This window comes from Schistocerca serialis, chromosome 8 (assembly GCF_023864345.2).
Source record: "Schistocerca serialis cubense isolate TAMUIC-IGC-003099 chromosome 8, iqSchSeri2.2, whole genome shotgun sequence".
Lineage (NCBI taxonomy): Eukaryota > Metazoa > Arthropoda > Insecta > Orthoptera > Acrididae > Schistocerca > Schistocerca serialis.
In genome coordinates, this window is record NC_064645.1 from 224,816,418 (window position 1) to 224,960,596 (window position 144,179).

The 144,179-nt window shown below is 38.4% G+C and overlaps 3 protein-coding genes across 3 annotated transcripts in view; 1 reads left to right on the top strand and 2 right to left on the bottom strand.

Moving 5' to 3' along the window:
* Positions 1-3,130: 3,130 nt before the first annotated feature.
* LOC126417183 (serine/threonine-protein kinase grp) lies at positions 3,131-95,643 on the bottom strand. The gene is made up of 11 exons (XM_050085084.1): positions 95,596-95,643; positions 95,336-95,451; positions 94,812-94,939; positions 93,538-93,761; positions 59,974-60,038; positions 56,470-56,595; positions 39,195-39,324; positions 30,476-30,685; positions 20,910-21,178; positions 9,615-9,746; positions 3,131-3,663 (listed from the first exon to the last, which is right to left on the bottom strand). The coding sequence occupies exons 3-11, from the start codon at positions 94,874-94,876 to the stop codon at positions 3,445-3,447; spliced, it is 1,440 nt and encodes a 479-aa protein (XP_049941041.1). The 5' UTR covers positions 94,877-94,939; positions 95,336-95,451; positions 95,596-95,643; the 3' UTR covers positions 3,131-3,444.
* Positions 95,644-95,771: 128 nt separating this feature from the next.
* Positions 95,772-96,853, top strand: LOC126416936 (TLC domain-containing protein 5-like). Its single transcript, XM_050084817.1, has 4 exons — positions 95,772-95,908; positions 96,104-96,189; positions 96,267-96,724; positions 96,821-96,853. The coding sequence occupies exons 1-4, from the start codon at positions 95,772-95,774 to the stop codon at positions 96,851-96,853; spliced, it is 714 nt and encodes a 237-aa protein (XP_049940774.1).
* Positions 96,854-128,350: 31,497 nt separating this feature from the next.
* Positions 128,351-144,179, bottom strand: part of LOC126417185 (RNA-binding protein 7) — a 35,844-nt gene continuing 20,015 nt past the window's right edge. Inside the window, exon 2 of the mRNA XM_050085087.1 lies at positions 128,351-129,183. Coding sequence (XP_049941044.1) covers positions 128,650-129,183 — 534 coding nt within the window. The 3' untranslated portion in view covers positions 128,351-128,649. The remainder of the gene's footprint in view (positions 129,184-144,179) is intronic.

Consider the following 144,179-nt stretch of genomic DNA (forward strand, 5'->3'; position numbering starts at 1 on the left):
AGTACGCAAGTTTCCTTTCTTGTTAAGGGGAGACGGTGGCAGTCTTGCACTGATATTTTTGTAAATCCATATCTTTGCCATTTTTTGTTCAATCTCATTGAAATTTTGCACACTTATGTATAGAGATCAAATATTTTTTTAAAAAAAAAACAGAATTTTAATAATCTAATGCAGTGAGATAATTTTGAATTTTTTTATTGCATTATTATTTTAAGGTACACTTTTTCATAATTTCAAGGCAAATTTTTTAATGGTAAAATAATCTACACTAATAGGTGTACAATTAAGTGCAGTAACTTTTTGGTAAATTAATGCTACTATTTTCTGTGATATTTTGGATTCGAACATTTTTTACAAGCAAACTTTGCAATATATTATCAACCACAAAACTGTGTATAATATTTCGATTAAAATTTTGTTCCACTTAAATATTGCTTCAAAGTAAAAGAATAGGTGTGCCAAATTTCATTGCAATCCTTCCAGTAGTTTCCGATATATATGTTCCTGAAAGCATAAAACCTTAAGTTGCAGAAAAATCATTTTAAAGTTTGGATGGGAAAAAAAAAAAAAAAAAAATTGTATCATACCTTAGCTAAAACTGCCCATATCCATATTCCATTTCTTCATCATCCTCCTCTACAGCTCTTTTAGCTTCTCTGCTTCTTTGCCTAGCAATTTTTTGCATGTTCTAAACTGGAGTCTCCGCCTTCGCGATTCTTTGCTTATTGATGATGTGCAGTATCTGCTCAGTGAAGACTCCAGGTGTAAAGCCCAACTTGCTGAGGATGTGAAGTCTTGCCACATTCCCATCATTAAACACGGTTGCAGCTTCCAAAGCGGTAATCTTCACCACCAAATTGGAAACAAACACAGTCTTTGGACATCTTTTCCAAATAAGAGCATTGAAACTTATTTGGGTTCTGTGTTTTCCCACGCAGACATTTTTCTAGTAGTTCTGGTGAAGCCAGTGCTCTAAAAGTTGGTTTAATGGCCATTGAAACCTCATAAGGAAGGTTATTTTTATGGCTATAAGCTTCCCCACTTTCCTTACTTTTCAAAAATTTGCACCATTCATTCATTAGAATGAGAGGGCATGTTGACGTGTAGTGTCTGTCGACAAGTAATGAAACCAAATGGCCCATACTGCTTTCCTCATACTGTCCCAAGCTTGTGAGGTTACTTCTAATTGCAGCACCATAATAGACTTGTAGGCTGTCAATTCTCTTCTTTGTTAGTCTGTTTTTACCTCCCAGTGGCTTCCCATCCTCTAGTAGCTTGCCTTTATTGTCTGCAACAAGTCTTCGGAGTCATCCACCCATCCTCTTCTGAATATGGCCTAAGCACTCCAGTTTCTCAATAGTGCACTCCAGTTTCTCAATAGTGCAATCTTTTCCATAGGGCTGCCTTTCAACTACATTCTTGAAAGCACTAGTCTCCATTTCCTAAATACTGTACGTATCTTACTCCATACATTTGCAAAGATCTATGGAAAATGGATTTCATACCTGCAGCTTCCATCCCACTACCGGAGCCTGCATAATTTCTGCTACAAACAGCTTTATGGGCTTCTTGCCATTCTGTTTCTTTACCTGCATCAATATATTTCTCGTGCAAGGAACACGCAGAACAATATTTAGACATCACCTCCAAGTCTAATACTTTTCCAGTGTCGACACTAATGATTGTTGAAACTCCATGCAGTGAAGTATGCCTCCTCTTCATCCAGGAACTGTCACAGGAAACTGCTATATTGTTGCTATTAGTTGCTTCACAATTTTCTTAAATTGCCCCCAGGACTGCCATTTTCATGCTCTCTTCACTTACTTCTGCAATTGGATTGAGGAGAGCAGTATTCATTGCAGAAAATTTTAGGGGAGGACCAGGCATGTTCATAATGCCACATAAAAGGTTTCCACAATCTCTTCCAATCCCTATACATCTTAGTCCATAAGCACATCTCATTGGCTTCATAGATTCTATTACTGACCTTTGATGTCTTTTATGGTGTGTCAGCATCACAGTTTTGACACAAAATGTGCAATCTGCAAATCAAACCACCTCTCTTTCCATCATCAACCAAATCCACATTTCCTCCATAAACAGTGCACTTGCAGGCTTTTCTAAGTGCTTCTGCCACCATTTACAGATCCACAATTCTGAAACCTGTATTTCTGTCAGGATTTGTTTCTTTTGACACAATCCCTGTCCCAAGTTTTATTTTAGATGCACTTGGAGACAAGCTAATGTTTACATCTGCAGGTCCGACCCTGACCTCAATGCCAGTTTTTCACTTTATATTGGAAATATGGGACTTACTTTATATTTTAAATACTTTACCAGGCCTAGGCATTGAAAAAAGGATCAACAGATTCAATTTTACACAATAAATCAAGCATCACTCGAATTCCACTGAACAGCACAAACTTGTTTACAATGCTCCACAGCCTTCTATACCACACTGATTGAACCAGAAAATGGCTCCACAGCCTTCTTTACAACACTGCTGTTTATATATATATATATATATATATATATAAAAACACAGCCTTCTAAAGCTATATTTTCTAGGTTCACAGGCCAAATTCTGCAATAAAATTTTTCCTCCCTTTGGCACATAGAAAAGTGGGCTTGGCGCATTACACTGCTTAGGATTTTAATTTTTTTATGCCATTTGTAGTTCGAATTTCAAGGAAAAATTCTGGGATAATAATCTCAATTATATTTACTATCAAATAAGCAAATAAAAATAATTTGTAAATTTTTCATTGTTTCTGCCACCGTCTCCCCTTAAGTGTCAACCCACACCTGAATCGTTCATTTGGGCTTCTAAATACAGCAATAAAACCAGATTTACTCAAATTCTTAAATTATCTAGTACCTCAATATTAAGTATATGACATAATCCATTTGATAGGCTACTTGTCAAACATTTGAGTCTCCTACAACTAATAAGTACAGTGGTACATATTTTGTGAACACTTTCAGAGGAAGCTTCTAAGTGAACATTACAACAATGCACATCTGATGAGATCGGATGAATTACTGAAATTAATGAAACTAAGAATTGTTTAACATATGCTAGATTAAAACCACATATGTTTAAGGTGTGACAATTTAACAATCCAAAAGATAAAAACTGTATTAAAACTTTATTACAAAATTGTGATTACAAAAATAACATTCAGTCTTTAATTCTACAAAGTTTTTACAGGAAATGTCACTGGTTAACAAAATTGCAGTAAGCAAAGCTTAAAATATTCTGACAATACTGTACAAAAAATTATATATTTTATAAAATTCAGAAATCACATGCACTGTGCAGTTATACAATTTGCAAAAATTATCACAGTTTCTAAAAACCTGCAGATGGCTGACATTTACAAATAACTTACTTTTCCCACTTGGATACAAGAGGGGGAACAGTTTACATACACACATCACACTTTAAGGAACTGTGTTTGTAGCAATTGCAATTGGCCACATAACGGGCCCCTTAATAATTATATCCTCAAGGCATTCTTTCAACTTAATGAAAGTTTTCTTGAACTCTAGGCCACAACCTTTTGAAAGCCTGAAATCCAAAAGTGTATTACCGTCCATCACCATCACATTTGCTTTGAAAACAAGCTGCATCTTTCTCTTGTCAACAGTTGTTATGGTCACCTGACAACAAAAAGACAGATGCAAGAAAAAAATTGTACAAGAGGAAATAGAAATTACCAAATGTTTAAGCCCAACAACTGCCTGCTTAACATTTGTGCTTTCATTCAAACAGAAGGCAGTACACCGACATGAAAATCTATAAAATTAACTGAATCCTTAAGAGGTGGACTATACAGAGCTGCTATAAATGAATCTTTTGTTTACAAAGCTCTATTTTCCAAGTCATTACATACACAAATATGATTGATGCCAGATTAGAACCATAAAATCCATCAAAGTTTGCATTTTGCTCTGTGCAAGTGTTCTAAGAGTGCCTCTTTGGTAACATGCAACACGTTACAGCAGTAAAACCAAATGTGCACTTTCAGTCAAACATAATGTGTAAGCATTACAATACACAACTTGACACTGTGCGATACGTTTTGAAACTCTTCACGGTGGACCGTTTCTGTCATTTCACTATTGGTGTATCAATGAATCAGTGGCATCATCAACATCACAGTCACTCATTTTAACTTAACACATTACTTTAAAAGCTCTAAAATTTCCTCTTCACGAAGAACTATGCATGAAGAACTACAGTTGAATCTAATTTGTGTGTGTATCAAGGGGGGTGGGGGTGGGAACACTACTTTTAACTCAGAATTACTTAGAAGTCAGATATAGATACAGTAATACCGGTCATATTTTCACACATTTAAACTCTGCGAACAGTGGAGACAGTACACTATTAAAAGAAAAAACAATATTATTTGATCCTACTTTAAAGAAAGTAGATACTTTGTTGTTTGTACATTGCAAAGTGCCAAATTGCAATAAAGATACCGCATTAAAGAAAAAATACGGTTACGGTATCTGTAACTTGATCCTGCTTCAAAGAAATCAGATAATTTGGCTTTTTCCACTTTCTGTGCATTAAGTGCACACATCTCATTTTGCTAACTTATTACCAAATACCGTATTTACTCGAATCTAAGCCGCACCTGAAAAATGAGACTCGAAATCACGGGGGGGAAAAAAAAAAATCCCAAATCTAAGCCGCCCATGAAATTTGAGACTCTAAATTCAAGGGGAGAGTAAAGTTTTAGGCCGCATCTCCAAATCGAAACAAAGTTGGTCCATTGCAATATGAGAGACAAATTAGGTCGAATGAATGACGATACACCTACAGTAGTTTGGTTCGAGTCTTAAGCTTAGCAGTAAAGCTTTACCAGGTAGCCATTGCTATGCGTCAGGCGCTCCGTTCGTATTTATACGGGTACCCTTCCTTTTTCACGTGCTTCGTCTGGTTTGAATTGATTGATTATTTTTCTTTGATCTGATAAGCGCAGTTTTCTTTGTTATAGGTGTTTACGTCACTCTAAGCTGAAAATGCATTACTGTACTGTGTCATGCATTGTTTGTCGCATTCTGATAGTGCGTGTTTATGGCCTGTCGCCGCTCGTGGCATGGCTTGCTTTTGTGCGTGCTACCGCAGCTTACAATTAACAAAAAGAGAGAGGAATTGTCTCATTAGCGAAACAATGGCAGGAGACTGCTATTTGTTGTTACTTACACTGCTGCTTTCTTTGATAATGATCCAACAAGAACCAAATAATAGATTGCGTATGATAGATGATGTCCTGAACAAGAATTTAGCGAAAAAATTCATCCGTTTGGAAATCTTTGCAGGCGCCTCTTTAGTACATTACATTCTGCACAGAAATTAGAGTCATCTTAGATTTAAAAATCTAGTCGATTGCCGTGCTTCATTTCTGACTGTATCACTGTTAAGCATAAGAATAATACGAATATAAACATGACATGATATGTATATTCTTCCGCGTTTGCTGTTGTCCCACTCTAGTTTCGTAGTTTATTAGGCAGACGGAATTTAAATGAGATAGCAGCAAACACGAAACAATACATGGCAAAATGTTTATATTCGTATTATTCTTATGTGGACGAGAATACTGCATGTGATTCACAATTTATAAAAGTTCCTATTAGCAACCATCTCGTCTCTCAGATAGGAAAAAAATCCAGAATGTAGAGTTGGCCATATTGACAAAGATCCCAAACAGTCTTTCCAGTCGGGTTTTCGCAGTACACTGAAATGCTGCTACATTTGAAGATGAACAATACGGAATTTGTATTTACTTCGTTGTATAATGTATGAAAATGCAGTGGTCGAAACTCGGGGCGGAGAAAAACGCTCGCCTTCCACTTTTTTTTTTTAATTTATTTACTGACGCAGAGGTTTTAGCGCCAGTATTTATCTTTGTGCCTACAAAGCATGCCTGTGTAGCGCTACCTATATTCGACGGCAGAAATAAGTTATGGCGACACCCACCAACATTTTTCAGAACTTCCGCTTGCTTTGCACTCGATTCTAAGCCGCAGGCGGTTTTTTGGATTACAAAAACCGGAAAAGAAGTGCGGCTTAGATTCGAGTAAATATGGTACAGTGCTTTTTCACCACAACTCTTTACACCAATGGAACAGCTGCAGACAACAACAGCGCTTAGCAAAATTGGCGCATTTGGGGAACACAAAATTCACATTTTGCAATTGAGAAGTCTCTTCACCCTCAAAAGGTGTGTGTGTAGTGTGCAATGTCCAGTCACGAAGAAAACTGGTGCAATATTCCTTGATAGCATGGTGACTACCGAACAGTACGTGAATGTTTTGGAATATGATTTCATCCCCATTATCCGAAATGATCCTGATTTCGACAAGATGTGGTTCGTGCAAGATGAAGTCTGACCCCATTGAAGCAGGAGAATGATGTCCTGCAGGAGGACTTTGGGGACCACATTCTAGCTCTGGAGTACCAACAGGCCACTGGCACAGGCCTTGATTGGCTGCCTTATTCTCCAGATCTGAAAACATACGGCTCCCTTGTGTGGGACTATATTAAAGACAAAGTGTACAGCAATAACCCCAAAACCATTGTCGAGTTGAAAACAGCCAGTCAGGAGGTCACCAACAGCATTGATGTTCTGTCACTTTAGTGTGTCATCCACAATTTCTGCTATTCACCTGCGCCGCATCATCGCCAATGATGGCAAAAATATCGAACATGTCATAACCTAAATCTGAACATCTGCAGCGATGTTTGCGTGCTGAATAAAATGTGTACACACCATATTTAGTAACCAATTTACTTTTTTCATATAGTTCAATAAATGTCACCCTGAATGATAATTTTCAAGCACAAGGTAATGCCAAAACATTTAAAAATACTGCTAGGTGGTGGCCACATGCATGACAAGAGTTGGACGGATGAGGCTGGTATGAAATTATGGATTAACAGAGTGTGGGAGAGAAGGAAAGGTTCTTTACTGAAGAAGAGTTCTCTTCTTAGGCTAGATCAGTTTAGTAGGCATTTGAAAAAAAAAATCTGAAAGAGAAATTGAGATGGAAATACAGAGCATCCTGTTATTCTGGAGGACTGACTTCACAACTGCAACCTCTTGATGTCTCTACAACCATTTAAAGTGTATATGAGAGAGGACTGGAACAATTGGAAGATGGATGAAACTAAACATGAATCCATGCCGAAGTGAGCTTTAAAACTACATAGAATTAAACAAGTGTGTCAGTAGATAGAACAGTAATGGCCTAGACAGAGAGAAGTGCAGTGTAAGTAACAGTATCAACAGAAGTGAAGACCACCTTATATATGAAGAGAACAACAATGACGGAGGAGGAGGAGGAGGAGGAGGAGGAAGAAGAAGAAGCTCAGATGATTTTTCACAATTTTGAAAGTCAGTTCGGTTTTATAAACAAAGAATTTTTTAAAAATTTAGCTTTGCAATCCAATAATAAAAATGGTAAAAATATTACTTTAAAATTTTTACTGACAAAACTTAACACATGAAAAAGAATTACGCTGAACAGAGTTACATGTATGCTTGGTTCAATTGTAGGCATTTCGTGCCTAGAAACTTTAATGTATTCATTGCAACCTCTCTCTGAACATAACCGCTACAGTTCGACACTTCAGTTAATACAGGCTTCCCTAGGACAGCAGTACTATGCAGCACTGATGCCTAGTACAGTAATATCTGAGAATGGAACACGCAAGATCTACGAAAAATTGTGCCAAATGAGGCTTGGCATTGGAGAAGATAATGAAACCTTCAATGCTGAAAACCTCTTGCTGCTGTGGTGGAAAGGGTTAGGAACAGTGCCCCATTATCTTCACCACTTTGCCCAATTCAGTGCTGCAGAAGTTCCTCGTTTAGGTGGCAACAAACATTGACACTACAATGAGAGGGGTGGGGGGTGCCTCATCTTGTTGAAAGACAAAATTCTCGGAACAGTCAGTTGTGGAAACCACCACAGCAACATTGCAAGATAAGAGGTACCCATCAAAAATCGTCTCACAGAAAAAAAAGGCCCATACAGCTTCGCCTGTGACATTGCATAGGGAAGACCAACATTCTGTGAATACGGTTTATGTGGTACAATTTCGTATCCATTTTCAGATACCAACGCTTACAAATCATGGTGGTAACTTTTCCAGATAAATGGAAGGATGATTCGTCACTGGATATCAGCTTGGATGCAAAATGATCATCCTAATGCAAAACTAAATGTGCCACCAGCCATAATCAACCAATTTTAGTTGTTACATGAGGTGCAGTATGTACTGTTTGAAATCTTACAGCCACTGCAAAATCTTCCCTTCAGTTTCCTATGGCATTCCAAGTTTGTGGTTTGCACAGACAGTACCTTTTTTTTTTTAACCATGTACTAAGCTTACCCTCAACCTCTCCACAGTTGCATCTGGAGCACTTATTGACAAGTACTTTTCAGTTTGCTGAGACAACCAGTGTCCCTAAATTGTTGATTCCAATGCACGAGTTTTTTTTTTCCCCTGTGATTCTTTTGTATGCATCTCACATATTCCAATACAAAGTTCTTTCCTTGCTTAAATGCCATTTTTATCAAGGCACTGCAGTCTTTAAACCCAGCTAGTGGACACAATGCAAACTCTGTGGGTTTACTGTTCTATTCCTGCATCAGACAAATGCAAACACACAATATTTTGGGAATTAAACAACTCTGAAAACAAATGACTCATTTATAGTAGCCCTTTATTATGAAAAATAGTCCCAAAATATAACTCAATCTTAGTAGCATTCTATGGTCATCCAAACATTGCTTTCAAATTCAGATCTTTTAAAACCATACACAATATGAGATTAAGAGCTAACAATCAAGTCTTTTAGTATTTTGAAAGTAGTAGTTGCTTACACACACAGAATCTCCTCAGCATTAATGAGCTTAAGTGTACTCTGTGCCTGAAAATCCCCCCCCCCTCTCTCTCTCCCAACAGGATGGCTACCATGCTGGGTTTTAAATGTAATGCAACAACAGGAACGAAGGGTGTCAGAGTGGAAGAGCACAGAGCCAGAACATACACCACAGTGAGCACTTCTGTAAAGTTTATGGCAGGTCAAACCCAACAATGGGGACCATATAATCAATAATGGAAGGTGAAGATAGTGCCGGGAGTGAAACTAGAAATCAAGACCAAAATTGTGAGCAAAGTCCCAGCAAAAACGGCATCAAAAGGATCATCCAACAGAAAGTCAAACTGAGGCAGAGAAAGCCCGAATGAGGTTTGCAGAAGAAAGACTAAGCAATGGTGCAGAGGCTGGAGCCTCATGGTAGCCAAGCATGTACGCACTAAAGACTGGCAAGCCCCCTAGCGGGTCACTGATAGTAATTATGTAACCGCATAATTGCAGCGCTTCCCTCCTTCACTGCCCAATCATCTTACTCCATACTTCATTAATTTAATTTCTGTGTATTTGTCCCTCACCAATAGCACATACTCTAGATTTTACAGGCCCAACAAAACCTTTCACCACTGAAGTTAAATTTTTGTTATTTTAAATTGATCATTTTTATCTACATATCATAAATTTAAATGAAAAATAGTGTTAAGTGATAATTACCACTCTTGTTGTTGCAATCTTCCATGAAAAACCAATTTTATCCAACAAATCACATAATCGACGCAGACTATCTTCACAGTTTGTTGTAACAAAAAAGCGTGTCATACGCCTCACCAACTTCTGGAAGGGGTTCTGTGGAAAAATAAAATATTTTTAAAATTTCATCATATTTGAAAAAACTTGTGCATAAATACTCAACTTCTTTGTCACACAGACAAATTTTCTTCCATGAAGAATAAGAGACTACCTTCCAAACAATTTAAAATATTTCTAGGCATGACTACACTAGTGTCTGCAATTAATGTACACATGGTTAAAAGAAAAAGTACTGCCCAATTGGCATTTAAGGTTGTATACATGTACAAGGAAAAAAAATCTTGGAAATTTCCCAGATTTCCCATTTAAAAATACAATTTCTCTGTATTACGTGACAATATACTTTCTCTTGGAACTATAAAATTTGTATATTCTTAGAATGGTAAAAGTTTTCTGCAGTGGTGTAGAACTTCCAGGCACTTTAGGAAATTAAACTCAGGTGGAATGGAGAAGGAGGTGGGGGGAGGTCCACACAATGCATTTTGGAAAGATTTTTGATGGAGCAACATGTAGACAGCGTATTTTCGTACTACATAAGTGTAAATACGAATTTCACCAAAGAGCACACTAGTTTCCGAAGCACTAAAAATTGAGATTGTGATGAGCTTTTCTCAGGCAATCTTAGCTCATGTCAGGTTATCTCACCAGCAAATATTTAAGAGCATAGGACGCATTATGTAGTCAGCCTATAGCAACATCATTTTAGTAGTGCTAACACACAAATAGCGAAGTCAGGGTGTATACGTGGACAAGGAAAAAAAAATGCCGGATTTTTCGCGGATCTCCCGGTTAAAAATACACTTCTTCCGTGTTAAGTGACAGAATACTTTTCGAAGGAACTATAAAATTTATCAAAGGTTTGAATGGTTATGGTTTTATACGGGGCAGCTTAGAATTTCTCGGCACTTTAGAAAATGAAACTGGGGGAGTGGGGTGGGGTGGGGGTGGGGGGTCACAGCAACATATACGCTGCATATTTTCACATTACCAAAGTATGAATTCGAATCCCACCAAACACCACATGTTACTTTCCAAAGCATTGAAATCGAGGTTGCGATCTGCTTTTGTAAGCCAGTTATAGCTCATGTCATGTGATCTCGTCGGCCAATGACAGCGGATATTCAGAGCATAGGAAACGTGATGCAGTCAGCCAGTAGCAACTTCAGTGTTAAGTAGTGCGCATGCACGCACGCACGCACGCAGAGAGAGAGAGAGAGAGAGAGAGAGAGAGAGAGAGAGAGAGAGAGAGAGAGAGAGAGGAAAAGTTAATGACTTAAGTTAATATACATAGTGTTGCTACAAGAAAAGCAAAGCTTTCATATGTAATATTTGTCTTGAAGATTAATAAGCTAAAAGAGAAGCTCAGCTTTCACACATGTGGAACGTTTTTGCACGGTTTACATTTTAAGATAAACGTCACACAAACGTGCTAGTACAATTTTTAGTACTGACATAAATCTCTGTATCTTCTGGGATCTAACTACTTCTAAATGGCTTGTCATCAAAAAGTTGGTTTTTAAATGAGAGTCAAACACACTGTGATTTAAGAAATTCATCATACATTCCTGCACATAGTTCAGCTTGTGTAAACGGAAATTTACTTTGAAAATAATGCTTTTCAAACCACAATTTGCAAATTTTTCCCGCAATCTGTTAGAAATAGATTTGTTACAGCAGTTGCCAGAGAGGCATCACTGCTTGCACAGCTCCGATGACATAGGAAGCCCGTATGTTCGTATGTGTAAAACATTAAAATATCTTACATTATGTCATAAGAAACACGACATCAGAGCATACACCTAGAGTGTCGGAATTTCTTGAACCATACTGAAATGAATAATTTGCCTTAAGGTGCACAATCGTATGTCCAGATTCCCAACGAAGTAGGCCAAGATCTGATATTAAGCTTTTCAGTGTGGTTTTCGGGATAAAAAAAAAAAAAAAAAGAGTGCCAGTACCGGATTATCTGACGCTTGGTTCTTTATTATGGCATAATGCCATATGTGCTAGAAGATGAAAATGTGCACTTGAAATGCAGCGAACAGTTGAAATTAGCCATAGTGCGGAATTAAACACTTCGTTTCAAACAAACTGGTTGCCTCAGAGGAAAAGATAAATATAAACCGAATTTCTTTAGCAAAGCGACAAAAATAACTTCATTGTCCTGTAAGGCGACTAATGCTTGACTGTCAGAAAGCTGGAAATAAAATCAAATCTGAAACTAATAATATATTTTGGCCTTCCATAACCATGTGAATGTATTTTAATTCACTTTTTTCCATTTGACGTGAGAGCAGTAAACAAAGAGGAAACAGCAAAATCACAAAATGTAAACACAGATCACGTGGAAGACAGTCGCCCCCCCCCCCCCCCCCATAACTCAGATTGCTCTGCGCATCAGCCACAGGTCTACAATATTTTGAACCGAGACAATTCTAGATGGTGGCACCCCCCTCCTAGAGTGTTTGAGACAGAACGTCAAAAAAACCTTTCCAAAATATGTTCAATTTGTAGCGCACATCTTTCTGAAAAGTCTGACACACAAAACTTATAACTTCGAAGAAATGTAAGACGTGTTACTTGGTGCCAATGTGCAGTGACACGCCTCTCCACACAGCATTCTTCTACCGAATGTCACTGTACTTCGCACTGTGGAACTCAAATGCGTATATTTTGTAATGGATGCCATCATACTATATTGGAAATTAAAATGTCCTGTGGTCTCTCTCTTGCTCCCAGTAGGGCGGGGTTTGACATCCTGCCCCCCCCTCCCACCCTTCTAAAACAAAAACCTCGCAATTAATACTATATGGGATCATTTGTGACCAGAAGAACAAGAGCTCTTCAGAAAATTTGGGCTCTCCATTGCATATTACCTAATAACTTGCTGTTCTGTGTGACATCAAATGAATTATAGGACACTTAAAACCAGCTTGGACAAGAGACAAGCAAGACAGTACACATTTCTTCAATCATTAGGTCCAAGCGTTTTTTCCTCTCTAATCTCACTACAGCTCTGCACGGTGTGCTTTCCTTTCCGCGAAAGAATCTATTACCTCATCAAAATTCGTCAAATGTTTTGCTACATGAAAAATTGAAATGTCGTCGTCTAATACTGAAAAAGCTGCTAATACAAATGATAAACAAGAGTGATGTGGCTTCTCGATCTGATTACGTCTATTTTGTCACTGTCTACTCGATAAAAGAAAACAGACCTTTCCAATATTGCAGCAATTGTAACACACACCAGCAAGTGAAACAGTTTTGGTAATAACGGTAATTTTTTTAATACGACAATATAATTGTGAAGTACCAATGTGAAATGCCTATTTAGCCTACTACAAGCAAAAGGCTTTATGTTAGGAAATAGTTTCACATTTCATTCATACGCTCCATCTTCTCAAGCATGATATCAAAAAGTAGTAGTACGAAATTTTTGTATAAATTTGGAATATTCTTCCACAATTTGTGTGATGTCCCCAGTTCTTCTTCTTTCTCGTTCTAACAATCTTCTAATCACTAATTCTGTAATTATTCCTACCATTGTCAAAGCTCATTCTCCAGTTAACTCTACTAACCCTGCCAAAATCACTGGTTTAGTTATCCTGCGATTATTCTCCGGTTAGGCGTTATTACGTGTTCGTACAATGCATTTTCTGCACTACTCTCAGAATAGAACTTAAGCAGCTGCTGCACAACTTTCCCTTTGTAGCGTTGCGATCTGGCCAAAAATTTTCTGTCAAAATTTCATTTTCTTGGATACACCAAGAAGATAATACGTAATCTTTCTTACCTGTTAGTCGTTTATTTCCACTCTGGTAGTCTGAATCTATGGACTTATAAATCACATAAACAAACTGCATTCATCAGTTCTGCTTCATTCCTCTCAGCTCTTATAGCCCTGTCCCCTTTTGTCTGTGGAAAGTTTATTTCTAGATGCGATGAGGATTCCCCTAGCAGAGACATCACGTACACTACACACGCATTCAAAAATTAACTTATGATTCATTCAGAAATCAACTTGGAATGTGTTCAAAAACTAACTGGGACGCGTCTCAAACTTTTTTGAATAACTGATTGACTGACGTGTGCTAGGTGCTTTGTGAAACGTTTTTTTTCCTCAAGAATACGAATTTGTCTCCCTCATTACTGAAATTGCTGTCCGGTTCAGATACCCCGGTTTGCTGCTTACACAGCCAACAGCGACATTTCTGTAGCCAGAAGTGGGAGAAGGTACTAGTCATATGCGACTGAACTGCGCATGATCCCGCTCGTAACTGCTTAAGTGAATCTAATGTAAACAGTTCTGATGTCACGCTCATCGGAGGTAATTTGTTGTTACTAAGCATTGCATAATCTTCCTAAGACCTTTGACACACTTTGCTGCTGGCAGACGCTCGTATGAGCATTGTTCTTTTATATGGTGCATTTCCTTTGCAATTTAAATTTTATTCTCTCGTTCATGTTTTGTTGCTGCAGTATTATTCTGCAGAAGTGGGCTACAGTAATATCCTTTATTCAGGGTGTATACGTGGACAAGAAAAAAAATTCCCAGGTTTTTCCCAGTTGAAAATACACTTTTTCCGTGTTAAAAGACAGTATACTTTTCCTCTGCACTGTAAAACTTATCAGTCCTTAGAATGTTTAGGGTTTTCTACACAGACGTAGAATTTGCCGGCGCTTTAGAAAATGAAACCCAGGGGAGGGGGAAACACATTTTGGAAATATCTTTGATGTGCGGCAACATGTACGCTGCATTTCTTCGTTTTACGGAGGTATAAATTCGAATTCCACTAAACACTGCAAGTTACTTTCTGAAGCAATGAAATTGAGATTGCGATGCGCTTTTGTAAGCCAGTCATAGCTCACGTCACGTGATCTCGGCAGCTGATGACAGCAGAGGACACGTAGTGTAGTCAACCAATAGCAAGATCACTTAAGTAGCGCGAACACACAAAAAGAAAAGTTAATGGTTTAAATTAATATACATAGTTTTGCTAGAAGACAAACAATGCTTTCACAAATAATATAGGTCTCCAAGATTAATAAGCTGCATGAGAAGCTAAGCTTCCACATATAATGCTGAACATTTTGCGAATGTTACACTTTGTAAGATGCATCACACAAGTGTGCCAGTAAAATTTTTAATAACGACCTAAATGGCTGATCTTCTGGGCGCTCAATTCTTCTAGATGGTCATCCTCAAAGAGTTTATTTTTAAATGAGAGTCAAACACTCTGTGATTAAAGAAATTCATCGTACATTCTTGCACATAGTTAATCTTGCATAAAAGGAACTTTACTTTGAAAGTAACACTTTTCAAACCACCATTCGCGATATTTTCCTGTGAACTGTTAAAAATTTGTTCGTTTCAGCAGTTGCCAGAGAGCGCCAGATAACAGGCGTCACTGCGCCTGCGCAGCTGAGATGACGCAGGAAGCCTGCATGTTCGTACGTGTAAAATATTAAAAGATCTTGCATTATGTCATAAAAGAAACAAGACACCAAAGGATACTTCAGGAGTATCGGAATTTCGTGAACTATACTAAAATGCATAATTCGGCTTCAAGGGCACAATCTTACGTCCGGACTTAGATGTAAATTTTCTTGAGTACCAGTACTGTATTATCTCATGTTTGGTTCTTTATTATGGCACAATGCCATACGAGCTAGAAGATGGAAAACTTGCACTTGAAATGCAGCGAACAGTTAAAACAGGCCAACAGTGTGAAATTAAACACTTTGTTTCAAATAAATTGATTGCCTCAGCACAAAATATTAATAAAAGCCAAATCTCTCTAGCAAATTGACAAAAATAACTTCATTGCTCTGCAAGGTGATTAATGCTTGGCTGTCAGAAAGGTGGAAATAAAACCTGAAACTAACAACATATTACAACATATTTTACCATTCCGTAATTATGCGAATGTTTTTTAATTCATTTGGTAGCTCCCGGCCACAGAAATCCGTTTTGTTTCCATTTAATGTGAGAGCAATAAACAAAGAGGAAACAGCAAAATCACTTAACGTAAACACAGGTCACGTGGAGACTACCCACCTCCCAACTACGACTCAAGGCTGCTCTGTGCATCAGCCCTGGATCTACGATATTTCTGAACTGGAGCAATTTAGTTAGTGGCACCCACCCACACATCTGTAGCCAGAAGAGAAAGAAGATGCTACTCATAGGTAACTGCTCAAATGAATCAAATGTAAACAGCTCTCATGTCACACTCATCGGATGCAATTTGTTGTTAGGAAGCACTGCATATTCTTTCTGAAGCCTTTGACATACTTTGTGTTGGCAGACACTTTTATGAGCACTGTGTTTTGTTGTTGTATATGGCGCGTTTCCTTTGCGACTTAAGTTTTATTTTCGTTTTTTCTCTCTCGTACATGTTTTTTGCTGCAGCATTATTCTGCAGAAGCGGGATACACTAATATTCTTGGTTAGACTATTGGTTCTTACCAATCAAAATCACAAAAATTTAACTGGCAACTAAAACAAGCAAAAGTTCCCGAAATTCTAAAAAATTCCTGGGTTTTTCCCGCTTTTCTTCCGGACGAAAAAATTCCTGGGTTTTTCCCGGATCATATACACCATGGAAGTTCATGGTTTAAAACAATATACATATCATGTAGCTACACGAAAAGCTAAGCTTTCAAGTATAATATTGGACTTTTTTTACCCATTAAGATACATGAAACACAAATATGCCATTAAAATTTCAAATTATGACAAATGTCTAATCTTCTGGGCCTGAAAATTTTCTAAGGAGCCGGCCTTCCAAGTGTTAAGTTTTGAATGAGAGTCAAATGCTCTGTGATTTAACATTCATCGTCCATTCTCACATGTTACTTAATTCATCATGTGTAGAAGGAAATTTGCTTTGAAGGTACCCCTTCTCAAACCACCATTCACAATATTTTTCTGTGCCTGTTGGAAAAAGGTTTGCAAGAGCAGTTGTCACAGAGTGCCGTAAGTTACAGCACATGCACAGATACAGTGACATAAGAAGTCTGTCCTCGGCATTTCGTCTGCTCTTATACCTTTCGTTGTCTTTCTGTTTGGAATTTCTTGTGTAGAGGGGAATTACATAACCATGTGCAGTACTGTGGCATATTGTTCTGAGGAATACAGAGCTACTGTACTTAGAGCAATTATTTTATCATATCCTATCCAGACAAGGAACTCAAAATTCAAGCAGTCCTTGGCACAATATTCGTTTCAAAATTTGACTTTACAACTTGAAGCCCCTAATATTTTGCTAGACAAAACCCTGTGCTCTGCCCATCTATAATTCACTGAAGAATAGCTGTCTGCCAAAAGACAAAAGCAACACAAATTAAGAAATAACTTCAAGCCTAGAGGCCTCACAGAAGTGTTGAAACAGGTCTTGTGATCAAAAAACAAAGAGTTTCAAAGAAGCCAGATATGTAAAATTCTGCTACATCTTTTCAGTGTAGTTTTCGGCTAGTCAAATTTTTTTTTTTTGGAGAAATATCACTGAATTATGTTTGGTTCTTTATTATGGCATAATGCCACGTGTGCCAGAAGATTAAGACAAACACTAGAAATTCAGTGAACAGTTTAAAGTAGTCAAAAGTGTGGAATGAAACACTTCCTTTCAAATAAACTGATTACCTCTGCTGAGCAGATTAATTGAAGTCAAATTTCGTCCGGAAATCAACAGAAATAACTTCATTGTTCTGCAATGCGATTAATGCTCGATTGTGAATAATGTGGAAGAAAAGGAAGAGCAGGAAACAAACTAATAACATATTTCCATCATCCATTAACAAAATGAATGTATTTTAATTCATCTGATAGCTTCTAGTCACAGAAATGCAATTCATATTCATTTGACGTGAGAGTTGTAAACAAAGAGACAACAGCAAAAATCACAAAACATTAAGCGTGTCACATGGAGACTACTCCCCATGTATCTGACAGCTTATGCATCTAACAGTCATACTTCACATAGCAAGTGGGAGAAGGCACTGCTCATACACGATTTCAGCTCTGTGCATGTGGACGAGCCTGCTGGAAACTAATCTAATCTAAGCAACTGTGACACCATGCTCAATGAAAGCAGTCTTCTGCTAAGTATTGCATAGTATTTGCCTTAAAGCCTTTGACACATGTCGCTTTCGAAAGACGCTTGTGCACACACTGTGTTTTGTTGTTGTAAATGGTGCATTTTCTTTGCAACTTGAGTTTTACATTGGTGTGTCTCTCTCATTTATGTTTTATGGCTGCAGATTATTCTGCAGTAGTAGGCTACAGTAAAATTCAAGTATCTGTTCTTACCGGCCAAAATTACAAAAATTTAACTACAAACTAAAACAATGAAAAATTCCTGGATTTTTCCTGGTTTTCTCCCGGATGAAGAAAATCCTGGGTATTTTCTGGATTTCCCGGGCCTGTAATTCACATCTGAGTAATTAATTATGTACAAAGTGAACTTACACTTAGACTGCACTCTGAGCCCATGTACCAAAAGCTGTATTATTGTAAGGAATAAAATTACAGTCACAGGCTTGAGGATAGATATGTGAAGTCATAAAAATGAGCACTTGCATTACGGTGGCTACTTTTAAGCCAATCAAGATGTCTGTAATAGCAAAAAAATAACACTTGGTGAAACAGTAGTCACCAAACAGAAACATCAGAGCCCACTAATTATTACAATATGCCTGAAATTAGTATAAATGGCTGTCAAACAGCAACGATACAGATAGGAAAAGTAAATAAACTTAATTATTTCAAAAGTAATTGTCATCTCTTAATACATTTACTCCACCGTGAGACAAGATGGTCACCACCACCACCACCACCACCACCACCACCACCACCACCACCACCACCACCACCACCAAGGAAAAACGTTTGCAGTTCCCATGGAAGCAAATGGACCCAACCCACGTTTCCAAGGTTGTTTAGACTAGACTGCAGAAGTTTTACTGGAAAGCCTTTGTACACCTTCCATGCAGTCCCGATCTCTCCCCATATTTTCAGTGCCCTGAAGAAAGACCTTCATGGCCCTCTATTTGATTTGGGCAAACAGGTGCATGCCTGGGTACAATCACAGTTATGTAGGTGCCGCAAACATTTTTCATATAAGCTTTAACTATCTGGTCTCACAACAGGATAAATGTATTAACAGTTATGGCAATTACTTTTGAAATAATAAATAATTTACTTACTTTTTCCCCCTCTTGCTTTCATTTGGCTGCCACTTTTACATTATAAGGCCACTGCCAGTTTGCATATTAAGTTTGGAAACCTTTTGAACATTGTCATAGGCTATGTTTAACATCACAGCTTTCGCTAACACATTTTATGGAAATATTATGGAGAGTTACAGTTTAGCTTTCCCCACATCTGTTGAATGAGGACTGCGAGTGGTCCACAATTTTATGTTTGAATATATTAGTGTATTACATGAAAGGAACATATTATGAAGTTTTATTTTTTAGTCCCCTCCCCATAATTGCAAATTTACTGAGGTGGTTTGAGTGGATGTGGCATACAGTGAAATTTTATACTGAAACTTTGCTATATGCTACAATGGTGCTGATGCACAAAAGCAGTGGGCAGCGAGGTGCACATCTGCAAGTGAATGTTCCTCAAGTTGCTTAGTACCATCATTTAACTATTAGTTTTAACTGGTCTTAATACAACAACTCTGAACAGCTCCAACTATATTTTGATTTGGAAATTGGCGGGAAATGATTAAAGCACTTTGGAGTTAAGATCAGCAATTTAATATGGGGAAATCCATCTGTATTCTCCCAATCAGCGTGATTATTTTTAGCAGATGTAAATCTTTGTTTTTGCATTAACATAAAAATGCATGAGAACTCCGTACTTCCACTAGGAATAACCTACAATTCTATGAAATTTACATACGTGTATGAGCCACCAGACAAATCCACATCCAAAGCTTCTGGACAATGCAAGCATAAAACAGAAAAGTTCGTATTTTCATTATTAGTTTAAAAGCACAACTCAATTTGTTTCTGTCAAAAATAAAGGCGCTAGCATTAATATCACATGATTATTTTACTTTTCCTCGCCAAACTTATTGCGTACTAAACAATGTTTTCAGTCTGATGCACTCCGCTTTATTTGTTAATCATCAGTGCTAATTAATATGAGTTTATTGCCTTTTTCACATATGATGACTGATTCTTTCTTTAACTAGCAAGTATTGAAAAAAGAAATGTTGTATCACTTCCACTGTTCACTTTCAGAAGCCCACTTCTTTAATTGCATTTGGTTTGCTTCAAATTTTTAAAATTTTGTTGTATGAAGTTTTCACACAAACTTTGCTGTGCCTGTGTCACACAGTACAATCAAAAATTAGACTTTAAAAAACTGATGAAAATGAGCAGTGCAAGTAATAGTAAGCTTTGATAACCTGTGTAAAGTAATCTTTCACCGTTTTTCACACACCCACAGGAGAAAATATCTGCAGTTCAAGCTGTTCTTGACGTGTAACACAGAGGGGGGAGGGGGAGGGGGAGCGGGAGAGGGGGAGGGGGGGCGGGGGAGGGGGAGGGGGGGAGAGAGAGATACAACAGGAAATAACTTTCCACAGCGTATACACCAGCTATGGACTCAATTTTCTCAGTGTGCAAACTTAAATATGAGTGTACATTTGTAAAATGCCGCGAAATCATACAAATGACCGAATGGTAACAGATTGCTGAACATAATTACACAAAATACAACATAAGCTGCAGGAAATGAAGACTTAATAGGAATAAAAAGAAAGCACTTCCACTTTACAAGAATTACTATCCTTGTCCCTCGTACTACATTTTAGCCAAATGAAGAAGGGGGAAGGAACAGGCTATGGACAATTATCCATAACTAGAAGCAATTTGAGGAAACCACAGAAAACCTAAGGCCAGGTGACACAGTGGCAATTTGGAATCTCACCATGTTTTTAATGCGAGTTTAGTATCTTTATTATCGAGTCTCCTTATTCAATACATACAGTTCCAACAAAAATCATAGAAATGCATTCAAACCTCATATTAATGTAAAATATGCTATTACCAGAAATTATTGTACTTATCAACAAGAAACTGTAGAAGTACATTTCTTTCTTTGTATATACTGATAATCTGCTACACATGAAAACACTACCAACAGAAGGAGGGAAAAATGAATAAATGTGTTTTGCATACCTGTGTGCCAGATGATTGGGTAGGATTCAGTTGTGAACTAAGCAACAGATCTTCCAAATGTGCTGGCTGTGAAAAGGAAAATGGAATATCATGTTGCACAAGTGGTCCTTGATCAGGGCATTCTCGCTCAAGTCTTGGCTCTGGCTGTGAGTGGCACAAGCGTGCTGCTCCAGATATATCACAGGTTCCATTCAGTGGTGACAAATCTCCACCTGAGCAAATCCTCTTGCTGGTCGCATTTGGGGTTGCCTCATTTGAATGGTACGATTCTAAAAAATTGAGATATTTACAATTTGCAAAAAATCTACATATACAGATGTAGTTTTTACTAAAACTTCAATGCAAATACAATGTAAAACTTATAATAAATCTATCTTGCGACTAACAAACATGGCAATTTGTCAACAACAGCTACAAATGTCATTACATCTTGATAAAAATGACAATTTAAATACGAAATCACCACCATGAATCAAAATTAAACCCACATATAAGATAATGTAGTAACTCCTTCACTACTAGGAAAAGAACAACTGTTGAAAATAAGATAGAAATAAAAATGTTCTAAATGAGTAAATTTAGGTCATAACAGAAACAGCTTATCCGTTTTTGTCTGCTGAAAAAGAAGCATTTTCATATATGCATGATGGAGGCAATACCCTAAATTGGGCAACTAAATTGAAACTAAATCTTAGAGAAATTTTCCAGGGTTCTAACTGTCCTGTTACTTTGGGGTTACTTTAATTATGTAAAACTGTCAAAAAGAATAATTACCACCACAAACATAGGGAAAAATGGTCCCAAGAATTTGACTATTAATGTTCACTCTTGCTCATGGTTCAATTCCTTCTTTTCCTCATGCTTCAGTGAAGTGAGAAAATAGGTACACCAATAGAAACTAATAACTACTTCATTGCACTTAGCTAAATGGGAAAAAACAACATTACTTTTTGAAAATTGTTTTTAGGAACATTGCAATAATATGATTGGGTGCAACAATAGTTCTGTGCAAAGAGCCAAGTCAAAGCACAATAAGTTTTTCGCCGTTTACAAGTTTCAAATAGTTAAGTCCTGGGAGAAAGGAAGCAATCAAAAACACTGTTTCACGAAAGATCCAAGATGCGCTATACCTGGTCCAGAATAACAAAGCGATTGCAGCTACAGTGGAGCCTCACACAACAAGCGTAATTCCTTCCAGAATCTTACTCTTAGTGCAAAACACTCGTTAAGCAAAACAATTTATCCCATAAATTAATGTAAAATATGGTAATGTGTTCCATGCAAGAAAAGTACTATAGGTTTTCTCTTGTTATTCTTATATACATTATTTATTCGAAGGGACTTATACACACAGTATTATGTAATTTATTATTCATGATACACAACTAATTATTTTTTTTACATCCTTTGTTTCTGCCGACGCTTCAACATTTGTCAAAAATGAGTCACAGCATTATCATCAAATGAATTTGTAGCGCGTGTAGCCACTGTTTCACTGGGGGTGAAAATTTTCGATTTACAACGCAATTGATTCCCATGGTTTTAGCACTTCTCTCTTATTGCGTCAGTAAGATTGCTGTTACCACTGCCTCCTCCAAACTAGTCTCCACAACTTCCTTCAGTGAAACACACTGCAACTTCATAAGCTCTTCAGTGGTCATTTCTTGGCTGTGATCTTCCACAAGCTCATCAGTATCATCATTGTCCACTTCTAGTCCCATGCTCTTGGCCAGACGCCATCTCATTGACTACAGGCACTCACAGGTCTCAGAGTCACACACTGGCCAAAGCTTCTTACAAGGGAACCTTCCCATCGCACCCCCCCCTCAGATTTAGTTATAAGTTGGCACAGGGATAGGCCTTGAAAAACTGAACACAGATCAATCGAGGAAACAGGAAGAAGTTGTGTGGAACTATGAAAAAAAAAAAAAAAAAAAAAAAAAAAAAAAAAAAATAAGCAAAATATACAAACTGAGTAGTCCATGTGCAAGATAGGCAACATAAAGGAGAGTGTTGGCTGATGAGCGCCGTGGTCTTGTGGTTAGCGTGAGCAGCTGTGGAATGGCAGGTCATTGGTTCAAATCATCTCTCGGATGAAAATTTTAATTTTTTATTTTCAGATAATTATCAAAGTTCAGGCACTCACACATAATCAACTTCGCTCTCCAAAATTCCAGGACATGTTCAGATTTGCTTGGACATATACAGAATTTGACGGTCTACGCACGGAAACATTTGAAAACGTTAAAAACATATGTTCTGACAGAGCACAGGGAAAACTGTGCAACTGTGAAACTGTTGCATTCATTTGTTGCAGTTTATGTGACAAACTCTTATGTTTTCATCACTTTTTGGGAGTGATTATCACATCCACAAGAAAACCTAAATCGGGCAAGGTAGAATAATCTTTTTACCCATTCGCCAAGTGTGCAAGTTATGTGGGTCGACAACATATTCCTGTCATGTGACGCACATGCCGTCACCAGTAACGTAAAGAATATATCAGACGTGTTTTCCTATGGAGGAATCGGTTGACCTATGACCTTGCGATCAAATGTTTTCGGTTCCTATTGGAGAGGCATGTCCTTTCGTCTACTAATCGCACGGTTTTGCGGTGCGGTCGCAAAACACAGACACTAAACTTATTACAGTGAACAGAGACGTAAATGAATGAACGGACAGATCGTAACTTTGCGAAAATGAAAAAAGTAAAATTTACACTCGAGGGAGGATTCGAACCAAGGACCTTTTGTTCCGCAGTTGGTCACTCTAACCACGAGACCACGGCACTCATGAACTAACAATGTCCTTGATGTTGCGTATCTTGTACATGCACTACTCAGTTTGTATATTTTGCTTATTTTTTCATAGTTCCACACAACTTCTTCCTGTTTTCTCGATTTATCTGTGTTCAGTTTTTCAAGGCCTATCCACTGTGTCAATTTATAACTAAATCTGAGGGGGGTGCGATGGGGAGGTTCCCTTGTTAGAAACAGAAATGAGTTCTGGTAACCTCTTAGCATGACCTTTTGATCATACTGATGCAGGAAATGATGTTTAAGTGATATTCCAAAACTTTCTGACAGTGAGATTGGTAGCTTCTTTCAACTCAAAGCAATTCTATAAGACAGCTTTAGTGTAGAGCTTCTTGAAGTTAGATATAATCTGCTGGTCCACAGGCTGGAGCAACAGAGTGGTGTTGGGAGGTAGAAATTGGATCTTGATGAATTGAAATTCTTCAAGGAGGTGGCCTTGTAGGCCCGGAGAATGGGCAGGAGCATTGTCCGCAATAAGTACGACAGAGTGGCATATTCATCTCAAACAAATATTTTTTTCACTGAAGGACCAAATGCTCCACTGATCCTATTACAAAAATGATCATGTGCCACACAAGCCTTGTTGCTGGACCTCCACATCACATTTAACCTGCTCTTCTCAACTTTACACTTCTTAAAGGGTAATAGAATGGTAAACAAGCATGGTTTAATTTTCAAATAGCCACCTGCATTGGCACAAAATATCAGTGTGAGAGTCTTTCATTGGCTTGTGATTGGGCAATGCATTCTGCTGTTTTAGGGTACATTTCGGCATCTTTTCCAGACTAGATCTGTCTCGTCACAATTAAAAACCTGTTGTGGCAGATAACCATCAGAATCTGCAAGCATCTTTAAGTTGCTGATGAAGTTCTCTGCAGCCTTGGTGTAGCAGCTGGCTGCATCGGTGAAGTCACCTTGCAACTGTTTTTCATCTATCCATATAAGTAGCAAACTTTTGACATTGTCCAGAATAAGAAACCTTTGTTCAGATACTCTTGTCACTTCCTTCGAAGCGTCAATCTCCTTAATCGTGTCCCTGTTCTTCAGGATAGTGCAAATAGTGATTTAGACCGATTGTACGTGATGCTAAATCAGCAATGTTCACACTACGTTCGCATTTTACAATCATTTTACATTTCATTTCTAAGACAATTTTCTTTCTCTTGTGGTAGTCATCTTGTGGCTTGATCTTCAAGGACATTTCTACAAATGTTATTAAAATTTGCATACAAAAAACACTGTTAGCAAGTTGAGAAAAATGTGTGATCACAAGTTGGAATAAGATGATACCAGAAAGAGCGCTAAAATTTGCATTATGGGATGTGCTCATTAAGCAAGGTTCCGCTGTACTTAGCATGTCACACCTTCTGTTCTGTTCACCAGTCAACTCTGCTACATCAGGTGTGAGTTGACAGTTGCAGACAATGCTCGAGGCAGATTGCATTCATTTTCATTGTTTCTTAATGCATTGTGTATTTTACACAACAGAATACCATTTAGTAGTTGCAAAAATTGTGCAGAAAAATAATATAACTTACCATTACGCAAAGGAAGCTGAATACTGTGCATTCACAGTAAAAAAAGAGAATTTATACAAGAACAGCTGATGATGCCACAATCATTTTCGGTGTGCAAACTAACTTTAAACAATATCAGCCCATCCCAAACATGGCTGCCAATTGTTGTCTTTTGATTGAGATCTAATTCCAACTTTTTTTTATAACCTTCTCCAATAGCTCAGTTTGGATAAGCTTGGCACCTCTGATGTGTGTGGGTTATCAATACTTACCAAGTTTGTATCTCCTTAATAACGAACCGTTTGAATTGAAAATGGTGTTGAATCATATTCTTACTTTGTGTCTCATCACTGTTCTAGCTGTTCCTGACTGGCAGCAAAACAGACATGGTATTTACAGCAACATTATTAACGTAACACAAAAGTCAGCCCATATTCTTCATGGTAATCATTCATGAAAGATTTCTCACATTCCATGAACTATATATATATATAAATTCATGTAACACCTGCCAATGTTAAGAAACTGAAATTTTCTTATGATTATATGACAAGAAATGCAATTAAGCCACAGGGAAAGTTGAACAGAGGCACATAGCACATTTGCAGACAAGATCACAAAATTAAATCTCTAACTTGCAAGTTTTTTTTTAATCTATTATAACAGCTGTATTCCATATTAGACACAGCAGAACCTCTATGCACTATTGGGTATTTCTCTGGTTTAGCTTGGGGCTTATGCCATTAACAATTGAAGTTTTTCACCTGCCTGTGTCATTCCCCATCTTTGAACATTTCTGTACTGTCACTATAATGCCTTCTTATACTACACACACCACTAATGCAATTCACTTCTTCTAGTTGATCATTCAGCTCTATTAAGACACTTAAAAAATCTGGAGAAATTTATTACATAGATAACAATAACATTATAATATTTCTGAAATGGTGGCAACCTTTGGTACCCTTATACCAAAGGGTGCAACAAGCAAAATAAAAGTGCTTCAGTGTGATTAGGAACTACTAACAGCTTTTAACTTTCAACAGGGATATGACTAATGATTTACTAATTCCACACTTTTGAAGCATCAGTAATGTTGACAGCATTGTATTTATTGACAGTTTCTTACCCTTACACCAAACTACACACAATTTGTTATGGCAGTTCCTTGGCTTACCATAAAGGGTGTAACTAAATTCCGTTTACAGACATTTAAGACTTGATGGGGACCAAGACAGTTAAGTTTACAAGAACTCATATACAGAAACTTACTGTTTGCCTGCTACGCACAAAATACCACAACGTGTGTTCAAACTTCCCAAATTTTTGGTGCCATTGACATATGACATTCACAGATCACCTTATGTCACACATACACTACAAGTTTGTTTAGATGCAATTCAGTTCCAGATAATTGTCTGGGAAGTATGAACGTTTGACTAAATTTCACGGGTCGTAACTGATGCTTTTCAAGGCCGGCAGCTGTCACTCATTATTTGAATAATGAAATACTGAAGTAGCAGATTAGATTCAGTTTTTGTTACACAGATGCAAAAAACGAGATGATTACGTACTTTTTCATGCTTATCACAATGTGTTTCAAGTATTTCTCATTGTGAAGTGTAAATATCTACATTAGTATTGTGTGTGGTGTTTGAGTAGGTGCTACTTTGTGCCTCCTCAGTAATGCAGAAAACCCCACACATGCAAATTATCACTCACATTTTTTTGTTTTGTAACGTAACAAAAAATACATATGTAGACATTGCACTTAACAAGAATAAATCCTCAAAACATGTTTTGCTCAGCATGAAAAATAATAAATAAATGGTGCTGTGTTTAAACTAAAAACATTTGAAGTTTCGAGCAAGGCAAAGTGAATGAGAGTGTCAACTAGCACTGTGTGTAGCCAAATGCTGAAACACGCTAAGTATGGTTCGACGAAGGTGTCACAATGATCAGAACTATCACAAAACTGCATTTGTGCAGTAGAGACAGTTTGGAAATGAGTGTGGCTGGTCATATCTTTACTCGAATGAATCTAGTTATTCACATCGGCCATACTGGCAAGTAGAGCTTGGTAGTGGTGGGAGATAAGGCACAAATTGTTCCCACTTCTACATATTTATTGGTTCAAATCGGCGGAGTGTAGTACCCTGGTGTTAAGAAACTTAACCACGTAATATTTGTAAACACTACTGGACGGCCAAAGTCATGCCAGCATCATTTTTTCCCCACAATCATTTTTTTGTAATGTGTAAATTGAGGGAAAATTGCAAATATGTTGACGCAAAATCGGGTGCAAATTAACATTGTTGACATAGGAAATTTGACGAGAATAAAAAAAGTCATAAATAGTGGGAAAACATTAATTCTGGGAACATAAAAGTGGGGTTATACTGTACATTCAGTATCAGTGGTGCTCCATGGTGGTGCCAGAGGCTGTACTCAATGCACTGGAAGGAGACGTGACGAGTACCAGAACCATAGCAGGTAGACAATGTCTATGAAGAAACTGTCTAGTGTGTTCTGCATGAGCAGCAACTACACTTTTACCACTCTGAGAAGGGACGCACAATGCAGCCACAATATATTGCACCACAAACCCACTTCTGTAAGTGGTTTATACACAATTGTGTGAACTTCCCACAGCATATTCTTTTTGCAGATGAAGTCGAGTTCACCAGGGAAGGTGTTCTCGATGCCCACAACAGCCATGTGTAAGCTGATGAAAACCCACAAGCTGTGTGCCCCCATGGGTTTCAGGAATGATGTGGTCTGAACATTTCGGCAGTGTTCCCGGATGAACATGTGATTGGACTGCACCATTTCTCAGAGGTGCTGTGTACTTTCGATTCCTTGACAGAGTACTGCATGTGATCTTTGAAGATTTGCTACTGTGCGCGTCAAAATAAGTGGCTCCAGCATGATGAAATTTTTCACTTGAGGCCCAAGATCATCTGGAATAAGATTTGGGCAATAATGGATACACCCAACTGCTTGATCTATAAATTCTGCAACTTTACTAAAGACTACATGAAATCCTACTTTTGCAAGACCCCTAAGGCATCCAGGTAAGACCTACTGGCATGAGTTACGGTTGTGACAGATGCTGGAGGACCAAGGTTTTGCGTGCACGTGTAATGGAAGATGATACGGAGGTACCGTACCTGTGTTGATGACTTGTTATCACATTGAGCCTTACTTTTAAGTACACCAATACGACAAGCAGCAGGAATCATGAAGCAATGTGTGTTGTTGCATTTTGTGTGTAGTCAGAAAACTATGCTTTTCTTAACTAGTTCCTTCATTTAACTTTATTGTCATGGTTACCACTATATGTCATGGTTACCACTACATGTCCTCAAAGGCTGTACAAGTAATTTGTACTGAACAGAAATGGACAATGAACTTTCCAAAACGAATTTTCACTTTATAGCAGCGTATGCACCTCTGCCTTTAGTCTACACAAGCTTTATCAACTGAGCTATTCAAGCTTGACTCACTGTTGTGAGAGTGGGTCACGAGTTGGGCTTGGATAGCTCATTTGGTAGAGCACTTGCTCCCTAAAAGCGAAGGTCCCAGATTTGAATCCCAGTCTAGCGAACAGTTTTAATCTGCCAGGGAGTTTCACAGCAATGAAGTCGTTTACAGGTAGACAGTATGTCACTACAAAACATGAGGGGGCTGTCTTTCAGTCTACTGCAACAGTCATTTCATGCACTATTTTGGGACAATGATCTGTTTTAAACAGAAGAATATCATGTCGTTAGAAAGATGGCAGCATTATGGATTATGTGAAGGGAGATGAATGACCGTACTGTTTCTGACACACCAAAAATTTAAATGGGGTACTGTCAATCTCACTCATTAAAATATTATCTATGATATTTGCTTTATATGCTAGCTGTGAAGAAAAAATGGCTGTTTCTGTACATGCACTAACACGGAAATTATTGCTACGGTTTCATAGCTGACATGGTCCATGTTCCCACAAAAAATCCATGTAAGTGTACAGAACTCTAATACTGATGGAGTTATGTCAGTACACAGAAGGGAGGGAGGGTGCGTGATGTGCTACATGAAGGCAAAGCATCTGTTTTGTACAACATACAAAAGGAAGTGATGACAGCAATCACTGGTTTGAAGGTTTTTTTTCCTCTTCCATCTCTGACAGAAAGAGGCAATATAAAACCATCGACTTAATTGTAAATAATTAAATTTTTTTCACATGAAACCTGTTATTGGCAGTTTGATTTCTACAAATTTGCTATTAAAATTTTATGGACCTTTTCCAAACAATACAGTGAGGTTCAACTGTCACACTTTAATGTATTCTGCACATGGATAACAGTAATAAAACTGGAACACTTTAAAGACAGATTCTTAACAACGTACAAACATTCACAGTACAGTAACGAACTAATAATGTAGCAATTTTCCAGGAAGATGAACTCGAAGTCTGCACTGTTTTCCTGACTTCGGTAATCTAGCTTTATGATGCCATCCCTATGCTCATACAGCTAGATCACCAAAGAGAGGACAACAGCATGTTCTTCTTTCTTCCCCTGTAACTTATTGTTAACAAGAACCCATATGATTTTACCCGGGACATCACACTATGTACTATATCTATGCACGTGGAAAGAAAGGAAAAAAGAAAACACACTTCTTGCAAGTATTTCACAAGCTTCTGTTCTCCCCTGTAGCATACGCCCATAGCCATGCTTTGGTAATCTAGCTTTATGAAATAGTAATCAATCATACAGCTACATCACCAAAGCAAGGCCCAGAGCAAGGTTTTTGAGGCCTCTGGCTGTAATGAGAGTAAACATACATTACTTTTTCACACCATAAACTATCCCTCTAAATTTACAAAATGGTTACCTCCATTCTCCAAATTTTTGTACATGCAATAGTTCCACAGCTAAATTAACTAGCATTTTCCCATTAATATGTAAAATTTTTTCTTGCTTACTTTTCCAAGAACTACTTCAAATGTTCCAGAATAATCAGGAATTGGTGCTCCTCCTGCAGTAAAAGGATACAGTAATACTGTGATGCATTGCTGCACTTCCTGGTTAGGTACCAAGTACCCCTGAGTTAACATCTCAGAGTCACTCAGTACCTGACCACAGAGCACAGCTTATGGAAGTCCCTTCACTTGGAGGTCTGCTGCCTGCTGAATGTGATTACTCTGAAAACAAAGTAGAGACAAATTCATTAACATTACCTGGCATCTTCATGAAGTTCTTCTGGCACCAACGATGAGACACAATCTGCTTTAACGTATAGCGACCTGAGGGCATCGGTACGAGAATACGGCGTACCAGTGAAAGGGCCATATTGTCAAGTTTCACCCAGGGAGTGAGAGGTGCCCATTTGCCATCCTTCCATGCCATGTACTCCACACAATCTGCAGTAGGTTGATCCCAAGGTAGTTCTGGAAAACAAAAATCGAGGTAATTCCATGACCAGCTGTTACTAAATACACAGTCACAAAACACCAATTCTCCACACAGTTATTCTACTAGGAACCCTGCTCATGAACAGAGCATGTTATTTTTCTTATAACTATTTATGTAATATTGTCCAGCATTTTTAAGAAATTATGCTCACTGCATCAATCATTTATTAGCAATAAATACAGTAGATCCGTATTAGGTAGAGCATATATTACTTAGACTCCTTCCGACCTCTGAATTGACTTACTAGCCAGTAGTAAGGGGTACCTACAGCTTAATGTAGACTCTATACTGTAATATAATTGTGGATTTACTACATATAGAAATCAATGACATATTACTGAGGATTGAATGAGCATTACAGTCCCTACCTGGATTTGTAGTCTCAGATCTGTCCCAGTCACATTTTGAGACTCAACAACAGCACCGAACATTTAATATACGATTCTGCAGTTCTGCACACTAGTCCATCTTGAGTTAGCTTCATCTGTGCATAACAATTGCAACATGCATCCATTTGAGCTCTGCTTGCTGTATTGAAGTCTTTGTTTCACTCTACAGTTTTTACCCACACATTTACATCACCCAATTGACAGTTCTTTGATGTCTTAATATGTATTATAGCAATTTATCTCCATTTTTAGTAAAGTTATACCATATTAGTAATAGTGGCTTATAATTACATCTGCATCATGCTACTAGACGGTTTATTCTGCAATTTGATGGAGGAAGCATGAGAACTATGTAAGTTAAATCGAGCATGTTCCTTAATTTTTCTGAACAAAAGATTTTTTTTTTCTGTCTATCATGAACCATTGGATATCCCTATCTCCGCTGATTACTTTGGAACCCACAGTTTTTAAATGGATTTGCATTGAAAGTACACAGTCCAGTGACATGCTTCGAAGCTAGTAAAACGACACACACACACACACACACACACACACACACACACACACACACACACACACACACACACACACACTTTTCCAACACCAAAAGCTTATTTTGGGTAACAACTTCACCAAAAACATAAACTTTTTTCTTTTTTTCCCCACTTCTATTTATTTTTATGCCAAGTTAGATGATGTATTCACCTATCCTTAACACACCTGGTTCTATGACATCCCTGTTAATTATAATTTTTCTTTCCCATAGTTTGGTTTTACTACTGTCCTATTTTATTTTCAGGTATATTTTCAAACTTGCTCTTAAGTCCTCCCGTTGTTTAAGTTCATCATCTGTACTAAGAGGCAAATCATAAAATTTCAAAGGCAGAACAAATCTTATTCAGGTATGCTTTATTTTTTTATTATTTTCATACTTGGCTTTCCTCTTAAGTAAACTGAAAATGAAGAAGGAGCAGGGGCACTGCCCGGGGGTTGCACAGAGGATGGCAGCAAGAGCAAAAGCACGTGCAAGATGTGAGGTGGTTTGCAAAGGCGCCAATACTCTGGGCAAGCACGGGGGTGGGGGGCAATGTGCTCCCTTCCAACTCCCAGGAAAAGAAATATACATAGTGTCAGTGTTTTTATTTCAAGAAAATGATTTCAAAGCCAGTATTATGCAGATTTTTAACAGGGCCAGAGCTATAACTTTTTTATGGCTACTTACAAATTGCAATTCATCTTTGAAAATATTGTAAGTACAGAATGCCTCCAGATTATTGTATGGGTGCCCCAATTGCTTGGTCATGGGACAAGTGGTGATTTATGTATAGTATTAAACAGTGTAAACACTATTCCATAACAAAAAGCAGAATTTGATAAACTGTTTTCTACAGATACATTTTCCGACAATGGTGTACCAGCACCATACCGTATTAACTTTCTTTTTAATTTTTTTTATTTCTGTAACGATTTTAATTTTTAATTAAGATGTGTGTGTGTGGTTCACCTTAAAGATAAGGCCTGGCTCACCCTAAATCAAAGGCATACCGCCCCATCACAGACTTGACTGCATCAAATTGGGATCGAAGGTTATGAGCACTCCAGTTACACACAAAATAAGAAGACATTTTAGATAGGAAAACACTATCAAACTACATTCCCAAATGAAAAATTACAATATAATTTTATTAGTGCAAAACAAATCTGCATTCTTTTGTAGCCCTCTGTGTCAAGAAAATTAACAAATCAAAGACATTACACATTCTTACCAAACAGAAATTCTTCCCAGAAGTATAGTCACATGCTCTTGACTATGGTACGCTAGCTTTAGGGTTCACTGAATAAATCACCTACAGCTAGGATACCAAAGACAAGATCACATGCATTCAAATCTTCAGCTGCTGCTTCTCTTCGGCCACTTTTATCCAGGTTATTTAACCAGTGAACAGACGAGTTTTGTTATTAATTCTGTTGTATCCTGTAAATGAAACCTGATGGAAATGCAATTACAATACCACTGTAGATATTTCAGAAGTTCCTCAGAGCATGTCAGTTCAATCCTGCATTGGATATATCATAAATTCAAGTAATTTAGACACAGCTAGCCAGGGTAAGAACTCTTCACAGCAAGTTCAACACCTGAGACTGTTGCTCCCATTTAAAATGAGGAATTATTATTTCTTATGACTGAAAATGCGAACACTAGGGAAGACAAATCATCAGAACTTCATGAATTGTTTAATGCCTCACCTTTGTGAAGAACATCGCTGTATTATAAAATTACGCATTATCGAACTTTTTGTACACACAAAAGCTACTTTATGAAGTATAGGTTTGGTTCACCCCTCAAAGTTTGGAAACAAATAACTGACAGGAATGGAGTCATGTTTCATCTTTAACAACTGCCAATATTTTAACAAGTGCACATCCAGTCGTTTTCAAGGCACAAATACAGCAACGAAGAAAAGTGCAAGGAAATTTGCAGAACATATCTGGAAAGAGCACGCACCCGCAGGTGTGCACATGCACGCACACTAATTCCATACAGAATTCGAGCAAAATTGCTTCCTAGTGCATACCGGAATCTCCTTGGTGTTTTATTCCATAAGATAACAGGTCCTAAAGCAATGTTCTGCAATAGAAGGTTTGCTCAACTGCTTTAAGTGTGCACAGTGCTTATGATCAATACACCAGTGCTCTTCTGTCTTAGGGGCTGACCAATGTTAAGACTAACTGCAAGAAATACAATATTTTCACACCCCAAGATCATCCTTCAGGGATCCTAATGTTAAATTAAGAATGTGTCCAAGAAATGCATTTCACATATTTTCGCAAAATATGACAAATCCTGTTGGAAATGACATTTTGTACATATGGAGAAACTCTAGTTTCATAACTCATTAACTGCTTTTTGTGAATATAATTAGCATAGTTGTTTTACACTGGATGTGTTCATTCTGCGAACATTATATTGGTAATTTTGTGCAATATTTACATTCACATTATTAAAGAACAAGGCAGCCTAGGGTTTCATGTCATGTCGATGATGTCATTAGTGACAAAATACAAGTTAGTCTTTTTGAAAAGACTCATCCTGGTAATTCAGGGAACAATGGAAGACACACACTTGAATGGCTGTATAGGGATTTTAACTGCCATTCTGAATGCAAGTCCAGCATCTTAAGCACTGCACCACCTTGCATTGTACACCTTATTTCACAGCACATCCATAAAATGCTGCAAGGTTAGTTATTTAGCTGAGAATTTATTTGTAAACCTTGTCCTAATACGTGATTTGTATTTATGATGAACGGAAATTAAAACAAAGAAATGTTCCACAGAAAGTATAGCAACCAACTGACTAGACAGTACAAGCCAAATGCAAGAAACTTTTTGTAAAAATAAAAAAATGGGGGGAGGGGGAAGAAGACTTAGCAATTTGTATCTGTACAACAATAACTTTTGGGGCTGAGATGTTACAAAAACAATTCATTAATTTGTCAAAACACACACACACACACACACACACACACAAAACACAATCACTGGCCACTGCAGCCTTTTTGGAAGAAAGCTCTTTGCTGTGTGTGTCTACAACACAGCTCTTCTATATGGTGAGAAGCAATCTATCCTCCCCATAATGCTATCTTAGTTTAAAATTGCATTTTCCATTGTTTGTTTGATGTGCATATTTTTTTAGTTCCCGAGTGATCAAATTAAATTATATGCTAAAACCAATTATAGGCTGCAGAACTTCGACAACTGCATACATATATGCAACACACCACTGATCTATGAGGAGCAGAGAAAGAGCAAGGAGGAGAGAAAGAGCAATGTGAGCAAACAAAAAATTTGATTTTTAGTTAGAAAATTACTACTCTCGCAGTATTCTATTTTGACACTGCACAACTGACCAAGTGAAATTGACCTAACTGCCGTCTCAAAGGTACTAAATGATCTCTCTGCTGTTTTTTGTTCTAACAAATGATAATACAGCCAGTTTTGTTGTGACTGCCCTGTATACAAAGACCAACTAAATTCAAGAGAAAATTACGAACAAATTATATGAAATACAAGCCTGACTGGACAACAATGTTAAAGTAATCTTATCGGCAGGTTTACAGAACCATTTTGGTATTACCAGTAGTGTGTAAACAGCTTAAAAAACTCAATAAAAGAAGAGGGGGCAGGAACAAAGGCCCAAGTATACTGACGGTACATTTTTGGGTTGCTAACACAGTTTATGATTCCATGTTGGGCTGTAGAACCCTATGAACACACAAACTTCAGTGTGATTAGTACAGGAATCATATTGTGTAAGTAACCTAACAGTGTCAGCACGGAGCATATCAAAGCCACTGAACTAGCTCAATTTTCACCTCCTTAACATTGAGAAACCAGATAATCTGAAAAGTCTACAGCACAATTATACAATGAATGCTTTTTCAATGTTATAACTGGATACGAAATTCTTCTTGTTCAATATGTCAATACCTGTCAGATGGAAAGATGTTAACTCAACTTCCTCTGTAGCAAGTTGACTTAGTATGGCGGTGGTGTAGTTCATACCTTAATAACGATGCCACAAAAAACCTCGATGCTGACCCGAGTGAAGTTATTTTCACTACAGTGCCTAGAATGGAATGTTTTCAGACAGATAAAGAAAATGGTTACATAAAAAGAAATGGGTGTGTAAATTTCAAATGAATCAACCTGGGATTTGGTGGAAAATACAGCACAGAGATCTGTATAGCTGGACAAGGATTTTAACAATCATCATCCTGAATGATGCAAACCCAATGTCTTACCACTCCACTATGTCACTTAGTGAAACAATTTGAGAATGTGACTCAGCATTAATCACCACTGAGACCAACAATCTTTCTGTTATGCCTTTGGGACTAATAATCATGTTTTGGACCAGCAGAGTTCTGTTCAAAACAGAGTGCATCACAGCATTTCAGACAAAGTACATGCTCACTTCGTGATACCAACTGGACCAATATCATATACCGTTTTTAACTATCATATACGGTTTTTAACTGAGTATAAGACAACCCTGTGTACAAGGTAACTCCCTTTTAAAAAAGGGCTTCCTCTGGAGAAAATTCAATTTTTACAATATATAACTAATCGTATTTACTAACTGTGTTTTGATATACAGTATCTGCCCAAAGAAGTTAACATTAAACCTATTCTCAATTTAAGCAATTTCTTCATTGTCTGCATTTAGATAATACCCCGATAAATAAAATATAAACAAAAGAAATGGTTTACACCAATTTTTATATTCACTTTCCTTTCTGCTTACTATCTACCCCAGTGTGGTATAATTTTTATGTTGAGACATAACAGCATTGCCAAAAATTATAATCTTGTCTGTCATAAATATTTGGCCGTTTCTTCCAAATTTCTATTTCCAAGGCTGCATTTATATCGGACCTAACTGGGAACTGACAGTTCAGTGATATTCTCATGTATTACTTCATTACTTGTTTGAAATTTGATTATTACATTCTTCTTGAAGACAGGTGGTGTTCTGCCTGTCTCATATTGCATGTCAGATGGGCTATTATATCACAGCTGGCTCTCCCAAGGATCTCACATCGAGGGAATGTCTTTACTCTAGATGCTCAGTTTTGATTTAGGATTTTCACAGCTCTCAAATTATTCTCACAGTATCGCAACCCCAATCTCATTTCAACCTCTTCTCTTTTTATTTTCAGATTTCTTTCCTTTATGTAGTGCTTCTACTGCTTTCCCCACATTATAAGTGGCAGGTGCCTCTCATCCTGAGATCTGAATAACTTTTCTCTCCTTTCTATTCAACTGTAACCTAATATTTCTCAAAGCTTTATTTTTAGTGAGTCCATTTGCAGCATTGGATTTTCAACTCACCTAAGTACTGTCCACCTATTTTCTCACGTATTTAATAATGAACTCTAGTACTTGGGAGACAGTGCCACACTCATAACCAGGCCAGTCAACCAGGAAGGATGGCTATGACATCACTGACTCCGGCACCTCTGTTGGCAACTAGAGTACCCCCCCTCCCCCCCAACCCTCTGCATCTAGCAGACCTTTCAAGCTCCGAACCTGCCCAGAAACAACTACATTTTGTTAAATTTGTTATTGTTTTGAATTTCCAATGCTTCTTCTGTAAAGTGTCCCAAATTCCGTGTGAGCCAAGATCTATTAAGCTTATCGTGTGGTCATTTTGTATGCTTTAGACTTCCAATGCCAACTTCTTTCCTTCTGTTTTACAAAAAAATTTAGAGACTGACAGGGATCATTTATTTCTGTTGTTCTGGCAGCGAGGCAATATTTTTTTTCTTGGGGGAGGGGGGTTAGGTTGGCAGACAGCCACACTTGACAACAGTCAGCACCCAACTGCAATGCAGTGAGCACGTGATGCTTGACAAAGAATTATAACTGGCTGCAAGCTAGCCCCTACCATTCACAAACATTAATTCACATGTATGTAGCTTGTGTGCTCTGCACAGCATTCCACTACACTCCAAACAGTCTGACCAATATAGTTATAAAAGAAGTTATGAATAGAGACACTGGCTACTTTCTGGTGCCAGGAGGAGGTAGGAGGGAGAGTTGGACTGAATGTAGAGATAGCAGATGTGAACAAGGCCAATCTCTGGGTTGTGACCATTCAAGTTGTCATTACCAGGAAAAAGAAAAATGGCAGCCTGTGGGCTTGAGTGTTAATCAGGTAGCTAGGTTAGAGAGTTTAGAGAGGGAAGTGCCACTCAATATTCCTCGGATGGTAGGTGTCGCAGTAGTTCCAACTATTAGTGTGTGTACATATTGTGTTTTACCTTCCCAATTTCCTAGAAGCTTCTGTGTGGTGCATCCCAGCACACAATTTTACGACACAGAACAATGGCAATGGAAGTCATTGAAAGATCAACTATGAAACCGACATGGCTCAGCAACCAACAAATTTCTATGGTAAGTTTTAAGTAAGGAACACTGACAAACAGCAGACACAGTAATTTTTGATAATCAACCAAGATTAGATCAAACTGTAGACAATTAATCAGGATGATGCAAAATTATTACAAAATAGCTGAGAAAGCTGGACTTCATGTGAATGAAGAAAAGACAGAATATCTAGTCATAAGTAAAAAACTCCAAAAGAATACACCACTGACCGTAAATGGTCTCACTTTCAAGGCAGTTGACCACTTCAAGTACTTAGGGAGTCTTTTTAGCAGAGACAATAGAGCAGAAATAGAAATAGACGCCCGTCTAGCAGCAGCTAATAGAACTTTTTACAGCTGTATCAAAATTTTAAGGATGAGATCACTTAGTACTGAATTCAAAATCCGTTTTTATCAGTCAACTATTGTACCAGTAGCATTATATGGATGTGAAGCTATTACATTCAGGAAAAAAGATGAAGAAAAACTGTTGATATTTGAAAGAAAAATACTAAGAAAAATATTTGGACCAATCTTCGATGAAAATGTCATGGAGTGGAGGATAAGGAAAAATGAAGAACTACGGGAGCTGTACAAACATAGTACCATTGTGGAAATGTTAAAGAAGAGAAGACTGAACTGGGCTGGTCATGTAGCAAGGATGCCGGAGAACAGACTACCCAAAATAGCATCCACTAAGAAATTAGAAGGAAAGAGAAGAAGAGGAAGACCTTGAATTAGTTGGATGGAGAATATCCGGGAAGATGCAGCTAGGATGGGCATCAACTCTGATTGGACAACAATTTCCCTGGATAGAAATAATTGGAAGAGGCTCGTAGAGCAGGTGTATGGTCGATAAGGCCTTAGCCACGTGTAAAGTAAAGTAAAGTAAAGTAAGTACAGTAGACAAGAAATGTTAAGTTATTTGTGAGTATGAAGAATACAGAGTGCCTGAAATGATATCTGTGATAAGTTTTATAAGAACATAGGGCAATTGCAAACATGGCAAAATTAACATGCCTACAGTGTAAAACGTACATTATGCTCTTTAAATAATGTGACTTCTACTTTTTTTTTAAAAAACCTAACATGCACTTTTATTATTGATAATGCTAATTTTACAGTGTTATAAATGCAAATAGCAGTTCAATGTTGCTGATTACCTCCTGCAAGCATTGCAACTAAAATGATGCCACAGGACCAGATATCAGCAGGTTCAGCATGGTAAGGTCTCACCATCACCTCTGGAGCAACATAGGGTAAGGTACCACAGCGTTTCTCCAAACAGCGTTCCTGTAGCACAGAAGTAAACATCGTATTTTGCCACCCAAACTCTACAACACATTCTGATGTAACAAAATGGAACAGCTGAAATTTCTTCATATACTTTTCTAGGTGCTTTTGTCAATCCACTATTAACACAAATGCAAAGGAAGATTTACAGTATTGTGTTAGTTATTAACTATTTAATGAAAAGTAATACACTACGGAATAGAAAAACGAGGCATGATTACTTGCCATAAAGCACACCAACTGGTTCACAAATAAGTGATATTTCATGCTTTCTACAATTCAACAAGGTTTAAAAATTTGGAGAGTAAGTTTTACTTTGAGACATGAAAAATTTACATTTGGGATGAATGTGAATATAGATGCACATTCTGCCTCAAAATACACAATACACACAGCTTCATAGCAAATTTTATCCAATTTAGCTACTACATCAGAGAGTCAAATAAAGCTTTTATTTCCTGCAAATAAGTATCAAGGAAGTATCCAGGTTTTCAGTTACCGGGATTGTCCAACATCTGACAAAGCCCCATTTGGGAAGAGAATAATGCATAAGAATACATTTCCAAAATAAAGAGTGCATCTATGCATAACTTCAAGACTTATCTGGGTGCTTCACACTGGCCAGTTAAATGGTTTCAAAGATACACACCACATACGGCAACAAAGAACTGAGCTGTGGGACCTAATGTCAGAAAATGAAATGCATTGCATTTGTCTGATTGTCAAAGTTGGTATTAAGCAAAACTGCACACTCTTTAAATGGCGTTTCAGGCATGCAGTGTATTTGAACTACAACAAGCAATAGCAAGATACAAATTGCCAAATACTCCATGCCCTTCATTTGCTTTGGGTTATCTGTAGCTTGCGATTTTCTTAACTAATTTTGGAATGAGTTAAGAGAGTAATCCTGATCCACCATGGGGTTCAAGTATGATTATCATGTCACCTGAAAGGACTGACGATCCCTATGAACCACGTGTCAGTTCTGCTTCTACAGACAAAAAGTGACAGATGGCTGCCCTGGGAGTGGGCAGAAGGGTTTATTCCTCTGCATCACTCCTGTAGCCTCTGGAGTGTTCACCTGTCCTTTATTTACACTTTTGACTGCCTGCTATGTTGTAGTGCACACACTGTAGTGACCACACACAGTCTACAAGCAAAGTGCAAATGGCTATTTTAGTTCTGTTTATACTCTGGCTACCTTTCTGGTCCTACCTGTAGCGCTGTTAAGTATGGCTTGCAATATGCTGAGAATCAGGGCTTATACGATACAGTTTTGAAACTCGTGTTCTGCAGATTTTGTAAATGTCAAACTGTGTGGGGAAAATTAAGATAATGCAGACAAATACCTTAAGTCACTGCTGATAAAATCTTACTGCTTCTCACCGGAAGATTATCTGCTGTGACAAAAGAGTGCAAAAAGAAGCAAACAAGTTTAACCTGGAATGAAAGTGTTGAATTTTTTTGCAAAAGAAAATAATTCACCCAAGAAGCTGTATAAAGAATAAAAAATATTCTACAATCATCATTTTTAGTACAGTATTTATTTTAATATCTGCAATAATTCAGACCTCAGGCATTTACTGCAGCAAATTTCTAATTGTGCACAAACATTTCTTAAAGGTTATATGCACTTAAAATTAAACCGTTGTGATTGGCCTACAGCCATGTAAAGTAGCTAACCTAACAAAATTTTGGGTTCAATACAATTTGAAGGTTGTAAATTTCAAAAAACTAAACGGCAACTATTGGTGCAGGGCAGAGAGTATTTAACTTTAAACCTTCAAGCAATTAGCTTCTCTAATATTTTAAGTGACTGCTTGAGATGAGAACATTTCAGGGGGCTAAACTGTGAAGAGGATTCAGAAACAGAACTTTTTCATGAAGCACCTGCTGTTAAATTACCTGAGGCGAATGAGAAAATTATGGATAGCCATACTGGAATTAATACATTTATTATTTTGTTTAGCAAGAAGTAAGGTCATTCAGCAAACTGGTGAGTTGCATGGGGACAGTAAGGGACAGTTCTCACCGAGTTAATACGATATGTTATACGACATGCTGCAATAAACGTTGTTTCATGCAACGCTTGTTGGCATGATAAGCGTTTCCACTCAAGCAATATAATAGGTCTTTTGACTCTCCATATGACGAGCGCAAGGACAGCATGAATCAAGTTTCAGTTTCAATCATGAGTTCTCCTGAAGAGGATGATTGTGGCATATTATTTGAAGCCCAGAAATCTGAAAAAGAGAAGGAAGTACTGAGCAAACCCACACAGTGCTATGAATATCGAACATAGCTCAACTGCGATTTTTGTAAGCTCTCCTAACGCCGTGTCCTACGTGAGCGACTTCTGAATACGCAACACTCCAGCAACAAGCAGCAACATCGGGTGACAAACTTGAATTGTCCTGCGTGCGAGCGAACATGTCGCGCTACAAGATGGCTGCTTAGAGCCAACCAGCTGCTTCTATAAAACTGCGTTCTCAGCCTGTAGAACACTGGAGCTGGAGAGTAAGGCTACAGAATTAGGTTTACTTAAGAAAACAAAGCAAAAGGAATGCTCTGCATGAAATTTACAAATGGAGGAATCTCCATTGAGAATTTCATAAGTATCGTCATCTACGAAGATCACCAGACAAGTTCTTCAAATACACGTGACATTCGACTACCTCATCAATAAATTAAATACGATTTTTTTTCATTTTTTTTTTACATGATCAAGAACTTTTAACAGTCAATAAATGCGGAGGAATGACTATTACATGACTAACTACGCTAAATACAAATATAAGCACAAACAATTTGATGTGTGGACTATAGGTAGCTGTGGTGTAGGGGTAGCGTATGCAGTTCATAATGACGTGTGAGGACAAGGTCCCAAGTTTGATACTTGGTAATTCTTATATTTTTAATGACTCAATAACGATTTTGTATACTAAGTTTTATGTATACTGTTTACACTGCATTACTAAGTATATTTTAAGGTCTTGCCAAAGAACTTAATCTTCACACCTATCCCTGTATATCACACACATTTAATTCCTAGTAAATTACAATGAACCATGAAATTTTACAGATATTGCACGTTGCGAACGTAGTTCGTCAGCAGTCAGTGTTAAGGCCAAGTGTTTCAATTACTCTAAATAGTCTGTAAAAGTGAAGCTTACAAACTTTTTGAAAAGAAAGTCAAACATTTTGTGTAATGATGTGACTAAAAGTATGAAATAAAAAATGTTAAGGAAACGTTTGGTGCACCTCATTTTCTGGTCATGATTTTGAGAATCATTCAAAGGCACCTACAATGTTTCTCTGATCTACTCGTTTCTTTTACACAAATAATTTCATAAAACATTTGAGTGATATTTCCATTTTTTAATTTCAAGTTTCATTCAGAAAGCATGATCTTACTGACTCCTCGTTTGCCTTCCTGACGCATTTGATTCGAAGGAAACCATTTTGACATTTAAATACCGCACCAATTTATCTTTTTATGTGCAAAATAGCTACGTCTTGAGCAGATGACATTTTTTGACACTTCATTTAAAGCAGCTTTTCGTGAAATATTTCAATTTTTCCTCAGCTTATTAATTAAGTTTTCGTTCATTACCCTGTTTACTTTCAAGCAGTTAAATATTTTCAAGCCAAACTAGACCTCATGCTGGTAACTTTGATACCCCGTTCACCTGTTTCTCTCCCTATGTTTGCCTATGAAAATTTGGACAAAACCTCATGGTGTAAGTTATAGAGGGTCTCGTTTTCGCTCTGCTTATGCGTTTACAAAAACATATTGAGTGTTAATCATATGATAAAATTGTCCTTTCTACGTGCTGTCATATCCAAAAATCGTAGTTTTCAATATCTTTAACCTTTTATGAGATACAACCATTTTTACGACCACTTGATTCCCGAAGTGGAGTAAAGGTTTGGATGCAACGCGAGTGACCAGTCCACGGATATAGGAACCAATACCTCAAGAATGAAAAGAGATCATTCCCGTCTCAACTTTAAATACAATTTAGATATATTGGTTACATTTCATACGCAATAATGTATGGCCTAAAATGAACAATACGGAAAGTCTACACAATGTGATTTTATCTCTGCAAATTCTTAAAAATTTTGTGCAGCCACGTACTCAATTTCGTGTAGCACAGTAACTATGATGAATAACAAAAATAAATTCTGACCTTTATCATTTAAGGATATCAAGCTATAGGTTGAGGAAGAATCAAATTTTTTCGCCGAATAGTTTTCTTGAAATCGGATGTTAAATAATTCATAGCTACCGTCGCGTCCGCTTCACTGCTTTGCTAAGACGACACGCGACTGTCGCTCTGTGTCGCGCATGCTGCAGCGACACGATTCAAACACGTTTGAATTCAAACGTCGCCAGTTGCAGCGGGAGACAGGCAGCGACACTGACGTCGCTCACGTAGGACACTTCCGTAACTACACCTGCGGCTGTAGTTTGTTGCCTGAAGCTGTCTGGCGCTGTTGCTCGCTTCTGTCACTCACGTAGGACACGGCCTCACACGAACACAAAATTGACTAGTTCTACAGAACGAGTCCAACAGTTTCCATTTTCTGGAGCCATAACATCATCAGCTACTCCAACACAGGAGGAAACAAATCATTAACTAGCTATGTCTCCTGCTGAGAAGCTACTCATTACGAAAGATGAAGTTAGATCAAGCGTGTGTGTGACGTAAAAAAATGTCACAGCAAAATTTTTATTTCTGCTAGAAGTACTTAGTATGGTACTTCTTTCAATATGGTACATATTTAAATTGTGGTGTCACCGCCAGACACCACACTTGCTAGGTGGTAGCCTTTAAATCGGTCGCGGTCCGTTAGTATACATCGGACCCGCGAAAACGGTCCGACACGTATTGTTATTACTGCTACAGAAGGTGGTGTTGCAGCTGTGAACATTAACATAAATCAAAGAAAACATGGTTTTACTTTAAGAAGTAAAGTTACTGTCACAAACATACTTCACTGATTGAAGAGCTCCAAGAAAATTCACTGGACGACTATCAAAACTATTTAAGGATGTACAGTGAAACATCTGACATGTTGTCTAGGGCAAAGTCAGCTGGAACAACACCGTAATTAGGAATAGCATTTCTGCAGAGGAACGTCTTACAACTATTCTCTTATTTTTAGTAACTGGTTACTTCCTTTAAGATTTAAAATTCTCTCATCGTCCAGGGGCATGCAAAGTACTTTATAATGAACCATGGACCTTGCCGTTGGTGGGGAGGCTTGCGTGCCTCAGCGATACAGATAGACGTACCGTAGGTGCAACCACAACAGAGGGGTATCTGTTGAGAGGCCAGACAAACCTGTGGTTCCTAAATAGGGGCAGCAGCCTTTTCAGTAGTTGCAAGGGCAAAAGTCTGGATGATTCACAGATCTGGCCTTGTAACAATAACCAAAACGGCCTTGCTGTGCTGGTACTGCGAACGGCTGAAAGCAAGGGGAAACTACAGCCGTAATTTTTCCCAAGGGCATGCAGCTCTACTGTATGATTAAATGATGATGGCGTCCTCTTGGGTAAAATATTCCGGAGGTAAAATAGTCCCCCATTCGGATCTCCGGGCGGGGACTAGTCAGGAGGATGTCGTTATCAGGAGAAAAAAAACTGGCGTTCTACGGATCGGAGCGTGGAATGTCAGATCCCTTAATCGGGCAGGTAGGTTAGAAAATTTAAAAATGGAAATGGATAGGTTGAAGTTAGAAATAGTGGGAATTAGTGAAGTTCGGTGGCAGGAGGAACAAGACTTCTGGTCAGGTGACTACAGGGTTATAAACACAAAATCAAACAGGGGTAATGCAGCAGTAGGTTTAATAATGAATAGGAAAATAGGAATGCCGGTAAGCTACTACAAACAGCATAGTGAACGCATTATTGTGGCCAAGATAGATACGAAGCCCACACCTACTACAGTAGTACAAGTTTATATGCCAACTAGCTCTGCAGATGACGAAGAAATTGAAGAAATGTATGATGAAATAAAGGAAATTATTCACATAGTGAAGGGAGACGAAAATTTAATAGTCATGGGTGACTGGAATTCGAGTGTAGGAAAAGGGAGAGAAGGAAACGTAGTAGGTGAATATGGATTGGGGCTAAGAAATGAAAGAGGAAGCCACCTGGTAGAATTTTGCACAGAGCACAACTTAATCATAGCTAACACTTGGTTCAAGAATCATAAAAGAAGGTTGTACACCTGGAAGAATCCTGGAGATACTAAAAGGTATCAGATAGATTATATAATGGTAAGACAGAGATTTAGGAACCAGGTTTTAAATTGTAAGACATTTCCAGGGGCAGACGTGGACTCTGACCACAATCTATTGGTTATGACCTGTAGATTAAAACTGAAGAAACTGCAAAAAGGTGGGAATTTAAGGAGATGGGACCTGGATAAACTGAAAGAACCAGAGGTTGTACAGAGTTTCAGGGAGAGCATAAGCGAGCAATTGACAGGAATGGGAGAAATAAATACAGTAGAAGAAGAATGGGTAGCTTTGAGGGATGAAGTAGTGAAGGCAGCAGAGGATCAAGTAGGTAAAAAGACGAGGGCTAGTAGAAATCCTTGGGTAACAGAAGATATATTGAATTTACTTGATGAAAGGAGAAAATATAAAAATGCAGTAAATGAAGCAGGCAAAAAGGAATACAAACGTCTCAAAAATGAGATCGACAGGAAGTGCAAAATGGCTAAGCAGGGATGGCTAGAGGACAAATGTATGGATGTAGAGGCTTATCTCAATAGGGGTAAGATAGATACTGCCTACAGGAAAATTAAAGAGACCTTTGGAGAAAAGAGAGCCACTTGCATGAAGAGCTCAGATGGAAACCCAGTTCTAAGCAAAGAGGGGAAAGCAGAAAGGTGGAAGGAGTATATAGAGGGTCTATAGAACGGTAATGTGCTCGAGGACAATATTATGGAAATGGAAGAGGATGTAGATGAAGATGAAATGGGAGATACGATACTGCGTGAAGAGTTTGACAGAGCACTGAAAGACCTGAGTCGAAACAAGGCCCCCGGAGTAGACAACATTCCATTGGAACTACTGACGGCCTTGGGAGAGCCAGTCGTGACAAAAATCTACCATCTGGTGAGCAAGATGTATGAAACAGGCGAAATACCCTCAGACTTCAAGAAGAACATAATAATTTCAATCCCAAAGAAAGCAGGTGTTGACAGATGTGAAAATTACCAAACTATCAGTTTAATAAGTCACAGCTGCAAAATACTAACACGAATTCAGAGACGAATGGAAAAACTAGTAGAAGCCGACCTTGGGGAAGATCAGTTTGGATTCGATAGAAACACTGGAACACGTGAGGCAATACTGACCTTACGACTTATCTTAGAAGAAAGATTACGAAAGGCAAACCTACATTTCTAGCATTTGTAGACTTAGAGAAAGCTTTTGACAATGTTGACTGGAATAGTCCCTTTCAAATTCTAAAGGTGGCAGGGGTAAAATACAGGGAGCGAAAGGCTATTTACAATTTGTACAGAAACCAGATGGCAGTTATAAGAGTCGAGGGACATGAAAGGGAAGCAGTGGTTGGGAAGGGAGTAAGACAGGGTTGTAGCCTCTCCCCGATGTTATTCAATCTGTATATTGAGCAAGCAGTAAAGGAAACAAAAGAAAAATTCGGAGTAGGTATTAAAATCCATGGAGAAGAAATAAAAACTTTGAGGTTCGCCGATGACATTGTAATTCTGTCAGGGACAGCAAAGGACTTGGAAGAGCAGTTGAATGGAATGGACAGTGTCTTGAAAGGAGGATATAAGATGAACATCAACAAAAGCAAAACAAGGATAATGGAATGTAGTCTAAGTCGGGTGATGCTGAGGAATTAGATTAGGAAATGAGGCACTTAAAGTAGTAAAGGAGTTTTGCTATTTGGGGAGCAAAATAACTGATGATGGTCGAAGTAGAGAGGATATAAAATGTAGACTGGCAATGGCAAGGAAAGCGTTTCTGAAGAAGAGAAATTTGTTAACATGGAGTATAGATTTAAGTGTAAGGAAGTCATTTCTGAAAGTATTTGTATGGAGTGTAGCCATGTATGGAAGTGGAACATGGACGATAAATAGTTTGGACAAGAAGAGAATAGAAGCTTTCGAAATGTGTTGCTACAGAAGAATGCTGAAGATTAGATGGGTAGATCACATAACTAATGAGGAAGTATTGAATAGGATTGGGGAGAAGAGAAGTTTGTGGCACAACTTGACCAGAAGACGGGATCGGTTGGTAGGACATGTTCTGAGGCATCAAGGGATCACCAATTTAGTATTGGAGGGCAGCGTGGAGGGTAAAAATCGTAGAGGGAGACCAAGAGATGAATACACTAAGCAGATTCAGAAGGATGTAGATTGCAGTAGGTACTGGGAGATAAAGAAGCTTGCACAGGATAGAGTAGCATGGAGAGCTGCATCAAACCAGTCTCAGGACTGAAGACCACAACAAACAACAGCTAGAAGTCATGAAGGCAAACAGTTTGAAGTACGAGTTTCTTTTGCAAGGTTTGGACGCAGACAAGGAAAAAAATTCTGGATTTTTGCCAGTTAAAAAACACTTTTTCCCCAGGTGGACACACATTTTTCCCTTGGTAAATGACAGTATACTTTCCGTTAGAGCTATAAAACTTACAAATATTTTCAACGTTGAAGGTTTCATACACCAGTGCAGAACTTTCCGGCTGTCAAAGAAATGAATCCCAGCACGAAGGAATGTATTTTTGGGAAAATCTTTAATCTGCTGTACTATTATAGCCATTATCACCAACAAAAATATGCTGGCAGCATTCTCTAATCTTTTCAGTGTGTTGATTCAAGTCATTTCACTTTGAGTAAGTTTTCTTAGACATGTACATTTAGTTAAAATTGTACGAAGAAATCTCCATATACACAACAATTTAGAGAAGAATTGTTAAAAGATGAAGAATTACATTCAAAAGGGGCTGACATAAAACAATGGTGCAATGTAATTTTTGTCAATACCATCTCAGCCACAATTGTTGGGACTGAGAGAACATTCTAAATCCGACAAGCATCTGAAAGCAGCTACACCATTTTCTTGTACTGGGCAGTCTAATTTGAATTTTCAGCCTGATCTGAAAATACATTGTACAAAATGCAGACAAGTGATAAATTTAATATACCTACACTCCGAAGTTTTACTGAAAAATAATGATGGTGACAGTTTGTAAGCAATTTGTGGACGATAGCACTGACATTACAACAATGAAACAGCTAGGAATTTTTAACTTATTTTTCAGAAAACAGAGTGTATATAGTTTGAACATTTTTGGAACTGTCAGACTCAGATGATGTAAAAACAATAGTTGATGGTGTGAAAGCTACACAAGCTGTCATTGAACTGAATTTGCTTCTGTTATCTGTCAGCGAGGACAATGGAGTTAATGCTTTTCTTAAGCAAGAAATTTCACACCTAGTCCTAATGCAAGGTATCCTCTACAGCAACAGAGAATTGTTTAAGGAGTGTAAAGGACAGTATTGCTTGCACCAAACACTTCACAGGTTATCTGGCTGAATAAATCTTCTGTCCAGTAATTCAACTTTTCCATAGAAAGGAAAAGTCAACGGTATGTGTTAAATTGCTCAAGAATTCACCTTACTCTTGTTTTCGAAGATAATTATACTTTTTGCCTCATTACTGCACAATTTGTTACCTATGAAAGAACTAAAATAGGTAACTAACCTTGGAAGTTTGTCTTTTTTAGTGTGTGTTACCCTTTAAAATAAACCGAACACACATGTGCCAATAAGTCTCAAAAAATAGCATAAATGGCGGGTCTTCTAGACCAGACATTTTTCTGAATGGCTGGTCCTAAAAGTATCGAGATCTGAATGAGATATGAACCACTGGTGCTTTAAAAAATTCATCACATATTCTCACATGTAATATTACTCATTTTGTGTAAAAGGAAATTTACTTTGAAAGTAACATTTCTCAAACCACCATTCGCAATATATTCCTCTGACTTATTAGAAGTGTGAACAGTTCTGTCACGTTCATTGGAAGTGGTTTTTTGTTACGAAGTATTGCACAGCCTTCGTCCTGAGGCCTTTGACATTTTGCTATCAGCACACACTTGAGTGTGCGCCTTATTTTACTGTTATAAATAGCACATTTTCTTTGCAACTAAAGTTTAATTTGTGTGTTATCGCACTTTTCTTTTAATGCTGCAACATTATTCTGCAATAATGGACTGAAGTAAAATTCTTTGTTAGAGTTCTTACCAGCCAAAGCTACAAAGATTTAACTGAGGACTGAAACAATGAAAAATTCTTTGAATTCTAAAAAAAATACTCTGGTTTTTCCCAGTTGTGTCTGAGCATATACACCCTGTTTTATTTAAGAAATTGCTGAAAATTACAAGGAAGAAAGGCACGCAGACATCCAAGTCAATTTTTTTTAAAGATTTCCCACCGTTACTGCCCTGTTGTCATAATTATCATACAGACCATAAAATATGCAAATGGAAATAGTGTCTTGAACTGGAATAGAAATGAGAGACCTTGCAGATGAAGAAGACTAAGGAGGAAAGGATGTTCAAGCATAAGGTGGTGCTGGTAATAGACCAATTACTATTACTGTCGCACAACACAGACCATAGTCAAAGCTTTCTGCACCTTGGCACTATTTGATCCAAAGCAAATGAAATCAAGTTTTAGCATCACAAAGTTTGTAAATAAACTTTGTGAAGACGCCTGCCACTACACTTACTGTCAGACGCTTGCTACAATTCCTTTCTGCAATAAAGTCACAGTTTGCTTCGAGAAAAATGGTTTGCAAAAAACACGAACAATTTATCATAATCGTTGGTCTTTAAATTCTTAATTATATTGTCTTTGGATCTCACTTTCCACAAGCAGTGTTGCTCTTTGTGTATATTCATAAATTCCATCAAAAAGTCCTTTGTCCAACAAAAAGAATCCACCATGATCGTGTTGTGTACTAAGTTACTGACAAGAACCTGTCCAAACGTACACAGTACCGTCACACACTTATCCAATTAGCATATGCAAAAACACCACATACCGGGTACGCACATCTAAATGTGCTGGCAGGTGCCAATGTAAGAGAGCCATCAGTGTACACAAACGTGCTATCAGGAAGTTCCATGCGAAGGTCATGTAACAGAAGGCGACATAGGAGACTGGAGTAGTGTCCTTGGCAAGCTAATGAAGACGAAGCCAAGGCGGTGAAGGGTTCACAGCCACTGTGAAAGCTGGAGGTAGCGTGAAGTTAAGCAGCCAGAGAAAGAGCCGCAAGCAAACTCCAGGAGGTAACAGAAGAGGGATGCACCCCGTACCGGCGATCAAGTGAGTCAGGAAAGAAGGCATAGGATGGGTGCCCACGTGTGGCAGACAAATGGCATACATATCTGCTGAGGAAAATGTCACAGCAGTTGGATAGCGGTAGTTTGTGAGCTTCTGCATGCAGACACTCAACAGGCACCAGTGGCTAAACAGATGCCATGATGGTGGATAGTACTGAGGCAGCGTAGGAGGGACGGACATGTGGATGCGTTCGAACGGACAAGGGACTGGTACAAATGGAGAGGGGTGGTTAGGTCTGCACTCATTGAAGTACCATTGAGGACACTTAGAACATTGAGGGACCTCATACAGTGGATGATCAAGGAAGTTTCCTACTGAGCATGAACCCCAGAAATCTCCTGGTTTCAACAAGCAACAGGCCCAAGGTGTAAAGACGGTGGGAGAAACCAATTGTGCCGCCGGAAATTCACACAAACGGTCTTGTCAGTGGAAAAACGAAAGCTACTGTTGAAGCTCTACGAGTAAAGATGATCGAGACATTGCTGAAGGTGCCGCTCAGATAGGTCCGTGGAGAACTGCAACAGGTGGCAAAATCGTGAAGGGAGTCGAAATGCCCAGACGAAGACGGGCCATTATAGCGTTAAATGTGATAGCAAAGATGATGACACTGAAGATAGAACCCTTAGACACACACCTCAGTAAAGCTGTCTGACAAGGCACAACCCACACGTACCTTAAAAACTGGGCTTTTTAAAAATTCCTGAATGAAACAGGGCAGGCAGCCACGGGAGACCCATGTGTAGAGTGTACGGAGGATACAAGTGTTCCAACTCAAGCCACCATACCAGCTGGGCATGAAAAATACATTCCTTCACCTTGCAAACACAGCTGGTGAGAGAAATGGGGCAGCAGCTAGAAGAAAGGTGTCCTTGCTGGGCTTAGGTATGGGTACAACAGTGGCTTCATGCCAGTGCCTGGGAAATGTGCCCTCTGCCCTGATGCGGTTGTACATATTAAGCAAAAAGTGCTTGCCCGGAAAAGAAAGGTATGAATGTGAACGGCATTTGCCCCTGGGGCAGAGGATCAGGATGAAGTGAGAACATGATCTAGGTCCCTCGCAGTAAAGGCGGCATTGTAGCACTCATGATTCTGAGAGGAGAAGGGTATCGCTTGGGGCGGCTCCGCTCGTTTCCGATTGAGGAAGGCAGCATGATAATGAGAGGAGCTCGAAATCTCTGAAAAATGGCAGCACAAGGTATTAGAAAAAGCAATAGGGTCCATGATATCACCTGCTACTGTGAGGCCAGAAATTAGGGAATGGATCCTGGTCCCAGAGAACTGTTGGAGGTTGGCCCATACGAAGGCAGAGTGAGGGGAACTGTTAAAGGAACTAGTGAAATACACCTAGCCTTTTTGCTATCCCAAAGAACGCGAAGACACTGTGCACATGGCTGTTTACGATTGGAGTTTGCCATTGTAGGATAACAGTTGAAAACACAGAGACTACATATCTGTGTGCGACTTGCATCACAGCATGCCTCTGTACACTAAGGAACCGGGACATGTGTTGTTGAGGAAGTGCAAGGAACGGAATGTTCCGGAGTGATAACGCCAACGTTTGTAAGGTATTCCACCTGGTCATCACATTTGGGGAAAAGATCATCAACGTTTGCCAGGGAGGAGTAAAGCCTCTGGTTGGCCTTAGTAGGCTGCCATTTGGGTGTGCAGGGTGGTGGGGTAGGAATCACAAACAGATAGCACACGGGAAATGGTCGATCGAGTGTGTCAGAGAGAACAGACCACCTGAGATGATGAGCAGTGCAGAAGGATAGGTGCAAATGGGAACAGGTGTGCATGGAGTCTGAAAGGAATGTGGGTGCTCCTGTGATAAGGCAGAGGAGGTGAAGCTGATTGAGAAAGTCAGACAAGAGGGTACTTTGAGGACAAGAGGAGGAGGGGGGGGGGGGGGGGTGTGAGGAAGGTCAAAACAGACCGGGAAGAAATGTGAGAGCTCAGAGCGGTCGTGAGGGTGCAATTTTGTTTCCTAAAGGCAGAGAACAAGTGGCCGCTGTGATTGTAAGAGCAGCCATAAATCCTCTTTGTTGGATGAGGGCCACGAACATTCCATCGGAGTCGTGATGAGGAGACAATGAAGGCATATGCCAGCCTTCGAAGACACTGTTACAGGGCACAGAGACAGGAGGATCCTGCTCCATGAGGTCTATAGAAGCATCAGCATTCTTCTGCTGTCAGCCTAAGGAGTCAAGGGCAGAAAATCGGTTGGCGGTGCGCATCGGCGACGCAGATGTCGGCCAGGTGAGGCTATCATATGGTGACACCGTCAAAGAGTTCAAGATGGGGAAAGGAAAACTGTTTGCCTTTAACTTCTTCGAAACTTTCCAGTTAGCAGAGGAAGACTCAGATGTTGGTTGGCTGGAGGGACATAGGAACTCTTCACGGCAGTATTTCTTCTGTCCTTTCTGGCCTGCCGGTTGTGTAGCTGATGGCTTTGTCCCGTGAGGCGAGAGTGTTGTGGCATGTTGCACAGCTGGAGGACAAGATGTGAACACTACCATGACGCTGGCCGATTTCACAACTGCAGTGCTAAATCTGAGGTTGCATGGCCATTTCCTCCATGGAATGAGATTTAGCAAGAACAGTATTGTAGATGCCAGATGGTAGACTGCAGGGTTTCCTACCATCCAACAACTTGCAAGCGACTGGGTAAGGTACTTTTTCCTTCACCCAGATCTTGAGCACAGCCTGCTCATTGAGATACAAGGGACACTCGTGGGAGGCGGCGGCATAGTTGCCATTGCAGCTGATACAGCGGCGTGAAGGAGGTGGACAATTGCCCTCTTGAGTGTCCCTACCACAGGTTACACATTTGACCAGGTGTGAACAGGACAGTCAAGTGTGGTTGAAACAATGACACTGGTAGAAGCATATCGTGTTCAGAATGTGCGGTTGGACTGTGATAACTTAATGGCCTGCTTTGATCTTACACGGAAGCACCACTCTACCAAAAGTGAGAAAGGGAGTGCATGTGAGCACTAAGAAGCCATCTATCTACCTCTCTCATCACCCGATGGACGACGATGTCACCCTGATCAGCGAGGTATGTTTCAATTTTGCCTCTGTCAGATTATCAAGCACCCTAGTGTAGATAACACCATGGGAAGAATTTGGCTTTTGATGGACCTGGACATGAACAGGATAGCCATAGAGGAATGAAGCTAAAAGCAGTTGTTGCACCTGAGAATCACAAGTACACAAGTAGTCTCCAGAAGTAAAGTGTCATTGAGTCAATGAGAGCACGATTTCACAGGGCCAGCAATTGCATCAACACCTTTCTGAATAATAAACGAATTTACCACTGCAAAGTACTGGCTGTCTGCAATACATGAAACCACGAGGAACCTTGGTGCAGTTGGAAGGGTCTTTGAATTGTCAGCCTCATTCAGTTTACGTTTCGTAGCCACTGACCGAAAATCGTCAGGATTGTCCATGTCTCTGATGGCACACTCCTTCCAACTGGGGGGCCCCCCTTTAGAAGAGGGTGCACCCGGCTTAGGCGATTGTTCAAACCTCAGGTGACACCGTCCGAACACTTGACAGAGGGACCAATCTGCAATTCGGGAAAATAACAGCTCAGGCTATCACCCTTCCTGGGCCTAGCCTTTACCAGGGGTACATGTGAACCCTACCTGTCGATCCGGAGCTGGGAATTGTGTGTTACCCAGTCACCTGTTAACACGTCAGATGCGTGGGCTGGCCTTCAGGAGCACACAGGAAGGAGGAAGAAAAAGAGAAATCTCAAATGCAAAAGCTGAGGACGGTTAGGAGAAGATGAACGTAGAAAGGAAAAAGTAACATGGGAGAATATTCTGATACTGACTACTGAAAATGCAGAATACATTTCCAGAAACAGTCCAGACATGTTCCCGAGAGGAAGGGAAAAATAACATCAAGAGGATACACACACACACACACACACACACACACACACACACACACACACAACATGGAAGTGAAAAGATACCGCAAAGGCTGGGGCCCTGTGGTAACGAAGCACGAACCCACCAGATAGCAGCGAGCCCTCTGGGGCGATGTTAGGAGTGTCCGTTATGATGGCCCCTAATGTCTTTTCAAGAAATGGAAGAAGCCCATGATTAAGAAAATTATGACTTTTCCTCCTTGGCTTCGATCAGGTGCCCATTCGGAACGAAAAGGAATTTAGCTTTCAAATCTCTTTTATGCCATTCACAATGTTTCCTGAAATATGGGAAAATAGATTGAAAAAACATACAGTCGGCATAATCAGTAGATGACTGGTAGTGCCTTTTTATCTATACGTTTTCTGTTTGTAGTTTCGGCTTTTAACAGCACCATATGAGAAAAAGAAAAACAAGGTACTATCACACATCGCACAACAGGAAGAAATAGAATCATCCATGTCGCCTAGGTGCCAACCTCCCAAAATACCTTTTTGAGAGTGAAAAGAGAAATGGGCCCCTTCCAGTGCCTGAAACAATTTAGATATGTTAGCTGTATTTCGTACACAGCTATTCAGCCATAAAATACACCAAATTTAAACCAGGCAGCAACTAAATTTTTCACAGCAAACTTTCCAAAATATGAACAGTGTCTTACTTTAAAGTTATCACAATAATTAAAAGAGCCAGTTCATTATCAAGCCGTGGTATCTTATTTTGAGACGAGTAAAAAATCAAATTTTTTACCGAATAGTTTCCTCAAAAGTGAATGAGGATGACTGCATAGCCAAGGAAATGCGCACATCCCAGAACAGGTTTATTTAAATTTTTTTAAGCGGAAAATAGTCTTATCATTGTCATTCCACTGCGAACCAAGTTGCTTCCACTATGTTTCTATGTAATCCACCGATGCTGGTTTCTTCTGCACCATATCAAAAGTATCATCATCATCATCATCACGTAGCATATTGCATTTATTATCGACTCAGTATGAACAACACCTACATTGTGGAAGAAGTGTACTAAGCAATAGTAACGCATTATTACAAACACTGTCTTTAATGAAAAATAGATATGAAGTAGTTATGTGAAAGATACTGAAATATTAAAGCAGAGCTCTGGTTCTACAACTTACAAACAAAAGCATTTCTCATAAAAACATCCTTTTGATAAGGTTATAAGTTTTCAATAGTTGATGAGCAACATGAAAACTGCACTTAATACTTAATGTCTTAAACATAACATTAACTGTATAGTTTTTATACATACTTCAGGGAGTGAATTAATATAGTTGGATGGATAAAAATCTACTCACCAAGCAGCGGCAGGAGAGAGCACGCACACGCACACACACACACACACACACACACACACACACACACACACACACACACGCACGTTTTTATAAGCAAGCTTTTGGAGCCAGCAGCTCCTCCTCCTGGGAGAAGGGTTGAAGAGGAATGAAGAGGGGTGACAAAAAGGACTGGAGAGGTTCAGGGGAAGGAGTAGTGTTCGCAAACATCACCCAGTCAGGGGAGACTTACCAGACGGGATGAGCAGGAAAGACAGATTGTTGGCAAGTGTCCTATAATCGCTTGGTGAGTAGATTGTTTTTATCTATCCAATTACACTATACTGTCAGAGTGAATTAATATTTTCAAAATTTATTTGGCACACTTGGTTGGCGACCTACCTTTGATACACTGAAAGAAATAGAGTGCAGAAGATAAGGGAAACTGGTGTGAGGTGGAGGTAAGAGTTACATACACTGTGATGACACACTGTTTATGACTTTCAGATGGACGTACCTTGCCCTGCATCCTGTACACTGTAGCCATTCCAAAATCAGATATTTTTAAATTATCATGTTCATCCAGCAGCAGATTCTCTGGCTTTAGGTCTCGATGTGTCACTCCACGGCTGTGGAGATATTCCTGCAGTTCAAGTAATGTCCCTGTATAAAATCATAGGCACCAACTACAAACAATGGTGAAATATGCAATACAGGTTTTTTGTAAGGTGGGGAGGGGGAGGAGATCTAACAAGAATCTAAAAGAAATTTTATTTTCACAGGTAAACAAACATTATGAAATACAATAAGTAAAACATGAGATGCACAAATGAAACTCAGTGAAGGTAATGGCAATAAGGACTGTGATAGGTAGAAATCCTGATCAGCAACATGCGTTTTTAACTTCTTTTGGGGGGGGAGTCAGACTAATCTGGTGTGAGAACCAATGTACAATAATGATGGAGAACACTACTACCTTACACTTTGGGTTCAGCAATTTTGTTTTTAGGGTAATTTAACAATATGGTGAATTTATTATCATATATGATAACTCTTCATAGTTATATTGACTGAAACTGTGTCCACACTGAAAAATCTTGTGGGTCATTCAGGAAATTTATTGTAGAAGAAAGGATGAAATATTTAGGGTCTTCAGAACTATTAAGAAGGTCATTTACATAACACAAGCTTGTAATGTACAAGGATGGCAAAGGCAATCAGCCATGGGCCTTCAGAGGAATCATCCCAGTAACTCCTACTACACTATACAATACTAAAAAAGGGGCCAACCAAAACACAAAGTGTACCATATTGTAAGAACTAAAGTTTGTATAATAATGAAAGAAACTGGTGTTGTCGTTGTGGTCCTCAGTCCTGAGACTGGTTTGATGCAGCTCTTCATGCTACTCTATCCTGTGCAAGCTTTTTCATCTCCCAGTACCTACTGCAACCTACATCCTTCTGAATCTGCTTAGTGTATTCATCTCTTGGTCTCCCTCTACGATTTTTACCCTCCACGCTGCCCTCCAATACTAAATTGGTGATCCCTTGATGCCTCAGAACATGTCCTACCAATCGATCCCTTCTACTCAAGTTGTGCCACAAACTTCTCTTCTCCCCAATCCTATTCAATACTTCCTCATTAGTTATGTGATCTACCCATCTAATCTTCAGCATTCTTCTGTAGCACCACATTTCAAAAGCTTCTATTCTCTTCTTGTCCAAACTATTTATCGTCCATGTTTCACTTCCATACATGGCTACACTCCATACAAATACTTTCAGAAATGACTTCCTGACACTTAAATCTATACTCCATGTTAACAAATTTCTGTTCTTCAGAAACGCTTTCCTTGCCATTGCCAGCCTACATTTTATATCCTCTCTACTTCGACCATCATCAGTTATTTTGCTCCCCAAATAGCAAAACTCCTTTACTACTTTAAGTGCCTCATTTCCTAATCTAATTCCTCAGCATCACCCGACTTAGACTACATTCCATTATCCTTGTTTTGCTTTTGTTGATGTTCATCTTATATCCTCCTTTCAAGACACTGTCCATTCCATTCAACTGCTCTTCCAAGTCCTTTGCTGTCTCTGACAGAACTACAATGTCATCGGCGAACCTCAAAGTTTTTTATTTCTTCTCCATGAATTTTAATACCTACTCCGAATTTTTGTTTCCTTTAGTGCTTGCTCAATATACAGATTGAACAAAACTGAAAGAAACTGGTACACAATGTAAAAACAAACTGTATGGAAAAAAAAATAAATTAATTTCTAGATACAGTTCTATATTGTGACTTATCCGACCTTTTCAATTTTCCGACAATGCTGTGCTCCAAACACACTTTCTCAGAAATGTCTTCCTAAAATTAAGGTCAATGTTTGATAATAAGAGACTTCTTTTCACCAGGAATGCCAACTTTTTTCCTCCGGTGATCTGCTTTTCACGTTGCCTTTTTTTATGTCCATTATGTGTTATTTTGCTTCGAAGACTGTACAATTCCTTTCCTTTGTGTAATTCATGGTCTCAATTTTTATGTTTTACCAGTCCTCCTCCATCACATCAATTAGATTTTTCTAAGACTTGTTTGCACCATTCTGCACAATACGGGGCATTATCTATGGCAATAAATCTTTTATCTTTCAAAAAACCTTGCTTCTACTATTAAGGACAATGTCAGAACTTCCTCTGGTGCCTTTACCATTCCCGAAGCCGAACTTCTCATCCAATCGAACTTCAACTTTTTTTTTTTTTTTTTTTTTTAAAAGCCCCTTCTTCTGTACACTATCCTTGTTAACAAATTTGATGCATGAGCTGTTCATCAGAGTGTATGCTAGTTTTTGCACTATTTGCCCTCGCTATCTTTGGGATTGTGTGGACAATATTTATCCAAAAACCTGGTGGTACTTCGTCAGTATCATTTTCTACACACAAACTTGAGTAGTCACTTCCCCATTGCCAAATTCTGAAAGAAATTGGTCTATACCTTCATGTTTGATCACACAACTTTCAAAGCTCTGATGACTTCTAGGCTAATACTGGATCTCTTATAATTTTCATACTGACTCCCATTTCTTGTTTTATCATTATCAGATAGTGTCTCCATTCGGCACCCACTTTCTACAGACCTTTGTACTCTTCCCAGACACTGAGTTATCTGTGTCCATAATTTCAGATAACATTATTGGAAAGAGTGATCTTTCATTAAGATAAAATTAGTGAAAAAAGTCTACCACACTATCATTTATTACAAATGTGAGCAATTTTAGCCTCTAATAATTGGCCATCATCCGGTACAGCACCATCTGGCTGACAGTAACAACGCTTTAACAGTTGTGCTGACCCAGTTGATTTTGCAACTGGAGTCAGCACAGCTGTTCGAATCACCACCACCACCACCACCACCACCACCACCACCACCACCCAGATTGAGTACCACCTGAAGATGGCCTACAACTAGAGGCCAAAACCACTCATTTCTTTAATAAATGACAGTGTGATGGAGACTATTTTTACCAACTTTTCTTTTCTGTATGTATAACAAACAATGGCAACAATCTTGAGAAATGACTATTATGGATTTGTAAATATTTGTATGCATAATTCCAAAATTTTAATAATTTTATAGTATAATTGATTTGTTTAGCTTTCCACTGACCCCAAGTTGAATAAAACTAATTAACAAATAAAAAGATTTAACAGTCCTTTACTTTTTGCCCACCTTTCCTACTGACATCAATTTGTGAAATGAACCAATTTCCAAAATTACAAGCTAACAAGCAAAAATATTTTAATCCCTTTTCATTATTTACTTTCTTCCATTAAGTTTTCAGAAACTTCTGTGACATGAGGGCAACACAATTATTTTGGGCGATTTTTAAATGAGCCCATGTCTAGACTGAGTAATGCAGTAGCTTTTTCATCTTTTCTCCCCTTCCTACCACATTTGGACCCCTGACACTAAGTGCCTGTTCATAGTCAGTCACTAAACTCATAAATGCAAAAAGAACTTACCACACCTGCTATTAGCTGCTTGAAATATTTCTGTGCTTCCCAAGCATTCATTCCGTGGTCTGGTTCTACAGGAAAGATAAACATTATTAGAATTAAGCACTTGAGCATATTCTATACATTCAAATTCAGGTAACAGATGGTATCCCACATGAAACCAGTACACCTCTTTTACCAGTTAATCATCTCTAGTTAAATTGCGTGTGAAGTGGCAACACTGTCTCTAGAGTTGGGTACACTGCATTTTATCTGAATGTTGAACGAGTATGTGTTTGTGCTTAAGTGTGAGAGGTTCATGTTATCAAGTTGTTGCTGAAATGGGGCCATTTGTAGTAGAACAGCAATCTGATATTGTTGAGGGTTACATAAAGACAGCCTCCATGAAGACATGTCAAGAAATGCTTCAAGCAAAGTAACCTGGTAGGAAACACCCCACAACCAGCACTATTCGAGATCCGTACAAGAAATGTACGGCTGTCGGGATTGTTCAGACTGTGCAGAGGAATAGGGGACCGACAGTGAGGACTCCTAAAACTGCAGACAGAATTCCTGTGGACGTTTCGAGAAGTGCCCAGAAGTTGGTGATAAGGTTATCAGGCAGGTTGGTGTACCTCTTACATTGTGTAATAAAAGATATGAAATTATAAGTATATTGTGCAAATGTCAGGCAAGAGTAGACATGTGAGGGTGGTGCAGGTGGGGTGGGGTGGGGGTGTGCACGAGCGAGACAGAGAGCATGCTAGCTTTATTTCATGTCCCAAGAATTGCAGGTACTGGTCGCAGTGCAACCCTAATATTCTGTATGAAGACTCTCTCCTCTCAGAGAAGACACATGTTTGATGTGCACTGTGTGGCATGCATACTATTGGCCCCATATTTTTCCAATTACCCCTTAACAATGCCTGATATCTAGATATCTTTGAATCCATGTGCAATTAACAAATGCAGAGCAGCTTTTTGCAGTATTCCATGAAGGTGTAGTAACTGCTCACACATACCAACCACAGTACGGCCCACAACATGTTCCCTGTAGTCAAAACTTGTCAGCAGAGGCCTCTGGCCCCACGGCCCAATTATGTGAGTTTTACTTATGGGGTAGACTAAAAAGCAAATTATGTGCCGACAATCTTCGCACAATAGATGATTGTAATTGGAACATTACTATAGAAATTAACAACATGTCTGCAGAATTACTGTGTGTGTGTAATTACTTTAATCTTTGATCTTGGGTGTGAGGTGTACCAGTTTTATGTGGAACATCTTTTACCAATACAGATCGAAATTTCGAAATTATAGAAGCAATCAGTCATCATTTCCATTCTAGCTTTATTAAAGCAGATTCAGAATTTTAATTAGCTACTAGCCAAAATTTAGGTATCTACTTTAACAAAGCTAGAAATGGAACGACTGACTGTTGCTCTACCATTTTGAGATTCTTATCTCAGTCATCGACCGGATTAAACTTTCCTAATGGAAGGTTATTTGACAAATTCAAATATTGACAAGTAAACATTTACAAAACCTTACACTTATAATTTGTTAATTTTATAATAAAATGTTACACAACTTACAATAGCGTGTTACAAATGGTTTTCCCAGTCATTAACTCTCCCACTGCTACAAATGTGCTCTCTACATCCCGTGGTAAGGGTGACTTTAGTTATGGCTTTATTACTTGTCATCCAATTTTTCAAAAACAATTTGGTGAATTTCTTTTGATATCTTACAGTCATATTTTCACTAAATAAAGAACTGAATTTCATTACCCGTCATACAAACTGCACTGCATCAAATTAAACACAGTTTCTACACGCAGCCAATAAAAAATAATTCCCAGAATTCCCATACAAAAGAACACTTTTTCATGGGTAAAGTGCATTTTGTGAGAGTCAAGTGACCATATACTGTACTTCGGCATTGTAAAATATAAATCCTTTGAATGGTAAAGGTTTTATACAGTGGCATAGAACTTCCCAGCTCTTTATTTGATAAGATCTGATGTGCAGCACCATGTACACCATACATTTTTGTATTAAGAAAGTATAAATACCAATTCCACCTATCAGAGCACAGTAGCTTCTAAAGCACTGAAAAAAAAAAAATAAATAAATAAAAAAAAAAAAAAATATTGTATAGCATTGATGGCGGGGAGACTCGACTTGGCTAAGTTTGGCTGCCAATTTGCAAGTCTTTCCAGCTAACGTCACATTGGACGACCTGCATATCTATGGTGAAATGGGGACAACACAATACCCAGTCCCATAGTAGAGAAAATTTCTGACCCAACTGCTAATCAAACCCAGGCCCACTGCATGGCAGCCTAATGCACTCATCACTCAGCTAATGTATGAGACTTTCTGCAAATAACAGCATGCAGTACGTTACATATGTTGTATGATAAATACTGAACGTTTTTTATTAAGTGAGATATTTACGTAAATCGTTCGCAGCAGTGAGGTCAGCAGCTCAGGACACACATGCAGGATAATCCAAGCAGCGCGTGTACACAAATCGACAGCACCGAAAGGGTTAGTAATATATAATTACATTTCACAATGTACGACTTAATGGCTTTTGTAAAAAGACACTCTTTTAGTACAAGTAATGTCCAACAATTCCTTATTTCTTGTTCCACATAGATGGGCATGTGACTGTTCCATACACACATTCTCTTAGGCATGCTTCATTGTTGAAGAGTATGCAGAGATTAGATATCTATACCACCTCAAATTCCACGTGTCGTATACACACACATGAAACTAGTAAACTTTGTATAGACGCAGCTTCGTTGTAATGCCAGAGGACTATAAGGATTAATGCAAGTTTCAACTGTCTGGAGCACAAACTGGTGATTCTAAGCTCCGTTTCCTGAGTGCGTGCAACATAAAGCAGACAAACCGATGTCACGATATTAGAAGTACCTATTTGTGTGAATGTATTTACCATGTATATTATTATAATCAATGAAATATTTGTGAAGAATACTTCTGCTGAATGTGACAAATTTAATACCACAAATTAATATTTCTCACTTGACTACAAAAGAATCTGTACATTTGTGTCTGATACAATGACAACTGACACTTTATTACTATGCACACAAGTAATTGTGTTCCAAAAACTATTCAGTGATAGTTAATCATTATTACGGAATAGAAGTGATATTTATTTTTATGTAATAATTATTAGAGATTCCTATTCTGTTTAAATTAATAAAGTATTTTTCCGTGAGCGTCAGATGCACAGATCCTTTGAAGAGTTGGCGAGACCTTTAGAGAGTTTCAAGGAGAAATATCAGCACCAAAAGACAAATCCAGCAGTGAATACAATGAAGATATTGTTTTAGCACCAGGAGTTTAAAGTGGTGGTGATTCACGTATTACTGTTTCAGATACTGTGACTAAAACATCTGTTACGTGTTCCCATTTACCACCATACAGATGCATTTGATGTATTAACACTGCCAACAGCATTTGAAGAAACACTTTGCCAGTGAAAAAAGACTGTCATAAGGAACAGATTTAAGAAAATATTCTCTTATTTTAGTCTCTGTCCTCCTCTAGTAATCAGTCAGGCTTTGGGAACAGGAGTGACAGAAGTAGCAGAGAAAAATGTCAAGGGTGCAGCCTTTTGCAAACAGAAGTACCAGTACATTTAAACTAGTTGTAGACATTGATAAGATATTGAAAAATAAATATTGCGAGATTCATTGTCTACTAAATACTGTCCGAATAGGCTGCATACTAAATCCTACCAAACAGGTGATGAATAGGTAGTTCCTTTCTGGGGCAACACAATTACGCAGAAACCCCAATTATTGCGGCCTCAGAAAGACGTTCTGTTTGTGCAGTTCCAGTTGGATTAAAACTTGACTTCATCAAGTACGAAGGGAAAAGTGACACTATATTGGAAGGCTTTGATTACTTTAACACTGGACGGTGCCGGTAAATATGACACTGCCAACTGCACTATTTGCCGTGTGTATAACTTACATGGTCTCTTAGTTCACATCAGTTGAGTTACTTAGCTGTCTCTACTCAGTCTTCAGGAACAATCCGGTCTTTTGGAGTTTTAAGTGAGAGCCATCACCAGTCAGATTTAGAATGAAGAAAGCAGGTCGGAGCTCTATTGATAAAATTATTCAATTTGTCATTACTAAACGATAGCCCATGTATGCTAAAATAATATGCTTATGAAACATTTACTTACTGATATTTTACAATTAAATTGTTTCTATATTTAACTTGCTAAATAAACAAATATTGTAAATTACTGAGTCATGCTCACTGATTCCACAAATGTCTGCCTTCAGTACTAATTTGCCATAATACGAGTTTCTAAAAAACCCAAACAAAAACTTTTGAATAGTGTAATGAGATCGACAGGAAGTGCAAAATGGCTAAACAGGGATGGCTAGAGGACAAATTTAAGGATGTAGAGGCTTATCTCACTAGGGGTAAGATAGATACTGCCTACAGGAAAATTAAAGAGACCTTTGGAGAAGAGTGAACCACTTGTATGAATATCAAGAGCTCAGATGGAAACCCAGTTCTGAGCAAAGAAGGGAAAGCAGATAGGTGGAAGGAGTATACAAAGGGTCTATACAAGGGCGACGTACTTGAGGACAATACTCTGGAAATGGAAGAGAATGTAGATGAAGATGAAATGGGAGATATAATACTGCGTGAAGAGTTTGACAGAGCACTGAAAGACCTAAGTCAAAACAAGGCCCCGGGAGTAGACAACATTCTTTTAGAACTGCTGACAGCCTTGGGAGAACCTATCCTGACAAAAAACTACCATCTGGTCAGCAAGATGTACAAGACAGGCGAAATACCCTCAGACTTCAAGAAGAATATAATAATTCCAATCCCAAAGAAAGCAGGTGTTGACAGATATGAAAATTACTGAACAATCAGTTTAATAAGCCACAGCTGCAAAATACTAACGCGAATTCCTTACAGACGAATGGAAAAACTAGTAGAAGCCAACCTTGGGGAAGATCAGTTTGGATTCCGTAGAAATATTGGAACACGTGAGGCAATACTGACCTTACGACTTATCTTAGAAGAAAGATTAGGAAAGGCAAACCTACGTTTCTAGCATTTGTAGACTCAGAAAAAGCTTTTGACAATGTTGACTGAAATACTCTTTCAAAATCTGAAGGTGGCAGGGGTAAAATACAGAGAGCGAAAGGCTATTTACAATTTGTACAGAAACCAGATGGCAGTTAGAAGAGTCGAGGGACATGAAAGGGAAGCAGTGGTTGGGAAGGGAGTAAGACAGGGTTGTAGCCTCTCCCCGATGTTGTTCAATCTGTATATTGAGCAAGCAGTAAAGGAAACAAAAGAAAAATTTGGAGTAGGTATTAAAATCCATGGAGAAGAAATAAAAACTTTGAGGTTCGCCGATGACATTGTAATTCTGTCAGAGACAGCAAAGGACTTGGAAGAGCAGTTGAACGGAATGGATAGTGTCTTGAGAGGAGGATATAAGATGAACATCAACAAAAGCAAAACGAGGATAATGGAATGTAGTCGAATTACCGTATTTACTCTAATCTAAGCCGCACCTGAAAAATGAGACTCTAAATCAAGGAAAAAAATTTTCCCGAATCTAAGCCGCACCTGAAATTTGAGACTCTCAATTCGAGGGGAGAGAAGGGTTTTAGGCCGCACCTCCAAATCTAAACAAAGTTGGTCCATTGTAATATGAGACACAATTTAGGTCGAATGAATGACGATACAGCTACAGTAGTTTGGTTCGAGACGTAGGCTTAGCAGTTAAGCTTTACCAGGTAGCCATTGCTTTGTGTCAGGCACTCCGTCCGTATTTAAATGGGTACCCTTCCTTTTTCACGTACTTCGTCTGGTTTGAATTGATTGCTTATTTTTCTCTGATCTGATAAGTGCCGCTCTATTGTTATAGGTGTTTACGTCACTCTAAGATGAAGATGTATTACTGTACTGTGTCATGCATTGTTTGTCGCATTCTGATAATGAGTGTTTACGGTCTGTCGCTGCTCGCGGCACGGCTTGCTTTTGTGCGTGCTACCGCAGCTTACAATTAAAAAAAAAAATAAAAAATAAAAAAACCAAAGAGAGAGAGAGAGAGAGAGAGAGAGAGAGAGAGAGAGAGAGAGAGAGAGAGAGGAATCGTGTCATTAGCGAAACAATGGCAAGATACTGCTATTTGTTGTTACTTACACTGCTGTTTTCTTTGATAATACACTGCTGTTTTCTTTGATAATGATCAACATGAACCAAATAATAGACTGCGTATGATAGAAGATGTTCTGAACGAGAGTTTAGCAAAAATTTTTCTCCGTTTGAAAGTCTTTGCAGACGCCTCTTTAGTACTTTACATTCTGCACAGAAATTAGAGTCATCTTAGATTTAAAAATCTAGTCAATTGCAGTGCTTCATTTCTGACCATCATCACTATTACTCGTAAGAATAATACGAATATAAACATGACATGATATGTATATTCTTCTGCGTTTGCTGTTGAATCACTCTAGTTTTGTAGTTTATTAGGCAGACGGAATTTAAATGAGATAGCAGCAAACACGAAAGAATACGTGGAAAATGTTTATATTCGTATTATTCTTATGGTGAAGAGAATACTGCATGTGATTCACAATTCATAAAAGTTCCTATTAGCAACCATCTCTTCTCACAGGTAGGAAAAAATTCAGAACGTAGAGTTGGCCATATTGACAAACATCCGTAACAGTCTTGCCAGTCGGATTTTCATAGTACATTGAAACGCTGCAACATTCAAAGATGAACAATACGGAATTTGTATTTACTTCGATGGATAATGTATGAAAATGCAGTGGTCGAAACTCGGGGCGGAGGAAGAAAAGCTAGTCTTCCACTTTTTTTTTTTTTAATTTATTTACTGACGCAGAGGTTTTGGCGCAAGTATTTATCTTTGCGCCTGCAAAGCATGCCTGTGTAGCGCTACATATATTCGACGGCAGAAGTTATTTGTGGCGGCACCTACCAACATTTTTCAGAACTTCCGCTTACTTTGCACTCTATTCTAAGCCGCAGGTGGTTTTTGGATTACAAAAACCGGAAAAAAGTGCAGCTTCGATTCGAGTAAATACGGTAAGTCGGGTGATGCTGAGGGAATTAGATTAGAAAATGACACACTTACAGTATTAAAGGAGACTTGCTATTTGGGGAGCAAAATAACTGATGATGGTCGAAGTAGAGAGGATATAAAATGTAGACTGGCAATGGCAAGGAAAGCGTTTCTGAAGAACAGAAATTTGTTAACATGGAGTATAGATTTAAGTGTCAGGAAGTCATTTTTGAAAGTATTTGTATGGAGTGTAGCCATGTATGGAAGTGAAACATGGACGATAAATAGTTTGGACAAGAAGAGAATAGAAGCTTTTGAAATGTGGTGCTACAGAAGAATGCTGAAGATTAGATGGGTAGATCACATAACTAATGAGGAAGTATTGAATAGCATTGGGGAGAAGAGAAGTTTGTGGCACAACTTGACCAGAAGACGGGATCGGTTGGTAGGACATGTTCTGAGGCATCAAGGGATCACAAATTTAGCATTGGAGGGCAGTGTGGAGGGTAAGAATCGTAGAGGGAGACCAAGAGATGAATACATTAAGCAGATTCAGAAGGATGTAGGTTGCAGTAAGTACTGGGAGATGAAGAAGCTTGCACAGGATAGAGTTGCATGGAGAGCTGCATCAAACTAGTCTCAGGAGTGAAGACCACCACCACCACCACCACCACCACCACCACCACCACCACCACCACCACAACAACGTTTCCCACTTATGTAGACCATAACACGAAGTTAACACCCAACAAAATATATTTTTTAGATGTATGTGGTAATGGACATGAGCAGGAGAAGTGTTTTGAGCTCAAGTATTGTCCCTAACAAATGGTTTAGGGCTTTCATCCACCAAAGGTAGAAACTTCCTTTGCACTAGCACAGTTGTCCAAAGTAGTGGTCTTTAGTGTATATAATTCACTCTTTTTAAGTTTCGTAAGTAATATAACAGTTCATTAAGGTACCACGCAAAGATTATCAGTCACCGTATTACAGTATAATTTACAGTTAAGGTACATGCAAAATTTTTACCAAGTCATTGAGATAATTTTGTTAATAATAATAGAAATGTCAGGCTCAACCCAAGTATCAATTGGACGTAAGTTCGGCAATGTATGTGTAACCTGAACCAATGTTTCTCAACTTAGATGACCGTGTGAGAAATAGTGTATCCACTGTGGCAAGGCCATGGGCATTAGTAACATTTGTAACGGGGAAAGAAAATTTGTTTAGCATTATTGACGTTAGCTGACAAACCTATTTCTCTGCAGGAATTGAGTTGTCTTTCCATAATGGAGTCATTTCAAGTACTGAACAAAACTCACATCATGAAATGAGATGGAAGATGGATCATCAGCATATCACTGTTGTATGTAGGAAGAAGAGAACTTTGGGGGGGAGGGGGGAGAGGACCCCCCCCCCCCCCCCACACACACACACAGTGATTTTACATAACCAACCATTATCTTATGGGTTTGATTTAGAAATCGTCATGTCTCTACTATAAATGTGGCACTATATTAAAGATTCTTTCAATGACACACATAGCACCATACAAACAGGGGAGTTATTAAGTCAATTGAAAGAAGTTGTGTGTGTGCGCACAGTTCCATTCAGAGGAAAAAAAAGTCAGCACACTGACATTCATGCTATGCATTTATTAAGATGGAAAATAGTGACAGCTACAAGTGATTAGATTAACCACCCATGTTTGTCACTGCAATATCCTAAAACCACTTTTTGCAGCTCTGTTCTGAGGACCATAATAGATGTGGAGCTATCACAAATGTTAGGCAAAGAAAGAAGTATAAGGAAAATTCCAGCCACAAGGAAGACCATTACCAACATTCTACTAAGCATTTGGTAACATCTCATGTGCCAGTGGAATTGACAGTAGCTGGGTAAACTCAGGAGGTTATTAGTGTGCACATGCAAAACACTTAATACTAGATGCCGAATATATGTAGGAGAAGAAATCAAACAATGAAAAATCCAGGATGGATGTAACAATATTATGGAAAGGAATGTAGCTACTCACCATATAGCAGAGACGCTGCGTCGCAGATAGGCAGAACAAAAAGACCGCCAAAAGCTTTCGGCCATCATCAACAACAGATCCCCCCCCCCCCCCCCACACACACACACGCAGTGGTGTGTGTGTGTGTGTGTCAAAGGCCTTAATGGCCAAAAGCTTTACTTGTGACAGTCTTTTTGTTCTGCCTGTCTGTAACTCAGAATCTCTGCTACATGGTGACTAACAGCTTTCCTTTTCATAATATTTTAGAAGGAAAGTTTATTACAGCACAGAAGCAGATGGTGGATGACAAATTTAGTATTTCATTTCAATGGCTTAAGGGGATACGGAATCGGATTTTGGGTTAAAAAATCGAATTTTTTTTTATTGGCGTATTATATTCTGCCATGTTTCCTCTTTAAAATGACGTATCATACATAGCTCTACTACAATTATAACTATTTTATTTTTATATATTTGTGAGATCGGGTATTGCGCTTTAGTTATATACGTCTCTCGTGGCTGACCATGAACGTTTTGGCAGTACCTTTAAAGTGACATGAATTCAAATATCCCGGTTTCCAGCGACTATTTATACACTAGTTGCCCGAAAATGTTTCTCTCTGGTTTCCTCAAGTTACTCTTTGACTTTGTGGCGGGACTGTTTTGTAAACAGTGTGATATAAGAAAGTAGTTGTTGTTGAGTTATTTCGTATTTAGTGCTTCATTTTTCGCAGTGAAAATGCCTAGAGCTAAAGCAAAAGTATTTAAAAAGCGTGTGAACTGGCAAAAGAAAAGAAATAATGATTCATTAGCAATGCAAAGCAGTTCATCATCATCACTGTTGGAAAATGTGAATCCACTTATTACTGATTTGCCGAACGAACTTACACCAAATGAAAACAGTGCTTCTCATAAAAAACTAAGAGATTTGGAAGAGAAATATAATTTACTTGATAGAGGGAATGAAGTTTTTGAACTCATTGATACGAATATATTGTGTGAAGCTCTTGAAAACAGTTTGTGCTGCAAAAAATGTCATGGAAACGTTTCTCTGAAAGTAGAATCCCATGTTGGCCTGGCTGCCCAGTTTAATTTAATAAGCAGTGTTTGTAAATACAGCTGTAAGTTTCCAAGTTCGGTTTCAGTAACTGTAAATAATGGATACAAGAAAACTGAACTTTATAGTGTAAATATTAGGTTAGTTTATGGATTGCGAGCAATTGGTAAGGGCAAAGCAGCTGGTGATATGCTATGTGGTGTTCTAAATCTTCCAAGTGCACCTTCAAAGTTTGAAGCTTACAATTATGTACTAGGATCTGCAGTTGAAGATGTAGCACAGAAGTCAATGCAGGTTGCTGTGGAAGAAGCAGTGGAAGAAAATGACGGCAGTCGTGACCTCACAGTGGCGTTTGATGGCACGTGGCAGAAAAGGGGCCACACCTCCAACAATGGTGTTGTAACAGCAACTAGTGTTGATACTGGCAAGGTTATTGATGTTGCAATAATGTCTAAATACTGTAGGTGCACAGGCAGGCTGAAAAATGAACACAGTGATGACTGTATTGCTAATTATTATGGTAGTAGTGGTGGCATGGAGGTTGCTGGGGTGAAGAAAATTTTTCATCGCTCTTCACAGTGGTATAATGTTCGCTATGTCAAATATCTGGGAGATGGTGACTCTAAAGCATTCAAAGAAGTTTTGGAAAGCAAACCATATGGGAACAGTGTAAATATAAGCAAACTTGAATGTATAGGACATGTGCAGAAGAGAATGGCTGCCAGGCTGAGGAGGTTAAAATCAGTTATGAAAGGGAAAAAACTAGATGATGGGAAAACCTTGGATGGCAGAGGAAGATTGACTGATTCCATAATAGACCACATTCAGAACTGCTATGGCCTTGCAATCAGGCAAAATACAGGCAATCTTGAAGAAATGAGGAGAGCTATATGGGCTTTATATTTCCACACCGCATCCACGGATGAGCATCCACAACATGGTTTGTGCCCCAAAGGTGAAAACAGCTGGTGTAAATACAATAGGGGACTAACAACAGGAGAGAAATACACTCCTGGAAATTGAAAAAAGAACACATTGACACCGGTGTGTCAGACCCACCATACTTGCTCCGGACACTGCGAGAGGGCTGTACAAGCAATGATCACACGCACGGCACAGCGGACACACCACGAACCGCGGTGTTGGCCGTCGAATGGCGCTAGCTGCGCAGCATTTGTGCACCGCTGCCGTCAGTGTCAGCCAGTTTGCCGTGGCATACGGAGCTCCATCGCAGTCTTTAACACTGGTAGCATGCCGCGACAGCGTGGACGTGAACCGTATGTGCAGTTGACGGACTTTGAGCGAGGGCATATAGTGGGCATGCGGGAGGCCGGGTGGACGTACCGCCGAATTGCTCAACACGTGGGGCGTGAGGTCTCCACAGTACATCGATGTTGTCGCCAGTGGTCGGCGGAAGGCGCACGTGCCCGTCGACCTGGGACCGGACCGCAGCGACGCACGGATGCACGCAAAGACCGTAGGATCCTACGCAGTGCCGTAGGGGACCGCACCGCCACTTCCCAGCAAATTAGGGACACTGTTGCTCCTGGGGTATCGGCGAGGACCATTCGCAACCGTCTCCATGAAGCTGGGCTACGGTCCCGCACACCGTTAGGCCGTCTTCCGCTCACGCCCCAACATCGTGCAGCCCGCCTCCAGTGGTGTCGCAACAGGCGTGAATGGAGGGACGAATGGAGACGTGTCGTCTTCAGCGATGAGAGTCGCTTCTGCCTTGGTGCCAATGATGGTCGTATGCGTGTTTGGCGCCGTGCAGGTGAGCGCCACAATCAGGACTGCATACGACCGAGGCACACAGGGCCAACACCCGGCATCATGGTGTGGGGAGCGATCTCCTACACTGGCCGTACACCACTGGTGATCGTCGAGGGGACACTGAATAGTGCACGGTACATCCAAACCGTCATCGAACCCATCGTTCTACCATTCCTAGACCGGCAAGGGAACTTGCTGTTCCAACAGGACAATGCACGTCCGCATGTATCCCGTGCCACCCAACGTGCTCTAGAAGGTGTAAGTCAACTACCCTGGCCAGCAAGATCTCCGGATCTGTCCCCCATTGAGTATGTTTGGGACTGGATGAAGCGTCGTCTCACGCGGTCTGCACGTCCAGCACGAACGCTGGTCCAACTGAGGCGCCAGGTGGAAATGGCATGGCAAGCCGTTCCACAGGACTATATCCAACATCTCTACGATCGTCTCCATGGGAGAATAGCAGCCTGCATTGCTGCGAAAGGTGGATATACACTGTACTAGTGCCGACATTGTGCATGCTCTGTTGCCTGTGTCTATGTGCCTGTGGTTCTGTCAGTGTGATCATGTGATGTATCTGACCCCAGGAATGTGTCAATAAAGTTTCCCCTTCCTGGGACAATGAATTCACGGTGTTCTTATTTCAATTTCCAGGAGTGTACATTCACCACCACAGTCTACCATCAGCCATCATGGCAGAAATAAAGCCCATTTTCAGAGATCTGGCTGACAGAAGTCTTCTGATGAAATGTCTTCACGGAAAAACGCAGAACCCCAACGAGTGCTTGAATAGTGTGATATGGCATCGTCTCCCAAAAACAGTGTTTGTCGGAATTAATACACTACATTTTGGTGTGTATGATGCTGTGGCAACCTTCAATCTTGGAAATATAACTAAATGCCAGGTCCTTCAAAAGTTGGGTATGTGTGTTGGTTCCCGTACGGTACGTGCTATGTTCTTTTTAGATCAGCACAGACTAAGGCATGCTGATAATATAATCAAGACATTAGTGAAAAAAGCAAGACAGGTGCAGAGGGGTGCCAAAAGAAGACTTGAAGATGATTATGAAGACTGTGAAGGGGGTATTAGCTACAGATCAGGAATGTTTTAATCTTCTTTCTCCGTTTCCCGTAAGTTTACTTTTTACTTCATCTAGGAACATTATCTCAGGTACTGGTCAACCTAGAAGTCTGAAATTTTTATGACGTAGTGACATAGGTCCCTATTACATACTGAAACAACGATTTTTTAATTACTTGATTTACAAAAGACTTAGGGGTGATAGTCTAGTAAAAAGCGATGGAAAAAATTTACTTAAAAATAAATGTACAATATCTCTGTAAGAAAATACTTTGACAATAAACTGTTGTTTCAGTATTGTTGTAACATATGAATGCACATACAGTAAAATTTTTACCTCTCTGTCTCCAGTAGTTTGTGAGAAAATGTTCCCTATAGTAGGCATATATTAACATTGCGGGGATAGGTGATTCCGTATCCCCTTAAAAAGAGAGAAATCTCAGAAAAGGCAAAGGACAGGATACCTAATAAGTTCAATAATAAAGTTACTAATCTGACAACTAATGCCATGACTTACAAGGAAAAGATAATTACTACTTCCATAATGGTGAACAAGATATGTTGAGCACTTGTCAACCTCACCCTCCTCCAAGATGAAATTGAGTTACAAGGCCATTATACTTGTGTACAAATTTATCAGTCCAACTGGAAGAAACAAAAACGCAGCACAACTGGATGGGGAATTTTAAGTTTGTTCATGTGAACATGTGACCAAACATGACTGTTTTCAAACTGTCTACTGCACGTGCAGAGCTCCACGATCATGAGTACTATCCATTTGTGGCTGGCACTTCTTGATGAAACTATCACTTATCAATTTCCTGACTAACACCCTGTCATTCTTCAAGCAATGGAAACTCCAGGTAACAATGTCAACAGTGTAGGAAAAAAAAGACAAGATTGCTACTTACTGTACAGATGACACATTCAGTTGCAGACATGCACAATCTAAAGGCATTTACATAAAGCTTTCGGCCACAGCCTTCATCAGCAAAAAAACACACACACACACACACACACACACACACACACACACACACACAAAAACCAAGCCCGCCTTATGCACACATGATTGCCAACACTAGCTTCTTGGGCCAGAAACATTTGGCCCATGATGGAGGAGTTGGAGGTCATATGAGCATGAGGTATGTATGTACTAAGTGTTACTATACCATACCATACTATACTATATGGCCCATAACTGCCTGATCTAACAATTCGACGCTGGTACAGAAGAGGGAGTGTTATTCATTTGAAAGTGTAGTTAACACAGGAAAATGAGATTTTCTGCTTTCCATACCCACAGGATTTCCTCAGAAAAATTCCTTAAGGGGGGATTGCATTAAAAAGTAATTTTGCAAAAACTATTTTTTTTCATCTGTGGAGTATGTTGCATGTAACTTCAATCTTGGCATCAGCATTAGACATGCCTTGAAACCTTTAAAATGTTAAATTCTGCACTTGTTGCCACTAGCAGCTCTTTAAACATTTGGAAATGGTGATGCCTTTCCTTTCAAAACCGTACAGTACTCCAGTAGGAAAGCTGAAATGCATTGGCCACATCCAAAAGAAGCTCGGTTGTACCTTCATCGTTCACTATATGAGAAGAAATCTGAAGCACTTGAGGGTGGAAAGCAACTAGAAGGGAAAAGCAGGCTTGCTGGAAGTGTAATAAGGGAGAGCTATTAGGAAAAGTATGAACAAAATAGAGGCAATGAGACAAGCTGTATGGACAATTTACTTTCACAAGCTATCCACCAAACAAGGAGCAACGCATATCTTTGCCTGATGTCTGATTGAGCATACCGCCTGTCAAACCACTTCGTCCTCGAGGGGCGGGGAGAGGACAAGCAATACTTTTGCTGAAAGTAAGCCATTTGTTGACAACACTATTATAGCCTCTGTGAGTGACACTGCTTCGATTGGCTTATTGTGAGTTTTTATTGTTTATATTTCATGAGCACACACTGAGCCACTTGATAGTATATGAACAACTGTCTTGCAAACATTAACAATGTTACGCATTTTTTTTTGGTCACCATTTTCTTTCCTTGCTGTGTCCTCATCGAGTGTTTCCGGTAACGGCCATGGGAGGCCAAGTACAATAGTAGTGCAGTAAAGCAGTACAGTACAGTGTTGTGTTTTCTTTGTTGATTGCTTTTGTTTGAACACTAACAAAAATGAGAGCGGCAACAAATGAAGAAAATTTGTGCTTTCAAAAAGTTAAAGCAAGAACCATTGAAATGAAGGAGAACCAATAATAACAGCAACAACAACTTGGCTCTTGAATATAGTATTGGCAAAATTAACTGTTGGAGACAGAAGAAAACTGTTCTACATTAAGTGTTTCTTCATCAAAGAAATGCTCTGAAGAATCTCTTAAACTAGAAATTTTATGGAAGACAGAGTTTCCAGTGAGCTGCTGTTCATGTGGACAAAGGGGCTCCAATTCCTGGCCCAACTTGCAGGAGAATATTTTAAAAAGTCAGATGGAGAGAGGACAGTTTTGTCACTACTGTTGTCTGGCTTGACAAGTGGAAGAAGAGAGATGGAGGAGTGTATTAACTAGATTTACACTGAGAAAAAAATCTCTCACGACTGAAGCTGTTTTGGAATTTATTATAAAGTTTGAAAATTATAACTAAAGAAAATTTATCTAATGAAGAATTTTACAATTGTGAAGAAACCACTTCAAAACATTGCTCCCAGTCATAAAAAATTAAAGAGCAGTTCAGAGGTATGGCAGCTTCAAATGCAACTGGAAATCACAAACTAAAACTGATTATTACTTTTGAATGCATTACGGGAACAGCAGTGATCAATGTCTTGTAAATAATTACTATTAAAAACAGTCTTGATCACGATTTATTTAACAAGGTGACCGGTTTCGACCACTACTGTGGTCATCTTCAGACCATTGAGTAGGAACCCCTTTCTGTTGGAGAATAACCGGTCACCTTGTTAAATAAATCGTGATCAGGACTGTTTTTAATAGTAATTATAAAACTGATGATTGGGAAGTCCGCCAAGCCAAGAGCATTCAAAAATTTAACTATGTCAGCTCTTCGAATTATCTACACGCATCAAAATAATCTCTGGATGAACAAGTAAATCTCTAAAAATTTGTTTTGAACTAATTTGTATCAGAGTGAAAAAAAGTTTTTGAAAGGGAAGGGATAGCTAAGTAAAGCCATTTTGACAATGGATAATGCATCTTCATATCCAAGTGTAAATGAAGTGCAGCGCAACAGAATCCATGACTTGTTTCTCCCACTAAATGTTAAAGATTTGACTGAACCAATGGATAAGGGCATTCTGGAATGCCCGAAGAAAGAGTATTGTTGGTGATTGGCATAGCCTATCTTAAATTCTGAAGACAGTGAAAGCTTTAAAGATAGTAGTTAAAGAACATGTAGTCTTTGAGCTGAAAGTCAGCTTTAATTTCCAAGTCATGGAGAAAAATTTTACAAGAAAGAAGGTCTAATACAGCGACTGAAGATTTTGATGATGAAAATGATCATCCATTGTGAGATTTAATGTTGCCAGGCTGTGAAGATGCAGAAAATATGGAAATTCCTGTTTGGTTAAAATCATACAAACAGTTGGAAGTTGTATACTCTTCTATAACCGACATATTTAACATTCCACCACAGAGTGATGAGGATGAGGCTGTAGTGATGATGAGTCACTCCAACACCTACGCTGCACTTGAGGCTGCCATGCGCTATGTGGACCAACAATCAGCCCGAGATGACACCAACCTATACCATGCTCTTCAGACAGCATGATACTGCTGAGTTAAATGTTGCAGCTTCACCAAACAAGACCCTCCACCGTACTTTCATGAAGTAAATCATTAGCAGTCTTAAGTTAACAATCTTGATTCTGCCAATGTGAACAGGTATGTAAACACTGCTTTAATAAAATTGATATTTTGATGTTAGTATTCTTTCAGTTTATTTCTTTTCCCACAAAAATTTCGATAGCCCTAGTTTGTCCTGGTCCTGTTCTCCTCGCACAAGCAGGATACTACTGGCAGATCAAACAGATTAGAAGGGGAGAGATGAGGAATGTGGATGATGAGATCAATTCACAAGCATTTAAAATACAGGCAAGCCTAATCCATGTTGAAATAAGGGAACTGAATCTTGAAACTGCTTTTCGCATTTTAGAAGCCTTTTCTGAAAAGAATATATGAGCTAATGATACGTAATTTTCAGCTGTCCAAAACATGTTGTTGCACTATTGGAACTATTGAAATATAACCTTGGCAGCTAAATTATAATTTATAGTATTTTACGCTGGCAAAAAAATTTGGTCATACAAACTTCAAAATTCTGTAAGCAACAAAATTTTTAATGCAAATTAATGACAGCAGTTCAGTGATCATACACCCCTCTTTGGACCCTACAATAAAATTATCAGACTGACTGCATGACTAAAACATCAATTATGGCTTTTAGAAAGACAATTTTTCAAAAATTTATAGTGTGGCGAAATATGAATCCTGGGTGCCTTATTATATTTTTCCATTAAAATACAGCTCTTTTCCCTTGGATGTGTAGAATTTTAAATCCCTACCTTACAAATTGTAGTTATAAAGTTTTTCCCATAAATTTACTAGGATTTAATAAATTTTCACAAGGTTGAGACATACCACCCTTTTAAAAGGTTAGCAGGAACCTAGAAATTGTTTTCTTCAATGAGAAAGCTACAAAAGTGAAAGCAAAAATGTCTACTTCTTGTGAAACCACCAAGCAGCCATTGCCCGTTAATTGCAAATTTGAAATTTTTATATAAGAATATACAGAATGAAACAGGGTTAAAATGATTTTTCCATTTTCATTAAAACTATTTTTAACAGTGGGTAATTTTCACCAGATGGTGTTGCGATGAGGTGGCTTTTAAGTTAGTAACCACTAACTTCTTTATTTAATGAATCATTTTAATCCAATTTGATGTCACTGGAAAAAATAAATGAATTATCATACAAAATTATTAAAATTCTGTAATTATACATACAAATATTTACAAATCTATGTCAAGTAGCAGACAGGCACAATTAAAATGTCTTAATCATGCTTGTCTGCAACTTGACCTGTGTTAGTTTTGTGTTGTCTGAAAGACTAGTTTGAGTTTTGACATAGTGCATTTTACATGCTCATCTGTTCCTCTTAGCACCTCTTCTGTCTGGTAAGCTATTTGAAATTAATATACTAATTTTAGCTGGTAACAGAAAGATGACTGGTGCAGTGGCCACAGTTTTGTAGTTGTTCTTACTCTGAGCATGCTAGAAAGATATACCTGCTCTGCCAACGTAACACTTACTTGCTCCCAAGTGTCAGAGATCACCCAAAGTATTGAGTAACTCTTCCTTGTGCACCTTACAAATTATTCATAATACATATTTGACTGATTAGTGTCAAATTGTTTAAATCATTCAGTTCTTTTATGCAACACATACAGTTGATTTAGAAATCATCACATAAAAAAATGTTCTAAAGGTTTTGTGTCAGCATTGATACGTTGTAAGGGAAGTAATCCTAGCAAAAAATTGATTTACTAGGCATGTCAAGTCTGAATCAAACTGACATTGCATGACTGAAGCTAAGAAAATACTGACAGTGATTGTTCTTTTCATCTAAGGCTCTATTTGGGAACATTTGAAGGTACTTCGTTTACACAAAGAAATGGTTTACAATAATTTGTAGATCATTTTCTTTTCTACCATTTTTGCTTACTAACCCAGTCATCTGTGGTATCACTATTTTCAATCATCATAATATCGTCATATTAATAATCATCCATAGCACAGCTGTGAAAATTTTATCTCTGCTGTTACAAATATTTGGCTTTTTCTTCTGAATATGTTGCAATTTCTGGGGTTGTGGTTACAGTGGGATCTGACACCACAGCTTTTTTTTTCTAAATACATATCAGTTTTCGTTTCCGTAATGATTTGAGAATTTTTTTTTACATTGTCTCTTGCTGCCAAACACTGTGTGCCTGCTGCTCTCTCATTGGTTACAAAGAACCAGCAGCTGACGATCATTTGATTGGTTAAGGTTTTCTACACTGGCTTAGAATTTCCCACTACTTTAGAGGTGGGGGTAAGTGGTAGGGAATGCGTTTTGGGAAGATCTTTGATGTCCAGCAATATGTATCCTGCACGTTTTCACATAACGAAAGTATAAATTCAAATTCCACCAAACACAGCATGTTAGTTTCCGAAGCATTGAAATTGAGATTGCAATGCACCATTAAAAACCAAACATAGCTCATGTCATGCGATCTTACCTGCCAAAGACAGCAGATTTATGTAGCGTGAACACACAAACAGGAAGAGTTAATAGTTTAAATTAATATCCATAGTGTAGCTATAAGAAAAGCTAAGCTTTCCCACATAATATTGGTCTTTTATGGGTGTTATACTTTAAGATACATCACAGAAATATGCCAGTAAAATTGTAATTTATGACAAATGCATGGTCCTGAATGTGTTACGTTTTAAATGAGAGTCAAATGCTCCGCAATTTAAAAAATTCATCGCACATTCTCACACATAATGTAATTAATTTTGTGTACAAGGAAATTTACTTTGAAAGTAACACTTTTCAAATATCCACTCACAATATTTACCGGCAAACCTGTTACAAATAGATTTGTTCCAGTAGTTGCCAGAGGGCACCAGAAAATAGGTGTTACTGGGCTTGTGCAGCTATGGTGACCATGACGACAAATGTTAAAAGATCTTACAGTATGTCATAAAAGAAACAGGACATCAGAGGATACTCAGAGCATAAGAATACTGTAAACCATACTAAAAAGGATAATTCAGCTTTAAGTGCACATTCGTATATCCAGGTTCACAATGAAATATGCCCCAACCTGGTATTATGCTTTTCAGTGAGATTTTCAAGATAAAAATTTTCTTGGAGTACCAGTACTATATGATCTCTCACATGGTTCTTTATTATGGCATAATGCCGTATGTGCGAGAAGATGAAAATGTGCACTTGAAACGTAGTGTTGTCGTGGTCTTCAGTCCTGAGACTGGTTTGATGCAGCTCTTCATGCTACTCTATCCTGTGCAAGCTTCTTCATCTCCCAGTACCTACTGCAGCCTACATCGTTCTGAATCTGGTTAGTGTATTCATCTCCTGGTCTCCCTCTATGATATTGACCCTCCACACTGCCCTCCAGTACTAAATTGGTGATACCTTGATGCCTCAGAACATGCCCTATCAAGCGATCCCTTCTTCTAGTCAAGTTGTGCCACAAACTCCTCTCCTCCCCAGTTCTATTCAATACCTTCTCATTAGTTAAGTGATCTACCTACCCAATCTTCAGCATTCTTCTGCAGCTCCACATTTTGAAAGCTTCTATTCTCTTCTTGTCCAAACTATTTATCATCCATGTTTCACTTCCATACATGGCTACACTCCATACAAATACTTTCAGAAACGACTTCCTGACACTTAAATCTATACTCCATATTAACAAATTTCTCTTCTTCATAAACGCTTTCCTTGCGATTGCCAGTCTATATTTTATATCCTCTCTACTTCGAACATCATCAGTTATTTTGCTCCCCAAATAGCAAAACTCCTTTACCACTTTAAGTGTCTCGTCTCCTAACTAATTCCCGCAGCATCACTCGATTTGACTACATTCCATTATCGTAGTTTTGCTTTTGTTGATGTTCATCTTATATCTGCCTTTCAAGACACTGTCCATTCCATTCAACTGCTCTTCGAAGTCCTTTGCTGTCTCTGACAGAATTACAGTGTCAACAGGAAACCTCAAAGTTTCAATTTCTTCTACATGGATTTTAATTCCTACTCAGAATTTTTCTTTTGTTTCCTTTACTGTTTGCTCAATATACAGATTGAATAACATCGTGGAGAAGCTACAACCCTGTCTCACTCCCTTCCCAACCACTGCTTCCCTTTCGTGTCCCTCGACTCTTGTAACTGCCATCTGGTTTCTGTACAAATTGTAAATAGCCTTTTGCTCCTTGTATTTTACCCCTGCCACCTTTAGAATTTGAAAGAGAGTATTCCAGTCAACATTGTCAAAAGCTTTCTCCAAGTCTACAAATGCTAGAAACGTAGGTTTGCCTTTCCTTAATCTATCTTCTAAGATAAGTCATGGAGTCAGTATTGCCTCACGTGTTCCAATATTTCTACGGAATCCAAACTGATCTCCCCTGAGGTCGGTTTCTACCAGTTTTTCCCATTCGTCCGTAAAGAACTCGTGTTAGTATTTTGCAGCCATGACTTATTAAACTGATAGTTCAGTAATATTCACATCTGTCAACACCACCTTTCTTTGGAATTGGAATTACACTACTGGCCATTAAAATTGCTACACCAAGAAGAAATGCAGATGATAAACGGGTATTCATTGGACAAGTATATTAAACTAGAACTGACATGTGATTACATTTTCAGGCAATTTGGGTGCATAGATCCTGAGAAATCAGTACCCAGAACAACCGCCTCTGGCCATAATAACGGCCTTGATACGCCTGGGTACTGAGTCAAACAGAGCTTGGATGGCGTGTACAGGTACAGATGCCCATCAAGCTTCAACACGATACCACAGTTCATCAAGAGTAGTGACTGGCGTATTGTGAAGAACCAGTTGCTCGGCCACCATTGACCGACGTTTTCAGTTGGTGAGAGATCTGGAGAATGTGCTGGCCAGGGCAGCAGTTGAACATTTTCTGTATCCAAAAAGGCCTGTACAGGACCTGCAACATGTGGTCATGCATTATCCTGCTGAAATGTAGGGTTTCGCAGGGATCGAATGAAGGGTAGAGCCACGGGTCGTAACACATCTGAAATGTAACGTCCACTGTTCAAAGTGCCGTCAGTGCGAACAAGAGGTGACAGATGTGTAACCAGTGGGACCCCATACCATCACACCGGGTGATACGCCAGTATGGCGATGACGAATACACGCTTCCTATGTGCGTTCATTGCGATCTCGGCAAACACGGATGCGACCATCCTGATGCTGTAAACAGAATCTGGATTCATGCAAAAAAAAGAAGTTTTGTCATTCGTGCACCCAGGTTCGTCGTTGAGTACACCATCGCAGGCGCTCCTGTCTGTGATGCAGCGTCAAGGGTAACCGCAGCCATGGTCTCTGAGCTGATAGTCCATGCTGCTGCAAACGTAGTCGAACTGTTCGTGCAGATGGTTGTTGTCTTACAGACGTCCCCATCTGTTGACTTAGGGATCAAGACGTGGCTGCAAGATTCGTTACAGCCATGCGGGTAAGATGCCTGTGATCTCGACTGATAGTGATACGAGGCCGTTGGGATCCAGCACGGCGTTCCGTATTACCGTCCTGAACCCACCGATTCGATATTCTGCTAACATTCATTGGATCTCGACCAACGCGAGCAGCAATGTCACGATACAATAAATCGTAATCGCAATAGGCTACAATCCGACCTTTATCAAAGTCGGAAACATGATGGTACGCATTTCTCCTCCTTACACGAGGCATCACAACAATGTTTCACCAGGCAACGCCGGTCAACTGCTGTTTGTGTATGAGAAATCGGTTGGAAACTTTCCTCGTGTCAGCACGTTGTAGGTGTCGCCAACAGCGCCAATCTTGTGTGAATGCTCTGAAAAGCAAATCATTTGCATATCATAGCATCTTCTTCCTGTCGGTTAAATTTTGTGTCTGTGGCACGTTATCTTCGTGGTTTAGCAATTTTAATGGTCAGTAGTATATTAAATTCTTCTTGAAGTCAGAGGGATTTCGCCTGTCTCATACATCTTGCTCACTAGATGGTAGAGTTTTGTTAGGACTGGCTCTCCCAATGCTGTCAGTAGTTCTACTGGAACGTTGTCTACTCCCGGGACCTTGTTTCGTCTTAGGTCTTTCAGTGCTCTTCACGCAGTATCATATCTCCGATTTCACCTTCATCTACATCCTCTTCTATTTCCATAATAGTGTCCTACATCACCCTTGTGTAGACCCTCTATATACTCCTTCCACCTTTCTGCTTTCCCTTCATTGCTTAGAACTGGGTTTCCATCTGAGCTCTTGATATTCATACAAGTCGTTCTCTTTTCTCCAAAGGTCTCTCTAATTTTCCTGTAGGCAGTATCTATCTTACCCCTAGTGAGATAAGCCTCCACATCCTTACATTTGTCCTCTAGCCATCCCTGCTTAGCTATTTTGCATTTCCTGTCAATCTCATTTTTGAGACATTTGTATTCCTTTTTGCCTGCTTCATTTACTGCATTTCTAAGTTTTCTCCTTTCATCAATTGAATTCTTCTAGCCCTCATCTCTTTACCTACTTTATCCTCTGCTGCCTTCACTACTTCATCCCTCAAAGCTACCCACTCTACTTCTACTGCACTTATTTCCCCATTCCTATCTATTGTTCCCTTATGCTCTCCCTGAAACTCTGTACAACCTCTGGTTTAGTCAGTTTATCCAGGTCCCATCTCCTTAAAATACCACCTTTCTGCAGTTTCCTCAGTTTTAATCTACAGTTCATAAACAATAGATGGTGGCCAGTGTCCACATCTGCCCCTGGAAATGTTTTCAGGGTGTATACGTCGACAAGGAAAAAAAAAGGTCCCCGGATTTTTCCCAGTTAAAAATACACTTTCTCCCGAGTGACAGTATATTTTCTCTTATCAATCCTTTGAATGGTTAGCGTTTTATACATGGGCGTACTATTTCCCGACACTTTAGAAAACGAAACGCAGGGAAAAAGACACGTTTTGGTAATATCTTTGATGTGCAGCAACATGTACGCTGCATATTTTCGTATTACGAAAGTATACTTTGGAATTCCATCAAACACCGCATGTTACTTTATGAAGCATTGAAATCGAGATTTCAATGGGCCTTTGTAAGCCATTCGTAGCTCATGTCACGTGATCTCGCCAGCTGATGACAGCGGATATTCAAAGCATAGGGCACGTGATGTAGTCAGCCAACAGCAACATCACTTAAGTAGCACGAACACACGAACAGGGAAAGTTAATAGTTTAAATTAATATACATAGTGTTGCAACAAGAAAAGAAAAGCTTTCACATAAAATATTGGTCTCAAGCTTCAAGAGAATCTAAGCTTTCGCATATACCTTTGTCTTTTTTGCGTGTGTTACACTTTAAGATGTATCACACTAATGTGCCAGTAAAATTTTTAATAATGACATAAATGTCTGATCTTCAAGGTTCGAAATTATTCTAAATGGCTCATCATCAAAGAGTTGATTTTTAAACTAGAGTCAAATGCTCTGTGATTTAATAAATTCATGCTACATTCTTGTACATAGTTCAACTTACGTAGAAGGATACTTGCTTTGAAAGTAACGCTTTTCAAACCACTATTCGCAGTATTTTCCCGCAACCTGTTAGAAAGAGGTTCATTTCGGCAGTTGCCAGAGAGCGCAGATAACAGGCGACACCGCGCTTTGGTAGCTATCATGACGTAGGAAGCCCGTATGTACGTACGGGAAAACATTGAAAGATCATACATTATGTCATAAAAGAAATAAGACATCAGAGGATACTGCAAGAGCATCGGAATTTCGTGAACCATATAATTAAATGTGCACATTTAAGGTGCATACTTTAAAGAGCTCATTCGTAAGTCCAGATTCCCAATGAAGTAGACCTCGACCTGATATTAAGCTTTTCAATGTGGTTTTCGATATGTAAATTTTCTCGGAGCACCAGTACTGTATTATATCACGTTTGGTTCTTTATTGTGGCATAATGCCATACGTGCTATAAAATGGATACGTGCACTTGAAATGCAGCGAACAGTTGAAACTAGCAAGTACTGTGGAATTAAACATTTCGTTTCAAATACATTGGCTGCCTCTGCGGAAAAGGTTAACAAAAGTTAAATTTCTTTAGCAAACAGACAAAAAGCACTTCATTGTTCCGCAAGGCGATTAATGCCCGACTGTCAGAAAGGTGGAAATAAAATATGAAACTAATGACATATTTCAGCCTTCCGTAATTATGTGAATGTGCTTTAATTCATTTGATACGTCCTGGCCACAGATATCTGTTTTGTTTTCATTTGATGTGAGAGTAAACGAAGGGGAAAGAGCAAAATCACTAAATGTAAACACTGGTCACGTGGAGACTACCCACTATAACTCAGACTGCTCTGCGCATCAGCCTCGGATCTACGACATTTGTGAACCGGGTCAATACTTAAAAAAAAAATAAAAAATAAAAAAAAATAAAATAAATCGAATTTTCAAAATATGTTCATCTTGTAGCGCACATCTTTCTTAAAAGTCTGAAACATAAAACATATGTATTCGAGGAAATGTAAGACATTATTTGGTCTTAAGTATGCCGAAGTGCAGTGCCACGCCTCTTCATAAAGCATTTTTCTACCGCACGTCCAAACTATATTCAGGAGAGTGGAAATTGAAATGTCCTATGGTGCTTCTCCTGCTCCCAGTCGGCCAGTTTGACAGCCTGCCCCTCTTAAAAAAAAAATCTCTCAATTAATAACGGATGCGATTATTTGTAATCAAGAGAACAAGAATTCTTCAGAAAATCTTAACTCTTTATTGCCTATTAGTTAATAACTTCTGTTTTGCATGACATAAAATTAAATACAGGATATTTAAAACCAATACTGACAAGAGGTAAGCATGAAATTACAAATTTCTTCAAACCTTAGCATTTTTTACACTCTAATCTTGCTACAGTTTTACATGGCGTGCTTTCCTTTCTGCAAAAGAATCTATTACCTCATCAAAGCTCGTCAAACATTATGCTACATGAAAAATTGAAATGTCCCTATCTAATACTGAAAAAGCAGTTAATACAAATAATACCCAAGACTGGTGTGATTTCTCGATCTGATAACGTCTTTTTTATCACTGTCTGCTGGATAAAACAAAATAGGCCTTTCTAATATGGCAGCAGTTTTGTAACGCACCAAATAAACAAGACTGTTTTGGCACAAATGGCCATTTTTATAACACGACAGAATATAATCCACGCACCAGCTTCTCAAGCAAGAGATCGAAAAGTAGTATTACGAAATTTTTATATTAATTTGGAATAGTCTTATTCTTCCATAATCTGTGTGATGTCCCCGTTTCTTCTCCTTCCCCGTTCTAACAATCTTATCACCAATTTTGTAGCTACTGCTGCCACTGTCAAAATTTGTTCGCCGATTAACTTCACTAACCCTGCCAGAATCACAGGTTTAGTTATCCCGGGATTTTTTTTTCCGGTTAGGCGTTATTACGTGTTCCAACGACACGTTTTCCGCGTTACTTCCAGAATAGAACTTACGCGGCTGCTAGCCGGGGATTGTACAACTGGTCCTTACTAGTGTAGCGATCTGGCCAGAAATTTTCTGTCAAAATTTCATTTCCTTGGATACACCGAGAAGATAATACGTAATCTTTCTCACCTGTTATTCCTGTCAGTCGTTTATTTCCATTCTGGTAGTCTGAATCTATGGATTTCGCTAGTAATTATAACAATGCTGACATTCGCAAACCCAATCAACCAAATAATCAGACAGCGATTGGCATTCATCCGTTCGGCTTTACTCTCTCAAGTCCCGTCTCCTTTAGTCTGCGGAAAGTTTATTTCTAAATGCGACAAGGATTCTCCTGACAGAGGCATCACGTACATTATGCAAGCAATCATTCAAAAGTCAACTTATGATTCCTTCAGAAATCAAAATGTGTTCAAAAAAGTTCAAAAACAAACAGGGAAGCGCTTCAAAATCATATGAATAATCAATAGACAAACGTGCGCTGGATGCTAGGCACTTTGTGAAACAAGCTTTTCTCCTCAAGAACATGAATTTGGCGCCCCCTTTCCCCGGTACCATCTAGCTGTTTTCTGCGATTGCTTGCACAGCCAACAGCCACATTCCTGTGGCCAGAAGTGGGAGAATGTACTACTCAAACATGACTCAACTGAGCATGTGCATGAGCCCGCACGTAACTGCTAAAACAAATCAAATGTAAACAGTTGCGACTTCACGCCCATTGGAAGCAAATTGTTGTTATGAAGCAATCCCTAGTCTTCCTAAAGCCTTTGACACATTTTCAATTGGCAGACGCCTGCATGAGCACTGTGTGTCGTCGTATATGATGCATTTCCTTTGCAGTTTAAGTTATTTTCATTTTTTTCCTCTCGTTTATGTTTTATTGTTGAAGTATTATTCTGTAGTGGCGGGATACAGTAATATCCTTTGTTAGGGTATCGGTTCTTTCTTACCAGCCAAAATTACAAAAATTTAAGTGAAAACTAAAACAATGAAAAATTCCCGGAATTCTAAAAATATCCCGGGTTTTTCCTGGTTTTCTCCCAGATGAAAAAATTCCCGGGATTTTCCCGGATCGTATACACCCTGGTCTTACAATTTAAAACTTTGTTCCTATGATAATGCTTTATTATTGTGTTGTAAAAGTGATTCACTGCAGCAAGATAGAAACAAGTCACACATCCAATGTGTCATATTTCAATGATGGCAGTTCTGCACAATATGAAAACTGTTTATAAACACAAGCAGGATTGAGTTACTACAGAATGGGATTCATGTGTCACTAGTCACTGCAAAAATGACTGACGTAGTTGGTAGCACTACTGAACATTTAGCAACAAAACCAATTTTTTAGCATCCATATGACAAATATTTGAAGTGCAAAACATCTGCTCTTGTTTGCCAGGACTCATGTTCCAGGAATACAACATTTAACACTATGGAAGATGAAACAACAAAATTCACAGACATTATATAAAAAACTTTAAATTGTTTTTACCATTCCTTGGGATAAGACTAAGTTTTTCAAATCGCCGAATGAAAGCAAGCTGCTGATAAATCATCTTTCACCATTTACTAAATACATAAAAGTTGATCTTTGGCTTAAAACACAGCCTCTTATCAATATTCATAACAGCTATCTACAACAATGGTGGCTTAGAAAAATTCTGGAGAACAGAGGAAGGGGGGTGGGAGGTGTGCTCAAGGGTCAAATTTATGAGAAGCGGTTCTTCCTCTATTTGTGGCCATTTCATGCCGAAGTGTGTCCTTTATTAAAATATTTTCATGACTAACTTCTAGTGCAAATACTGACCGTACATACATTTTCAGATCAGACAATATTTTCCATTTATAACTATTTTTTTGGAAGAATCAACATTTTAGATTGTCATGAATGTATTTTATGTCACTCTAAGATATTTCGTTTTACAGAAGCTAAGACTCGCAAAATAAAAGAAATATACTAGCTATTACATTATTTTTGCAGTTTTGAATCACTAAACAGAGCACTACTCTTAGGATTTTTTTATATGAAAAAATATGGGAACAGGCATTATGTGAAACAAATGCTACAATGGTGGGGAGGGAGGTTGTTCACTGCAGTTCAGAGGGAGGGATCAGAAACCAACTAATTACAGATTTGTGAATATTTGTATGCATAATTTCAGCATATGATTAGGTCTAAAACTTTCCTTCAGCTGTTTTCTCTTGATATTTTAGGCTTTATTGTGAAAAACGTATATAAACTTTACAACAAAGCGTTGTACCTCTCTGGCCACTACATCCTCCCATCTTTCAGACAGCATATGAATCTCATAGCAGAAGAAATGGGCACCTTTGGGGAGACCGACAAGTTACCAAATTTTGCCATTTTTTTTTATGGCAAAGTTCTATTCAGCCACACCCTATGCCACTAATTGAAAAAGGTTTTAGTCAAATGAACGTATGGACAATATGGCAGGTGAGGTAGGATTTCCCATTTCAATGTTTCCAAATACATTTTGGTGTGTTTTGCAACATGCGATCAAGTAGTGTTATCCTACGAAAATCACAGTCTGTCACTGTACTGTGCTCATTTGTCTTTCAAGTGCTTGACTCAAATGCATCATTTGCTTTCGATAAAAATATCGTATGAATGTTTCAGTAGCTTCAAAAACCTTCTCCCTTCCACCACCATGCTGGCCTTCGACGTCAAAATTTGTTCTTCAATTGTTGAAACCATTCTTTGAAAGTTCTTCCACTAACAGCTGCCTCAATGTATATCTTTCTTAGTATTTTATGAACCTCAGCCACCAATTTCTTCATGTTAAATCAGAAAATTAAAACTTCCCACAAATGACGAGAATTAGGCTCTTAAGTTGACATGTTTAATCAGGAAGAACATTATGATGTAATCACAAATTTACTAATATTTTCATGGGGTTAAGTTTACAAATTCCTGAGTTTACTGTACTAACTTACCTACCACCTGCACCATCACTTGCTGCTGCTGCTACTACCATTTATTGCAAAATGACAGAAGCAAAGTTTCAGATCTAACAACAATAAAATTCTATCACAGTTAATACTTTTATCTTTCCATTAACACCAAAATGAAAAACTGATTCATAAATGGAGTTATAGTGGCTACAAACTTTTGAAGTACATTTCCTACCAACCAAGTTCATGAACGTGATCCACATTTCAAAATGGCTCTGAACTGTAGCTTTGAAATGGGGGGGGGGGGGGCTGGAAAAATATAAGCCACAAGCTATGGGCATGTGCACGCTTATCTCTTAGGCTCTTAGGAGCAAGGTTATTAAACTCTCTGAAATTGTCAGAAGAATTTCCAATGATCAGTCCAGGCTAGTCATGACCATCCACTGGCCTGCACTAATAGCTTTAAATTGGGAGAATGTGGTGACAGAACATATCCACATGTCATGAATGGCTGCGATTGTTACTCTAACAAACCTTTTCTTTCTATCTTGTCAGTTAGCAATCACAAATGGAATTATGAGACTGACTTTTGATCAGGTCTCAATCCACTATAATGTCAGGCAAATCACACAGCTGCTCAACTGTTTTCCTATTTACACTTATGAACATAACTAGACTTCCTGGCTGTACTGTTGACGTTTCAGGCTCCACTACAGCTACGTTCTTAAATATTTTTGGAGCAGACCTTCTACAAGGAAGTAGAAGGCCTGTTCAGAACGTACCTTTATGTATTGAAACTGCTTTGTTGGAGCGCTATTTTCCAGCTGATGAGTGTAAAGTTTTTTGTTTTATGTTTTGTGGTGCAAAAACAGGTCACACGGGCCCCAAGTCAAAACTACAGATCACGAAGACAGAGAGGAATTAAAAAAATGACTATACATCAATCCCAATTGAAGTAAGAGAAGACAGCTAAAAACAGAGACATGCAGAAAGGGCGACAAAGACGCCATACAGAAATGGAGGTCCAAAATTAAAAGGCCTTTGCCATATTGCTGTGACGAATAAAAAGTAAAATGCGGTCGGCAGCTCACATGTCATTTGCTAAAACGGCTGACAACTCAGATGGCAAACCCTAGCAGGAATGTAAAAGGTTAAAAAATGGCATTCCGTCAGAAGTGGCGGACAGTTAAAACTTGGGTGCAATGTGTAGAAAGTGGTGGGGGAGCGCCACTGTGCCCAAGAAGGCAGTGCCCAATACGCAACCTAGTTTAAATTACTTCCTCCCAGCAGGAGGGGCAAGAGGTCATCCAAACCGCTGGGAGAAGCTTAATAATCTGGAGCTTATTCCCATGAAGGGAGGATCAGTGGCGATGTCAAAGGGTCAGCACCACCTGACAGATGGCAACACAGAAGTCACTGGAGGGAATATAGGAACTAGTGAGCCGAGGTACAAGGACTGCAACCTTGGCAGCAGCCTCATTTCCTGGCAGACTTACACGACCAGGAACCCACAATAAACAATACAGAGGCTCCAGCAAGAGTACACAAGTGACAGTTTTCATGGACCTGTTGCACTAAGGGATGGGCAGTGTGGGTATAGCGCACTAACTATGAAGGGCACTGAGTGTCTGGGGCAGAGGACACAATTTAAAAGTCTATGTCACCAGATGCACTCCATGGCCTAATACAGGATGAAGAGCTCGGCTGCAAACATTGAGCAGTGGGCAGGAAGCCGCTATTTTAAGACATGGGCACCAATGACAAAGGCACACGAGACATGTGAGTTCAAAGTGAACGCAGTATTCAGGCACCAATCCTAATTACTTGGGACTAACTAAAGCCTCTTCATGCAAAACCACAAAGCAGTCACTGAAGTTGGAAACTGAATGAGTCAAGATATTTGAGAAAGACAAATGGCAATTTAGCACACGGGATGTTTATATTCGAGTATTATCCGACTGGCTGTTTAGTAAGGCATTATGGATGATTTTATATGTAAAAGCAGATATACATGTGCACCTTACAATGTAACCTCTCACTCAAAATTGGCCAATAACACTGTTTTAATAACTGTTGGAACTAAACCGACACCACAAAAAAAAAAATATACAAATAAATAAATAAATTTATTTTTTTATCTGTTCCTAGAAAGGTATTTTTTCTTTCACTAGACATATTTCAACAGTTATTTTTCTGCTCCTCTAAGCCTTAAGTTACTTCTTAACGTATATGTTTTGTATCTTTAACTAACAGGAAGCCATTATCTGGTACATTATCTATTAACAGTATACCTTATCACCCCAGCTTAAGTACCAGTCTATTATACAGTAGTTAATGTTGCAGGACAATTGTGTCTAGTGATATTTGCCACAGAAGCCTATTCAATCATATTGCTAACCTACTTTAATTTCAATTACTCTAATTCAGTGCAGTGAAATAGTGTGATCGTTAGCGTAGTCTAATGCTTGTTTACATTTGCGTCATATTTAAATCTAGTTTACCACGTTCAACACACTTTTCACCATAAAAACTAAAACAGCACGCTAAATTCAGAAACTGTATAATGGACAAGCCTCCGACAAGTATTTTTCTGCACAGTGTGTAAAAATACCTTACATAAACTCCAAAAAATGCAAGGCAGTCCACTAAGAAAGTTTTACTTTGTTCAACAATGACAGTTGCATCCAACAATATTATATGAAGTTTGAAAACTCCCACAGAGTTTAGCAGATTATGCAATATAATAAATGCTTTGGGGTACATTCACATGCTGTCAAATACAGTTTCCCCAAAATAAAGATAACTGATGCATGAATCAAATACTTTAAAAATCTGTATGAAGAATATATGAACAGTCAGTACACTAACATTAAGAAAATTACACCAATGAAACACTTGGGCACTATCATTTTAACAGAAAAATGATGAGTTTCTCACGTCTGATATCAGACAGGAACATCTCAGCTGAAAGATGGTGGTGGGAGGTATCTGTTTTTGCTCTCCAGAATCAGTGGCAAATGTAACAGGTGTTTCTCCAGTCAGCTGACAGTTGACTGTTGGAGAGTTTACATCAGTTACAGGTAGTCTGCATAAACCGGTTACATTGGTCACTGGTACATTGTATATATGGATTGTGATAACCCCTTCAGCATCAACTAACGCCTGAAGATGGTGCATGAAAAGCCGAAACTGGTAGCTACACAATAAATCGCATCTTAAGGGTAACTATAGGTATTTCATTTTCTTATCATAATATGGTAAGGCGGTAGTAAAAGTCCTTGTTCGAATTAACACACTGCATGTGCTATACATTCACTGTTAAGCCCTGGACTTTCGAAGCTATGACAAAGTCTCCGGAAAAACTGCGTGGTTCTCCTCATGGCGCAGCACAGTTGCTCTACTCCTCTCTGGCAGTCTGGAGTGACACAGAGCTAGTCTCTACTATTTATGTCTTGTAGCAGCACTTTTAATATGTGGTGTTGCATATATGACATCAAGTAAAAGACGTTATGTAATACAAAGAGAGCAAAATGTCGATCACGAGTGGAATGTAGATTAATGGCAAACATTTTAGGATTGCAGAGCTGCAGTCACTTGCAAGCACTATCACAACCACTGGACATACTTGCTTCCACTGATATACATTCATTATTGTGACTACCTAAAATGCCTTCAACAATTGATGCATATTTTATACCTTTCGTAAGGCATGTCTTTAAATAAAGAGTTTTATAAAGCCCTCAATAAAATTAATAATCCAACAGAGCAAAAAAATTAAACCGTATTCCATATGGCATGTAAAACTTGGGCAGAGCATTATACCCTGATCAAAATAACTCAAGGTACCTATTTACAGGACACCTAACTTAACAACCCCAACAACACTCACTAGCACCTATTCTCTTAACAACTGTCTCACCGATATACTACTTGATGTCACAGTTATCAGAATAAATTGCTAATTAAACATTTAGGCCATAATGTAATGGTCAACATTCAAGGTGGTCTGTTATATTTCTCTATGACATATATTTTATGAAACAGTGTTGGAAATCAGCAGCCACAGTGTTCAGAGAAGTGATAACACTATTATGGTCCAGCAATCTGATTTCCGTTCAACATGTTCAGAACGAACACATAGCTGTATCAATTAACATTCCCATCATTTTATACTGTGTACAAGTGCCACTCACTTTGTTACTCTGACATACGTATAGGCAGAGGCATAATTACAGATTTCACAGTACACACTTAATTGCACAATTTCTAATCCCCCAAACAAAAAAATATGCAAAGCAAATGAATACAGTTTAAGATGTTCTTACTTACCAATCCTGTCAAAGAGCTCCCCTCCAGCAGCATACTCAAGGAACAGGTATTCCAGATTTCCCTCTCGACGCTGTCCAAAAAATCTAATGATGTGTGGATCAGACATCATTCGATGTATGCAAATTTCTTTTTTGATGTTTGATCTTGCATCTGGGTGCTTATCAACATCCACTACTTTCATAGCAACTGCCTCGCCTGTGCTTTGGTTCACCAGAAGCTTCACCCTTTGCAAGGATAAATGGATTGGGAAATTAAGGGCTATTTCAATGAAATATCACCATGATCAATTATTTAACTTGTAAGACAGTACACTGCCTGCTGACACAAAGCTGAGGGGGGGGGGGGGGGGGGGGAAATAATAATAATAATAATAATAATAAAATAATCACAATTTGTATTAAATCTGTGCTCTACTTTATGGCCAGTTATCAGAAAACAGCGACAATGTTTCCATCAACAATAACAATTTACAAAGCAAATTACTTGTAAAATGTAAACTTTCACAGCAGGAATTGTCACAATTAATACAATATCTTGGGCTATTATGCCACGGTATAAGGGAGATGTCGGGTTTTGAAGTGAAATCCCTTAGACCATGGCATAATAGCCCAGAATATTTTACTAACTGTGAAAGCAAATTACATTAACATTTACTGAATAATGGATGAAAACTAATTACTGATGTGGTTTCTGTCACATGAATTGAGATGCACAGAAATGATGGCACTTGGTAAAGCAGTACTGTGTTATCAAAATAATCCAAACGTTTACAATACCATTAGGTAGCCTTCTACAACAAGAACTCTTTGTTTATTAAAATGTTTTCTGGAGTTTGGCGTGATTTACACAAAGACCTAAGGTTAAAATACGGAACATACATATGAAACTTTTGTTTCACATTGAACTACACTGTTTTAAATCTGACCTCTTCTCTTAATTATGGTTTTCATAGAAGTTCAATATCTGGTGAAGAGCTTAATACTAAGAAAATCTTATTTAGCAAGGTTAATTTAAATTTTCGTTTCCTTAATTTCCATCAATCGAACATTAAAAGCTTTCGATTGACAATACATAACTACATCATAATTCTGTAGTATGTGGAGCATGGAATAAAAAAACTAATTAGTGAAGTAATATATAAACATTTCGAACTAATTTACAACACTGATTTACAAATATTAGTTCACTAAAACTTCTTAGCCCACTAATTGCAAGGGTTTTCAGAAGGGTGTCATAACTTCAAGCATTAAGATACTAATATTTCCATTACTTACTCGCCATAGGCACCTTCTCCTAATGTTTGGGCGATACTCCATCCATCCACAAATTCTGATACCATCGTGCAAAATTATGGCAGGTACAACAGTTACCATTATTTATACTGACCGCTAAGGACGAATACCTGCAGTCAGAAGATTACTATAAACCACTACAATAATCGTGTATTTTCAGTAACTATTAAAATGCATGTAAAATAGGCAATTATTTTCCAATTCACATTAAATATTAAGCAACGCAGCTAATAAGATAGCTTGTAAAGGTATTCTTCGACAGAGACAAAATTCGTTAATTTCGGAAATTGCAGGACTTCCCTGAATAATAACAAAGAAATCAATTTGGCTATCGTGACAACATTACGGTCAAACCAAGTTAAACTACGTACAACTGTCAAATCCAACACGTGGTTGTCAAGACAATGACTGCCGCGATTTCTAGGACATTGCAGTAGATCTAGCAAATACCTACGGGCATTATTCATTTTCAGTTTCACTACCAATACTAGTGTTATAGGTCTTACCGAAGGACATTGTACACAACAGCGACTTCTCCTCTAAAGCAAACTTCGACGTCTGGAAGCTATTACAGCGGTAACTCCACTTTCAAACCGCATAGCTTCTCCACCTCTCATGGCCGCTACATGGAGTTCACCGTTTTCGCGCCGAGGACAGTAAAATGGCGATTTTTATGATATTAGAGTCAAAGACAAGCAGAAGAAAGATGCAATTTTAAATTTAATCCCCATTTTTTTCTCTACCATAATTCGAATGTATCTCTTACCACACGCATATGAAATAACGCAGACCAATCTATTTCTATTTATTACTGCATACTATTGATCACTGACATCTCTGATATCACGTGCACCAAGACACGGCATTTAAGATTTGTTGCGACTCGATGTTGCAGTAGAAATCTTTGGTTATCGCGAAAAATGGTTGTCGCCAAAACGAGAAATGGAATTACTAGAATTACAAATTGTTCAGCAAAACCGTATCAGTCGTGAAAAAATCAATGTATTTACTGAAATAATTCTTAAGAATAAGGCAAGTACCAATGAATTTTATACCAGTAATCTGACAAAGCTTAGCAAGTAAGTGCAGTTCCAAGTTTGTTTTGAAATTGCACAAGCGCGTAATATTTACGAGTGTTGTCTTTCTTCCAGTTACATTTTGGAGTAAATAAACATGTTGTCTTCCTGGACAGTCTTAGCTACGGCAACAGTGTGGACAGCTCTATATCACGGAATAAGATATCAGTTTAAATTGGACCCTGAATGGTCATGTAGGTTACTAACAGCGTTCCATGCTACGCTTGTGACAGTGCTTGCCGTTCTGGCATGCTTCCTTGGACCGTGGCCTTTCACGGACCCTGGTGAGGACTGATGTTGTAGATTCGTTAGGCATTTAAATATGAAGAACGTCATGATACGCAGGCATCTTTATTTTCAGGTGGTCCCAACACAACTTTACAATGCGTTGTGCTTGTTACAAGTCTTGGCTATTTTATATTTGACTTCATATGGTGCCTTTATCATCAGACAGAAGGTGCTACCATGCTTATTCATCATGCAGTAAGCATCATTGCAATTAGCCGAGTACTAATGAAAGGTGTGTCTGGCACTGAAGCTGTGGCGGGGGTTGGTGGATTGGAAATTACTAATCCTTTGCTTCAGGCAAGATGGTTTCTTCGTTCTTCTGGTTACAAAGGTACTGTTGTGTTTTACTTAACAGAAATTACCTTCATGCTGACGTTTTTTGCTATGAGAATAATTCTTGGAAGTTATCTCTTCTTTGCTGTTGTCTCACATCCACAGCCAGATTTCGAAAGTAAAGTATATTGCACAGCATTTTATGTGCTGTCATGGGTATTTATGATATACATTTTACAATACTTCAGAATGAAATATGTAATAAAGTCAAAATAAGAAATATGGGGGGCTATTACGTGATGTGACAGTAAACTGTTTTTATTTATTTGCCATTTATAGTAATGATTCTTACAGTTGTCTTTCAGTCTGAACACAAGCAAAGAGTGAGGTGATTAACATTCAACTTTCAATACAGTGAATGCAAAGCAGGGAAATTATCTAAATAGGCTTGTGCTCTCTTAACATGCTGTGTTATGCCATTTATAAACAGTTTCCTTTAATTGTCTCACTTTCTTAACGGATAAATAGTGTGACAAAACTTCCTTTCCCTTGTGATTGCATCTTAGCATATAGTAGTGTGCTTTTTAGTGGCACACTGTTTGTTCTTTAAATATTTCGTAGTAGAGTTTTTACTATTTGCTTAAAGTGCTCAGGTTTTCATGTTTCTACTGAGTATGAGTATGTGGTGAGAGGGAAAAGGGAAGGAGGGAATTTATGGTTGACGATCTTATAAAAACAAGATTTGTGTAAACATAGAGAAATGCTTCAATGAAATCCGATTTAAATGCATACTACCAAACCTATGGGTACTGTTTATAAATTCACAACTGGTTGGTTTAAAGTAAAGCAGTCCTCGAGACTGGCTTTAGTAAACGTGTACTTAATTTTAACATATGGCTGTGTTGTAATTTTTCTGTTGCATAATTTTCTTCTGTGTGAAACTGTGTTCCTGGTGTGGTATTTATCAACATCACTGCACAAAATTATTTAATATGTGTGTATATATTTTTTTCTTTTCTTTTTTTTTTTTACAACTTGTGTATTATACATGGAAATTATTTATTACAATTTTGATATGTTATGTATATATTTTTAAAACATTTTTATGTCTGTACAACGTTCTACTTATTAAACCTTTTTTTTAAAAAAAATATAAGATAGTATGATGCATTCTTATTTCCAAACCAACTTTATAGCCTACTTAAAATAGTCACACACACATAATAAAATCTTACTTTGCTGTTTTATTAGTCACAGTGCTCATCCCTTGCATAGTGGAAAATGATGAAACTGGGAATGAAAAATATCAGTGTGATTTTAAAATAACTGCACACTACTTTCACATATAAAAAAAAAAAAAAAAAATAAAAGAATCTTGTACTTCAGACTCCAGTACAAGTATTGTAGCATAGAAGTACAGGCTAAACAGATCCTGCTCTGCTGATTATATAGGAATAAAATTTTTGAAGGGCCATCAGATAACCCTCTTTGTTAAGCTAACAAAGATAGTGGACCATAAGACATCTTAGCAGACTACAGAACCTTTCAGGTTACAACTTTTTTTTTTTTTTTTTTGCAACCATGGCTGTTGTATGTGTGTTAAATAGGACTTGCTCACATAATTATCAGGAGAAGCGACAAGTGTTTCACACAATTAGAACCATCGTACCATATTAAGTAGAAATGCATCTATAAATCATTGGACAAAACAAAGGTTGTAAGAAAGTATTTTGTGACCAAAGTACAGGGCTACCTTTATCCCCATTAGTTGGGCTACTGCTTTTGGGCACTCAGCAGTTCTTAAAGTCTCTTGCAACAGACTGATTAGAAATGACAAGATATGGTCTCATTGCAGTGCACACAAATATTTTCCCTATCAAATTAAAGACACCATACAGAACTTTGAAATATGATCCACATTTGCCTCACCCTCATCTGATACTGCTGGAATGTTTCCTTCAAATTTTTTGTACTGACCCTTTTACAGCATAGAACTGATTGCTCTAATTACAAAAAGTAGAACATTAGATGAATGGTTGACAATGTTCTTCATTGCTGAACAGTAATACTTATGACCCATTACTTGTTTTGTATCCCAAGCTGCTGTTTCTCATTGCCACACAACATTCATTCAGAAAACTAAGGTTATTGCACATGCGGGGATTACGAAATATTTAGCTACAATGACTGACTCATATGCCTGTATCATTGTTCTCCTGTAGTGCCACCTGCCCTGGTACCCAACTTTCCTAGAAGCTGTGAATCTTAGATAATTTTCTGTGCCGCATACATTTGCACAATAACTGTAAAACATTCACAAATGCACCTTGATTCCTACAGTTCCCTTAAGAGAAATGTAGACAGCACCAGAAACACAATTACTGAATGTATAATCCTGTTCGAACTTAACTTATCCTAATCACATGATAAAGTATTCAAAACTGCCAAAGTTACTTCTTTGCTTACAATTTTTGATCCATGAACATCATCTCACAAGGCAGTCAAATATACAGTACAATGGTGTTGACAGCATACTATACAAGTGTTGTATTGTGAATAGCTAGCTGCCTTCTAATGAAAACAGGCATCTTTTCATTTGCACAGTGTCCAGAAACCTAACAGCAATAGTCTAGCTGGGGGAGAAAAAAAAAAAGCAGCTTCACAAAAATGCAGTAAGCATGACTAAATTGTATTCTATAGTCAGATTCATGAATGGTGGCGGTTTGTAAAGGGTACACATTGTTGCCAGTTCCAACCGACAGTTACCGTAGACGCATATACGTGCTTTGCACTTGAAGAAAGTATGTGCCCTACAAATTATGACTTGCTTGCTTATTCAGAATTTGTCACTTACCACCACCATCAGCAATGATTCTCTTAACAAATTGAATAAAAATTCATTAAACAACTTGCTAAGGTTACATTTAATGGTTGCATTGAGCATGAAATTCACAGCAGAGTGGTGCACAGAACACTACTGAACACTCATTGGCCATTAGAGAATGCGTGGTGTAGGTGCTCAGGACAAGCCTAAACTGTACCACCGTGATTTGTAACTCCAAATATAGGTCCTATAAATGAACTTTTCAGGATGGCCTCGAGAGTTAGTTAAAGCCAGAAATTGGTAATAGTGAGGTTTTTGGAACAAATCTAAATTTAACAAAAATGCAGGTTCCATGGGATGGCAATGGTGTATTTGTATACGTAGACAAAAATCTTAATCGACTGCGGTACAAATTGAGGCTGCATGCTTATGGTTCATAAGTGGGATGAATCCTAGTTGGAAACTTCTCTCTGTTTAATGACTTTGCTGCAGTAGTAAAAGATAACTGCAGAGGAAACCTCCATCCCCTGATGCATATGTATCCCAGTAATCCTGTAATAACTTGAAATGATTTTAATCACTCCTGCACAAGTTATGAATGATGGAACTGTATTAAATCTGAGCAACAAATGGGTGCAACATCAACAAGGACATTAGGAACAGAGACCATGACATAGCAACAATGAGCAAAAACTTCCAAAGGGCTGTAAAAGTAAAATGGAAATTTTACATGTTCTCATACAGGAGTTAATGATCACTTGATTCAGGTAGTAAGCACACAGAGAAAATGGTTCAAGCTCAAATGAGTGATCAACCAATCTCTAGGAGCACCGAGCAGAATAATTAGAGATTGGCATACATGTAATATTAGGCAGTTTTTTTAAGAAACAACATCTGCAGCACAATACAAATGGAATGAAGCATACACTGGCAGATAAAAACATGTTTGGAAAGGAATGTGTGAAACATTAAGTAATCACAGAACTTGTTTTAAAACCCCATGAAATGTTCAGGCTATCTGTTGCACAAAAATCAGCATCCAGACCTTTGTAAACTAGACAGAAACCTGGATAAAAAAAAATTCAAAATCAAATTTTAGGTATGTCTCGAAACATTTCTTCATAAAGGGAAGTTGAGAAACCTTGAAATCATTCAGTAGCCATTCTGGAGCTGAGTGACATAGTAGTGTGTACCAACAGTGGTGAATAGTATCTTAAATTGCTAAATCTGAATAAACCCCTGGGGTAAAGGACCCCCTTTAATGTTATCTATAGAATTTGCAAGGGAATTAGCCCTATTTTTGTACATGATTCACTACAGATCCCACGAGGAGAGGATGATAAGGGGCAGAAAAGGGCATTGGCAAAAAAATCTTACAAGGGAGGTACACCCACTTGGAGATGGAGATAAAGGTGGTCCCAGTGATGCTGGTATCAGCATCAGGCGGGTGGTCTGCCAGCTAGGGTAGGCAAAGCAGCCATGTGTAACTTGCTCCATGACAATTGCCACTACACGTGTCACGACACGTGCAGGCTTTATTATCTATGCACTTGCCTCTGCAAACAGTTTTGTTGCTGGTTTGTCATATAGGCCACCAGTGCTAGGATTTCTATCATCCATCCTACAGCACTCACAGGTGAGGCTATCTTCATGAGGGGTGGTATCATCAACCTTAACATCCACCTTTGGGCTATGGAGAATCACCATAGTATGGAGGCAGCGAACCTTCATTATTGGTTCAGCCTTATCATGCTTACAGGGATTATAGGCAACTGCCACATGAGACAAGTCGTCATTTCACAACGCCTCACAAGCAAGACTTATCTGTACTTTCTGTGGGTGACATTGCTTCCCCTGGTGGAAGATTTGCCTTTGCTGATATGAAGGGTAGTGTAGTTATTAGGAGATGGTGCTCCAGGTCACTGCCCTCTTTGAGGGTGGAGCCAAAACTCTAGCATAGGTAGAACATTCCCATTTTTCTAGTGTGTTTGTTTTCATCTTCAAGTGAGTGTACCTGTCATGGACCGCCATTTCTGGCAAATTTTTTGGTCTATACTAAGGAAGCCACTGCACGTCTTTTGAAAACTTCAAGAATAATCTATTGGAGCAGAAAGTATCAAGTTCTCCAGCCCTATGCGTATCTATACTATGAAGACTGTGTGGGTAAAAGTAGGCACATAACAGCTCACATGAAGGTGTGAAGACATTCTTTCTTCCCACACACCATCTGTGAATGCAATTTGAAGAAAATAGTACCGTATGCCACACACTTACAGTGAGTAACACAGCAAAAGTGTAGTTATCTCTTATCAGCTGTGACAGTTAAAGCTAGATGTGAAGAATGAAAACTTACACATTTTGTAGAGACAAATGGTGAAGATCAATGCTTCTCCCATGTTTTTCTTGTCTGAGGAGTCAATAGGGGTTGCCATTGGTAGTTGTCAGGTTACACTGAGTGGAAAAAAACTGTGAAGTCATTCACAAACAATGAGAAATGTACCATGATCTTCATTATAGTTATTATGCTGTCTATTGCTCTGAGAAACGGAATAATTTTAAAAATTCTGGCAACCAGCAATGAAAATCCCAGCTGTGAACATTCAATAGCATTAAGTTACTAGAAATTGCAGATTGTGAACCTACAGTGAAAACAGCTGCCGAGTCTCTTAGTTTTGAGATCATCCTTTCATGTTAGGGTTTTCCCAGACTAGCTTGTCAAATGAATGGTGTGATAACTATTTGGAGGTGCAAAAATCTTTCCTGGCTTTAGAGGAGGGATCATAACAACCTTTTGCTACAGACAAGATTTTATTAAAAATATCAAGGAGGGAGTCTGGTCATGGCTGTGTTTCATTACACAAATTCTAATTGTTTCATTAAACAAGTTTTAATACCCCATGGAGAACAACTGAAAAATTCCTTCTTGCAAGAACTGAAGCCTTAACTAGTCCCTCTCCAAGTTATCTTTGTGGTGGCAAAATTGGTGAGTTGTGTAATGTGTACAGTCTTGTTTTTTGTTTTGTAAGCCTTCGTACATATAAAGCTACACGTCAAAACCATGCGCCAGTCTAATCTAGACATTTTCTCCTCTCATATTTTTGAACTTTTTTTTTTAATTTTTAAAATGCTGGCTTCACTTTGCTTATACTCATTTCTTTTCTGGGAGGAGGAGGGATGGGCTCTTAACCAAATTGTCTTTTGTGTGTCTTTGGTTCAATGGCAGTAGTCTTTTATATTTATCATATGAGCCTGTTGATAAAATATCCATACATCGATATTTTTTCCAAAAAATATTGATATGTATCGGTGATATTTCCCGATATGTTGATATCAAAATGGCAATATCAAGTGCTGATATTTTTACTTCGTATTGTAATTTATTTAGTTATTTATTTATTTATTTATTTTTTTTTGCAGTTTTTGGTAAATATTAGAAGTTGTACTTTTGAAATTGTAGTAGAACTTAATTTTACTTTCACTGTGTGAAGGGAGTCTTACTACTTTTCAGTTTTCATTACATCCAATCTCACTCTCTCTGTGTGAGGCAAGTATATGTGGCACAAAAGAAGTCAGATTGCACTCAGTGGCAGTGTGAATGGAATAAGATGATTTCCAATGTGAAGAAATAGCATACCAGTTGCATTACGAAACAAAAATCTAAATGACAATTCACAAAAATTGATTAGGATTGGTAATTACAGTGGGGGGAGACGTGTGACTGGAAAAGCTGACATTATTGGAGCTACCAAGTGAAACTGCGTTGTTTAGCTTCACAATGGAGTTGGGGGGGGGGGGGGGGGGGGAGTGAAGTCGAAGTGCTCCAGTGCTCCACTCAAATCTGACAGTGAAACCGAATTGTCATATCAGATACCTTTTATTGCACCACTTACAAGCAATTATCACTGTTAGGAAAGTGGTTGTCGCCAAGTGTGAATGTGCATTGCTCTCCTTTCAATTTTTACTATGAAGGGGATGTGCAGGCTGGTAGCTTGTTGATGTCCAGAATATCTAATAATAAATCGATACTTCAATATGAAGCTCTAAAACTAGCAGTATATTTATACAATGTACAGTCAATACTTCTATAGGCACGTATGTCAATATTTGTTTTATTGATATATCGATATTTCTTCTTGTTATATCAAGAGCCAAGAATGATATTTTTTTTTAGATATTGGGTTCCTGATATTTTTAAAAATATCAACACTCTTAACCTTTAGGTAATACTTTGGAACTGCAAATACTATTTTTTGCAACCTTGTGTCAGTGTTGCATTATGTACCTTTCTGACCCTGACCCATCCTCATCCTACCTCTCTCCCCCCCGCCCCCCGCCCTTTCCTCCTCCTACAGACAAACAATGTAGTTAACACTAGGGGAGAGTGGAGGCACTTGGCTGTAAATACATTTCTTACTTCATCATAAAGGTATTCATTTTGCAGACACTCAACTCCTGATTTATTTTTCCTCTCAACGGACAGAGGGTAGTCTTTACTCTTCACTGGGTAGGCGTCAAAGCAATTTATGCAAACTGCAGATGAGCAGCGTGGAATCTGTGATTCATGCTTCTAATACACATTTGCACTCGTTTCTTAGGCTCTACATACATTAGTATAAATAAATTAGCAATGTAATGTGAGATAACTAAATTTCACTTCAATACATTCAGGCTATAGGGTCTATTAGTAAGTTAAAGGTAAGAATGAATTTTTAAAAAAAACTTATTTCACCTCTTCATTTACTCTTTCCTTCATATCTTGTAAATCTGAAACTATTTCTTCTTACTCCACTTTTATGTTGAGATTTCATCTAAACTTGTCTTCACTATGACCGAGATAAAGTACTTCTGTCCAGACAGCCGAGACATTTCAAAAATTCCTATAGTATTATTATTGTTTCTTTTTTCAAACCTTGACATGTGTTCAGTGAGGTACAAGTCAATTATTTAAGTACTGAGAAGGTGCCTTAGAACTTCAGTATGTAATAGATGATCTCAAGAGAGAGAGAGAGAACCTCATTCGGAGAATTTTAAAATTTTGATTTTCAGTATACAAAGTTCAGAGAGTAATATGGTGACTATGTATCTGCATCCAGCATTACATTTTTTTCTTGACTTATTCAATCCTTACAGTTGAAATAAGACGTTTAATAATGATCTGTGGCCTCTGTGCACATCATTACTAGTTGTTGATTTATCATTTATAAATTTCAGCAGAAAGAGACTGTAACAACCTGTATGAATGAGAGGGTAGTGGCACTCTAAATGTTCATCATGAGGAACTAAGGTCTATTGACTATTTTTGTCATCGGGAACAAAAGACAGCATAAATGCATGCCTGTGCTTGATTAATAAACCACAGTTTAATTCACAAGTTATCAAATTATTTGTGAGATCATTCATTGTTACTTCCTGCAAACTGTTGATACACATTTGACTTTCGCTGTACAACATCTTGAACCACAAGGAAAATTCAGACCTGTCGGATGCAGATTAACAATGAAAATGGACTTGCATACATGCATCAAATGAGAAAGACAGGCTGTTTTGCTGATGACATCATGATAACTGAATACATAACAATATAGTTGCATTGACTGTGTCTTGTTTTGTGTTGTTATTAATGAGATGTCCAAAATCACAAACAGTAAGATGACGTTTTTCTCTTTATCAGATGATTACCATGATGTGTTTCTGTTGCATAAGTGGGCCAGTTTTGTTGTTGAATATATGCTATTCTTGTATCACTGGTAATATTACAAGACAGTGTAGTAAGTTATGTTGTCCTCTACTTGAAGATTGGTTTGACCACCCAAGTCAAGTGCCTTCTTTCAAGCTTTGAAGTGACTTACCCAGCCGGCTATAGCGATGACCTATGGTTTAATATGGACTTCTACAAATTGCACAACTTGGCATTCTTTCATTTCCACATGTGGGGAGGGGGGAAAAAAATGGTTCGGCAGTATTATACTTACCTACACAGTAAATAAGTAAGTGAAAATAGGGATGCAATCTGTACAAGTAGTAAGTAACCTTCTGAGGAAATTTGGTTAATTTTCAAAACTGATCATGAAATAAGAAAATGCCTTTCCACAATTTCCTTACTGGGTGCTAAATTTTGTAGCAGATTAGTGTAATCTGCAAATGGAAACAGTTACTCATAGTAATTGCGATACTGTGAATGAGATACTTTGGTACGTCACAAGAAATTATGTAACAGGCTACAGTATACCAATCCTTAAAAATAAACACTGAAGTTATTATGTCAGCATTAGATAACAAAATGTTTTTAAAAACATCCAAGTTCTAAAATGTGATATTATTGGTGATAGAGATGAAAGAATAATAATAATAATACCAACAGGCTACTACTTTGCAACACAGTGCCAACTTGGTGCACTGCATCTTATTGCAGTAGTTCAAGTGTATATACACCTCTCAGCTTGGCACCACAAGTGGTGGCTTGGGTCGCTTGTGCCTTAAACTGGTCCTGCTTTGCATGCCAATTAGGAACTGTATTCCCTGAGTCTCAGAAAAATCGGGCCTAACCTGTGTTCCATTGATCAATAGCATGGGAAACCGTTATGAAGTGGAACTTGTCAAATGCACAAAGGAAACAAGTTTTTTGTTTTGTTTTGTTTTGTTTACATTATGGTGTTATACCTAAATATTTCTATTATTTATCCCAGTCCCTTAAATGGCACAGAATGCATATATTATATCTCCAGATTTATTTACTCATATTCAAGAATTCACCTATGGTATAGAAGGAGTTGTCAAGGAGGTAGGATTTCAATTTGTTTTTGAAACTATTACTGCTGTCTGTCAGACATTTTATATCATCTGGTAATTTATCAAAAAGTTTTATGGCAGCATATTTTATCCCTTTCTGTGCCAAAGATAGGTTAAGTAAAGGATAGTGTAGGTCTTTCTTTTTTCTGGTATTGTAATCATGAATTTCGCTGATTTTAAACTGGTCCATGTTGTTGAGAAAAAATTTCATTACTGAGTAAATGTACTGTGAAGCAGTTGTAAGAATTTCTAACCTTTTAAACAGTTGCCTACAAGATGTGCGACTATCTTTTTTTTGAGCAGTGAACACCTTTTGCCAAAGTGTTGAGTTGCCCCAGAATATTATTACGTATGACATCAGAGAGTGGAGCTATGCAAAGTATGTTAGCTTACTAATTTCTACATCCTCAAAATTGCCAATTATTCTGATTGCAAAAGTTGCTGAACATAGTCGCTTTAGGAGATCCAAAATATGAATTTTCCAATTAAGATTCTCATCTATATGTACACCCAAAAACTTAGTATGCTCTACCCTGGCTACTGACTTCTTTTGATGTGTTATGTTTATTGAAGGAATTATACTTTTTGCAGCAGAAAATTGGATGTACTGTGTTTTTTCAGTGCAAGCCCATTTGCAGAAAACCAATTAATAACTTTTCCAAAGACCTTATTTGTATCATTTTCTATCAGACTTCCTTTTACTGGATTAATAATTATGCTTGTATCATCAGCAAACAGTGTCAGTTCAGCATCTTGTTTCACATAAGAAAGGAGGTCATTCACATATATCAAGAACTGGAGGGGACCCATGATTGAACCTTGTGGAACACCTAATGTAATTTCACCCCAGTTAGATGAAGTGGCAAACTCCTTTGAATCACTTGAAGCATATAAAGAGACTTTTTGCTTCCTGTTCTGTAGATACGACTTAAACCACTCATATGCTGTTCCATTTATACCATAGAATTGTAATTTCTCTAACATAATGTTATGGTTCACACAATCAAATGCTTTGGATAAGTCACAGAATATTCCTACTGGTGACATTTTACTATTTAAAGACTCTATTATGTGGACAGTGAAATTGTATATTGCTGACTCAGTGGAATAGCATTTCTGAAATCCGAACTGATTTACTAAGTATCCCATTACTGTTGAGATGGCTAACCACTCTTGAGTACATTACTTTGTCAAAGATTTTTGAAAATTCTGTAAGTGAGGATACTGGCCATTATTTATTGACATCTGTGGTTTCCCCCTTTTTGTAGAGAGGTCTGACAATGGCATATTTTAACCTGTCTGGAAAAATACCCTGAGTCAGTGATGCATTACATATGTGACTCAAAACATCAGCTGTAATTGCTCCACATTGTTTTAATAACTTGTTAGAGATGTCATCTACTCCAACAGAACATCTATTTTTCAAAGATATAATAATTTTCCTTATTTCACAAGAGGTTGTTAGATGAAACTTAATCTGACCTAATTTTTCAAGACTGACTCTTCCATGTACTGCCTGGCTTTTTCTTTTGAAATATTCTCACCAATTTTTTCTCCTACATTTGAGAAGTGATTGTTAAACATATTGGCTGTTGGTTGAGATGGTCTCATTCTCTTTAACAGTAATACTACCTACCCTAGTGGTTACTTTTCCTGTCTCCCTTCTAACAACATTCCATATTGATTTGATTTTATTGCTGAAGTTGTTAATTTCTTCTCTAACATATATATTTCTTGAATTCCTTACAACTTTTCTCAGTATGTTACAATAATTTTTATAGTGTAAAAGTACTTCTGGATCTTTACTAGTCCTTGCTGTCTCATACAGTTTTCTGTGTTATTTGTGTCACTTGGCAAATGTTTGTGAAACTAGAGCTTTTGCTGGGAATATCAGACCACTGGATAGCTGTACATGCCGTGAAAAAAATATATTGATTAACAGTATATTTATTTAATGGGGCTTGTAAAGCTATCCATTGGTATGATATTCTCCACATGCCAATTCCCCTGCATAATATCTATCATCTGAAATTCAACTAGATCCATTAGATTTGGCAAAAGTTAATAAAAAGCATGTTTGGGGTGGTACGTTATTAGCACACAACACTCAACACACATATTGTTGTTGTTGTGGTCTTCAGTCCTGAGACTGATTTGATGCAGCTCTCCATGCTACTCTATCCTGTGCAAGCTTCTTCATCTCCCAGTACCTACTGCAACCTACATCCTTCTGAATCTGCTTAGTGTATTCATCTCTTGGTCTCCCTCTACGATTTTTACCCTCCACGCTGCCCTCCAATACTAAATTGGTGATCCCTTGATGCCTCAGAACATGTCCTACCAACCGATCCCTTCTTCTGGTCAAGTTGTGCCACAAACTTCTCTTCTCCCCAATCCTATTCAATACTTCCTCATTAGTTATGAGATCTACCCATCTAATCTTCAGCATTCTTCTGTAGCAACACATTTCAAAAGCTTCTGTTCTCTTCTTGTCCAAACTATTTATCGTCCATGTTTCACTTCCATACATGGCTACACTCCATACAAATACTTTCAGAAATGACTTCCTTACACTTAAATCTATACTCGATGTTAACACATTTCTCTTCTTCAGAAACGGTTTCCTTGCCATTGCCAGTCTACATTTTATATCCTCTCTACTTCGACCATCGTCAGTTATTTCGCTCCTCAAATAGCAAAACTCCTTTACTACTTTAAGTGTCTCTTTTCCTAATCTAATTCCCTCAGCATCACCCGTCTTAATTCGGCTACATTCCATTATCCTCGTTTTGCTTTTGTTGATGTTCATCTTATATCCTCCTTTCAAGACACTGCCCATTCCATTCAACTGCTCTTCCAAGTCCTTTGCTGTCTCTGACAGAATTACAATGTCATCGGCGAACCTCAAAGTTTTTATTTCTTCTTCATGGATTTTAATACCTACTCCAAATTTTTCTTTTGTTTCCTTTACTGCTTGCTCAATATACAGATTGAACAACATCGGGGAGAGGCTACAACCCTGTCTTACTCCCTTCCCAACCACTGCTTCCCTTTCATGTCCCTCGACTCTTATAACTGCCATCTGGTTTCTGTACAAATTGTAAATAGCCTTTCGCTCCCTGTATTTTACCCCTGCCACCTGTAGAATTTGAAAGAGAGTATTCCAGTCAACATTGTCCAAAGCTTTCTCTAAGTCTACAAATGCTAGAAATGTAGGTTTGCCTTTCGTAATCTTTCTTCTAAGATAAGTCGTAAGGTCAGTATTGCCTCACGTGTTCCAGTGTTTCTACGGAATCCAAACTGATCTTCCCCGAGGTTGGCTTCTACTAGTTTTTCCATTCGTCTGTAAAGAATTCGTGTTAGTATTTTGCAGCTGTGACCTATTAAACTGATAGTTCGGTAATTTTCACATCTGTCAACACCTGCTTTCTTTGGGATTGGAATTATTATATTCGTCTTGAAGTCTGAGGGTATTTCGCCTGTTTCATACATCTTGCTCACCAGATGGTAGAGTTTTGTCACGACTGGCTCTCCCAAGGCCGTCAGTAGTTCCAATGGAATGTTGTCTACTCCGGGGGCCTTGTTTCGACTCAGGTCTTTCAGTGCTCTGTCAAACTCTTCACGCAGTATCGTATCTCCCATTTCATCTTCATCTACATCCTCTTCCATTTCCATAATATTGTCCTCAAGTACCTCGCCCGTGTATAGACACTATATACTCCTTCCACCTTTCTGCTTTCCCTTCTTTGCTTAGAACTGGGTTTCCATCTGAGCTCTTGATATTCATACAAGTCGTTCTCTTATCTCCAAAGGTCTCTTTAATTTTCCTGTAGGCAGTATCTATCTTACCCCTAGTGAGATAAGCCTCTACATCCTTACATTTGTCCTCTAGCCATCCCTGCTTAGCCATTTTGCACTTCCTGTCGATCTCATTTTTGAGACGTTTGTATTCCTTTTTGCCTGCTTCATTTACTGCGTTTTTATATTTTCTCCTTTCATCAATTAAATTCAATATTTCTTCTGTTACCCAAGGATTTCTACTAGCCCTTGTCTTTTTACCTACTTGATCCTCTGCTGCCTTCACTACTTCATCCCTCAAAGCTACCCATTCATCTTCTACTGTATTTCTTTCCCCCATTCCTGTCAATTGTTCCCTTATGCTCTCCCTGAAACTCTCTACAACCTCTGGTTCTTTCAGTTTATCCAGGTCCCATCTCCTTAAATTCCCAACTTTTTGTAGTTTCTTCAGTTTTAATCTACAGGTCATAACCAATAGATTGTGGTCAGAGTCCACATCTGCCCCTGGAAATGTCTTACAATTTAAAACCTGGTTCCTAAATCTGTCTTACCATTAAATAATTTATCTGATACCTTTTAGTATCTCAAGGGTTCTTCCATGTATACAACCTTCTTTCATGATTCTTAAACCAAGTGTTAGCTATGATCATGTTGTGCTCTGTGCAAAATTCTACCAGGCGGCTTCCTCTTTCATTTCTTAGCCCCAATCCATATTCACCTACTACGTTTCCTTCTCTCCCTTTTCCTACACTCGAATTCCAGTCACCCATGACTATTAAATTTTCGTCTCCCTTCACAATCTGAATAATTTCTTTTATTTCATCATACGTTTCTTCAATTTCTTCGGCATCTGCAGAGCTAGTTGGCATATAAACTTGTACTACTGTAGTAGGTGTGGGCTTCGTATGTATCTTGGCCACCATAATGCGTTCACTATGCTGTTTGTAGTAGCTTACACACATATATAACTGTCAAAATCCTACCCTTGTTGTGGTACCTTTAATGGCCACTATTAATTGTCAAGTGTTGGTTTGGTACACACACTATAAAGCTCATGTACAAATGTATAAACATCACAACCACTGTTATTCGTTGATGCTCTTATTGAGAGGAACTGAAATATGCAGGTTGCCAAACAATAAATGTGACATACTGAGTAAGGCTGTCACAGTCTGGAGTAATTGTTGTGCTTGGTCCTTATTTAATGATCCTTTTCAAAGGCTTGTATGACATATTACCTATGGAGACTCATGACATGCATTGAGAGTTTTTCTTTATAAGCAAACAGTTGAGGAAATTTTATGTTCATGACTAGGTCACAAACTCAGGTGTTCCGAGCAGCAGATCATATAATAGTGACTTCACTAGAGTGAAAAAACTAATTAGCAACTCTATTCCACTGCATAAGTTAGCTGTAGTCTGTAACACCATCACCGCCAAACATAAATACAGGGCTATTACAAATGATTGAAGCGATTTCATAAATTCACTGTAGCTCCATTCATTGACATATGGTCACGACACACAACAGATACGTAGAAAAACTCAAAGTTTTGTTCGGCTGAAGCCGCACCTCAGGTTTCTGCCGCCAGAGTGCTCGAGAGTGCAGTGAGACAAAATGGCGACAGGAGCCGAGAAAGTGTATGTCATGCTTGAAATGCACTCACATCAGTCAGTCATAACAGTGCAACGACACTTCAGGACGAAGTTCAACAAAAATCCACCAATTGCTAACTCCATTCGGCGATGGTATGCGCAGTTTAAAGCTTCTGGATGCTTCTGTAAGGGGAAATCAAGGGGTCGGCCTGCAGTGAGCGAAGAAACGGTTGAACGCGTGCGGGCAAGTTTCACGCGTAGCCCGCGGAAGTCGACGAATAAAGCAAGCAGGGAGCTAAACGTACCACAGCCGACGGTTTGGAAAATCTTACGGAAAAGGCTAAAGCAGAAGCCTTACCATTTACAATTGCAACAAGCCCTGACACCCGATGACAAAGTCAAACGCTTTGAATTTTCGGCGGGGTTGCAAGAGCTCATGGAAGAGGATGTGTTCAGTGCGAAACTTGTTTTCAGTGATGAAGCAACATTTTTTCTTAATGGTGAAGTGAACAGACACAATGTGCGAATCTGGGCGGTAGAGAATCCTCAAGCATTCGTGCAGCAAATTCGCAATTCACCAAAAGTTAACGTGTTTTGTGCAATCTCACGGTTTAAAGTTTACGGCCCCTTTTTCTTCTGCGAAACAAACGTTACAGGACACGTGTATCTGGACATGCTGGAAAATTGGCTCATGCCACAACTGGAGACCGACAGCGCCGACTTCATCTTTCAACAGGATGGTGCTCCACCGCACTTCCATCATGATGTTCGGCATTTCTTAAACAGGAGATTGGAAAACCAATGGATCGGTCGTGGTGGAGATCATGATCAGCAATTCATGTCATGGCCTCCACGCTCTCCCGACTTAACCCCATGCGATTTCTTTCTGAGGGGTTATGTGAAAGATTCAGTGTTTAAACCTCCTCTACCAAGAAACGTGCCAGAACTGCAAGCTTGCATCAATGATGCTTTCGAACTCATTGATGGGGACATGCTGCGCCGAGTGTGGGAGGAACTTGATTATCGGCTTGATGTCTGCCGAATCACTGAAGGGGCACATATCGAACATTTTTGAATGCCTAAAAAAACACTTTTTGAGTTTTTGTATGTGTGTGCAAAGCATTGTGAAAATATCTCAAATAATAAAGTTAAAGTTATTGTAGAGCTGTGAAATCGCTTCAATCATTTGTAATAACCCTGTAAGTCTACATCCTAAAAGTCAAGATAGAGGGAAACATTCCATGTGGGAAAAATATATATAAAAACAAAGATGATGTGACTTACCAAACGAAAGCACTGGCATGTCGATAGACACACAAACAAACACAAATATACACACAAAATTCTAGCTTTCACAACCAACGGTTGCTTCGTCAGGAAAGAGGGAAGGAGAGGGAAAGATGAAAGGATGTGGGTTTTAAAGGAGAGGGTAAGGAGTCATTCCAATCCCGGGAGCGGGAGGGGAAAAAAGGACGGGTATACACTCGCGCACACACACACATATTCATCCACACATATACAGACACAAGCAGACATATTAAAATGCAAAGAGTTTGGGCAGAGATGTCAGTCGAGGCAGAAGTGCAGAGGCAAAGATGTTGAATGACAGGTGAGGTATGAGTGGCGGCAACTTGAAATTAGTGGAGATTGAGGCCTGGTGGATAACGGGAAGAGAGGATATATTGAAGAGCAAGTTCCCACCTCCGGAGTTAGGATAGGTTGGTGTTAGTGGGAAGTATTCAGATAACCCGGACGGTGTAACACTGTGCCAAGATGTGCTGGCCCTGCACCAAGGCATGTTTAGCCACAGGGTGATCCTCATTACCAACAAACACTGTCTGCCTGTGTCCATTCATGCGAATGGACAGTTTATTGCTGGTCATTCCCACATGGAATGCGTCACAGTGTAGGCAGGTCAGTTGGTAAATCACGTGGGTGCTTTCACACGTGGCTCTGCCTTTGATCGTGTACACCTTCTGGGTTACAGGACTGGAGTAGGTGGTGGTGGGAGGGTGCATGGGACAGGTTTTACACCGGGGCGGTTACAAAGGCAGGAGCCAGATGGTAGGGAAGAAGGTTTGGGGATTTCATAGGGATGAAATAAGAGGTTATGAAGGTTAGGTGGACGGCGGAAAGACACTCTTGGTGGAGTGGGGAGGATTTCATGAAGGATGGATCTCATTTCAGGGCAGGATTTGAGGAAGTCGTATCCCTGCTGGAGAGCCACATCCAGAGTCTGATCCAGTCCCGGAAAGTATCCTGTCACACTCGTACTCTCTGCTGGAAATATCACTTTGCCACGAAGAAAAATGATCCTAATCCTACTCCTAATGATCCAACTCCCCAAGACACTATCCAAATTGAACCCTGCCTGGAACAGTTCCGTCCTCCGTCACAGCGGGACCCACCTCCTCTTCCTCAAAATCACCCTTTCCAAACCTTCCAGGAATTTCTGACTTACAGCCTTGCCTCTCAATCCTTCTTAAAACCTTAATCCTACTCCCAACATCACCACTGCTAAAGCCCAGGCTATCCGTGATCTGAAGGCTGACCGATCCATCGTCATTCTTCCGGCGGACAAGGGTTCCACTACCGTGGTACTTGATCGTCGGGAGTATGTGGCTGAGTGACTGCGTCAGCTTTCAGACAACACCACATACAAAGTTTGCCAAGGTAATCCCATTCCTGATGTCCAGGCAGAGCTTCAAGGAATCCTCAGAACCTTAGGCCCCCTACAAAACCTTTCGCCTGACTCCATCAACCTCCTGACCCCACCGACACCCCGCACCCCTACCTTCTACCTAAAATTCACAAACTCCATCATCCCGGCCGCCCCATTGTAGCTGGTTACCAAGCCCCTACAGAACGTATCTCTGCCTACATAGATCAACACCTTCAACCCATTACATCCTTCATCAAAAACACCAACCACTTTCTCGAACGCCTGGAATCCTTACCCAATCTGTTACCCCCGGAAACCATCCTTGTAACCGTTGATGCCACTTCCTTATACACAAATATCCCACACGTCCAGGGCCTCGCTGTGATGGAGCACCTCCTTTCACGCCGATCACCTGCCACCCTACCTAAAACCTCTTTCCTCATTACCTGACCCACACCTTCTTCACTTTTGAAGGCCAGACATACCAACAATTAAAGGGAACAGCCATGGGTGCCAGGATGGCCCCCTCGTACGCCAACCTATTCATGGGTTGCTTAGAGGAAGCCTTCTTGGTTACCCAGGCCTGCCAACCCAAAGTTTGGTACAGATTTATTGATGACATCTTCATGATCTGGACTCACAGTGAAGAAGAATTCCAGAATTTCCTCTCCAACCTCAACTCCTTTGGTTCCATCAGATTCACCTGGTCCTACTCCAAATCCCATGCCACTTTCCTTGACATTGACCTCCACCTGTCCAATGGCCAGCTTCACACGTCCGTCCACATCAAACCCACCAACAAGCAACAGTACCTCCATTATGACAGCTGCCACCCATTCCACATCAAACGGTCCCTTCCCTACAGCCTAGGTCTTCGTGGCAAATGAATCTGCTCCAGTCCGGAATCCCTGAACCATTACACCAACAACCTGACAACAGCTTTCGCATCCCGCAACTACCCTTCCGACCTGGTACAGAAGCAAATAACCAGAGCCACTTCCTCATCCCCTCGAACCCAGAATCCCCCACAGAAGAACCACTAACACCAACCTATCCGAACTCCGGAGATGGGAACTTGCTCTTCAATATATCCTCTCTTCCCGTTACCCACCAGGCCTCAATCTCCGCTAATTTCAAGTTGCCGCCACTCGTACCTCACCTGTCATTCAACATCATCTTTGCCTCTGCACTTCCGCCTCGACTGACATCTCTGCCCAAACTCTTTGTCTTTAAATATGTCTGCTTGTGTCTGTATATGTGTGGATGGATATGTGTGTGTGTGTATACCCGTCCTTTTTCCCCCCTAAGGTAAGTCTTTCCGCTCCCGGGATTGGAATGACTCCTTACCCTCTCCTTTAAAACCCACATCCTTTCGTCTTTCCCTCTCCTTCCCTCTTTCCTGACGAAGCAACCGTTGGTTGCGAAAGCTAGAATTTTGTGTGTATATTTGTGTGTCTATCGACGTGCCAGCCCTTTTGTTTGGTAAGTCATATATCTAAAAACACAGATGATGTGACTTACCGAACGAAAGTGCTGGCAGGTCGATAGACACACAAACAAACACAAACATACACATGAAATTCAAGCTTTCGCAACAAACTGTTGCCTCATCAGGAAAGAGTTGAACCAACAATTACGTTTGTTATTGTCACTGTTGCATTTCAAAATCTTTCCTGTCATTTTATTTTCTCTTTCTGTTTTTGCAAGTAGTTTCACTTTGTATTCACCTTCTCCTCTTTACCGAATCTACCATACAATTTTATCCCACTTATATATACTCAATAATACGTAACCCACTTCCAAACCATAACCAAAAAATTTTTCTTCCGCTTTCAACAATATTGCTGCTACAAAATCCACCGTTTCCAATTCACAAACAGTTCCTTTCAGCTACTAAACAGCCATTTCGGCTAGTTCCAACAACTTTAGCTTTTTTTCCATTTCCGTTTTTCCCACATCACTGATCTTTTTTAGCTGCTTCCCACAGGTTTTAACGTCATTATTTCTTCGTCAGACAATTGTTAGCCTCATTTTCACAATCTGCCACCACAAAACTACTACTTTTAATACATTTACACGCAGTTTTTTCGAAATTTTCCCGAATTGCTCCACCCTTTAACGTGTTTTGGCGGCAACACAACCACATAACCTTTGTGCACATCGTTGTCTACCAACCCAAGTTCACCACAGGTTTTTCCCTCTTTCCTGATGAGGCAACAGTCTGTTGCGAAAGCTTGAATTTCATGTGTATGTTTGTGTGTCTATCGACCTACCAGCACTTTCGTTCGGTAAGTCACATCACCTTTGTTTTTAGATATATTTTTCCCACGTGGAATGTTTCCCTCTATTTTTATATATATGGTGGGTAACTTGTGCAGGCCTCAATCTCCGCTAATTTCAAGTTGCCGCCACTCATACCTCACCTGTCATTCAACATCATCTTTGCCTCTGCACTTCCGCCTCGACTGACATCTCTGCCCAAACTCTTTGTCTTTAAATATGTCTGCTTGTGTCTGTATATGTGTGGATGGATATGTGTGTGTGTGTATATACCCGTCCTTTTTCCCCCCCTAAGGTAAGTCTTTCCGCTCCCGGGATTGGAATGACTTCTTACCCTCTCCCTTAAAACCCACTTCCTTTCGTCTTTCCCTCTCCTTCCCTCTTTTCTGACGAAGCAACCGTTTGTTGCGAAAGCTAGAATTGTGTGTGTATGTTTGACACACACACATCTTTTGCCTTACAATCAACAAAAGACTACATGTCATGTAATGGGCAGGATGGAATAGTCAAGTCAGTGTAACTAATAAACATACAGGATGGCCATAAACTGTTAAGCTTGTAAGGGTGTTGTGGGGTAGGTGGTGCTGATAAATTATTATCAAGACAAGATTGCAATACGTTGTGCCACTTCCAAGTTCATTAGATTTGAATTTAGCCACCTATGCTGTTGTGCACACAAATCCAAGTGGCCTGCCGGAGATGGTGTCGCCAAACAACAGCAGTAAGGATAGAACCCGAGCCAAATGCCAAGCAGTCTCATGTGCTATAATTTACGCTACTAGATTGGATTAGATTTACTTTCATTCCAATTGATCCTAGTGAGTGAGGAGGTCCTCAGGGATGTAGAACATGTCAGGAAAACAATAATACATGACAATATTTACAACTAAAATAAATATATTTTTTTAACACTGTATGAAAGGATCATTTTACAACACTCATTTACTAAGATTGCATTAATGCCACTGAATTTAAAAAAAATGTTTTTATGTATTTATAAGGAAATAAACATATAATAGAACTACTACAATTCTTATTTATAATGACTACATTACTGTGTTGAAATGGTGCAGAAGTTAAATTGTAACACACACACAAAATCATTGGTTCTACTGAGATATTCATCAAAGGAGCAAAAGGAGCTGGCCACCAATAAATCCTTTAGGCTTCTCTTAAACTGAATGCCTTTGGTTGTTAAGCTTTGTATGACTGCTGGTGTGTTCCTGAATAATGCACACCTTTTTGTACAAGAGTGAGTTTAAATCCTTGTGAAGAACAACTGACACTAACTGTATTGGGCAAGCCACATGAATATGTGCACCAATGGCCTGATTGGCTAACTTCAATGCCAATTAACTCAGAACTACCACAATATCAAATTTTTTCCTAACAATTACTTCTTAGTGCAACTTACCTTGCAACATCCTTAAAAGCTATTCAGAGTGTTTTTGACCATTACATAAAAAGCATGCTTATGCAAAGTGTCTAAAAAGTTTTGCGAATAACACAGAAAAACTATGGATTGTGCCAAAAATTTAACGACTTTCAGCACAGTTATGCCACCGTTAAATAAGCCTCTAAAATTTCAGCAGATGTTTTGAATAACTGTTTCTATACCAATAACAACATTTTTGGCTGGTTGATCTGTTCTTTAAATATGTATAATTAACGATTAATCTGAGTAAGGCAAGGGGAAGCAATCAATCTGTGCTACATCACAGTAATATGGTAGGCTGTGAGGAAAAGTCTGACATGTGACCCATATTATAATTGAAACATCGAACCATTCATTGGCTATAGTGCTGAGGTGTTATGGCAGCTTACATTTTGATACAACTGATATTTTAGTGTATATGTCTACATACTTGCATTACATCTTACATCTTCCTTGGTTTTGCACATATTGTGTTTCAATATTCATTGCATGAAATCCCAAATTGTTTCTTCTTATCCACGAGAAGATACAGCATCACGTGATATACAGGGGATCTTAATTCCAAGGGTGCAAATAAATGGATATAGTAAATATGTCAATAGCTGTCATATTTGACCATGAACGGCACCTGTGCAATGCCTTCAGTACTTGGCAAAGTGTTAGTCATAATCAGAACAGTATAGTTGTGAGTGCATTATGTCAGGGCAAATTGCTGCTGTTTGTATGGTGGGTGCTACCATAACCATGGTAGCTGAAGTGTTTGGGGTTTCGAGAGGCACCATGTCAAAGACATTTTATACTGCATGTGGGGAAAGAGAAAAAACATTGTTCACTAAGTCTCAATGCGGACGAAAGTGTGTGTGTTGAGTGATAATGGTAAATGGTCATTAAAGTGGACTGTGACAGAGCTGAATGTCTCACTTGTGAACCCATTCAACACCAAACAATACAAAGGTAGCTCCATAAGCAACTGACTGCAGGGAGAGCAGGAATTCCAAAACCACTTGTAAGTCCTGCAAATGCCTTAAACGTGAAAATGTGGTGCCTAAGCCATAACCTTGAACTGTGGAAGCAATGGAAGAAAATAATTTGGTTGTATGAGTCTTGTTTTACACTGTTTTCAACTTCTGGCTGAGTTTGCATCTCAAGACTGAAACATGGGGATGGGGAGTTTGGTGGTGATTTGGGCAGTGGTATTGGGGTATTCCATGGGCACCATTGTTGCTCTGCAAGAAGGCATTACTGCTAAGGTTTATGTGACAATTTTGTCGGATCAGGTCCATCGCATTGTACAGTGTTTGTCCCAATGGTGATGCTGTATTCCAAGTCAACAGCTGTTCACATAGCTTGCACAAACCAGGACTGGTTTTGTGAGCACGAGAATGAATTATCACATCTCCCCTGGCCATGTAGAGCTCAATACTATTGAGCCTTTGTGGTCTATTTGGAGAGAAAGCTGTGTGATCACTATTAACCTCCATCATCATTACCTGAACTTGCTACTCTTTTGCGGGACGAACAGTGTAAGATTTCCTTTAAAACCCTACAGGACCCGTTTTGAATTCCAACTAGTTTCCTACACCATATCAGGTATGGGGATGTGTTTTCAGTGTTTCTGTTTTTTGTCCCGCCCTTGTATTTAAACTGAGTACATATTTATTTCCCTACATGCCCCCCCTCCAATTGTAAATTCCACAAAGCTGCTTGTAAGTTACAATAACATAATGTGGGGGAAATTCTCAGCAAGTATGAACGACAGACTTCATGAAGCTTTTGACCAAGAGTAGATTTTTGTCCTAGTTATTATCCACAATAGTTGTTCCAGTTTTACTTCTTAAGAGTGACTGAGAATTTAACCAAAATCTAGAACAATTATGTTTGCACATTTTATCATCACCACAATTGAATAGTGTCCTGTCTACATCATGTTGATCATTTTGACACTAACACTCTAAATTACTTATTTAGATTTTTTGTATTGTCATTAGGTGAAAAAAAACCTCCCTTCAACTACTTTAGGTAAAGGCTCAAGAATTTAAGGAACTGGGCATACACAATACAAGTGAGATAAGGGTCACAAGACTAAGCATATTCTACTAATTAGATTGTAACATTTACATTTTGTTCGGTTTTGGATACTGTACCTACTTTTCAGTGCACCCCTACAGCTGCTGTTCTTACTGTTGAAGTGACACATACTTCACCTTAGGAACAAGAGGGACAGCCTGCTAATGAAAAAATGACAGTGCACCTAATTCTGCAGCATGAATAACAACTATTAACCAGAGTAATTGAAAGCAGCATATTTGAAATGCAACCCCACGTTAAGTGGTTAATTTCTCCAGATTTTCAATCTAAAAAAACTAATCTTTCAGCTGCATGCATTTGGTACATAAATAAATAGTAAACTGATCCGATGTAGTCTTGTTTACTAGTTGCTTTAGAACAATGGAGAAAAAAGTAAATACCTTAAATATCAATCAGTTATTATTTGTTCACTATGAACTTACCTCTTTTAACTGTTTCCAAATTTAATAGCTGGAAATAATGAAGCTGATCAGTAACCTTAAATTAATAAAAAAAAAAAAAAAAGTTGACTGTTAGTGTTCTTTTTCCAATCTTTTTCAGTTCCACAATTCCTCTATAGCATCAACACTAAGTTCAACAACCACGAAATGGCAGTACCTGCCATTGCTTCTTTAGTGGTTGACATTTCACTCTCTCAAATAGTTGCCTTCCTTATCATCTATTGCTCTGCATCATTCTTTTAAGTGTTGGGAAGAAATCAATTACTTGCAATTTGTGCCATCACACTAATACTGATAAGACACAGTCTTGACGTACATGTTTCACTTCTGTGCAAGATTACACACAGCCAAATTCCCTTCAAAACGTCTTCTTCACACTTAAATTTATAATCACTGCTAACAAATTTCCCTTTTTTGAAAATACTTTTCCAGTTACTGCCAATCTGCATTATATATTCTCTCTACTATAGCCATCATCAAATGTTTTGCTACCCAAATAACAAAATTCATCAACTTTTTAGTGCATCATTTCTAAGTCTAATACCCTCGCCTGATTTAATTTGACTACAATGCGTTATCCTTGTTTCACTTTGTCGATGTGCATCTCCTCTCAACTCAAGACACTGTCCATTCTGTTCAACTGCTCTTGAAACTCCTTTGCAGTCTCAGAGAATTACTATGTCATGGGCAAACTTGTTTTAATTTCTTATTGCTGAACTTTAATTTCCTTTCAAAATTGCTCCTTTGTCTCTCTTTCTGCTTCCTCAATGTTTGGATTGAATAAAATTGGGGCTTGGCCACAATTCATGCTTGCACCCCCTTGCATTTGTCATCTAGTCATTTTGCATTTTCCATTAACCTAATTTTTTAGATGTCTGTATTCCCTTTTGTGTGCTTCAGTTTCGGCAGTTTTATATTTTTGCATTTTGTTGTTACAATTGTTAGGTATTTATGGTCAATTGGTGCAGTGATGAAATGGGTGCTAATGCATTTTGCAGTATTTTTGATACATGGATGGCTTGATGGTACTAATTAATGAACTCAGAAATTACAAAGTGCAATAGCCCATCTGCCCAACAACAATAATTTTCATGTCTTTTCTCAACTTGAAAAGTGGATGTCAGAGGCTCTGGTCACTGTCTCATTGCCATAAGCAGGTCTTACTTCATGGAAGACAAGTAAAAAACGTGCTCGCAGGTGATGAAGTCCCTTCACTGTTACTATGCCAGTACCTGTCAGGTCAGTGTACATTCTCAAAATAGATATTAAAAAAAGGCTTTAAATGATTGCTTAATACAATAATTCCAAATCACAACAAAAACTAAAACACCTTTGTTCAGACTACGTTAGTTCGGTCTAAATCACCTATTGCTCCTGTAAAATGTATCTCTCAGCTGTGAGTCCATTTAATCATTTCAAGATTCATGTTATGTTCAAGATCTTATGTTCAGTACTCTTGTTTTTCAATTTTACTGTAGGAAATAAATTTAGAGGTACAAAGGCACAAAAAATATTTGCTGACTAAATCTGTTCGGAGATGAAAATTCATATGCTTGAAAGAAATCACACGTACATTCCTTTATTAAAAGACCAGTTTTTAAGTGGCTAGAGAGGTTACTGGCTCCATTTTTCCTGGTATGCATTAACTAGTAGCCCATTCTCCTTGCCCAGGTGCTGAATGTGATGAACTTCAATATGCTCACTGTATGAAACTACAAAAAGATTGTAAACACATTACAAGCCAAGTGTCACTATTTATTTTAAGAACAATTTTGAAAAGCCTGAAAATCAGTCCTAATAAGTCTAAAGTAATGTGTAATCAGCTGTAGAAACTTCATACTAACCACTAAAAAAGTGCTACAACAATTTGATAAGTTCTTTATTAAGGGCTGTTGAAGGTAACAAAGAAACAGAGAGTATAATTCGCTGTGTGAGGATCACAGAACATAACTCCATTTTGGCTATTTTACAGGAGAGATGAAAGAAGGTATTTTAACATGTAAATTTTGTGTTTCAGTGACATAATCTCTACATCACTAAAGAATACCCTTAAAAAGCTGTCAGATGGTGATAGATCTTTAATGGTCATCATTGGTTCACCTTTATTTATTGTTTAATATAGTGGTGAGTAGACATGTCATTATGATTCTAAGTGAATCAATATAGAGGTTTTACATTTGGATATATGAAGTTGGCTGAGAAAATATAGTATAAAAAGTTAACTTCAAATTAAAACAGAGCAATTCCAGTTAAATTAAAAGCACATTAGTGGATTTTTGTATCAATGTCACCTTTGATTGTTCACTTTCTCACTAATTCCATCACAAACATTGCCACTGCTGTCTAAATCTCCAGCTTCCTCTGAAGACTTTTGCAAAATGTATGATACAGTTCCTAGATAATGCTGGTGTGGCAAAGTTTCATGAGGTCTGTTATTTTCTCTCCTTGAAGTTTTCGTGTTCCATGGTATTTTGGTTCCAGCTGGAAGACAGTATTGGAATTTCAGAATTATCTGGAAACTGACAAACTTTTGAATTCTTGATCTTGGAAATTTCTGAAAAAACATTTGATCGACATAGCTTTTGTAATATTGAAGCTGTGTCACCTTAGGTTGTATCTGATTTCCTTTACTGTCAATTTTAGTATTTTTCCACTGTTCTTTCTGCATAGCACCAAGATCCAGGAACTCATTCTGGTCCATTTCAGTGAGTTCATACAGTATTTGTTTTCAGCCCTCTCCGTACTGGCATGGACTGAACCACACTCCATTAAAGAGTGGCCAGGCTCAGAAAAGCATTGCTGTATCATAGGATCATTCATATTTGTATTGCATAGAGAAACATGGCGCTCACATTAACATTTTGATTTTGTCCTCCACAGGTGTCTGAGAACAAAATGACTGGATGGCTTTCAGGAATTCTTAAAGTATATGTTGAGCTATTTTAATTGATCAAAGTCTAGCTGCACCTTTATGACATACATATTTTCTGTCTTTCCTGGTACCAGTACTGTATACTGTGAGATTTAAAACAGCTACTATTCTTTTGTAGAAAATGGCCTTAGTTATTATGTTTGGGCAGCATCTTACTTCTTCTAGCTTAAATTCCAGTAAATGGCATTCTCCTGCTTGGCCCACTCTTCCATTTTTTTCTAGCTGCCTCTTTTCTCTTTAGGTGTTCCGAGTCCTTGTCTTTCTCTGCTAAATGATTTTCTATGGAGAGATTTTGAAAGCGGTGTGGTCACATTAATCTTTTCTAGGCACAAGGGAAAGATGAGGTTAAACTCTGTATTGAGTGTTTCTCTGTAGAGTTAGCATTTTTGAGCAGTAACCTGTTGCTCTTCGCACAGTTTTTTATACGTTTAGTGCATTATTTGTACATTCAGATCTCCTGGTAAGAACTGACGCACAGTGCTCTGTCGGCAGTAAAGCAACGGAACAGTAGGAAAGAATTTTGCTGATCCCAAATCTGAGATGCACCCCTTCCAGACAAAATAACAGGAGTGCCACTACAGCTACCTGTCACTAAAAAAAACAAATAAACTCACAACTTTGAGATACATAGCACTTGGTTCTCGCCAGGAGAAGAGCTAGAGACACATCGTTTTGACACAACATCCATCTGATTACCGTGAGAATATGTGCTAAAAAAGCCGGAAACAGCATTTTTGCAGATATGTTCCTGTGACTCTCACATGACTAAATGACCTGAAGTACACTAAACAAAATTTCCAAAACTATTTTTATATGTGCCTGAAAGTTTACAATCACTGTGTGTTATTTGTTTTGCATTAAGAAATTAATTTGTAATTTAAAAAACTGTGTTTCTCAGCAACTGGCATATGGTGGGAATTACTAGGAAGACAGAAAAACAAACTGTAGGATCAGGAAACAGATTATACTGGAAATATGATTATGAAGATAGTCGGACATGCGAGTATGTGGCCAGTTGATAGATGGACAAAGGAGGATTTTGCTTGAATCCAAGACATGTGAATATACTGGAGTTATGACCTATCATCATTAGACGGGGAGAAAATTTTTATCTTTAAAAGCTTTCTGACAATTTGTGGTTACTGCATATACACTTACAATTTTGAAACAAGCGTGTTGCTTCAGTAGTTATAGAGTAAACTGCTGGCAGTGTGTTGATATAGATGTCTCAAGAACAGATGCTCTTTGGCCTGTATCTTTGCCACGTCTTTGCAAACATATGTATTGTATTTGAAGTAGACTGCAATTGTAACTTTATTTAACCTGCTTAACATTATATCCAAGTATGATGGATCATAAAAAAAGGTCACTAGTCAGTCTGTATTGGGTAAGATTATTGGGGAGAAAGGGGTGCAGAGCACTACATATCTTGACACCTGAAACCAATATTTTCCTAAAATGCCAATGAGTAAGCATCATGCCAACTTATAATCATATACAGATGAGACTAGGCTTTGAGTGCCACTTTATTAGCACGGTATTTTGTTATTTAGCAGCTAGCATTACAATATTATTGTCAGCCTGTAATGAATATAGACAAGTTTTTTCTCTGAATGGTGATGCCTGCCTATCCAAATTCTATCTGCTGAAATTAACCTGCACAGCTGCAGTTGGAAACTGTATCCGATCAACAAAGGACGTAAGGTACCCATAGACTGATCACTTATTTTTGTAATATCAAGCACAAATATGAAAGATGTAATAACTGTCATGGCTGTCAGGAACAAAACTATTCTTCAAACTTTGAGAGACTGGTATTGCAGCTGTGAGAAAATGAGCTTACAAATTTTGAGTGCTGACCACATCTCTACCGATTCCCAACAGATATTGGAAATATAGCACAGTTGCATTTACTGAAGCAATGAAATATTCTATAAACAACGAACTGCCATTTATGCATGCTGCCAAATTAGTCATGTTGTTTTTTTATTACAGTACGGTGTTATTGATATTCTACTTGTTCATCCCTACAGTGGCAGACAACTGGACAGCATAACTGTGTTTTTAATTTAACCCTTGAGCGGGCATGCCGATTTTCATAACACGAATGGGCGCGCGGGTTTCTTTCTACACATGTAAAGAATAGCTGTCTTTATGTTATCAAGTACATATGTAGGTGGCAAATCATAGTTTAATTGAACAAAGTTAAAATAAACTTACATAATATGCACTAAAGCACTGTTTACCTAAATAATAATGAAATAAAACTTCCATTATATGACTCTGTTGCCATGGACAGGTGTTACCCCCACTAGAAGAATTAAACAGCACAGTTGCATCAGATCCCAGTCAACTGCTCATCTGATTGCATATTAATTTGTAGACAGCTACCTCATTGTGGAACTGTCCTGCTAACTTATAATGTGGGTAATTTTCCAGCACCAATCATAATTTTTTTTTCTGACAAAGCTCGCTAGTTATTTTATATTAGCTGCTCACTTGGATGTATGGCAACACAATTTATCGCTATGTTAGTTGAAGCAATGATAAAGGAACAGGTATAGTTTTGCAGTTGTGAAGCAAATAAGGAAAGGTGCAAAACAATTTTATTTGTGTTCAGCACACTTTATATACAGGTGTGCTTACTCGAGGGTTCACCTGACAATCAACAATGTGATCAACTGGCCAGTCACGGTTGCCTAATTAATAACCTCACAGCAAATCCACATGCACGGTTTTAAAATAATAACTATAGATGATACAACAGCCAGTTACATATGTTTCGGGTAACTTTTTCCCATGTATTATTCGATAGTTTTCATTTCCTTTCCACTGCCTTCATATCATTTGTAAACTTGTCGTGTCCTCTAATCTGCACCAGTACAGGGCTCTGTTAACCAAGTAAACCAAGTGAATGAAAGCTCCACCTCTGCATGTTCCACTTCACACCCATGTTTATGTAATTTATAATTCCAGTGGGCTGCCAGTCCTACCAAATGCAGAAACATTCTTGTTTTTATTGATTTATTTGAATCCGTGCAACCAATGCCATAAACAGTAAGGTGTAGCCACTGAGTTCATTATTCTGCCCTTGGATACATCTGTGGTTACCCTTACTAATGATTAATTTATAGTTCAAAGTTAAAGGAAAGTGTCAATATTTATGTATGATCAACAGTAATAATTATTATTGTCACTCTTATCACCCATTTGGGATGGAGTGCAACTTTGTTGGCTGGAATGCAGTAACCTGGAAAGAGTTAATGCACTGTTGGTACATCTGCAAGGGTTGAAGTCGGTGACATGACATTCTTCCTGCTTTTCTGCACAATTACTTGCACATCCTCTTTCTGTTTTCAGAGCAGTCTTAGATCTGTTTCATTTACGTTAGCAGCTGTCGCTTACGCAATTACCAAAAGCTGTACAAAGCGACAGAAGGCTATTCTAGGACACTCCACTCGAAACCTTTGCTCCATATTTAACTCCTGTTTGTGTTTCAAGTACAACATAAATCGCAATACTTATTACATTAGAAGTGTGGCATATTTACATCATTTAATATTATTGTGAATTAACATATTTTTAATAAACAAACTACATTACAAACACTTGGCAGTAAGCAATGAGTGGTAACAACTTCATCTGACTTCCGCATGTTGTGAAAATATTCTGTCAATAATCACAAAATCATTTTGGGCAGTTATGACAGAAAACTGTAACTTATAGAACATATCAAGAATAAATGGGCTATCTTGCATTAAAATGTAGTCATTATCAGCCTCTATGTTTCTACTCAGTGGGATGTATATTATGAGGACCGACATCAGCAAAAAAATTCCGGCTAGTGCAAGCCTATCATTTCGGCTTTGGCATATCATAAGGGGTAGTCATCATCATAATCATAATTATCATCATCATCATCATCATAATAAGTTTTCTGCTATAGCAGCAGGTCCTTTCTGTCTCCATTTCATGTGATCCACTGCTTCCTTCTTAATGACTGTGTCTGTGCTGCCATCCATTATATCATCCAGGATCTGAAATTTCTTCCTCCCTCATCTCCACATTCCTTCCACATACCCTTCTAAGACTGTTTTTATAACCTCCTTCTTCAATCTTAATATGTTCAATCCAATATCGTGTCGTCCAATTAATTACATCCAGCAACTCTCTTTGTCTTCCCAATCTTCTCAGTACCTCTTCATTTTTCACTCTACCCATGCAACTTATTCTTCCCATGCTCCGTCACAACCACATTTCAAAAGCCTCCAGCCTTGCCTTGTCTTTTCTTCCTGAATAACGTAGTCTCCATTTTGGAAATTAAACTAGTTTACAAAATTTTAATATCCACGGATGTGGATACAAGACTTGTGGATGCAGTGGATATGAGGACAGTATTTCTCTTAACTGCACATACGCATACTGCGTGAATCTAAGCAACTTATTATGAAACACATAAAGACACTGATGTAATCACAGTACAATTATCTGCAGACTGTCTATCATTGCTTATAAATCTCTTTTTTGTTAAAAAAAAAAAAAGACAACAAAGAAGAAGAGGCAAGGAATTATTAACAGTGCGACAATGTGTAGTCAATCTATCAGACAAAAACAATGTTAAAGTGATTGCCAGATGCTTGAAGAAACTGGACATTCAAAACAAAAAGTTGACCAAGGAACAAACTAAACACAAAAATACATTTGGAGAAAATTCAGTTACAGTTACTATAGCACTGTGTGTTGCCTTACATTTCCATACTATTGGATAGTTTCCTATTATCAGCTATCTTCCTTTCTACATGGAAAACTGACTCCCTGTATTTTTAGCAAAAAACAAAAAGAGAGTGAACAGTTAAACTATTAAAGGGAAGTAGAACACATTTATTACTTTTGTTAAAGGAAACAAAATATCGGTTTACTGATGTTTCCTTTGCTAACAAATATGTACTAAATGGAAACTTTCACTAAGCATTGTGTTTGCTGTATGAGACTTCTTTAGTTTTCCAATCTTGAGCAATACATATAAATAACAAAGTTACGTCTCTTCCACAATTTATTTTTGTATTAAAATAAAATATACAATTTTAGTACAGACAAAGTTATAAATTCAGATTGTGACAAAATAAACTGTGATCGCACTGCTGATTTTTAAAATCTTTTGTCCATTTGCATGCATCCCTCAGTGAGAAGGTGAAAATTCACATATCTTAAATTAGTGAAGACATTTCTGGACGTATGAAAATTGTCTACATTACAATCCTAAAAAATGGTAAAAATATTTGTACATTCATTCCTTACAATTAATCAATGACCAACTGCACAATGCAACAACTGATTCCTTAATAACGACTAAACCCTTTTCTGTCACTGTTCCTATGTTCTCTCCGGTAATTTCGGTCACGATCAGAACTTTTTCGTTTCTGTCCATTTCCATGCACACTATAAGGATGATTTCTACTGGACCAATTTCCCTGAAGGCTGTTTAAATGAAAAGGTGCACCAAGATAATTTGAAGTTCCCCTCTGACTTTCATATAAGTTCCTTAGACCTGTAACTGGATCTGAAGGTCTCATTCCTGGGCTTAGCATCTGTTGTCCAAACTGAAGCAAATGGTGAAAGTCCGGTGAAGCACTTGGTTTCGAATTTGAATTGACTGGAGCAGAGTATGCACGTTGATGGGACATGTTTCCAAAATTTTTCTCGTTTGGTACCTGCCTTGATTTGAGTTGTAAAACCTTATTATACAATGCAGTCCCGTCAAATAATGCTATCGCGTAAGGTACAGAACTTTCGTGTTTAAAGACAACAAACGCAAATGAACGCTGCCTGCCATCTTTATCTTTAGGAATCCTCACTGCCTCCAATGGACCAGCCTACATGTAAAAAAGACAAAACATTGTGTTCATTTCAGTTGCAAGAATAAGAATAAAGTCAAATTATATAGTAAACTATCTGTAGTCAGTGAAATTCATTTGAAAAGATGGAATACATAAGAAGAGAGAAACATATAGACTTCTATGCCAAAGAATGAACAATGAATGTGTTTAAGTAGCATTCATTCAGTGATCAGTCTTCCTGGCATGTAACAATATCCTACTTTTCCTTTCTGGGCATTCAAAATGTGAAAGAGGACAATGATGAGAAAGATTATGACAATGTTGATGGTGCGTCAATTTTACAGACAGTTTCAACAGTTTGAATACTTGGAATTTCTGCATTTACAGCAGAAAGGTGTGAATACTAACCATCATGTGTACAAGAGTATATCTGTAAACGATGGCAATCAGACATTTAAATACATTGCTCAATTTTTTTGTAAACATATCTGTGTGAAAACTAGTTTAGAAAGTAAGTATGTACATGATACTTAACACTCATTCTTTACGATCAATGTACCAAGCTCACTCTTTTATATTTCAACATTAACAGTCAGATATTTAGCTTATAGTGGCAGAGGGGCACAATAATTTATCCAATACTATGTACACTCATGAGCAATTGTGATAGTTTCTGTAATCCACTCCTATTGCCATGGAAAATGTCGAATGATTGGGATGTCATCAGATCTTGCACTGCCAAGGCAGATGAGTGCAGGATGACTGAGAGTCAAGTTATCAGCAATTCTGATTGGGGCCAAATTCGAGATGGCCAACGGATGGGACACTTCATCTCTCAGGTTTTGCAGGCACTGAGTTTTTCACATGCTACCAAGTCAACAATGTACCATGATGACATTGATTCAGGGAAAACTGCCAGCATGAAGAGAGAATTGTTATGGGCTGTGTTGCTGTTATGGCTAACTGTCTTGTGGTTGACAGTAGGAGTGAACAAATTGGCCAAAACTTACAAATTCAGTGGCTGACAAATTTCAACCAGTGACTGCCCATAACATCAGTATCACATTCTCATTGTGGAATGCAGAAGCCACTATGTGTCACAAGTGTGTCTGCTCACATCTTATAAGGCACACAGATTTGTACCGGCAAAGGAAAATCATCTGTGCATGATCAGCGCATGGAGAAAGGGCACTGGGACTGATGAGTCACACACATTGGTACACATATATGGCACAGCACATATATATAGAAAACCATGTATGACAATGTGTCATGCTTGCCAGATACTGTAAATATTCTTGTGTGGATGATGTTTACATGGTATGAAATTGAGCCTTGATGGATCGGTCATTGTCTCTCACAAAAGAATGAAATGGGTACTTATTGTATGATCACATGCATCCATCTGCTCATCTACAGCATCCTGTGGGGACATATACCTTTAAAGCAAGCTAATTTACCTCTCTATCACTCTCAAATTGTATGAAAATTGTAACTCACCCCCCACCCCCAAAGTCATGGAGGTGATTGTGCACCCTTCCCCAGATTACCTGACCCCAATCACTCTCAGCACACTTGTGATTCCATTGAGCAAGATGTGTGCACCATAGACACCAAGCTATAGTTTGAGTGGTCATTGATGTGGATGACTCCCTCTTGCTTTCAGTGTTTTGTGGAATCCATCACATGATACATTACTGCCGTTGTCAGGGTGTAAAGAGATGCTACACACTATAAAGTATGTCTTTCTGATTCAATTGCTCATGAGAGTATGTCAGCTTTGATACTGAAAGTCATCAATTATGGTAAATTTGAATAAAAGTACACTTTAAGAAACACTCATACCTGTTGAAACAGGGCACTTAGCACACTCATATGAAACAGTTATATATACCGTAGTTTTTAAACAGATGGCTGTTTAATTTAGAAGCTGTTGTGTATGCATAATATACTGTACTGTAATGAAGTGTTTTAAACAATATGTTATAATGCCAACTGAGCTGCAAGCATTCAACTAGTGCATCTTTTTAACAGTTGTGGCAACAAAAATATAAATATCAGCAACAAAAGTATGCTATTAACGAAATGACTATTGATCGCAGCGACTGACTAAGTCGTGACCAAAACATAAGTGCACAGACAAAAGAAATCCTTCAGGAGAAAGCAGTTGCAAGATTCAGCATATAACAACTTGTTTCACGCCATCGTGGTCCTTGTTAAAAGTGAGTTAATGTTTGTCTATGGTATTGATGTCTGTAATATTAGCAGAGTAGAAGCAGGAAAGATAGTGCAGGCAGGCAGTCAGTGATGTTATTAGGAAAGGTAAGTCTTTATGTGCAATCGAGGAAGATCACCATGACAGTCAATATCTGAAAAAACCACTTGGAAGAAATGAAATAAAGAGAACATTTTTAAAATGATAAGGAAAAACTGAGAGGCTACAGGACAATCGTGAAATATAATATATATTAACCATCCTGTAACCTCCCTAACTTATCATTTTATGTATTTATGCCCTATTACATATCTACCATAATGGCAGCTCCGTAACAATGTTCTGTGTATTGCCATTTGCTTGAAAACTTCAATTAAACCATGTAACTATTTTTGAAAGTGTAATAATACTTTTTTATTTATAAGAGAGAGATTTTACGACAGACAGGAATAAATCACAGTATGTTGTTAAAATTAAATCTCTTGTAAATTATAAGCATTTTGCTGTAATTTTCACTGAGGGAGTGTATTATAATTGTAGAACTGACCCGTTTCACATCATATAGAGGGGTCTCAATTATGATCCACGGGACACGCAATTAAGTGGTACACCAAAAAAAGAAATAGATGCCAGCGTGGCATGCACTTATTCAGGAGGTTGGATTTAATCTTTAGTTACGTCCACAAGAGCAAGCAACCAAAATATGACTTGCACGAAAATGAGTTTGAAGTTATCTGTCACTTTAACTCTGATAACTTTGGGAAGGTGAGTCTGGAAACAATGGAAGCAACTCCTGGCCCCCACATACAGAGACAAGGGAAAGAAATGGTGTCCAGGAAAAGTGCTCTACCTTTTCACAAAAGCAAGCACCATACTTGTGCTCTGTAGCAAGTCCAGGTGTCTATAAACTAGAAGACTACACAATAAGGAAATGCCTAAATCTTTCATGTGATTAAAGCTAAAATCTCTTAATACAGTGACATTTCAATAAATTTATGTATTGCTACAAATTATGGATCGATTCTCAAAACGTATTTGTACTGGTAATTAAAAGACGATACATAATAAACTTATAATACAACAATGGCTACTACAATGCTAATGAACGTAGTACTGTTTGATGATATGCCGACCTGAAGTCTACAGAAGTTCATTTTACAACTGTTTCAGAATGTGTAATGCCAGATTTCGAAATAAAGAGCTTGGATAAGACAGAGCAGTCTAAGTTATGTATAGAACTGTCATAATTTTGTTTCACCATTAGGGTAGATCTACAAGCTGTTGTCACAGTGCCATATACAGAAGTTGTACTGGTGCAAGCTTTACTCCCTTTATTTCAGTCCACTTTAAGTGAATTAGTCACAGCATTTTGGTGACATTCTGTTGGATAATTGGTGCTATGTCATTCCAAACTGGAAAGTTCTGTTAACCCTTTAACTGCTCTGGACGTGTTAACTCATGTGCCTTTGCACCTGTCCCTGTATTCTCTGAATGTGTTTACGCTCGCCACCAGTCCTTCTACCTGGTACACTGAACGTGTCTACGCGTATATGGATTTCTAGTACCTAAATTCTCTCTCTCTCTCTCTCTCTCTCTCTCTCTCTCTCTCTCTCTCTCTCTCTCTCTCTCTCTGAGTTTGCAATACAAAATGGAGTATGGGATTGTGCATACTGTATAAACAGATGAAAGGTTACAGGCGACCTTAAAACATTCAAAATGCTAACTACAAATTAAATAATCGTAATTTAGATGGTCGAGGCTAAAATAATTCCTATGATTCTCTGCATTCACTAGTGCATGGTGGAAGATATATGCTGTTTTATCACACCTGTGAACTATTTATACCATTCTATTGGTCAACTCTATGTGCAATAAATTTATCATCCCATTTGACACTGATGTTCATAATGATACATATATAAGTTCTAGGTTCTTTATTTATTCTTCTTCCTAAAAAGTTCCCGTATCCCAGTCTCCTCTGCTGTTACAAGTTTTACTGCCCCAGTGACCACTTTTCACACAGAGATTGGCTGAATGTTAAACTTTATGTACCACACCTGTTCCTGGCGTTACTTTCTTTTTATTTTTCAACATTACACTTAGCTTATCTAAACCCCCATCATAAGTAATACAGCACTAGTTCTGCAGGCATTTTTGTTGTTGTTTGAACATTTTTAATGTACAGGCTTCAAAGTGACCCGCTGTCATATTTTATGTACGGCACAGTTTATCATGACAGACAATGTGTTGACATATAATCCCCTGACCTCAAAAGGCATTAAGGAAATTTTAAAAAGAGTGCTGCATTTCGATGGTAACAATGCAATGGTTGGTAGGTTGATTTGGGGGAGGGGACCAAACAATGAGGTCATCAGTCCCATTGGATTAGGGAAGGATGATGAAGGAAGTCAGTCATGCCTTTTTAGAGGAAGAATCCCAGCATTTGCCTGAGTGATTTAGGGAAATCATGAAAAACCTAACTCAGGATGGCCGGACATGAGTTTGCACCTTTGTCCTCCCAAATGTGAAGAAGAGTATGAACATGGAGGACATACGGATTGTGATTCCCCAGGGAGATTCAGAAATGGACAAAGAAGACAGTGAGAATGACATGCAAGCACCTGTGAGGGGAAAAAATTAATTACTGTATATGCTGACAACACAGAGAATATGCTTCAAATCTTACAACGTTTTTGGAAAGTTGATGCACTGCAAAAATGGCAAGTCTTACAGATAATTATTTGTTGAATCTCACTGTTCAGTATACAAATCAGTATATTCAGAGCATAACTGATTCATTTCAACATGACTGTGGTGCAACAACAATACATGTCACTGAACAAAAGGCATTAATTAGTCCTTTAGTTTTAATTGAGGTAAGCAAAAGAAACACAAAACTCTTGAAGCTCTGTGGGGAATCAATGAGGAAAGGAACTGAAAAATTCATCCTTGTGATGGACATAAAGTGCTTCAGATTCATCATGCAATGCCTCCAATTTGATAATCTTGGCATTCATCAAAAGAGAAGAGAAATGGACAAGGTTACAGAGACATATTTTACTTGTTTGTATGGAATTGTCCAGTTGTATATTGCACAACAATATGTTACAGCAGACAAGGAACTGGAACAATTTTACGGTATATTGATAATTTTTACTTATGGACCGTCTGACAGCAACTGAATAAAACACAATTTTAGTGCCATACGCGTTTCGCCTTTATTTTCTGCAAGGCATCATCAGTGGCCTGGAATATGTACATATGTTAGCTATTTAATTTACATTTTTGTCACTGTGCCTATAGGTTATAAACAGTTCTGGTGGTTGGTATTTCCTATTAAGTAGTAATGTTTTGAACTATACTTACAGGTTGCGTGGACAATTTCTTACATATTACGCTCCTGTTGCATTTTTGGTGTTGTTGTTCTTCTTATGAATGCCAATTTGCAGTTTTTTCCCACATACCACAGCACTATGAACTGAACGCTTGTTTCAATGCAGTGTTTTGGTTTCTGTTGCCGACTGTCAAATGTTTTTACCAAAGATCGAATGTTACTGCCAAACTTTTGAGTGTAATTATTGAAGTATCTGTGATGTGTGTGTCTATATACCTGTTTGTGTGTGTGTGTGTGTGTGTGTGTGTGTGTATTTTTTTTTGTGGCACTGTGTGTGTGTGTGTGTGTGTGTGTGTGTGTGTGTGTGTCCGGATGGTGTGGGGAAGAGTTTTTTTTGTTTTGTCATCATTTCCTTTATTAGGTGTAGTAGGAAGCCTGTGCTGATGTGTGTTTGTTCATTTATCACATGTTTGTTTTCTGCTATGGCTTTCTGGATGTGGAAGTTTTCTTGCGTTTGTATAAGATGTTTGTCATGGTTGCTTATTCTCATTATTTTCATTTCTTGTTCCATGTTTGTAGGATGATGGTTATTGTGTTTTAAGTGCTCTGCAAATGTGGAATGGTTTGTTTCATACTTCCAACATCTGATATGTTCTTTGTATCTTGTTTAAAATTCCTGCATGTCATGCCTATGTGTACTGCACCACAATTTTGACATTAAAGTTTATATATTCCTGATAGTTGGAATTTGTCCCTCTTGGTAGCTGGCTGGCTTAGGTGTGATTGGAGGGTTTACCCAGGCTTATATGCTATTTTGAAGCCCTGTCTCTTTAGGATGTTTGCAACTCTGTGTGTTAATTTATGTGTGTAGGTCATGGTGTACCATCTGGTTCTTTTCTGTGTGGTGTTGTCATTGTGTGTGTTTGTAAGTTTTCAGTTTGTGAGTTCTTTTGTATTCTGGAAATGTTGTGTTTGTTTTGTATTTGTGTTTTTATTTTTTGATTGAGCCTGTTTACCACATGTGTGTCATACCTGTTGTTCCTAGCTATTTGTATGATTGTACTCATTTCTTGTTCATAGTTTCTCTTGCCGAGTGGGATTCTGTTTAATCTATGTAACATGTGTCTTAGTGCTGCAAGTTTCTGGCTGTGGGGGTGGTTGGATGTGGAATGTATTATTGTGTCTGTGGCTGTTGGTTTTCTAAAGATGTTAAATGTATGTTTGCCATTTTCTTTTTTTACTGTAACGCCAAGAAAAATTATTTGATTTTCTTTTTCTTTTTGAAGTGTGAATTTTATGTTCTGATGAGCTTTGTTTATTTCTGAATGGAGTTCATCTATTTTTTCACTTGGCTCATCTACCAGACAACTAATGTCATCCATGTATCTGTACCAATATATGATTTTGAAACTTTCATTAGTGGTTATCTTTTCAAAGATCTGATTTTCTAGGTGACTGATGAAAATGTTTGCTAGTGTTCCTGATATTGGGGATCCCATGGGCAGTCCATCTTTTTGTAAGTAATATTCTTTCTCAAACTGAAAGTAGTATTGTTCAGTTGTCAGTCTGAGCATATCTGTTATTTCTTTTATTGCATCTGTGGTGAGGTTGCTGTGGGATGAGAGATTTTGTTCTATGATTTCTATTGTTTGAAGATGTCAAAACTGGAACAATGTTATTGAAAAGTCAGCTTTCGAAATGGTCCCATCAAGCAAAACAAAAAAAAGCATTGACATCTTCGTCTAGTGAATTCAAGACTGCTGTACATGTTGGTTTGGAAATATACACTGGGTTGTAGCCTGAGGATTGTACTGAACAGCAATAAATTCTTAGGTGTTGGTCTGAAACTGCAAGAGCTCTCTTATATACTCTAAGACAGAAAAAAAAGAATGCGCCATGAAGGAATTATCCAAATGGTATGGAAATTGGTAGATGTGAAGATTGCTTTGGACCATCTCTGGCATTTATGCAAGCAGCTATTCAGCTTAGCACTGATTAACAGAGTTTTTACATGTCCTCTTGAGGGATACTGTGCCAAATTCTGCCCAATTAGCACATCAGATCATCAAAATCCTGAGCTGGTTGGAGGGACCTGTCCATAATGCTCCAAATATTCTCAATTGGGGAGAGATTCGATGAACTTGCTGGCCAAGACAGGATTAGCTAAGCAGGAAGACAAGTAGTAGAAGCTCTCTCTGTGCACCTAGGCATTACCCTGCTGAAATATAAGCCATGTTGCCATTAAGGACAGTAAAACTGGGTGTAGAATAATCAGATTGGGGCTCAATTTGAAACAAAGACTCATCACTGAACACAATTCTGCTCCAGTCAATGAGCAAACAAGTTTTTTGGCTTCAAAGGTAAATGGCAGTTGGCATAAGGGCACCATGAACTCAGCCTCTTTCTGTGAGCTGCCTATTAATGACCCTTCTGATCACTGAAGCACCAATTGGATTGACGATAATAATGAATCCAGGGCTCTGAGTGCCTCTCTGATCACTGCTCAGACATCAACCGGTTTCTTATTGACACTGTGTTTGGTCATGGATCACTGACTTCTACCAACAATGCTGAATACTGTTGATACCTGTATCAATATCAATTTGTAACCAATTTGCATATCTTCTTCATGGTGCATCTCTCTCTCTCTCTCTCTCTAAATCATGTTCTAAAATGATATGAGACAGTTGATAACGAGACAATTCTCTTCTTATTACTCTGCTGTGTTTTGAAGCTGTTACTTGTTTGTCAATAATGTGTCATAAATATGCAGTTGTTGAATAAACTTTGATGATAATAATAGAAACCTGTTTATTAGCTATTCAAAGGGTAATGGTGATTTCCTCACCACTTAAATTTGTGAAATGACTTGAATGTTGCACTTTCTGCCCAATATAGGCTTTCATCAAAATGCCAAACTTTTACAAAGACACTACGACAGAGTAACATTATGTTTTTAAAATTGTGACTAGTTAGACTGTGTGGCCAGCCCATATCTGTTTCATCTGACTTATCTCTTTTATTCAATAATTTGGGTGACAGTATGAAACAGTGGTGGTACACACATTAGGTTAAGGTCATCCGTGCAGGTTAGACAGAAAATGTATTAATACACAACGGATCAACAAGTCTATATGGGTAACAGTCACTGGAAAATGATTGAAAAGTCATTTCAACATAAATTGTCTGAGAAGTCTGGAGACTGATTCCAATCAATTACAGCCAGGATTTAGCATAATGCAAAAAACCCGAAAATCAATTTCCATCTGTTACACAGACAGGTAGGAAAAAAATTGGGAAAACATTACAGAATGTGAAAGCAGTTATGGTGTGTTTTATCAAAATTTCTTATTCACAACTGATTAAAGTGACCTAGATAGTCCAAGAGGCAATTTTCTCAAAAAGTATAACTTACCATTTTTAGCACAGTTTAAATGCTATTTATGCTGCGATTTGCATAAAAATAAATATTTTTTTGAAAATATATATTCTTTTGTTTATTAGGTAAAGTTTGGTTACCTCTGTCACAACACATAACACTCAAAATTCATGCAAATGAATAAGTACAAATTTGAAATTAACAATTGCCAGCCAGTACAAAGTAACTGAATAGGTGTGTGTGGGGGGATATACACGGTACAACCGTAAAAGATTTCGTATGCAACATACCCATGTCCCAAAACCGTCACATCTTATTCAGTAATAACTTGATTGTTTCAACAAAACTCTGAACAAACCTCCTTTGTAAAATGATGTCTAATCTAGTATGCATATATCCAAAAGAAAATTCATACAATCAACCATGAACAACATATGCACCAAACGAAAATAAGTTCACTATTTCATTATGTTCTGTCACAAAGATAAGAAAAATACCATCTTTTGCAACTGAACAAATTCACTGACAAAAGACAGAATTTTTATTGCCTATTTTTATTATTCATATGATAAAACGTAACTGAAGTTAGGAACTCTGGGCAGTTGCTGCAAATATTAACACACCCCCTATTTCATATTAAATGACACATCCATTTTAAGTTCATTGCATAACCCAATAATGTAAACATTGTTGATAAATTTCAGAGTACCTCAATGCTTGTAGGTTGAGAATAGTATATCTTTGATTCAGTTGATATATTCCTTTCATTTTTTTATTTTCAAGTAAGTAGAGAAAGGTTCAGTTATAAATGTTGGCGAATGAAACAAAAAAAAGCTCATGTACTTGCAGTCTACATCAGCAGGCAAATTCATTAAAAAATTTGAAAGTAGTGTGTGGTTAGAAAAGCCAGCCTAAGCTATGATATTACCTGCAGCAGAAATCATCAAAACAATAAAAACTTCTAACATGGCATCAATTTATTTGTTTTCAGGGTTTAACAAGAAGAGTTAATTGTGTAGCAGTCTTTTCAGATTATTTATCAATTACATAGGTGAGCCCCATTTAATAAAATCTACATAATTTCTAGTGGTGACACCAAACAATTTCTTGTTCCTAGAGAGAACAATACTTTGTAATTATGTACAAAACTATTAGTCTCGTTACTAAACTTCAGATTGTAAAATTCAGACTGAATGCTGAAAAAACTCCTTACATAATCCGCAGTCAGAATAATCAACTGAAACGAACTCAAATGTCCATGGTAAAATGCTGTCTATAAAATTCCTAAAATTGTTATGCAAATTTAATTTAAAATTTATGTTTCATGTCCACTGTCACTTTACTGGTGTTAAATGCCAATTTAGACAACAATATATTTGAACATTAAGAATAGAGAATATTATCAACCATACTCTGTGCCACACATGACAATCTGTTGACTTTTCAATTTATTTTTGAGCTCTGGTACAACAATTACTTCTATTAGTATTATAATGCATTGCTGATATTGAATCAAATCACTGCACTAACACTCACATACCTGATGATAGGAATAACCTATATCTGCACCACATAAAACAAGTTTAGCAAACATTCACTACTAACACTGGGTTATTTCAACAGTGTAAACATAGGGAAACATTATACGACTTTCACACAAATTCTCGTATTCAACAGATGGTTTGCTACTTTAATTTCAATAACAAATATCAAAGGAATGGGTAAGCAATTTAAATTCAGCACACATGGAAACTACAATATGAAAAAGGACAGATTGCTACTCACCAGAAGGAGGAGGCACTGAATAGCAGACAGGCACTACGAAAAAGACTGATAAAATATTAAGCTTTTGCATAAAGATCTTCTTCTTGTGGTGGTGGTGGTGGGGGGGGGGGGGGGGGGGGGACAACTTACACACACATGTACACTGTCTCTCAGTGCTGTTTTGGAAGAGCTTAATAAGTTAGTAGTCTTTTTCACTGTGCCTGTCTGCGACTCAAAGCCTCTTCTGTACAGTGAGTAGCAATATATCCTTTCCATGTTATTGTTTTCCTTCCTTGACCTTCCATTGTTTGACAAGTGGAAACTAAATACATCAAGGATATTACAACAGACTAGTAACATTTCATGGCCTAGTAACCTGAAACTTAGATCACATACGCAAGTAATAACAAATAATCAGAGAAACAGTGACAAAAAGTATGTATTTCCTGTGTAATCATTATATTTCACCAATTACCAATAGTGACACAATAAAATTGACATTAATCTGATCTCAGAACATGGAGAAAACAAAGTATTTCTGATGATGAGAGGGACAGATTACATCATAAATTTAAAAAACATTATTTGACTATCAAAAATGCAGCATAGTAGTAAATAACTGTAGAAAATAATAAGAAAACACAATTCAAAATAAATGTTGTTAATATGCCTCTTACACTCTCTGAAGCAGAAAAGTAATGGTATTTATTGATTCTTCTGCCACATGATATTTAGTGATTCTTCTGATACATCTTGGTGAAACAACTTTAGAGTAGTAATGTCTAGTTACTAATTGCAAAAACTGAACAAATGAAGAAATATGGATGGACACCACACACACACACACACACACACACACACACACAAAACAGACTACCTTCACTGAGATAAATGGATCTATCTACAGGGTGTACCAGAAAAGATGTGACAAATTTTAAGGGTTTTTAAAAATTTTTCTTTTTAAAATTCAGTCTTGATCGCACCACGGTACAAGAACATAGATGACCGGTTTCGGTCATATCACATGACCATCATCAGACCCATGGCATCCTTCGAAGATGGTAGGTGGAGCACTCTTCTCAGCAGCTGTTCTTGTGTGATCAAGACTGAATTTTAAAAACAAAAATTAAAAAAAAAATTTTTTTTGATTGCTGTTCCAAAAATGTTTATTAAAATTTTAAGGGGTTGTAGAGGATGTCTTGAAGAACAAATTGAGGATAGGAACCAGTGTGCAGAAATGTCTTCCATTCATGCTACAGAGTGTTAAATATCAGGTGATGGTGCCTGCCAGTAGGGCCTAGGCCATCCATTTGGCAGCAAACACGAGATTATATGCAGACAGACCACAGGCAGATTGTCTCACAATGTTGTTTGTTATACAGCGATTGCGAGTGACTGCCCCTGGAGAAGATTGAGCTATATGCTGTGTAGACAGGCCATATTCTATGAATGTATTGCTTTGTTGCCTTGAGGGATTATTGTTTCAGACATGGGTTTTCATTTGCAGGTGGTTTTTCTCTTGTGTACTGAAAAAGTTTAATGATTTTAGGGGGTCCCAGGAGAAAAATAAATTGTGGATGGAAACCTGTGTCGAAACTATCATCCACTGAGACAACAGAGCACCGCATTCATAGCAGACGAAGCCTTTTCTACACAGCAGCTAACTCCATCTTCTCCACCAGTATCTGTGGCAATCAGTTGCAATCACTGAATAACAAACAACACTGCGAGACATTCTGCCCACAGTCTGATGGTGTACCAAGCCACGTTTGCTGCTGAAGGGGTGACCTAGTGGCAGGTACCGGCACCTGTAACTTCGGCACTCTGTAGCATTGCTGAATGAAGTTTCCAGACATAGATTCCTATCCCCGGTTTGTTTAAGACACCCTCTACTACCCCTCTAAGTTTGTCACAGTATTTCTGGGACACCCTGTGTAATAACAAAGAGTAAATTTTACAGGTGATGGAAGAAAATTTCTCTCTTATTAGCATACTGTACTGCTTGCCTTATTTCTATTGAGGAAGGGTCTGCTTAAAAGTCACTAAATCTAGATACACAATTTTTAATTTGCGTTAGCAACCAGAGTCTCACCTTCATAGTTTATTCTCATTTTGATGATTGATAGGAGTAATTATCCTATCAGACTAAGAACCTTAATATGAGTTAAGCCTATAATGTTGTATATTTTTTTTTATTAAAAAAAAAAAAAAAGGCTTTTGCTTTGTTGCAGGTCTCCTTTTTTATACACACACCATGGACCTTTAGCAGTGAGAAAAAAAATCTCTACCCAACACTTCAAGCTGTGGCTGAGGTTTATGAAGTATGTGGAGAGGCCATTATATAAACTGGAATTGTTCTTTGCAAACTTGACTGAATCAACCAAAACAAAAATTCACCCTGCTCCTGGCTCTGCTACACACAATTTCCGAAAAAATGACAACTTTTTGTTGTTATCCTCGAAGAAAGAAGAAGGCAAAGCCACTTGTGCATACACTCCTCTTCCACTGCACTGTCACCAAACCATTGTCCTCCAAGATGTTCTTTCCACGGTCTAAAAACGTGATAGTCACAGGGCGATGAACTGGGATTCTAAGGTGGATGTTCAGATTTGCCCAATGAATTTTTTCCAGTCTCTCCTCGTTGAAACAGCAGAATGTGTAGCAAACAAATTCCAGTAGTTGAGTTCACCAGTGACATTGGCTAGAGCGCTTCCATAGCTCATTCCTACTGCCGATAAATTTTCAAAAGATTTACGCACCAATTTTCTGCACAAATGTTTTTGTTATGATGCTTGTCCACAGTTGTCTTTGGCAATGTATGTTTTTCACAGCTACTCATCCTGCTACAAATGTTTTGAAAAGGGTTTCTTCCCCATGGTGCCTCCTCAAAATTTCCACAGACTTGGTACATTCCTTCACAGAAAACTTGATGACTATGTGTTGTGCAACCGACTTTTGTACCTATAGCTTTACATGGCGGCTTGACTTTAGTGGTTATGGCATACTAACTGCAGCATCACAATGCTATTCCAGACATCCCCAACAACATCCTGTAAAGGTCAAGTCCATTTCTGTCTACTATCACAGCTGCCAGATTTAAATTCCGGTTCATATTTGACGTGTGCGCTTGTATGAAGTTTTACTCCTGAACCGAAGAATGGGGGATACATCAAATTTTAATTAAATTTATTTAATTACTTCAACCCACACATTTGTTATTACTGAGTATATGGCATGAAAGTAGTTGTATGGGGAAGTTACACAAACACATGTAAAAGATGATTTTTCTTCATTTTAACCTTTCACAATTAACAAACAATACTGGTTGGGAGCAGGAGCGCTGAGTACTGTTCTTTCCATTTTCTTGTTACAGAACCCGAATGACTTGTGAACAGAAGGCAGATTAGAGTCCCACACATTTGTAGGCCCCTACAACAGCTTCCGAGTGTTGGATCGGACAATATAGGATTTGTTTGGAGTACTTGATTATGCATCATCTTTAAATTCTGGAAGACAACAGTGGAAGCTCTACTTAGAAATAAATCAGTAGTAGCATTTATAGTCTATTAGTCTTTTGCCCTGCAGATTCACCCTCCTAAGTGTTTAACACATCTCTTCCCTCTCTCTGTTTCCACCTCATCCTTTGAACTCTATATGTCTATCTCCTCCTCCCCACTCTCTCTGTCACTTTCTCCTCCCCTCCCCTTTCTCTGATCATATCCTCTAACTCCTATCTTTTCCCATTTCCACCTCCTCCTTCCTTTCCCACATGCCAACTGCCACTCTACACCTTCCACTTGCCTCATGCATCTCCCCCCTCCTCCCCCCTCTCTGTCAATTTCCTCTTCCCTCACCTGTCCATTTCTCCTCTACCCATCTCAACCTGCCCCAGCCACGTTCGTTGGCATGTGTAGCTTCTGCAACACAGTTCAATAAAGCAGGCTGACGCTACTACCACAACATGTTTATTATGCAGGGCAGGCTACACATCAGGGGCTTGTCAATCATTTAACTGCCCATAACATACAGGCCACCACACAAAGCATGTCGATGCAGCAGCCGATACTACTTCAATACAACATGCCTGTCATGCAGGGCGGCTTACATGTTGGGGCCTGGAAAACAGTTTCGTGCCCTTGACAAGTATGCTGCCCTGCAAAGCAGGTTGACTTGGCAGGCCAATACTGTTCCCACACAACATGCCTTTTGTGGAGGGCAGCCAATAAGCCAGGGGTTGGAAAAACATGTTTTTGCCCATATCTCCACTCCTATTGGAGCTAGGAGATTATAAACCCAACAGTGTTGATACCCATGAGGCCTGCTGTTTTTGAGGCAAATTT

Bases quoted from the DNA above. Each gene is read 5' to 3' on its own strand.
- LOC126416936 (XM_050084817.1), top strand. From the start codon at position 95,772: ATGGAATTACTAGAATTACAAATTGTTCAGCAAAACCGTATCAGTCGT. The intron at 95,909-96,103 runs GTAAGTGCAGTT...ATGGTCATGTAG, and splicing joins AATCTGACAAAGCTTAGCAA to GTTACTAACAGCGTTCCATG. The intron at 96,725-96,820 runs GTAATAAAGTCA...TGATTCTTACAG, and splicing joins AATACTTCAGAATGAAATAT to TTGTCTTTCAGTCTGAACAC.
- LOC126417183 (XM_050085084.1), bottom strand. From the start codon at position 94,876: ATGGTATCAGAATTTGTGGATGGATGGAGTATCGCCCAAACATTAGGA. The intron at 56,596-59,973 runs GTAAGTTCTTTT...CTTGAACTGCAG, and splicing joins AGCAGCTAATAGCAGGTGTG to GAATATCTCCACAGCCGTGG. The intron at 30,686-39,194 runs GTAATCAGCAAC...TTTGTTTTCCAG, and splicing joins AGTTGCAATGCTTGCAGGAG to AACTACCTTGGGATCAACCT.